Source organism: Arvicanthis niloticus, chromosome 1, assembly GCF_011762505.2.
Source record: "Arvicanthis niloticus isolate mArvNil1 chromosome 1, mArvNil1.pat.X, whole genome shotgun sequence".
Taxonomy (NCBI): Eukaryota; Metazoa; Chordata; class Mammalia; order Rodentia; family Muridae; genus Arvicanthis; species Arvicanthis niloticus.
In genome coordinates this window covers 114093982-114229562 of record NC_047658.1, presented here as the reverse complement: position 1 = coordinate 114229562, position 135581 = coordinate 114093982, and the positions used below count along the sequence as shown (strand labels likewise).

Here is a 135581-nt window from a genome sequence, read left to right as displayed (position 1 = left end):
GGCAAGAGTCAAGAGAGCAGTATTGAGACCAAATTGGTATCATGGTCGGTTTTGATTAGCAATGAGGATTACCCTACCTTGTTGGAGTTGAAACATCCAAATACTTGAGAGGCCCTGGGCTTGTTTTAACATGAAAAAAGCTGTTTTTACAGCAGCAGTTACCAGCCCAAACCTCAAGTTGTGCTTGCAGGGGAGGGAAAAGGGGGAAAGCGGGCAACCAGTTTTCCCTAGCTTTTCCAGAGTCCTGTTAGAAGGTCTCCCCACACGTGATCTCTGCCACATCGCCACCCCGTGCCTTTGGCCTAAGCACAGACCCTTCACCCCTCACCTTGATGCAGCAGTAGCTGGATCCTTGAGGTCATGATGCATAATCGGTTTCAAGGTAACCATGGTGCCAAGGTCCTGTGGGTTGCACCAGAAAAGGCCATTTTTCCCTTGCCTGTAATTTAACATTAAAACTGCAGCTAAGTAGCTAAGACATTTTATATATTATGTACCAGGTACTCCGACTAAACAAACCAGTCAAGGGTATAGTACTGTTTGACATGAATGCTGGGTGGGAATGTAGGAAGTTGACAGAAAGGCAATCGAGGTAGGGAGCTGTTGGGGTGGGATTGCAAAATTCTCTGCTAAGACTTTTTCAGGTGGACATAACAGACTTGGCCAAGCTAGCATCTTAGCGGAAGCAGATTCTTCAGTAGGGTTGTAAAGGTTTTTCTTTTCCTGAGAAAACAAGCTTTGTTTTCTCAGGTTTTGCTTTTTGGCCTTTCCCTAGCTTAAAAAAAAAAAAAAAAGCAAAAGATGCTGGTGGTTGGCACTCCTGGTTTCCAGGACGGGGTTCAAGTCCCTGCGGTGTCTTTGCTTGATTCTTAATATCATGAGGCCTTGACATTTTTCTTGGAGGGCTCTGGATATGGGAGTTGACTTCACTGGAACACTGCCCAGCCTCCTCTGTGTTGAACTCAGTAACTATTGATAGTAACTGCATTGTCTTTTTCAGGTTATGTCTAATTTGTCTATTGAGTTGACACACTTACTATTGAATACTTTGATTTTATGAAATAAAAACTAAACATCTCACATTGTGTGGTTCTTTGTGTATGAAAGAAAACACAGGCTCACTCTAAGCCTTACTAGACTGAATTTCTGATCTGCCTTAGCTTCCCCAAATAGTGATGCTTTCCCTGTTTCCTTGGTTGGGTTGCATGGTTCTTTCATGCAGAAGGCTGCTCTAAAGGTTGGGTGTGGGTCCTAGGTGGACACTCTTGTACCTCAGGGATGCAAGGTCTTTTCCTGCTGTTCAGGCTCTACTCCCTGAGTGAAAACATCTGGATTGTCTTGTCAATGGGTAAATTGGGAAAAGATCGGTGTCAAAGGTGTGCTTTGCTCCTGTGTACCTTACATTGGTGGAATGTAGTTTAGGGAAATAGGACGTTGAACATGGTTTAAAGGCCCAAATACATTACCCAGGAGAAGGGCAACTTTTGTGCGTGCAATACTGTTTGTGTGGGGTGTGTGTGTGTGTGTGTGTGTAGGTGTAGGTCTGAGCTTCCAGAGATTAAGCTAGTCCTCAGCCATGGCCCAAGAAAGGGAAAATGGCTCTCTTTTACCACTTAAGACTAAGGAAAAGACTTCCCATTCCTTCAGAATCAACAGTTTGGCTGGGTGTGGTGCTGTACACCTTTGAATCAGGCAGACATCTCTGGGTTCAAGCCTGGTCTACACAAACACTGAAAAAAACAAAAGACCCATTTAGGTTTCTCAGGCTTAAAGAGCTGCTGTTAAGGACAGGCCCCTAGGTCCCAGGTGGTCCATCCTAGGTGTGCCCTTCCTGCTGCTCTCATACTCTGGGCAGAGACATCCTAGGTTGATGAAGGTCTGGCTCCCAGGGCAAGGCACCTGTACTGACATCTGCCCCAGTTCAAAAAGCATCAGCATAATGAGAACAAAAACCAAGTTGAAGCCAAGGCAGCCCTCTCCAGTGTCTCAGAGCTCCACCACTTAACAGCTGAAGTGCCCCTGACAGGTCTGCAGAGCAGTCCAACTTGTGCTACAGTCTGGTACCAGCTGAACTAGACCCTGCCACACACCTCAGCAAGGGCCCGTTCTGAATTAGCCCATGTGAGAAACTTGTTTCCAGAGCTGAGGCTTTGCTGATGTGAGGCACAAAGACTTCATTGGAGATCAAGAGATAAGTGAGCAGAAGTTAGGGCTCACACTCCCTGAAGTTAGGACTCAGACTTTGGGGCCAGGATTGGGAGCAAAATGAAGGAACACAAAGCAGGCTTGTAAATTTCCCAAAGGGTTAGATAAGATCTGGAGGCTTCATCTTAGCTTTCATTGTGTAGGACAGGGTGACTCTGGATTTGGGTCCTTGGGTCTCCACTTTGGAAGTTCGAGCATGAGTCACTGGATTCTATATGTGTGCTGTCCACATACTCTGGCTGTACACAGGATACCCTCTCCAACAATAGCTTTCCCCAGACAAGCCTTTGATATCTAGCCACAGGCCCCAAAAGCTGATTGGCACAGGGCCAACAGCATAGCATTCTTCTCTAAGACATGAAATTAGGAGAGAAGGGGGGAGGGGATCTTGAAAGATGTGATTTTTATTTTTTTAGGTAGAGCCATGATATCACCAGACACCAGACACAGGATGGTCAACTTAAAGTTGTGCCTCAGCCTCCTGAGTGGGGTTGCACAGGTGCTCCAGTATGCCTGGCCACCTGGATTGTTGACTCTGAAGATCAGGAAGATCAGGTGGTGGCTTCTGCCTCTGATCACTTGTCAAACATGAAAACTGCCCGGCTCACAATGCAACTACCTTTTACATGGATAGTGTACTTAGCTGGCCATGACAAGGGTGGCTAGGCAACTGAGTAGGAAGTGACTGGATTTTGCTGCCATCTAGTGTACAAATGTAGTGGACACAATTCCTTGAACTGTTTTCACTGTCACGCCTGGTTTTTTTGTTGTTGGGTTTGTGGTTTGTTTGTTTTTATTTTTTTTTTTATTTTTTTTTAAAAAAGGATCTCTGTATGTAATTCCAGCTACCCTGGAATTTGCTATGTAGGCTGGGCTGGCCTTGAACTCACTCCTGCTTTTATCTCTTCAGCAAATCCTGCCAGCCTATACCTCCATGACCAGCTAAATTTTTTGTTTTGTTTTGTTCTGTTTTGTTTTTTGTTTTTCGAGACAGGGTTTCTCTGTTTAGCCCTGGCTGTCCTGGAACTCACTCTGTAGACCAGGCTGGCCTCGAACTCAGAAATCCGCCTGCCTCTGCCTCCCAAGTGCTAGGATTAAAGGCATGCGCCACCACCGCCCAGCCAGCTAAATATTTTTTAAAATTTATTTCTAGCTGGGTGTGGTGACATGTACCTTTAGTCCCAGAACTTAGGACCCCCTAGGACTGAAATTACAGTTGTGAGCTGCTATGTGAGAGCTAGGAACCAAACTTCTGGCAGTGCTCTTAACATCTGAGTCATCTTTCCAGCCCCAGCTCCTGCTTTTTAAACACAGGATCTCACTATGTAGACCAGGCCGGCCTTGAACTCACAGAGATCACTTTTCTTCTGCCTTCTGAGTACTGGGATTAAAGGTGTGTACCATGACCAGCTACAGCATGCATTTTAAATTCTGAGTAATAATGTCTCCCATAGGCTAGTTGAATGTTTGGCTCTAAGATTGAAAGGCATAGCCTTGTTGGAGGAGGTATGTCATTGGAGGTGAGCTTGGAATTTTCAAAAGTTCATGACAGGCATTCTTGCTCTCTCTTTGCCTCCAACTTATAAGATGTAAGCACTCAGCTACCACTGCAGCACTATGCCGGCCTGCCTGCCTCTACACTTCTCTGAGGATGATGGACTAACCCTCTGAAACTGTAAGCAAATGCCCAATTAAATTATATATATATATATTTGTTGCGGTAAATCTCTTGCCCATAGGGAGTCCATAGAATAACGACACAAGTCAATAAGTATCAAATGAATGCTGCATGCCTAGATTGGGCAGATTTACCATTAAACTACACTATTCCCCGGCTATGAGAGCTCTTAACAACTTGCAGTTTCCTAGGTCAAGGTCTTCTTCGTCTTCTCTCTCTCCACCAACTGCCCTCTAGCTTCGACCAACTGCCAACTCCGCGCCGCCCTCCTTCTTCTCCCCCTCGGCTCCCTCGTCTTCCTCTTTTCCTCTCTCTGGCTCCTCCCACTCCTCTTCTACTGCCCAATCACTGGCTGTAGCCTTTATTTAACAAATTTGATTGGACAGAAGGTTTACAAGATTCACTCCTCCTTCGCAGCCCCTCCCAGGAGTGGAGTTACCATGACAACAAGAGGCTAGGGCTATCCACCACATTTCCCCCTTTTTGTCCAATAATAAAAAAATTTTTTTTCTTTTCACATATTAATTGAACACTAGCTATTTTACCATGTTGTGTTTGTTAAAGTACAAGATAAACCTAACACCCAGTCCATCATTTTTGTTAACTAAATAGAACCTTTGCCATCTCTCTCAATTAAAAAACTTAGTTCTGAACCTGGCTTATGTCCTGTCTTCAAAATGAATAGCATCTGAAAATCATCTTCTCAAAGTAAATAGCCTGGGTTGGCTGTGAGATTATAAATCTTCAACCCCATCAGAAATCCAGAATGACTCAGTTAAATAAAGATATGGGAAGCACAAAGCGTGGCTTCTAAAACTCAACCAATTTAAATAAACCACTGAACATCTAGACAGTTCCTTATTTCAAAATGTTGGAGCATCTGGTCTTCAGCCTTCTGGCCCAGGATCATCTGACAGACCTAGTAATGCAGAATTACTAAGGGCTGATTACTCTGTCTTGGCAGATATAATCAGTCGACTATTCTGCAAGTGTGTTTCTTTTTTGCACACTATTTTGTCTGTAGATTAAAAGAGGCAATTCTTGCCTAGTGGCTGTCATACCACAACTGGTGTAACTCCAAAGATGCTCAATTTCTTCTTAGAATCCAAGACTGGGAAGCTGTCAGGATCAGATAGGTCTCCAATAAAATAAATGTTTATATCAGAATGTTTGTAATGTCAATTCTATGGATTTCTGACGTTTTTGAAAATCAACTATGTAAGGCAATCTGAACAGTTGTCTGTTAATTCCTTTCCACTATTTTTTTTTTTTTTTTAAAAAGGACTGGGTCTAAGCCTTGTATTTCTAAATAAGATATATAGGTACAATTTTTCGGGTGGAAGAGCGTAAGAAGTGGCCAGAGCGGCTTTCAGCGCTGGATAATCTCCTCAACCACTCCAGCATTTTCCTCAAGGGTGCCCGGCTCATCCCAGAGATGGACCAGATCTTCACTGAGGTAGAGATGACAACGTTAGAGAAAGTCATCAATGACACCTGGGCCTGGAAGAATGCAACTCTGGCCGAGCAGGCCAAGCTTCCTGCCACAGAGAAGCCTGTGCTGCTTTCAAAAGACATTGAGGCCAAAATGATGGCCCTGGACCGTGAGGTACAGTATCTACTCAATAAGGCCAAGTTTACCAAACCCCGGCCACGGCCCAAGGACAAGAATGGCACCCGGACAGAACCTCCCCTCAATGCCAGTGCTGGTGACCAAGAGGAAAAGGTCATTCCACCTGCAGGCCAGACTGAAGAAGCGAAGCCCATTTTAGAACCTGACAAAGAAGAGACTGGTACGGAAGCAGCAGACTCTGAGCCTCTGGAATTGGGAGGTCCTGGAGCTGAATCTGAGCAGGAAGAGCAGGCGGCAGGACAGAAGCGGCCTTTGAAGAACGATGAACTATAACCCCAGCTCCTGCTTCCCCCTTGCCTCCAGCCCCTTCTCCTACCACCTCTATTTATTATACATCAGGGTTGGAGTGGGGGTTGGTGCTGTCACGGGCTCAAGTTCCTTCTCAGCTGGGACAGGAGGTGGCTGTTGAACATCCTGGAGTAACTCCAATGCCGGCTCTGGTCCTGTGCCCAGCCCCACCCTCGGGTCTCCTACTCTCTGGCCCTGTGTTTGGGGAAAATCACTATTATGTCTTAATTCTTTGCCTGTGGGTAAGTGAGAGAATGGCTGCCAGTGGTTGTTGGAGACCTGGTAATGGGAAGGATGTCATGGGTCACTGGAGAGTGGCCAGTCTTCTCAGCATCCTTTCTTTCATCTTTTCCTCTTCCACAAAATCAGTGTCCTGTTTGGGCCAGTGTCTGCAGAGCCTCAGCCCCACGTTGGGCGCCAATTTGTTGCGGTAAATCTCTTGCCCATAGGGAGTCCATAGAATAACGACACAAGTCAATAAGTATCAAATGAATGCTACATGCCTAGATTGGGCAGATTTACCATTAAACTACACTATTCCCCGGCTATGAGAGCTACATACATACATACACATAAATAAAAGCTGTCTTGGTCATGGTGTTTCTTCACAGCAATAGAACAGTAACAAAGACAAATAGTGTTCTAGTGTATAGATATTCAATGTTTTAAGAATTACCTTTGCCAGGCAGTGGTGGCGCACGCCTTTAATCCCAGCACTTGGGAGGCAGAGGCAGGCGGATTTCTGAGTTTGAGGCCAGCCTGGTCTACAGAGTGAGTTCCAGGACAGCCAGGGCTACACAGAGAAACCCTGTCTCAAAAAACAAAACAAACAAACAAACAAAAAAGTTACCTTATGTGTGTAAGTATTTTGTCTGAGTACACGTATGTGTGTGTCACATTCATGTCTGGTTCCAAAGGAGGCTGGAAGAGAGTGATGCATTCCCTGGAACTAGAGTCATAGATGGTTGTAACCTGTCATGTGGACGCTGGAAATCAGTTACGTCCTCTGGAAAAGCTCTTAACTGCGGAGCCATTCCTCCAGCCCCCATTTCATAAATATATTTTAAATCAATTCACCTATTACTGTCAGTTTTCCACAATTAAAAACTTTTGCTGCCAGGCAGTGGTGGTACACGCCTTTAATCCCAGCACTTGGGAGGCAGAGGCAGGCGGATTTCTGAGTTCGAGGCTGGCCTGGTCTACAGAGTGAGTTCCAGGACAGCCAGGGTTACACAGAGAAACCCTGTTGCGGGGGTGGGGGGGTGGGGGGGAATAAGAGCACTTGTTCTTTCAGAGAACCTGGTTTGGGTTCCTAGCACACATGGAGGCTCACAACTGTCTGTGACTGCAGTTCCAGGGACTCTGAAATCCTCTTCTTATCTTCCTATGCCCTAAGCATGCACGTGCATGCACATGCATACATGGAAGCAAAACACTCAAACTCCCAAAAAATGGGAGGAAGGACAAAAGAGAGTCTGAGGACAGCCTGACAGGAAAGGCCTGGAGGACCTGGATCTATAACTTGTATGGCTGGACCTGAACTTAGGTCCTCTGCATTATCAGTCTATACACTTAACTATTGAATGAGGCATCTGTGCTGGTTAGTCTTATGTAAACTTGACACAAACTAGAGTTATCTGAAAAGAGGGAACCTCAATTGGGAAAATGCCTCCATGAGATCCAGCTGTGAGGGCTGGAAAGATGGCTCAGGGTTGAGAGCACTGACTGCGCTTCCAGAGGTCCTGGGTTCAATCTCCAGTAACCACATGGTAGCTCACAACCATCTGTAATGGGATCTGATGCCCTCTTCTGGTATGCAGTTAGAGCACTCACATAAATTAAAACACCCGGCTGTAAGGTATTTCCTTCCTTTCTGTTTTTTTGTTTTGTTTTGTTTTGTTTTTTTAATATGAGTGCTCTGTCTGCTTCTTCTGGATGAGAATCTGCTTCTTCTGGATCCTCACCGAGAAAGACCAGCAGCACTCTAGGATTTTCTAGGGGTCTGGCATCAGGCTGAGATCACTGAGATACCCTGTGTCAGGAACTGAACAACTACCAGATTCTTGGTTTTTCCATGGGGAGTCAGCCATTGCTGGTTACTATAACATAGCCTGTAAGCCACCTAATAAATCCCCTTTTAATAGATGCAGTCATTCTATATGTTGTTCTCCTTTAGAGAACCCTGACTAACACACCATCCTTTATGTGGGAAACCAAACTCTAGTCTTCACACACGCCTGACCACTTTACTTGGGATTATAGGCCTGCCTGTGCCACCATGCTTTGTTTGTGCACTGTTTGAGGATAACTTTGCACATTAGTCTAACACTACCAACTGAGCTACATCCCAGGCCTCAGTGTGTGTGTGTGTGTGTGTGTGTGTGTGTGTGTGTGTGTGTGTGTGTGTGTGACACTACACATGTTGATCTAACACTACTAACTGAGCTATGTCCCAGACCACAGTGTGCATGTGCATGTGTGGCCAGAGAATAACTTTGTTGTACTCCAGGAACACCTGCTCGCTCACTTTCTGAGATAGGCCTGGACTGGGCTGTCTGGAAGGGAGCGCCGAGGATCTGCCTGCCTCTGCCCCCCAGCACTGAGACTGCCTGAACATGGGATCTGGGTATGTACCTCAGGTCCTTGAGCTTATAAGGCAAGCCTTTTATCAATGGCTTCCCTCACCATCCCCCAAGCCCTTTCCTATTTATTTTTCGAGATTTGGTATCAATATGTTGCTCAGACTGGTCTGCAGTTCTTGGGCTCAAGGGAACCTTGAACCTCAGCTTCCTGAGCAGCTGGGATTGCAGCAGGTGTCACCATGCCAGGCTTAGAAGGAATTCCTTTGTTTGTTTGTTTGGGGGTGGGGAGGCTGTAGAGCTGAGTGTACTGGTTAGGTTTTTGTTTTTGCCAATTTGACATATGCTAGGGTCATCTGGTCATCTGGGAGGGGGGAACTTCAGCTGAGAAGATGTCCCCATCAGATTGGCTTCTAGGCTATTCTGTGAGAGCAACTGATTGATGTAGCAGATTGTCTGCACTGTATAAAAAAATAAACAAGCTGAGCAAGCCATCAAGAGCAAGCCAGTAAGCACCCTCCATCTTCTCTGCTTCAGCTCCTACCTCCAGTCCTGCCTGGACTTCCATCCATGACAGACTGACATGGAAATCCAAGTAACTCTTTCCTCCCCAGTCTGCTTTTGGTCCCAGTATTTATCACAATCCTAGGAACTGGAGCATCAAGGCTAACAAGCCCTGGTCCTGCTGCTTTGAGCTCTCCGATTATAAACATGCCCTGTCAGGCTTCATTTGGCAGGGGGTGGGTGTCAATTGCAGAAATAGCTCAGTGGTTAACAGCACTTCTGCTTTCAGAGAGGACCTAGGTTCAGACCCCAGCACCCAAGAGCCAGCTCACATGAATCTGTAACCAGGGATTTAACAGCCTTTTTTGGCCTTCTCAGGCACTGCTTGTGTGTGGCGCACAGACACATAAGTGGGCAACATACCCATACATGTAAAATAAACATGAATAAATCAACCACGACAGTGGTAGTAGCTGACAAAAAAAAAATAAAAATAAAAATAAAAATAAAAATAATGCCTGCATCTTCTTGGGATCCTTTCAGGAGCCAAGGTTGACAAAGTTTCCCAGAATAGGACCAGAGCACAGAAGAGTCATAGATCACCCGAACAGAAGCAGAAGCCTGAGCCCTTCTCTCCCTGAGCTGGAATACACTCTTAGAAAGAGTGCCAAGAACCCCACAGAGCTGTGGGATTGACTTGGGCTATCAGCTTCCCATGTGGTATCTTTCTTCATCCTTACCAAGCAGGGAATAGACAAGGACTGTTTGAGTCAGATGAAGGAAGGCTCAGCAGAATACGGGGGTGTCCAAAACCAGTGAGTAGGAGGGTTCAGAGCCTTCCCCAACAAGCTCAGTTCCCTGAAGTTGGGTCTGGAGTACAGACCTGAGGAGGGCTTCAGCCTTGGGGAGGCTAAAAGTCCTGTGTGGCCAACTGTGGTCATTGCCACTGATGTCCACGAGAGGGCGCATGATGTCTGAGGAGTTGTCACTACCAGCCTTCTACACAGAGGAACAAGCCAAAGGCAAATAAGTTATTAAGTGATAGTGGTGTGTGTGTGTGTGTGAATCAAGCATAAATATAATTTTTTAAATATTTATTTAATGTATATGAGTACACTGTAACTGTCTTCAGACACATCAGAAGAGGGCAGCAGATCCCATTACAAATGGTTGTGAGCCACCATGTGGTTGCTGGGAATTGAACTCAGGACCTCTAGAAGAGCAGTCAGTGCTCTTAACCACTGAGCCATCTCTCCAACCCAATTTTCTTATTTTTTTTTTTTTTTGTTTTTGAGACAAGGTCTCACTGTATAGCCCAGGCTGACCTCAGACTCAAGGCATCCACTTATCTTTGCCTCTGGAATGCTGAGATTAAAGGTCCACACCACACTACCAGGACTGCCACCCCCCTTTTAAAAAAATATTTATTTATGTATTTTATGTATATGAGTCAGATCCCATGATGAATGTTTGTGAGCTACATGTGGTTGCTGGGAATTAACTCAGGACTCTGGAAGAGCAGCTAGTTCTTTTATCCACTGGCCTGTCTCTTCAGCCCTCCCTCCCCAAAAAATGAATCCTTAAGAAAGATTTTAAAAAAAAAAAAAGAAGAAAAGATGGTTTTGGACTTAGGAAACAGGTTGCAAAAATACTTCGGCACATTATGTGGCTTTTAAAACCAAGAAACACACAGGATGAGTTTGCTGCCGCATACGATGTTTTGACATTGTTTTCAAGCAAGAACACATTGCTTATTAAACACAACACAATCTGGAACAAATGGAATTGTGGGGCACACTGGGCTGAGCCAGAGCTCAGCTGTGCAGGCCAGTCCTGCCAGGAGGGAGATGAGGAGAAGAGTAGGAGGCGTTACTATGCATGAAATGGAGGTTGTTGGGGGGCTGCTTTAGGAATAGGAAGTGTCTCTGATTGGCTGTGGTTCATTTGCTGAGGGTAAAGATGAGGCTATCATTGGAGATGTTCAGGTGAGATCAGAGGCTTGGAGGGTAGGGTGGGGCTGGTGACTGGTCTCAGAACACATACTGATGCTCCTGCTCGGAGCATGGGAGGAAGTGTTGGTGAGCAACAGATGGGCAAAGCTATGTAGTTTGGGAGAGTTCTAGATACTTGCAGTGGGGAGAGCTGGGTTGGGGGTTGGATGGGGAAGAGAATAGGGTCTGAGATGGCCTGGAGGTGTCCTGCCTTGGCCAGAAGCTGGCTCAAAAGCCTTCTGCTGACAGCCTTTCACTTCCCACAGCCCACTGCGAGTGCCCATGGGCAGTGTGTCCAGCCAGCCCCCTGACACCCCTCTCCCCACACTGAGCATACTCCAGCCCCCCACTACCCACCTTTGTTCTTTACACCACCTTTTTGCTCTTCAAAGCCTTCAATTTTCTCACCAAGAAAGCGAGCCCACTAGCAGCTGACACATCCTCAGAAAAGGGGTTGGAAAGGAGAGGAAGTGCACACTGGCTCCCACTCAATCTCCTGAGCTGCCAGGGCAGTGGGTTCGGGTAAGCCTGGTGTCCATGACTTTTCCTGGGGATTCTACCCACAGACAACCTCTGAAGGAATGATTCCATCAAGCTGGAGGGGTTTGTTGTTTTTTGTCTTTTGGGTTTTTATTTTGTTTTTGCTTTTTTTTTTCCTGAGAGAAATAACTAGTAGTTGGATGAGTAGGGAGATGGGGGGGGGGATCTATGAGGACTTGGGGAGAGAGAATATGATTAAAATACAGTGTATGAAAAAGTGAGCCAGGCAGTGGTGGTGCATACCTTTAATCCTAGCACTCAAGGCAGAGGCAGGAGGATCTCTTTGAGTTCAAGGACAGCCTGGTCTAGACAACAGCCTGAAAAAACAAAAAACCAGACCAACACAAACAAAATTAAACACATTTAAATATCATTACATAATTTTTCTGTTTCGTTTCCTCCTTCAAACATCCCTCCTCATACACCCCTCTCATTCAAATTCATGGCCGCTATTTCTGCAACTGTGGTGACATATATGTGTATATGTACACACACACACACACACACACACACACACACACACACACAAACCTAAGTACAAGTGAGGAATTGAATTGGAGTTACCTATAGGAGTATCTTATCTTATGGGCAGCTCTGCCGCCTCCCTGAGCAATTGTTAACTTCATCCCTGGCGAAGGTGGCACCACATGCTTACAGCCTTGTGGTCCACTCTGCTGTCGGCCTTCTGCGAGGGACTGTTAGCGACCTAACCTTGTGAGGGTCTTTTTCAGATCAGCACAAGTTAGTCACTTATCTTATCAGGTATAGGGAACGTGTAGCAATGTTGAGGGACTTGGCTTTTTCCCTCCTCTGTGGAGAGCTTTGGGGGCCGCTTCTAGAAACTTGGTAGGAGTTTGACATTGGGTGAGGACAGGGAAGCAGGCTCAGAGAAGAAATTTACATTTGGCCTAATGCGGCTGAGGAATATGGATTTTTTTTTTTTAATCTTAGACATCCTGATAAGCTCCTAGAATCAGTGATCGAGGGACTTTGTTTATTGACTTGTTTGTTCCTTAACCTAGAACTGACATTATTTGTATGTACTTAAAATGGTATAAAGCAGACTGGGAAAAATAAACCGGCTTCAGCTTCAGAACTGGCTGGGGTCTTATTATAGTGTTGTTTAATTGTCTTTTTCTTTTCAATCCTTGCTCTCTCCCTGGAGAACCCACTGACTGACTGAGCTGGCTTGAGTCTAAGGGATTAAACTCAAGCTTGAGTTTAAACAAGTGTGTTTACTGAGCCATCTCACCAGCCTAACTAATCACAGTTTGTTGATTTACTTTTTAAAAAAATATTATTTACTTAATGTATGTGAGTACACTGTAGTTGTCTTCAGACACACCAGAAGAGGGCATCGGATCCCATTACAGATGGTTGTGAGCCACCATGTGGTTGCTGGGAATTGAACTCAGGACCTCTGGAAGAGCAGTCAGTGCTCTTAACCGCTGAGCGGTCTCTCCAGTCCAGTTTGTTGATTTCAAGATGGTAATAGCCATGTTATGCTCAGAGGATAAGAATTTTAGATATCTGAAAAGAATGATGTGAAAGGCCAGCAAGGCGGCTCAGTGGATGAAAGGCACGTGCTGCTAATCCTGACGACCAGAGTTCAATCCCTGGGCCCCTGATGAGAGAAAGGAGAGAACAACTCTTGAAGGTTTTTTTTTTTTTTTTGACCCATAAATACAGTGGCACATGTGTCTACACACATACAAACACACATGCAAATTAATGTGTATATATAAAAATATTTAATATATATAGATTAAGGGCTGGAGGGATGGCTCAGTGGTTGAGAGCACCGACTGCTCTTCCAGAAGTCCTGAGTTCAATTCCCAACAACCACATGGTGTCTTACAACCATCTGTAATGGGATCTGATGCCCTCTTCTGGTGTGTCTGAAGACAGTGACAGTGTACTCTCATATATAAAAAATAAATAAATGATACTTAAAAAATACATATATATATTAAGATATTTAATAAATACTAAAGAGTAAATAAAGGCTGTGGAAACAGAGCAAAGGACAAGGGTGCCTCCTATCCCCAGCCCAGAAAAGGTGCTGGGAAGTTTTGGAGTCATCAGGTTCCCAGGCTAGCCTTGAAGCTAAGATGGACCACCCAAATCCCAGGTGTCCCTGGGCCAGGGCAAACGAGAGACAAACACATAGTGCTGGGCCTGTTTCTGCCCATCTGGATCCAAGCCAGATAGAGATCACAGTGGCCTTTATCTACATGAAGGCCAGGTCCCAAGCTGCACACAGTGAGTCTACTTCTTCTCTGCTAAGGACACGACAGATATCACCAGCTCTCCCGGAGGTAAGATAAGCCCAGATGCTCTGAGCACATCAACATGGTGATGGCTCATGGCAGTTGGTACAGATGTCAGTTTAGGACCCTAAGTGGGCTCATGAGACTTCCTGGAGAAGAAGGTGTAGGGGACCTTGGACACCTCAAGACCAAGTTGTCAGCACAAAGGAGATTTATCTGTCCCAGGCAGACAAAGACAGGGAGGACAAGGAAGAAGGGAACAAGGGGGAGGGCAGGAAGTGGCTAAGGGAGATAGGAAAGGGTTATTTGTCCTGGGGTTTGGGGAGGAAGGCCTCTGGATAGAGTGGAGACAGATGTGGCCCACAGGCAACTGGTGGTTTATAAAGGTAAAATGGAAAATCCTGAGTTAGAATGAAGTTTAATTTTGACTGGGCATGTTAATAGGTGAGCCAAAGGAGGCTTTTTTTGTTTGTTTGTTTTTTGTTTTTGTTTTGTTTTTCGAGACAGGGTTTCTCTGTGTAGCCCTGGCTGTCCTGGAACTCACTCTATAGACCAGGCTGGCCTCAAACTCAGAAATCCACCTGCCTCTGCCTCCCAAGTGCTGGAATTAAAGGCATGCGCCACCACCGCCCAGCCAAAGGAGGCTTTTGATTATTGGACTTGAATACTCTGATGGCTGACCTTGGTTGTCAGCCTTGGGAGGAGGAAGTAGCCAAATAGGGGAATAGACCTTGGTGGCTATCTGAAGAACGTAATCTAAGGTTTTTTAGCAAGAAAGAGGGCTGTGGAGAAGGGTAAGGGCTGCCAGAGCCATGTCTGTGAGCCAGCCGGAGTCTCTTCAGAAGGCACCTCTGAAGTGAAACTGGAGGGTTCTTTGGAAAGTCAGTTCTGTTGGATGGTGTTTTGCTGGGGCCAACACGTGAAGGAACGTTTCGTTGAAGCAGACGCAGGTGAAAGGCTAAGGCAGACTCGTGAAGGAATGTTTTGCTTTAGCAGAATATTCTTTCACCTGTGTCTACTTCAGCAAAACATTCCTTCCCATGTTTGCTCCAGAAAAACACCATCTAACACAACTGACTTTCCGAAAGAGCCTCCAGTTTCCACTTCATACCTCAGAGAGACTCACATGAGAAGACTGGCAAAGTCATCACAGTGGGGAACAAGAGGTGGGCGCTCACAAAAGCACTGGAGTGCATGTCCTTAGGGCCAGGTCCCAATCTCTTCATGGTACCAGCTATCCACCCGGCCTTACTTCCCAAGTCTCCTGCCCAACCCGCTTTTTGGAACAGAATAGGGTTTATTCAGGGCATGAGGAGGGGACTTGAGAGAGTAGATGTAGAGAAAGGCAGAGAGAGAGAGAGATGAGAGAGAGAGAGAGAGAGAGAGAGAGAGAGAGAGAGAGAGAGAGAGAGAGACGGAGTAGGCTGGCCATGAGCACGTGGAGAGGAGTAGGAGGGGGATCTGGGGAGAAAAGGGAAGAAGGGAGAGCAAGAGCACCCCTTTTATTTTTTAATTTTTGAGAAGTTGGTATGTAGACTAGGCTAGCCTTGAATTCACAGATCTGCCTACCACTAAATCCCGAGTGCTAGGCTTGCACCAAGGCTGGCTTGGTTCGTATTTATCCACACCTGCTCACTCTCTGGCTTGATTTCGTTTACTTGATGTTTAATTGCACATTTTTATGTGGTGCAGTGTTCTAGTTGATATAGGGCTATATTATTCAGCAATGATTAAATTAAGGTAATTAACAGGCTCAGCACTTCCGTCATTTCTTGGTTGTGACACCATTCAGATAGCCCCTTTGTAATTCGCTTTGTTTTCTTCCTTTTTACTTAAAAAGTTTAAAATGTATTTGTTTTGCAACATGGCCTGACTATGTAGACTAGCCTGGCTTGGAAGTTCTATGTAGATTAGGCTAACCTCAAACTCATGGAGATCCTCCTGCCTTTGCCTCTTGATTAAAGGAGGGATTAAAGATGCATACTACCACATCTGAGTCTTTCCTTCTTTTCTTTATTTTTTTTTAAAAAGATTTATTTATTTTCTGTATATGAGTACACCATTGCTCTCTTCAGACACACCAGAAAAGGTCATTGGACCCCATTTCAGATGGTTGTGAGCCACCATATGGTTGCTGGGAATTGAACTCAGGGCCTCTGGAAGAGCAGTTAGTGCTCTAAACACTGAGCCACCTCTCTACCTCCTTTTATTTTTTTAAAGGCAAGGAAATGCTTGCTATCTTTCCAGCCCTGGCTCTTTCTTTTTTTTAAATTGAAGATTTGGGGCTGGTGAGATGGCTCAGCAACCACATGGTGGCCCACAACCATCTGTAATGGAATCAGATGTCCTCTTTTGGTGTGTCTGAAGACAGCTGTAGTGTACTCATATACATAAAATACATACATACATACATACATACATACTTTTAAAAAAGAATTCTTAGCTGTTAGAGCTTCTTGATCCAATGACTTTTGGTGTTGATTGATGCTTGGATTTATTGAGATATAAAAAAGCCGGCTGAGGGGCGGAACACGGCTAGCAGAGTGAGGGGAGAAGACAGTTGGTGACAGTTGAGCAAGGAGAAGCTTAGCTGAGCAATCATTATAGTTTGGAGCTGCTGGTACTGGGAAAACTGGGAAAAGAGACTGTTCAAGCAGACTGTTGGGAACTGAGGAAGGAATGGTTGGGAGAAATGTTTGAAGGAGCTGGGCTGGGAACTGGAAGGGGACTGGCAGAGAGTTAAGAGAACTGGTTACTGTTCTGAAATAGCTAGCTGTTTTACAGGAGTGTATTATTGTGTTTCGGTTTGAGAAGTCCTGGCTGCCTTGAATGGTCTGTAAGGGTAGGTGCATGTGAGTCCAGAGGCCCACAGAGGACTGAGGTGGTCAGGCCCTTGGCATGGGGAGTGGATGAAATCCTGAGTGTGTATAGAATGGCATTGACATGAGCAAGGCCATGTAGAGGACTCCAATGCCCCAGACCCATGGAAATGCAAGGCCTTTCCTGGGTCAGGCTCAGAGGAATGGCAAAGCCTCCCCTGGGCTGAATGTGTATATTGGTGAGTGGTCCACCTTTGGCTAATCCAAGTGCATGCAGAGAGTGTCATCTACTGCTTCCTTGATCCAGATGTTGACACTGTATGCAGAATTGTCCACTATGGTTTTCTCCTGTGTGGGAAAACTCTGATAATTAAAGTTAAAGTCCACCAGGACTAGATGGCCTCTGAGCACAGCACAAAATGGGAGATTCCCTTGTTAGTAGGTTTTCTCCTTCTCTGACCATGTCTGGGGAATTCTAAGCACCCCCTCGCTTCTACCTGTGAAAAGTCACAGTAGCATAAAAACCTAGAGTTCTCCATGCTAATAATGATAGGCCAATGAGCTTCCCTTCCTGGGCATTCCTTCCTGGTGCACCCTAGTAAGGTGCATGCAATTACATTAGCCATCAGATAAAGCATTTTGAATGAACAGGGACCATCGTTTTTCTTTTCATCAAGGATCAACAACTAGGGGGCAGGGGAGGGTTGGGAGGGGAAGGTCTTCGTTGTAAAGAGCCCCCTAGCCTAAACCTCCCAGAAAGCCATCTGTCTTTCAGCCAGCCACTCTATTCTCCACACTCATTCAGAACCAAACTGGGTTGCGTTCCTTCAGGGGCTCTGGTTTTCCCTTCCTGACTGGCACATGGACATCCAGAGGGGAAGCTTGGACCTGGGACCCCTATGCCCAACTCCCAGTAGTATCCTGGCATCTGGGTACAAGGAGCTTGGGAACCACAGCAATCCCCACTTCGGACTCCACTGTTTCCCGTCTGGAAAGACACTGCTGAGCACCCCCGTTATGGACTGAGTAGTGTGCCCAGGCCACTCCAGCCACCCCGGCAGAGAGGCAGACATGCACCCCAGCACTTCTCCTAGATGACCCCTACAGAGACTTCCTGGGGTCAGGAAGGTTAGACCTGTCTCCCTCTCATTTGGTGCATAGTTTGGGTGTGTTGTTAGGGTGTCTCCATCAGAGAGTTTGGGCTTGGCTACATCCGGGCTCTGAGTAACAGTGGTAGAAAGAGTGCCAGAAGTTTGCCTCTAATAGTAAGAGGAAGAAAACCCAATTTCTTTCCATTGTGGATTTGTGTTGATGGGTATGCGCACGTGTACACGTGCTTGTGAAGGCCAGAGGGCAGCATCGTCTGGGGTACCTCATCAAGCCTGGAGTGCTCCAATTTGGCTAGAACAGGATTGCCACTAAGCTCCAGGGATTGGGTTTACATGTGAGTTTCTAGCCCCCTATTATGCTTCTAGTTCAACTCTACCGCCTTAGACAGCACACCTAACATTGGGTCTACAACGATTGCTGTATGTTCTTTCTTTTTTATCTTTTTTTTTTTTTTGGTTTTTCGAGACAAGGTTTCTCTGTGTAGTCCTGGCTGTCCTGGAACTCACTCTGTAGACCAGGCTGGCCTCGAACTCAGAAATCTGCCTGCCTCTGCCTCCCAAGTGCTGGGATTAAAGGCGTGCACCACTACTGCCCGGCTGCTTTTTTTCTTTACGCATTTATTTGGTGTTTTGAGACAAGGTCTCCCATAGCACAGTTTAAGTGAACTCACTATGTGGCTGCGGAACTCACTATGTGGTTGCGGATAGATGACCTAGAATTCCTAATCCTTGTCTCCACTACTACACCCATCTCCTTACTACCTAGGCTTATTTCTGTGCATAGATAACAGACTATTCTCAGGACTGTCCCATATGCATTTGAAAAGAATATTTTCCTATGTTGATTATTTTGTTTGTTTTAAATGTATGTGAGCACACTGTAGCTGTCTTCAGACACACCAGAAAAGGGATTCTTATCCCATTGCAGATGGTTGTGAGCCACCATGTGGATATTGAACTCAGGACCTTTGGAAGAATAGTCAGTGCTTTTAACCGCTGAGCCATCTCTCCAACCCTTTTTGTTTTGTTTTTCAAGATAGAAATTTTCTGTATAGCCCTGGCTGTCCTGGAATTGGCCTTGAACTCAGAGATTTGCCTGCCTCTGCCTCCCAAGTGCTGGCACTAAAGGTTTGCCCCACCATTGTCTGGCATTTCTATCTTTTATTTTTAAAGAGCTCCATGGTCTAGGGGTGCAGGTAGAGGATTTATGGAAGACCTGCATTTAATCCCCAGCATCAAGTAAACCAGGCTTGTTGGTACACGCCTGTAACCCCAGCAGGTAATTATTCAGGTAATAGGATCAGAAGACTGGCTAAGCAAGATGGCTCCATGGGGGGTTGAGATGGAGGGGGGAGAGGTATTTGCTGCCAACTCTGATCACTTTAGTTTGGTCCTTAGAACTCGTGTATGGAACAAGAGAGTCTTGCAAGTTGTCTTCTGATCTCTACAGACATGGTGTGAGACACACGAACCCACACATGTACACAAAATGCACATGTGCACATGCTCAGGATAAATACAAGAATGTAATAGCAATGTTAAGTTCAGCGTCATCCTCAGGTGTATGCTGTGCTTGAGGTCAGCCTAAGGTTCTTGAGACTGTCTCAAAAAACACGCTTTTCTTTCATCACATAATAGAACGTTAAGTTTGGCTATCAGAGGGCCATGAGAAACATTTCTGGAAAAAGTGGCTTAGTTCCTGGCTTTGCTATTTTCTTCCTGCTAGCTCAGTTCAGTGACCAGGGCATCTTCCAGCTCCAAGGTCCTGCAGGACACTGTGGCCAGTACCCATGCTCATCTTGGAGATACGGAGGGCTTCTAGACATACATTCCAGCTTAGGGTTATGTTGCTATGATGGAACATCATGATCAAAAGCAACCTGAAGAGCAGTGTTTATCTGGCTTACACATCCCAAGTCATAGTCCATTGAGGAAAGCCAAGGCAGGACTCAAACCAGGTAGGAACCTGGAGGCAGGAGCTGACACAGAGGCCATGGAGGGGTGCTGCTTACTGGCTTGCTCCTCATGCCTTGTTCAGCTTGTTTTCTTATAGAACCAATACCACCACCTAGGGGTACCCACCATGGGCTGGGCTGGCCCTTTTCCATCAAACACTGATTAAGAAAATGAACTATATCTCCTTCTTCAGTTGCTAATTAAGATGCTTTATAGGCCTATGTACAGCCTTTTCTTTTTTAAAGGATTTATTTATTTATTTATTTATTTTTGGTTTTTCGAGACAGGGTTTCTCTGTATACCACTGGCTGTCCTGGAACTCACTCTGTAGACCAGGCTGGCCTCAAACTCAGGAATTCTGCCTCTGCCTCCCAAGTGCTGGGATTAAAGGCGTGTGTGGCATCTTACAGCCTTTACTCTTATTGACATTAGAACCACATTCATAGGTTCCCTGCAGGTATTTGGATGGCAACATCTTGAGTAGAGTTTTTTAGCCTACTAACCTTATGGGATAGGTACTATTATTCTATCCATTTTACAGCTGAGAAAACACACATAACAACATACAGTTCATACTTAGTAAACCTGGAAATCAAATCCAGTCATTTTGGCTTCAAGTTTTAACAATGAAATAACCTGGTAATAACCCTCCACCCCAGGCTGGGGAGACGGCTCAGCAGGTAAGAGCAAGAGCACCGACTGCTCTTCCAGAGGTCCTGAGTTCAATTCTCAGCAACCACATGGTGACTCACAACCATCTGTAATGGGATCTGATGCCCTCTTCTGGTGTGTGTCTGAAGACAGCTACAGTGTATTCATATAAATAAAAATAAATAATATTTAAAAAATAACCCTCTACCCCATGTTGTATTTTATTTGCAGAGAATATTTGACTAACTGCAGATATTTGGCTGTGTGAAAGAAGAGCTAAGGCTTCCTGCCAGAAGGGGGTGTCTTAGTACTGCTGTGAACAGACACCATGACCAATGCAAGTCTTATAAAGGACAATATTAAATTGTAGCTGGTTTATAGGTTAAGAGGTTCAGCCCATTATCATCAAGGCAGGAACAGGGCAGCATCCAGGCAGGCATGGTGCAGGCGGAGCTGAGAGTTCTACATCCTAATCTGAAGGCTGCTAGTAGAAGACTGACTTCCAGGCAGCAAGGATGAGGGTTTTAAGCCTATGCCCACAGTGACACACCTACTCCAACAAGGTCACACCTCTTAATAGTGCTACTCCCTGGGCCAAGCATATGCAAACTATCACAGCGGGTGTTGAAGCTCCTAAAACTAGACTTACAGGAAGTTGTGGGCCAGCAAAGGGTGAGGAGAGACATGTCTGGAAGAAAAAGTTTATCCCTGGCTTTGCCATGTTCCTCCTGCCAACTCAGTTCAGTGCCCAGGACATCATTCCAGCTCTAAGCTCCTGCAGGACTCTGGCCAGCACCCATGTCCACTTTGGAGATATGGAGTGTTTCTGGACATACTTTTTTTTTTTTTTTTTTTTTTTTTTTTGGTTTTTCGAGACAGGGTTTCTCTGTGTAGTCCTGGCTGTCCTGGAACTCACTCTGTAGACCAGGCTGGCCTGGAACTCAGAAATCCACCTGCCTCTGCCTCCCAAGTGCTGGGATTAAAGGCGTGTGCCACCACTGCCCGGCTGACATACTTCTTTAATAACAATTTCCCAGACCTCTCAGGATATTTGCATCACCCTTGTCCCCCTCAACCCCGCTCTCAAGGTCTCAAGTACCTTTACTGTAGTAACTAATTGCTCATGTCACAATTTCCTCGCTGAGCCCCGAATCTTTCCACTTCCTGGCGAAGGAGCTTCTGGCTTACATGTAACCGTTCTCCTCACTACACTTACTTTCCCATCTACTGCCAGTAGTAGCCTTTCTTTTCTATCTCCTCATCTCTCTCCACCCCTGACCCCACAACCAGGTTTAGATAGGCTCTATTGTCACGCTCACTTTGTGATCCCGCCCCCTCCTCATCCTACAACTGCTGCATTCACTAGTCTACATCACACTCAATTTCTCTACCTATACAAAGCTACAAGTTTGGAGCATTTAGATGACCATCTAGGCTCACCCCTCCCTCCAAACTCAGCCCCGCCAGGGGAGGCCTGCCTTCAGCTCCGCCTCCGTCCGGCAAGGCCCCACCCAAAGACCCGCCCAACGCACAGCCCCACCCACAGAACAGATTGGCTCCGCCCTCGCCCCGCCCCGCCCCGGCTCGGGCAGCCGGAGGACCCGGAGTGGAGGCTCCCGAGCCCGTGGCGGCGGCGACGATGTGGTTCTTTGCCCGGGACCCGGTCCGGGACTTCCCGTTCGAGCTGAGCCCTGAGCCCCCCGAAGACGGGCCACCCGGGCCCTGGATCCTGCACCGAGGCCGCAAAAAGGTGAGGTACTACGCTGCTCCGCAGGCCGCAGCCGTCCTCGGCCTTTCCTAGTCTGTATGCCGGCTTCGCTGTGTCGCGCCGGGCCTGACGTGGCGGTGACCAAGGATCCCGGCAACGGGCTGGGGAGTGGGGCGAGCAGTGACGACGTGGCGGGCGGAAGGACCGAGGGACCGTCAAGCAAACCGGACGGGGGTCACGTGGGCCTGGCTAGATCCTTAAGGGCTGTCCTGGGGCGAGACTGGCTAGAGTCCCTTCCCTTCTATTCTGGAGGCGGACTCGGAGCTGCTGTAGTCCAGGCAGGTTGGAGTGATCACCTGGCCCGCACCTCTCAGGTTGCTGTGTCCTCCACCAGGCCACAGGCAGCGCGGTGTCCATCTTCGTGTATGATGTGAAACCCGGAGCCGAAGAGCAGACCCAGGTGGCCAAAGCTGCCTTCAAACGCCTCAAAACTCTCCGACACCCCAACATCCTGGCCTATATCGATGGGTTGGAGGTACCTGTCGCCCGATCTGCCCATCTTACTCTCCTCAGGCCCTCAGTTTGTACCCAAGTGCTTCAGCACCTTCAGATTTGGTATCTTCTCCACTACCTCTTTCCCTGTCACGTCCCTCATCTTCCCTTCCTCTTCTGGAACCATGTCCTGATAGCCTTTTTCTTACTCAGACAGAAAAGTGCCTCCACATCGTGACAGAGGCTGTGACCCCACTGGGAACATACCTCAAGGCACGAGCAGAAGCAGGTGGCCTGAAGGAGCAGGAGCTGTCGTGGGGGTTACACCAGATCGTGAAAGCCCTCAGCTTCCTGGTCAACGACTGCAACCTCATCCACAATAATGTCTGCATGGCTGCTGTGTTTGTGGACAGGGCTGGCGAATGGAAACTTGGGGGTCTGGACTACATGTACTCAGCTCAGGGCAACGGCGGGGGACCACCCAGCAAGGGAATCCCTGAGCTTGAGCAGTATGACCCCCCGGAGTTGGCTGATAACAGTAGCAGAGCAGTCAAAGAGAAGTGGTGGGTGCCTGAGGTCACAGTACCTTGATCTGCCTGCGCTGGAGGCCCCTGCAGCCTCGGAACCCCTAGACTACCCAGAAAACCCCTGGCCCTTGCTGCCTGTCTGGGAAGGGAAGCAGGGTCTCAGGAGGAGGGTGGTTGGTTAGAAGGGACATAGTTTAGGTGTTCAGTGCTTCTGAATTTGAAAGCTATGTGTTGGAGGCATGTGTCTGTGCTTCTCTGTGTTTTGGTGTCTTTGTTAAGTGGGGCTAGTGAAACAAACTACTTGGGGCCGAGGGGGTCAGTGCAGCCAAGGCCTGTGGTGCAGCAGGTACTTGGGACCTAAAGCGGGTTGGAGGCAGCACTAGTGTATGCTGGGGAGCCCTGAACAGCTCTGGGTTACTGCCGCAGGTCAGCAGACATGTGGCGCTTGGGCTGCCTCATCTGGGAAGTTTTCAATGGGTCTCTACCTCGGGCAGCTGCCCTGCGCAACCCTGGGAAGGTAAGTGTCCAGCCGCTACCTGCCTCATCTGTCCCAGGCCCTTCTTTCTTACCACCCACCCATTACTCCTTCGTTAACACTGAACATTCTCTTACAGATCCCCAAATCCCTGGTGACCCATTACTGTGAGCTGGTGGGAGCTAACCCCAAAGTACGGCCCAACCCGGCCCGCTTCCTGCAGAACTGCCGGGCACCTGGTGGCTTCATGAGCAACCGTTTTGTTGAGACCAACCTCTTCCTGGAGGAGATTCAGGTGAGCCCCCAGTCCATGCTGGGGTTCCTTGCCAGGACCTCTCCCCTATGTTTTGGCATCTCATATTTGGATTGTGTGGTGGAGACAAGCATGCTGCTCACTGGTTTTCTCTCCTTTTTTTTTTTTTTTTTTTTTGGTTTTTTGAGACAGGGTTTCTCTGTGTAGCCTGGCTGTCCTGGAACTCTCACTCTGTAGACCAGGCTGGCCTCAAACTCAGAAATCCACCTGCCTCTGCCTCCCAAGTGCTGGAATTAAAGGCGTGCGCCACCACCGCCCAGCTCACTGGTTTTCTCCAGTTTGCTTTTTTATAAAACCTAGAACCACCTGCCTAAGAACGGTACTGCCCACAGTGGGCTGGACCCTCCCACCTCCATCATGAAAATGGCCCCAACAGATTTGGCTATAGGCAGTCTGGCGGAGGCACTTTCTCAGTTGAGATTCCCTCTTCCCAGATGTCAGAACTAACAGCAGTGGGGAGCTGGCTCCAGGACTCCTGAGAGTTAGCAGGTGTTCTGATCCTCAATGTAAAATGGCATAGTAGTTGCATATAATTTATATCCTTCCATAATCTCGTGTGTGTGTGTGTGTGTGTGTGTGTGTGTGTGTGTGTGTGAATGACTTGCCTATGTGCACATGTGCAGAGGCCAGAGGTGGGTATCAGGTGTCCCGCTCTATCCCTTGCTGCCTGATCCACATTACTTAGCGTCTCATGCAGGCTGGAGCCAGTAATTTCCAGTAAGCCTTCTGTCTCCATCTCCATAGCCCTGGGGTTATAGGTGTGTTGGGCTATGCTCAGCTTTTTACATGGGTCTTGGGGATTTGAACTCAGTTCCTCATGTTTGTACAGCAAGTACTTTAACCCACTGAGCCATTACCCCACCCCCTCCTGCATTCTTTAAGTTATCTGTAACTATTAATCCCAGCACTTGGGAGGCAGAGGCAGGCGGATTTCTGAATTCGAGGCCAGCCTGGTCTACAGAGTGAGTTCCAGGATAGCCAGGACTACACAGAGAAACCCTGTCTCAAAAAAAAAAAAAAAAAAAAAAAAACCAAAACAAAACAAAAAAGTTATCTGTAACTAACTTACTAGCTCCTTAGATAATATACATCCTGTGTAAATAGTTACTATATTGTGATATTTGGGTAAACTATGGCAAGAAAAAGTAGGCTGTACCTACCTGGTGCAGGTAGTGCTTTCTTTCCTGATACTCTTGTTCTCTGGTGGAGGCAGATAGTGGGGCTGCCGTGTACAGTTGAGCACACAGCAGGTGCTTGATGACTTTCCTGTCACTCAGCAGCTACCAGTCACTTCATACTTTCGTTGCTGCCCTGTTCCTCTTGGGTCCCACACAAAGTGCTGGGGAGGAAGGAGAGTCAGACCTGCCCTCGAGGACCCAGCAAGGAGCAAACAAACAGCTCCTCACCTTTGGGAGCTCTCATTACAGGAGAGACAGGAAATGTACTGAGAAAGCTGTGCTCCCCGAGTAAGTGCTGGAAGGAAAATGACCAAGTGTCTGAGACTCAAAGGTGGGAGCCATCTGGAAGGTGACTCGGGGAAAAATGGTACTGGGAGACAGAAGAGCACAGGGAAGGGGTCACCCTCTACTTTACCTCTGAATCTCAGCATCCATGGCAGTGCAAGGGAGAGAGAGAGTCAACAGCATCCAGCTGCTCTGAGCAGCATAGTGACAAAGGACTGAGGCTCTGCTCTGACCCAGCTAGATGTAGGGAACACAGAATCAGGAGCTAGGCAGGAGGGTGGCAGACCTCAGAGGAACAGAGTACAATGTTGGGGTAAAGCAGGAGGGCTAGTGTGTTTTGTTTTTGAGGCAGGGTATCACTATGTATCCCTGACTGTCCTGAGACTCACTGTGTAGACCAGGCTGCCCTCAAACTTGCAGAGATTCTCCTGCCTCTGTCTCCCTGAGTATTGGGATTAAAGACATGATTCACCATGCCTGGTACCACAGTTTTATATCTTTTGTTTTTTGTTTTTTTTTGTTTTGTTTTTGTTTTTTTTGTTTTTCGAGACAGGGTTTCTCTGTGTAGTCCTGGCTGTCCTGGAACTCACTGTGTAGACCAGGCTGGCCTCGAACTCAGAAATCTGCCTGTCTCTGCCTCCCAAGTGCTGGGATTAAAGGCGTGCGCCACCACCGCCCGGCCACAGTTTTATATCTTGAAGAAGCAGCTGAGATTGCTGAGCCCTGATGTCTCCTGGCCAGTGTGGGGCATTGAGGTTGTTGTTACTTGGAGTTTTCCTCACATGGCTGACTCTGCCAGGCTGCCTGTCCCCTGAAAATGTGCCCCTCAGAAAATGGGCAGTTTCTGGCTAACCCCCAGGAGAACGTTGGGAGTAAAGAGAGCCCTCCGTGACTTTCTGGAAGGACAGCCTTGGCTGTGATTCACTTTTTGAACCTTACTTGTCACCTCCTGACTATGGGGTCAGCTTGCTTCCCACACTGGACTACACAGCTCCATGCCACCTTGGCATTTGGTACCTCAGCCAGGGTTACTGCTTCTGGACCAGGCTGCTCCTGAGGGTGGTGGTAAAATGGGACATGGGCTTTGGGGAATGACCACCCAGATACTTGATTTTTCTTTTCCCCAAGGCAAGGCCTCACTATGCATCCCAGGATGGCCTTGAACCCTCCATCCTGCCTTGGTCTCCCCAGTGCTTGGAAGGCATGTGCCCCCATGACCAGCTTCCAGCCACGGGACCCTTAATCCTCGTTGTCTTCTTTTGTAAATGGCCCAGTGGCAGCATCTTTCTGCAATGTGCAAAGTCACAGATGTGGCTGGTTGTTTGTTAGCTGTATGTCTTTAAACAAGCTTCCTTTCTGCCTGTGCTTCAGCTTGGCTGGCGGTTCTTTCCTACACCGTGAAGAGGGTTATCTGAGATACTGTGTGTGGATGTTTTAGTTTTCAGACTGTGCTCACCAAATTTGTGTTGTAGGTGTTATAGCCTCAGGGTGGGGGTATTAGAAAGACTATGACTGTCGTCAAGCCTGGTTTGGCCCAGGTCTGGTGGAAGACTGTGTGCCTATTTCCTGACTTTTTCTATGGCTCTCCAGAAACCCCACCCCGTGTGTACAACCAGGCCAGGGCAAGGAGCCAAGAAAGATCCTTCCTGCTTTGAGCTTCAGTTTCCTTGTTTGGGTTTTTGTGAATAGTAAAGGACATGCAGATGAAGGGGTTTGATCTCCTAGTGATTGGTTACCTTATAGGTTAAGTGACAGGGATATAGTAAGGATGGTCACTAGAAGACTAACTCTACAGTCCAGGCTGGCTTCGATCTCACTATGTTGCCTAGGCTGGCCTCCAACCTTCATCTCCTTAGTGCTGGCCACGGTGTGGGTGGTCAGACCTGGCTCACTGGCAGCTTTTATGAGCATTTTCTGGTTGAACCCTCAGAGTGGCAGCAGAGCTAATATGCCATTTTCCAGGGAAGAGTCTGCCTGTACTCACCCTGAGGTGGGGAGGGCTCCATAGAATTGCTCCTCTTCCTTCAGTTGGGGTGGCCCCTGCCCTCATCCGTGTACGTGATGTGGCTGGTTTCCCCCCGAACCCTGTCTATGCTACCCCCAGATCAAAGAGCCAGCTGAGAAGCAGAAGTTCTTCCAAGAGCTGAGCAAGAGTCTAGACTCGTTTCCCGAAGATTTTTGTCGACACAAGGTGCTGCCCCAGCTACTGACTGCCTTTGAGTTTGGCAATGCCGGGGCCGTGGTCCTCACACCTCTCTTCAAGGTAAATGGGGCCAGGAGCTGTGGGATCCAGAGACCTGAGTGGATACAGACTTGGGTGAGAAGCATACTCTGGGTAGACTCAAACCCAGTGTCCTCATGACTTAGCAGGCAGGGTCTACCCGCTGGGGGACCTCTTAGCCTAAGGAAGGGCAGTCTCTGTGCCTCCAAATTCTTTTGCTTACAGTCCCTTCCTTCAGACCCTTTCTTCCATTTCCTCAAGCCCCACTGGTCTGACCTATGCACCCTGGTTTCTAGGGCCCAGGCATCTGTTCACACGCCAACCCATTCCTCTCCACACTCAGCTCTCTGACTTCCAGCGGCTTGATCTTGCCCTCTGCCTCCAGCTCTAGCCAGCCAGTGCTTACATAGGCTCCTTCCCATCCCAGGGGACTCTTTATCCCTGAAGGGATTTTCTGGAAGAGTTTAAAAGGCAGCTATCAAATTCTATTTAATTGGAACCCTCAGAAATTGTAGGCAGAATGCTCTGTGCATGTGTCGTACAGGCGCCACTTTATGGGGGGTGGGGCACTGAGTTCTCCACTGCCTCCTAAAACACAGAGGAAGGTTAGGAGAGTTTCCTGGGCAGAGTGTGGGCTAAGGTCCTACTGAGGAAATGCTTTCACCACCTTCAGCTCATTCCTTCGCTGGGGAGCCAGCAGTGAGCCCAAAGCAAGTTGAGGGGACCCCTGTAAGGTTGCCCTAGCTCTGTGGGTGTGGCCACAGGAAGCTCTCTTTCTTTCCTCAGGTGGGAAAATTCCTCAGTGCTGAAGAGTACCAGCAGAAGATCATCCCTGTGGTGGTGAAGATGTTCTCATCCACTGACCGTGCCATGCGTATCCGCCTCCTCCAGCAGGTAGACAGCTCACCCAGTCTCTGCCAGGTCCTCCTCCCAGGCCTCATCCTGACTCTGATCACCCCCAGCCTTAGGCAGGTGGCCAGAGCCTGTGCTTTGCTACCCAGGGTCCCTAGACACCTCTACCATGGCCACCACACAGGTGAAGGACCAGGAAAGCTCTCAGGAGGTGAAGGTGGTCCCAGGGCTCCTTGCAGCCTTGGGATTCTCCAGATTTCATCACTTAGGTTCTTTAGAGTAGGACACAACGTCTCCTGTCAGTCCTAAGACAGCTGGAGCTACAGATTGTTGGCTTCTAGGTTAGAGGGTCCTTATGAGCCAGAAAGAACTAGTGATTCCCAGGTACCAGGAGCCAATTCCTGTCCAACTGTCAAATGCACTTCGCTTCTGAGGACACACACACACACAAGCTGGGCTTCCTCAGGAGGGTACCTAGTGGCCAGTGTCTGTACTGGAATAGCCAAAGCCAGAGTGGCCCCATGACTTTGATGGGGTGATGGGGGTGCAGCTAACTTCTCATGCCCTACCCTGAGCCACAGATGGAGCAGTTCATCCAATACCTTGATGAGCCGACAGTCAATACCCAGATCTTCCCCCATGTCACACATGGCTTCCTAGACACCAACCCTGCCATCCGGGAGCAGACAGTCAAGGTGAGTGTCATCAGGTCTGGAATGGCTACCCCTTGTCTCCCAAGACAGGGAAGTGGTTCTCTCTGGAACACAGACTTTGGTTTAAGGCTAAAGGTGTGGTGGAGGGTCCATATGTATGCATGCTGCCAATCCAGTACCTGGGTGCAGCCCTAAAAATGGGAGGGATTTAGGGGATTCAGCCTGCAGTATTTTCTGCTGACACACTAAGCAGCTCCCAGTGCCTGCCTGGCCCCATATTGGGACACAGCACACACTGGCAATTAGTTCCTCTGTCTGTGGATGGGATAGACAATGGGCCTAGCAGACAATAAACCGATGTGTAATCAGAAAGTGAAAGGGGAGTATAGAAAGGAGAGTTTGGATTTTTTTTTTTTTAAGTTTTTTTTGAGATAGGGTTTCTCTGTGTAGCCCTGGCTATCCTGGACTCACTCTGTAGACCAGGCTGGCCTCGAACTCAGAAATCCGCCTGCCTCTGCCTCCCAAGTGCTGGGATTAAAGGCGTGTGCCACCACTGCCCTGCCTGGATTTGTTTGTTTGTTTGTTTGTTTTTTCGAGATAGGGTTTCTCTGTGTAGTCCTGGCTGTCCTGGACTCACTGTGTAGACCAGGCTGGCCTCGAACTCAGAAATCCGCCTGCCTCGGCCTCCCAAGTGCTGGGATTAAAGGCGTGCACCACCACCGCCCGGCTAGTTTGGAATTTTCAATACAGGACTACCTATTTGCCTAGCATGGAGGCACATACCTGTAATACTCTGGAGGCACAGACAGGAGAATGGCTGTGAGTTCTAGGCCAGCCTGGTCTACATAGGGTGTTTCAGAAATGTTTCAAAAAGACTACTTTAGCCAGATGTTGAAGCTCTTGTAATCCCAGTATAAGGGAGGCAGAGTCACGAGGATCATAAATTCAAGGCCAGCCCCGGCTACATGAAGAGCCTCAAAAAAAGGGAAGGGGCATGTACACAGGAGGAACTGCCTTCATCTAGTCTGCTAGAGGTCCTGGAAGAAACATGCTCCTTTTAGAAGGACCAGCACCTGTAAAGGCTCTGGGGCTGGGGGGGGGTGGTCTCTAGTAATGTAGCAAGGAGGGGCTTAGCATGCTGAAGGGGTGTGGTTATGTAAGGTGCAGCCAGACTGGTGACAGTCCTTGGAGCACCTGGCACACTCACTGAAGTGAGGCTGGAGCTGCACTGGGGTTGGGCAGTGGCAGGGTCCGACTTGCTTTAAAGGTCACTTGTTACATCACTGGGCGAGGCAGTGCACTGCACACCTCTAATTCCAGCACTCAGGAGGCAAGGCAAGTAGATCTCTGTGAGTTCAAGGCCAGCCTTGTCTACAAAGCGAGTTCTAGGACAGCCAGGGGTACACAGATTGTAATCTTTGTGGAGCCTCACCGTCAGGCAGGGTAGAAGCTGTTAGGGGTTGTCCCGTGCTTGGGTAATGACAACCACTCGGAGAATGGGACATTCTGAAATGGGGGCTGACAGTCTTTTCTAGTGTTAAGGATGATTGATCCTGCGCCCTCCAGTCTAAGGTACAGGAAGGGTCTGAAAGTGAAGTGTGCTGAGGGGTCTAAGAAGCAGACTGGGAACAGCTGGACTGCCATTGGGCAGCTGTTGACCGTCAGGTACAGGTGTTGAGCTGGCACTGCCCATGCACATGTAAAATACAGGGAAGAAGTCTTGGTTAGGGATGGCACCAGGGGACTGTGCTCTCAGCGTACTGCACTGTGACAAAATACCTGAAATGGCCTAAAGGGGAAAGATCTATCACTTCTGGGGTCAGGGCTGACAGCTCTGTTGCATCTGGGCCCCTGATGAACTAGGACATGCTGGTGGGGGCCATGGAGTGAAAGCAGAAGTACTTTTCTCCTCATAGATAGATGGACAGAAAGACAGAGGGGAGGAGTTAGCAAGTGGTAACTCCCAAGGGCACACCCCCAGGGATCCACTGCTTTGAACGAGGTTCACTTCCATACCTTCCATCATCTCCCAACAAGCAGCAAATTCTGAACCCAACAGTGGATTACCACTGGTGAGGCTGGAGCACTCAGTCATTGCTCTGAAGCCCCACTCCCGAGCCCTCATGTGAGCACTGAGAATCCAAACATCAGGACGAGCAAGCACACAGGGAGAGAGCTGGGGGGCCAGAGTCTCAGATACTAAAGAGGGGGAAGAGTGTGCACTTGGAGGTTTCTAACCACCCAGATCTAGTAAGACAAGCAGTCACCCCAGTTGGGGTAGAACTGAACAGAAGCTTAAAAGTGTAGGAAGAACTTGGGGGTGTCAAAACTCCTTAGGGTCAGGGGTAGTGGTAAGAGGTAACAGGCCCTTGTTCTGGTTCATTTTATTGTCAGCCTGGAGTCATCTCGAAAGAGGAAAGGTCAAAATGTGGAATTGCCTAGGTCAGACTGGCTTTTGGGCATGTCTGTGCGGAGTTAGTTATTTCTCATTTATGCAAAATGGCCCTGCCATCCCTGAATGAGCTGGAAGCATGAGCTGGTGAAAAAAAACAGGTTTCTTCTGCTTCCTGCATCTGAACTCTTCCCCTCTCCCCACTCTGCTTTCTAAGATGGGATCTTTTTATACAGTGCTGGCTGTCCTAGGACTCATTTATAGACCAGGTTGGACTTGAACTCACTGGCCAACATAAACCTACCTCTGCCTCCTGAGTGCTGAGATTAAAAGCTTGATTTCCATGCCTGGCCTCTGCCCTCAGGTTCTTGTCTTGTATTTTTGTCGTGACTTCTGTCAGTGCTGGGTTATGACCTGGCAGCTGTAAGAGGAGTCAAACCCTTTCCTTCCCATGTTGCTTTTGGTTAAAGTGTTCATCACAGCAACAGAAGGAACTTATCTAGAACAGCCATTAAATTTAGCAATTTGGAAAATAAGTAAATCAATTTAATGACTGCGTCTAGGCATGGTGGTGCATGCCTCTAATCCTAGCATTGAGGAGGTTGAAGCAGGAGGATTTCAAGTTCAAGGATAGCCTGGGCAAAGCAAAGTTAAATTGAAAACCAAATTTAATAAATTGGAGGTCATCAGTGACCTCAACCTGAATGAACCAGTTTGGTAGAGTGCGTGTCAGAGTGCGTTGGTATGTAAGTTTGAACGGGGCAGAATGGAGGCAAGCTTCTGAAGTCTAGCCATAAAAGGGAGCTGGAAATACGGGACTCCCTGTTTTAATATACTCACTGGGATGGGACTGGGCTAGACAGCTCTGACAGCCCACTAGTGGCATTCTCTCAGTGTCCATCCTTGCACTGGCTCACAGTCCCTCTATCCCCTCTACTCTACAGTCCATGCTGCTCTTGGCCCCAAAGCTGAATGAAGCCAACCTCAACGTGGAACTGATGAAGCACTTCGCCAGGCTACAAGCCAAGGACGACCAGGGTCCCATCCGCTGCAACACCACGGTCTGCTTGGGCAAAATCGGCTCCTACCTCAGTGCTAGCGTGAGTGTCCTGTAGAGCTGCGGAAGGTCGGCAGCCTCCTCTTGGGCTGCAGAGCCTGTGGGCTTGGGTCCTCATTGTCTCAGAGCGTCATCTTCAGTCCGAGCAGCACTAGCTAGGCCTAATGCTTGGGCTTCTTGAGGTGGAGTTAGCTGTAGGTCAGATCACAGCCATCAAGGGGATGGATCTGGGTTTGGAGCCCAGGTCTGCTTGACTCCATGTCTTTACCCAACTCTTGAACTTCTGCCAGGTCTGGGCAGTTAATAACACTGAATGAAAGTTGGGCATGGTGGCACATGCCTCTAGTCCCAGCACTTGGGAGGCAGAGACAAGTGGATCTCTGAGTTTGAGGCCAGCCTGGTCTCCCGAGTCAGTTTAAGGACAGCCAGAACTACATAGGGAGACTGTCTCAAAAACAAACACAAATCTAAATGGCTGAATAGGACCAGCAGTGGAGAAGAAGGGAGGAGCACTCAGCCTTGGGGTGACTGCGCTGCACACCGTGAGGCAGTGTGGAACCCAGTGGTTCAGGAGGAGCCTGGGTCCACATTATAGCTAAGTTTTCTTCCTTTTTTGTTTTAGGGTTTTGGTTTTTTGAGATAGGTTTTTCTGTGTAGCAGCCCTCACTGTCCTAGGACCAGCTCTGTAGACCAGGCTGGCCTCAAACTCACATAGATCCACCTTTCTCTTTCTCTCATGAATTGCTGGGATTAAAGGCATGCACCACCTCTGCCCAACATAAATCCTTTTTTTTTTTTTTTTTTTTTTTTTTTTGGTTTTTCGAGACAGGGTTTCTCTGTATAGCCCTGGCTGTCCTGGAACTCACTCTGTAGACCAGGCTGGCCTCGAACTCAGAAATCCGCCTGCCTCTGCCTCCCAAGTGCTGGGATTAAAGGCATGTGCTACCACCGCCCGGCATAAATTCTTTAAGTTGAGAATGCTAGGCTCACATTTTTAGACCTTGGGTCCAGTGGATGCCCCTGCCCTGGGAAGTGAGGTCTGGTAGCTTGCGGCTGCTTGTTGCTTCTGTATATTCAAGCATCCTTTTCCTATCCATCTGGGCTTTCAGACTAGACACAGGGTTCTCACCTCCGCCTTCAGCCGGGCCACCAAGGACCCATTTGCACCATCCCGGGTTGCGGGTGTCCTAGGCTTTGCTGCTACACACAATCTCTACTCGATGGATGACTGTGCCCATAAGATCCTGCCTGTGCTCTGCGGCCTTACTGTGGACCCTGAGAAATCTGTGCGGGACCAGGTAAGGCAGCCAGGGCAGACCTGGGGGCTGGGCTTGGGGATATCCACTCTCCCAGAGGCCTGGCCACACCTTGGGAATGCTGGAGCACTCAGCGTGGCCTCCGGTTCCTCCACAGGCCTTTAAGACCATTCGAAGCTTCCTGTCCAAGTTAGAGTCTGTGTCAGAGGACCCCACCCAGCTGGCAGAAGTAGGTGAGTGACCCACACTCCTATTCTCTTTCACTTTGCCATGTCTTTTACTATCCCCTAGTATGTCCTACCCCGTGGGAGCATCTGAAAGCTGGAAACCCCCAGCCGGTCGCCATAGATGTTCCATAGATCAGAGGACTGGGCCTAGGGAAGGGGGGTTTGCCGCGCATTGCTGTGTTACAGAGCTGGCCTGTCAGTCATCTCAACTGAAGCCTATATATACCTGCCAATCTCTTTGTCCAGAGAAGGATGTCCATGCAGCATCCAGTCCTGGAACAGGAGGAGCTGCAGCTAGCTGGGCTGGCTGGGCTGTGACTGGGGTATCCTCACTCACCTCCAAGCTGATCCGAGCACACCCCACACCTGTGCCATCTGAGACCACTGTGCCCCAGAGACCAGTGCCAGAGGGTGAGTCCCAGGATCACCGCATCAGTGCCTGAAGGCTGAGAGCTATTGTCAGGCTCCCCTGCTGCAGTGACAGGGACATAAGGCACGGGGCATTGTCTAGTCACTCTTTGGGCCTCCGAGATACCCCTTCTTCTTTTGCCCCTTTCCTCTTAGCCACTTTACCCTGAGAACTTCTTGTTTCCTAGGAAACCCTGCTCCAGCCCCTGCCCTTGCCCCTGCCACCCCTGCGACCTCAGGCCACTGGGAGACACAGGAAGAAGACAAGGACACTGCAGAAGACAGTGCCACTGCTGACAGATGGGACGATGAGGACTGGGGAAGCTTGGAGGTGAGCAGGGCTGAAGAGGCCTCACCAGTGACCCCAGCTCAAGGCACAGGCTATCCTTCAGAGGAGTGTGCAGATCAGATTGGTTCTGCCCCTCATCTCCAGGTGATCCTGGTAGGGGAGCTTTATGGATTGGTCGTGATAGGCCAGCAACAGCCACTGAGCCCCTATTCAACTTAAGGGTCAGAGCTGGGTCAGAGAAGAGAGGGCTGCTAGGCCTCAAAACCAATAAAAACCCCAACGGGCAGAGCCATGGCCAGGAGGTTCACTGCACTTGCCCTCTTGAGGGTTGAGAATAGTGCTGGTCACGCATTTCTCCTTACCCTGCAGCAGGAAGCTGATTCTGTGTTGGCACAGCAGGATGCCAAGGACCAAGGGAGCAGAGCTGGACAGGTGGGCTGGGTCAGGCAGGGATCTATATGGAGCACTGTTTGGTCATTTTCCCTACCTGGCTTACCTGTCTTTCCCATTGTTCACTCACAGGGCAGCCACCCAGATAACAAATCTCTGGAATCACACTGGAGCAGCTGGGAAGTTGAGGGCTCCTGGGACCAGGGCTGGCAAGAACCCAGCTCTGTGGAGCCACCCCCAGAAGGCACCCGGCTAGCTAGCGAGTATAACTGGGGTGGTGCAGAGCCCAGTGACAAGGGTGACCCCTTTGCTGCCCTGTCTGTTCGTCCCAGCACTCAGGTACTGGCTCACTGGAGCACGGCTTGGGGTGGACTGTGCTAGGTGTTGACCCCTACTGCAGCCTGTTTTCTTTTTCAGCCCAAGCCGGACCCAGACTCCTGGGGTGAAGACAACTGGGAAGGCTTGGAGGCTGAGAGCAGTGAGTGTTCCCACAAGGAGCTGACAGGCCTGGGTAGGGCAGGCATGGGACCAGAGGGCTAAGACTGCTCACCCACTTCTTTTCATCCTGATCCCAGGACAGGTGAAGGCAGAGCTGGCCCGGAAAAAGCGAGAGGAAAGGAAAAGAGAAATGGAAGCCAAGCGGGCAGAGAAAAAGGCCACCAAGGGGCCCATGAAGCTGGGAGCCCGGAAGCTGGACTGACAACCCCACCCCCAACCCCCTGGGCTTTTCCAACCATTGGAGAGCAGTCCCGGTGGATGTATTTATTGTACAAACCATGTAAGCCTGGTCAGAAGATCAGGCACATCTAGTGTACATAATCAGAGCCACAATAAATTCTATTTCACATCCTGGGTTCCAGCTCAGCCTAACCTGCCCAAGCAGTAAGTCTTGGTGCTGCTGTCCCAACCAGCTTTGGATGTGAGTATCAGTTTGCCTTGAAAGCCAAGAGTAAATTAAAGGGGCAGATCTGATTTCGAAGTTTCTAGGAATCATCCTCAGGGAGGAAAGCAGACAGGAGCACCCTTGGGTGTTGGGGTGTAAGGAGGTCTGTGGGCCCCGGAGGATCCTTGGGTCCATGTGCTGTTTGGTCAGGAGCAAAGGATGTACTTGTCTCCACTTTGAGCGGAAAATACCCTCAATGATCACCAAGGTGTGGGCTAGGACTGCGTCAGCGTCGACGCTGAGGCACACAGGCCCCATGAGGGCGGCTGCGCGTGAAGCCAGCCTTGCAGACGCAGCGGAATGAACCACTGGTGTTCACACACCGCTCACTCTTGCACAGCAGTCCGCGCTGGTTCAGCTCCCGGCACTCATCAATGTCTGCAAGGTGGCATAACAGACGCAGACTTGGGTTAAGTCCCACTGTGGTGCAATCTGACCCCCGCTGAAGCTGCCCTTCTGTCCCTAACATCTTGCTCACCCACACAGCGGGCACGGGAGGCGTCCAGCTGAAAGCCACCAGGACACTCGCATACCGCCCCGCCTGGCCGTGGCACACAGCGGCCACTCACACAGCGGCACTCATCTGAATCTTCCTCCGAGCTGTCCTCATCTATATGGGCCAGAGGAATACAGACATCAACATGGGCTCCCACCGATGGCCTCTAATCCACACCTCTGCTCCCTTGGCCTCACCTCGCGGAGACTTCCCTAGTAGCAGGGGGCTTGTGTCCCAGAAAGAGTTGCTCTCACTCTGTGAAGTCGGGCACTGGGACCCTGGAAGTGGGTACAGAGTCAGCAACACTGCTGTACTCCTGTCCCTACCTCTAGCCCCTCAGGGGTAGCTCACCAGTGCCACGTGGTGGGCACGGTCTGCACTGGGTACCCCAGCCACGGCCCTGGCGGCAGCAACAGTCATCGAAAGTGAGGGCAGGTCCCGCCAGGGGCCCCATACACATGCCGTCCTCTCCTCGTTGGCCCCAGCACACTTCACGTCGCTCCGGGACATGTTCTGTGGAACATGACCCACATCAACAGGAGGGAGGCAGGGACTACCCACTGCTGTCCCATCCCAGCTGTGGGCTGTGGCCCGGGGGCTCCACCCTGACAGGACTCAAAATTGGCCCAGGACGAATGTCGCCCTCACCCGCCTGGCTCTCGGGGAGCTGGCAGTCGCGGCCGGAGGGCCCGGGCACCCAGGGCGGGTGACACTCGCAGCGGTAGGAGCCCGGGAGGTTGACGCAGCGGCCAGGGCGGCAAGCAGCCGGATCCTGGCACTCATCCACGTCTATGGGACATCGAGGGGGTTGGTGGAGGTGGTAATCACAATTCAGCCCGGGCTCTGGTCCCTTCTGCTCCCCGCACTGATTCCCCGGGCCTCACCCATCTCCTCCGGGCTCAGACACTGGCGCTGTGCGGGGCTGTACTCTGCGGGCGGCGTGCAGGCGCAGCGGTAGCCGCCACGTGTGTTCTCACACACCCCGTTCCTGCAGTTAGACTCATCCAAGCACTCATCCACGTCTGCGGAAAGAAGGAAGGGTGTGACGGGAGCAGGCCTGGATTAGGCTGCTGCCCCAGGAACACCACCTGCAGCTGTGCTCACCCACGCACTCCAGCAGGTTGCCATCGTAGTAGAAGCCCTGCTTGCAGTAGCACTCGTAGCCGGGCTGTGTGTTCACGCACTTGCCCTCCTTGCAGATCTCTGCCCCAAACAATATGCATTCGTCGATGTCTGTGTGACCAAGAGGAACGTGAATGAGCAATGGCCTCTCCTTTACCTAGAGGTTTGGGCCCCTTGGCTGAGACTCATGGGCGGGGTTTATTGGGAGACTTGAACCCAAGGCATAGTTTTTGGTTGGGATTATTGGGGCCAAACTGGTGTAAGGGGTGGAGCTTACCCAGCGAGTGGCCGACCCAACCAGCACCTTTAAACCAAACCAGACTGTAATGGGAAGAAGGAAGGAGGTGCCAGGTCGGAGCTTACCACGGTGGGCTGGAATGCCATAGTTCACAATGTTGTTGTCCTGAGTGTAGCCCTTCCCATCAGGACAGAGGCTGTGAAATTCAGCTGCAGGATGAGAGAGGGCAGGAAAAGCAGGGCTGAGCAGGCACTTGCCACACATCTGCTTTCTCCTACTTTCCTTCCCATCCACTCAGAGGGAAAGCCCTTTGGTTCCCCGATGAACAAAAGGGAGCTCTTGGGGGGGGGTCCCTCTTACCTGAGCTGTAGACTGGACAGGGATAGATCTCGCAGTGGTCTCCCCAGCCAGCCCCCAGGGAGCAACAGCACTCCTGCTGGGTGACATTGGTAGCCAATACACTGTCACAGAACACTGTGTCATCAAAGTTAAGGTAGCACTCCTTTTTGTGGTGGGGCTGCTCCACCTCTGGAGAGAGAGTGACAGTTAAGTTCATGGAGATAGTAGCTTTGGTCCTGTCTACTGAACCCCAAAACTGCACCCACGCTGACCTTCAACTGCTCTGGCCCTCCTTGTTACCTAGTGAGAGGTCTAGCTCCACCCACTTCTCCCAGGCAAAGAGGATCTCTTCCTGTTCCAGGAATTCAAAAAGGTGAAACTGGGACACATCTCTAAGCCAGTTGTAGCTCCAAAGGTTACCAGTCTGAGAGAAGGGAGGGTACTCACCCTCACAGCCATGCTGGTCCTGGGTGAGTGTGAATCCCTCATCGCAGACACAGACATAGGAGCCCTGGAGGTTCTCGCAGGCCCCATGGGGCAGGCACAGGCCTGGGTCCTGACTGCACTCATCTATGTCTAGGAGGGGCAAGAAGACCAGGAAGCAAGGGCAAGCTTAGCTGTGGAGAGACCCAGCCCCTCTTTCCCTGGGGTGTGCCCACAGGCTCAGAACCTGAGTTTCTGCTTTGGTTTCAAAGTACATACAACAGAAGTCTCCTTGGGCCTGTCTGTCTATCTGTCTGCACGGGTAGGTTCGTGCTGCTGTCAGCCTTTGTAAACCCTTAGGTCCTGGCACTGGAATGAGCTCCTGACCCTCAGCTGACATTCGGAGACATTCCTGTTCATCTCCCACTACCTTTCAGTTTTGCTATTCCTTGAAGGAATGTCTGCTGCTTGATATCCTCCTGCCTCAGCCTCCTGTATATCTGGGATGGCAGATACATGTCATCAAACTTGGCTCCGCGTTCCTTCATTCCTCCCAAATTTTGTTCAAGGTAGTTATCTCTACCCCTCTAAAAAGCACAGAGTACTTTATAACTGCTGTTCATGGGGTAGAACCCCACCCAGAGGGACCCTTCCCATCCAGAGCCCCTGCTGAGAGACCCTTCTCACCCAGAGAGACCCTTCCCACCCAGAGCCTCCTACTTAGAGATCCCCTCCCACCCAGAGTTCCTTACTGAGACCCCTTCCCTCCCAGAGCCCCTGCTGAAAGGCCCCTTATGCTTCAAATCTCAACTCTACAGTCACCTCCCTTTATTTAACTTCTGGGTACCCTCACCCTGAACCTGAGGCCCATTTTCATGCCCCCTTCCAATCTAGGAGCCCCAGTTCATTGCTGAAATACCTAGTACACCTCTTGGCAAACAGGGGTGTGCAGGTATCACGTGATGGCGAATGACATAGAGGTCAGTCAGTTGATGGGTCAGACTATCAGATCTGTAAGGGGCTGAGCAGAGGGGCTAGAGAGATGCCTCTGCCATTATGAACACTGGCTGCTCTTCCAGATGACCCAGCACCCACATGTCCACTCACAACCATCTGTAGCTCCAATGCCCTCTTCTGGCCTCCACAGGGACATATGCATGTGGCTCACAGACATGATTCAGGCAAACGCACATGCACAAAAAGTAAAAATAAGCAACACAGAAACACTGAGGCCAGCAGACTGACCCTTGTTGGAGAACAAATGCACTGGTTAGATGAGTTAGATGGATTGAAGGAGAACGGATGGATACAAAGACTACAGAAGAGCTACAGTGTGTCAAATAGATACAAAAAGGCTACAGTGTGTCAAATAGATACAGAAAGGCTACAGTGTGTCAAATAGATACAGAAGAGCTACAGTGTGTCAAATAGATCACACTGCCCTGCCTCACCTTTCAGGAGCCCTCCACCAACTCCTCATACCTTGGCACTTCCTGCCGCCCACCAGCCGATGGCCCTGGGGACAAAGACATCTGTAGGAACCATTGGTGTTGATGCAATCACCCCCGATGCAGGCCGCAGGGAAGTCACATTCATCAATGTCTGTAGGAGATTAGGATTTGGCAAATTTCATGGGTTGACTCCATACACACAGCCTTGAGTTATCTGAATTCCCTATTCTGAGAGTCCAGGGTCACTCCTATACCCTCAAATCACAACTGAGATCTGGATGGGGACTGGACCTGGGCAGTAGAGATCCTGGGGTAGGTAGGGACAGGCCAGCGCCCAGGCTCTAGAACCCCTCACCCTCACAGTGGCTCCGGTCCCTTGACAGATGATAGCCAGAGAGGCACTGACACTGGAAGGAGCCTGGTGTGTTCGTGCAGATGCCATCTTGGCACATGTTCCCAGCCTCGCACTCATCCATATCTGCAGGGCACAGAGGAGTGTCAGGAGCTGGACTTGGTTCCAGGCTTCTGTTACTATTTTCCCACTGCTGCCCATTTGTCTGGAGCAAAAAGCTGAGGCCTAGGGGGCCTCTACTCTGCTCCCACATAAAAACCATGCATGGGTATCCAAGCAGGATTCCATGGTTTTACTTGATGCTAAAGAGTTCATGTTTTCCCACCCTTCATCCACACTCATCAAACAAGAGGCACCTCTCTTCCTAACTACTTAGGGTTCTTTAGCTTCTCAGGCGGTGCTCTGAAAGCCCAACCACCTTCCATTAGCCTTGCCACGCCTTTACTCCCATCTCCTGAAGCCCTTTCATCTACCCCCCCTTCCCTAGTGTTGGTACCAAGAGGCTCTGCAGGATGTTCTTCTGTCCAACTCTATCTCCTTGCATAAGCAGGCTCATCTCAACTTCCATAGCCCCCATGGTCCACAAACCATGGTTCCATAGAGACATATCTGGTTCAAGATTCCTAACCTGCATTCCTCAGCTTCTGGAATTTCTGTCTGAGAGACCCAAATGGACCTCCCTACTGAGCTTATCCAACATGGATAGGCTCCCCAACTTCCATTTTAAAGGGCCCCAATTCCAGGGATCCTATCCCAATGAACAGCAACACACGGAGTCACCAAATCAGACTCCCCTGGTTCCCTGACCTTGACACCCGGCCAATTTGTTCTAATATTAGAGCATCTCATGGCCATCCCAGGCCATGGCCCTCAACCCATCCATCCATAAAGCAAGCTGCTCTTGTTCCGTGCTTAGCTAACTCCTACAGTCCTTTAGAGAAACGGCAAGCCTCCTTCCTTCAGGCTTCTGTCTCTGCTAGTCCACAAATTTGTCAAGTTTCCCAGTTTGTCTGAAATCTAGTCTCTGGTCTACTTTTTGGAACTTAAACACTACCACAAGGAAGAGGATGAAATGATTCCCCCAGTCTGACATCTTCTTTCCCTTCAAATTGTCAAGCTTCCAAAACCAAAGTTTCAAGTCTCATCCCTTAAGAGACAAGAGCTGGTTCAATAGTTAAGAGTTCTTACACAGGACACACCCACTTGGGAGTTCACTGAGGTCAGTAACCCCAGTTCCAGAAGATCTGGTCCTCTTTTTTGGTTTCTGAAGACACTAGGTATGTTCATGGTACATATGCATGCATTCAGGCAAAACATCCATACACTTAAAAAAAAAAATTCACCCTCCAAGGTCCAGCTGCTTCGCTGAAAACATAAGTCTCAGTAAAACAAAGAATTAGTCCCCACCCCCAACCACCGGTTTTACAGAGTGACCCACTCTCTAACTTCCGTGAATGAGAGTATTTGGCCTGCCCAGCATTCTGGAGCTCACCTATGCAACTGAGGCCGTCCGGTGCGGGCTCGTATCCCTGGGCACACGTACAACGATAAGATCCCGGAAGATTCTCACACCATCCAGGAGAGCAGGGGCTACCCTCGGAGCATTCGTTGACATCTGCAGGGAAGAAGCTGGTATCACACTGTGCCCTACTTACAAACTGCTGGGGTGAGACACCTCTCCCCAGGGCTAGGGGCGGAACTCTACTCTCAGGAGGCCCGCCCCCCACGTGGAGCCAGATCCGCCCTCACCACGGCAGGCCCCGCCCCCCTGGCTGCGATAGCCAGGCTGGCAGGCGATGCACTTGAAGCTGCCAGGTTTGTTTTCACATTTGCCATCAGGGCAGGTGCTAGGGTCGCGACACTCGTCGATGTCTGCATGGAAGGGAAAAGGAAGAGAACAAGTCTGGGAAAAAACATAGCTGGTCAGGTACCCATAGTCCTCGACCGTCTCCCTCCGTTACAAATCAAGGCAAAATGGACCAGTTTTAGCTTCCCTGACCCCAGCCTGAGAGGATCAGAGATGGGTACAGGCCTCTTGCTCCCATCCTAAGTCGAGGAACGGTTGTGATGCCCGCTTTGGTCTCGAGGGTAACTCACCTTCGCAAACGGGTGGTCGGGAGGTCTTGAGCCGGTAGCCAGGATAGCAGTTGCATTTGTAGTGACCAGGGAAGTTGGTGCAGAAGCCACCGTCACCACACAGGTGAGGCTTGGCGCACTCGTTCAGGTCTGAACAAAGACAGGGTGCGATGGGGCGTGGGGCGGGCAGTAGGAGCTGGTCCCACCCAGTATACCCGGGTTAGCCAGGGGCTGGTGGCACTCACCCACGCATGAGCGGCCCCCTGCACCCACTTGGAGGCGGTAGCCTCGATTGCAGTGACAGTTGTAGGAGCCACCAGTGTTCATGCAGATGCCTTTCCCGGGGCCGCAAGGCTCTGCCTCGCACTCATTCACATCTGGAAGCATCAGCAGGCAGGCGAGGAGACATCAAAGGCAAATTGTGAGCCACGGAGGCTCTCGGGCTCCTCCCCAGCCAATCCTTGTCCACCTCCCACCTCACCAACACAGTAGCGGTGCTGTGGATGTGACCGGTAGCCTGGATTGCAGTGGCAGGAGTAATCCGAGGGCCCAGGCACACACTGTCCATGGCCACAGATGTTCTGGTTTAATCCGCACTCATCGGTCTCTGTGGCATGGGGGGATCGGGTCAAGGGGCTGATCAGGGAATACGTGTTTTCTACCTCACCCTAGAGACAGATACTGACACGCCAGCCCTACTGACTAGGAGAGCTTAGTCACACAGTGTCCTCTGGCTTCTGCACATGGGTATTTAAATCCTAGGAGTTCCTAAACATTATTGCAAGTAGTACTCATGCTATTGTTACAGAAAGTCTCCAAATAGGACTCCTGTGTCCTTGTCATCCCTGCCACTTTCCTTACTTCCATGCCTACCTAGCATCCTAGGAGCCTGACCCCTGTCACCTCAAATCAAACCACAATGGCTAAGTGCCTTATGTTCTTAATACTCTTTTGCAAGAGTCTTTGAGACAACGTTCTTCCCAGTCCCCTCAGTAGTTTAAACCCTGTGATTTCAAGTTTGTTACTATCTTCTAGCCAGTGACTTCAACACCCCTTGCTCCAAGGACCCAGGTCCTCCATTTTCCAATGGTCAATTGTCTCCCCTCCCAAGATAGATAACAGTCAGTTCCTAGGAACCCAACTTGGGCCAGAGCTGTGTTCAGATGGTCAGATTGAGGGCTCCGCTTGTCCTCCTGTTCATAAGCTCCATTTCCTCCTCTCCTCACTTGGTCCCCACCTTTTCCATGAAGCCCAGAGTGATGCTAAACTCGCCTTTGCTAAAATACACTGGCTAGTGGGCCTCTGCATGCTGCTTTCTGCCTGGTGTACCTGTGTGTAGGCTTCCTTGCTCCCCTCCCGGGCACCTTGTCCTCCACATTCCCACAATCCCCAGGGGTAGTCACCTTCCACCTGAGCCTCTCATCTAGGCTCAGAGTTTCAGTCAGGGTCAATGACTGTGGCCTTGGAGTCTCTATGACATAGGCTCTATCTGGCTTCTCTGTGACCTGGGACAAATTGCTAAACCTCTCTGAACCTGGGCCTTTTTCATCTGGAAAAGAGGCAAGCATTTCCCCCTTCAGAGTTAGAGAGAGCAAACTCATGATTATTCTGTGAAGCTCTTCACACGGAGCCTGACAGAGGGACTGCTCAGTCTGTGTTGGCAAACACTCCTATGCTCAAATCCTTGCAGACGCTTCCCACAGCCTTTGGCATCAACCCTGAGCCTATTATGGTGGCTCCATGAACTGGCTTCCCCCTGCTTCCCTGTGGTTTTTCCCTCCACCAATGATTCATACTTCTTACACCTTTGCCCAGACTTACCCTCCCTGGAATGTTCTTTTTCTGAATCTGCATGTCCCTCCCCTCCCCACTTCTCTTGAATGTCTGGCAATCTTTTAAACACTACACACACACACACACACACACACACACACACCACACACCACAACCTCTAGTTGCTACCTACTATTACAATCTTTAGACTTCCTGCCTTTCTGACTTACCTTTTTGTAGCATTTATGAGACATGCTAGACTTTAATCATTGCTGTTTTGCGGGTCTCACACTATAGCCCAGGCTGACCTTAAACCCTAGGCAATTCTTCTGCCTTTACTTCCTGTGTATTGTGATTACAGGTACAAGCCTGTGGTTTGCTTTGGCTGGGGTTTATTTGGGGGGTACATAGTAGGTGCTCAATAAATGTAAGTTGCATGATGAAGACTCTCAGATTGAACTGGCCATCATACTAACAGGCCCACTGGAAAGCAAAGCAACACCTCTCCTGCTCACTGGATCTTCCCTAGCTCCGAGTTCTGGGCAAGTGCTAGCCTGTTAGCCTACAGAGTGTTGGAAGGAGGAAAACTAAGCTGGCTGTGTAGCCTATTCACGATGTGGCCCTGCTGGCAGGCCTTACCTGTGACCTGAGTAGGGGCAATCTCCACTGCACTTCTCGACGGGGGCAAGTCTGGCGGGAACCGGTGGAAGGTGGGTGGGGAGGGGCGAGAGATCAGCTCTGCGGGCAGAAGCAGGGGCTTTTCAGAAAGTGAGGCTCCTACCTCCTGCAGGCTACACCCGAGCTTTGCCACTCTGTCCTCACTGTAGCACCCACCACAAGTGCACACCTCCCAGTGGTTGAGCCCCACTTGCAGTGCCTTGCTCACCTGGGTAAGGCCGGGCGGGTGACGTGGTGGTAGTGGGGTGGCTCTGCTGCACCGATCGCTCCTCGCTCACTGGCTGTGGTTATAGTAACATAAGCCCTCCTTGGCTCCTCTGTCTCCCCACCCCTCCACCTGGGCTCCCATACTCACTGGGTCCATGGTCACTCCTAGAAGAGAAGGTGGAATATTATTTATGTCAGAACGGGAGGTCAAGGATCAAGGTGTATAGCTAGGCTAGATCTCAAGAGTCCCAAAGCCATGCCTTTGGGTCAAGGGTCAAAGCTTAGATCCTGGGATTAGGGTACATTTTCTTAGTAGCCATTGCCTAGAGCACAGTGGGTAAGCTTGATCTGTACAGTGCCAGCCTAGGAGGCAATAGCTCAAGTCAGATAGGGGGTGAGGGTAAGTGAGTAATGCCTGGGGGACGAGGGTTTCAGTGGTTCGGGCCAGGGATTTAAATGTTAGAGCAGTGGTTCTCAACCTTCCCAATGCTGTAGGAAGCTGCTGTTATCTGCGCAGTTGCTAGGCAGATAGGCTTCCTTAGTCACTGCCAATCCCGAGGCATATTGGGTGGTGAGCGAACAGCCAATCAAAAGTGAATACGTCACTCTAGACTGTACTTAAGCGGGACCCCTTCCTCAGCCCTCCCTTCCGCGTCTCTCCACGTTTCTCCACGTGGGTGATAAAGATTAAAAAGCCTCGTTTACAGTAACTACCTGATCTCTTCGTCTCGTGATTGCTCCGCGGATGCAAAGCTCAAAATGGGGCGCGTTAGACAATGCTGCCACCCTTTATTACAATTCCTCATGTGGTGACCCCCAGCCATAAAATTACCTAATTGCTACTTCATAACTGTAATTTTGCTACTGTTATGAGTCCTGATGTAAATATCTGATAGGCAGGATATCTGATATGTGAGCCCCAGAGGGGTCCAGACCCACAGGTTGAGAACCACTGCCTTAGAAGGTTAACCCACGAGTCTATCTGGATATGGAATCATTGGATCAGGCCAGACCTCTCTCTTCCTCTGTGTCCTCGAGTGGTGGTGCTCGGCTGGGGCTTCCAGGAAGCTGCTGGGGTTTGGGTGGCCCATCAGGGTGCAGGAAAAGGGAGAAGTCACTTTCACCCTGGATGGTGAGCGTCTGGTGGGAGGTGAGGATATGGTACCCCTTCCCAGCCGGGCAGATCTCCTTGAAGGCTGCTGTGGTCAAGATGTAGACACCACAGCAAGTGAACTCTTGAACAGGTATGCAGCTCGTCTTCCCATCCCCCACCATCCACTCCGTGCCTCTGCCTCACCTGTACCATCTGCCGGGCAGCGCTGGCACCGGGCACCCCAGGCTTTACCCACACTGCAGCAGCAGAGCTGGCGGGTGAGGCGTGTGGTCAGAGGGTGCTGGCACTGGTGTTCAGTGCTCACAAGGCGGAAACACAGGCTCTTCTCCTCTGGTTTATCCGCTGCAGGGGTGGTAGTGGAGGGCAGGACTTGAGCATTGCCAGGGTCCTCTGCTCAGTTGCCTCAGACGCTGCTTCTCTGTTCTGTCAGCTTTTGATCCATATGTGGCCCTGACCTCATGGAACTCCCTGAAACCTCGGTGACCACTGACTCCTGATTAGAGTTTGTTCTTCTCACCAAACCAGTGATGTACAGGCCCCTGACTTCCTCTGACCTCCAAGATCTCTGACCCCATGTCATGTGACTCATCACTGAATCTATCTGCTCAGAGTCTTGTCCTTTCTGCTATCAACCCTTAACTCACCCTGACCTCTAGCGACCTCTTGACTCTGCTTGAAGCTCTGCCCCTCCCATCCGGCCTTGTGAATTCACAGGACCAGGAGTCCCCAAGTCTCACCAATGCACTGTGTACGTGAGGGACCCAAGCTATGACCAGGCGGACAGACACAGCGATAAGAGCCAGGGTTGTTGAGACAGTCACCATGGCGACACATGCCGGGCATTGCACATTCGTTGATGTCTGTGATAAGCAGTTTGATTCTTGTAGCTCGGACCGTAAGGTGACAGCAAGCTGCTCCACACACTTGAGGGTTCTGCCTTCCTCAGACACTTTCTCTCCCACCTTGGGACACACCCATGACCACTGGCCCACCCTACAGTCCACAGACTCTCCAGCTGACCATACCCTGGCAGTGGGTGCTGTTGAGCCTCTTGTAGCCCTGGGGGCAGTCAGCACCCACCTCCCCACGTACAGGTCCTGGCTTCTGTACCCCTGTATCTGCAGAGAAAGGACAGACACAATAGCAACAAGATGGGAGAAACACTGGGGTTCTTCAGGAGAGAAATGAGGGTTCTGGGGAGGAGAGAGAGGATTTGGTGGGTTCCCCACCAAATTTGGGGGTGGAGCCTGCAGGGGGGTGGGAGATTCCCATAGCAGGGATGGGGAAAAGTTAGCTGGATCACCCTGTGGGGGATACCACACTGAGCCAGGCACTCACACTGAAGCTGTGGGCACTTGTGACACTTGCTCTGTCCCCAGGCAGTACCGATGCTACCGCAGCAATCTTCCTGCTTGGTGAGGCCAGGCAAAGGGTTGCTGCCACACTAGAGGAAGGGATGGTGAGAGGAATCACTGAGTGCCCTGCCCCCACTTGCCTCCCTCCTGAGGCCCCTTTCCTTTTTCCAGCCCCAACCTGTGACACTCAGTTGTATGCGGTCATGATGTGACTCAGGTGACCCTGAAATAGAATGACTATTCTTTTGGAATTGTGGTTTCACTCACAGGCTGCTTGGGCAGTGTGTCCTGGAAGCAGCGGCCCAGTGGCTTCTGGGTGGGTGGCCTCGGGTGCGGGGGCTTAGGATGCGGCAGCAGGTGCTGAGAAGAGGCTGGGCCTTCAGCATTCGGCCCCTCGATGCGGTGCACCTGAACGGAAGCTTCAGGAGGGTGATGGACACGCACGTTCACCACGGGGGGCGGAGCCTGCACTGGGGGGCGGGGCGCGGTGGCCTCAGGGCTGTCCCGCTCCTGGAGGGTCGCGACGCTGAGCTCCTCCAGGGCCTGGCCCACGCCCTGATCCGACTACCCTTATTGCCCGCCCATTTAAGCATCCCGGGGTTGCCCGTCTCCCAGTACCTTCTGCGGAGATTTGTCCTGGCCCCAGGGGCACCAAGAAGGCTGCATGTTGTGCAGGAGGACCCTCCCCCGGCCCGGGAGGATCTGCGATCACCTGCACCGCGTAAATGGCGTGTTTGCTAGCCACAGACTCTCCTTCTGGGGCAAGGGGTGGCAGCGGGCCTGTGGACATGGCTCCGGTCCGGGCCAGTCCGGGGCCTGAGCTGCCGGTGCCGGCTCCAGTTCCTGCGGCAGGCACCTGGCAGAAACGCCCCGTGAAATCCGGGGGACACAGGCACTGGTTTCGGGAGGAGCACTGGCCACCGTTCATGCAGGGTAGAGGGCACACCACTGGGGAGGAAAGAGGGGTCAGGGCCTGGTTTCTCTTCAGGCCACCGTCACCCAGGTCCTGGCTTACTGTTCGGACTTCCTTGGCACCCATTAGCTCTGCCCTAATTGGGAACCTGACTTTGACAACAAGTCACACACATGAGAATGGGCTTCTATAGGTCCCCCAAACCTTCCTCTCCATGGCGGATTGTGGAATCGTAAATTCTAGGCTTAACTCCTGGCCACATGCCCTAGTGTCTCTGAGAACTTACTTCCCCTGCCCGTGCATCTACGGGCCTCATCTACGGTGGTAATGATCCCTTGAGTGAGCAGTGTCTATACAGATGCTTGCCCCAGTGTACAGAAGTGACAACCAAAGCTCTCCCCTTAGTTCAGGTCTCAAGTTTCTCTCCTAGCTCATCCTCATCTCCTCCCTCCATCTCGATACCTACCCCAGCTCACACAGCTGCCAGTGGCACGCCATGTCTAACCTCACCAGGATCTCACCCAGGATACCAACAGAACTCAGGACCTCTGTCTATGTGGGCTTACCCCTGAGGATTCTTGACTGTTCATCCACATGTAACAGACTCTAGCATCCCAATTGCAGTTGCTACAGTGTCCCCTAAACCCGTCTCTGGTTTTCTTCAGGGCCTTTGCCCACCTGTCCACAGTCCCAGCGTGACTAGAGAAACCTGCCTCAGGCAAAGGTCTAGCTGGAAAGAACCCCACCCCTCCTCTCATCTTACTGTTCTACTCACTGTCTGAACATCTGAGGCCATGCTCCAGAACCTTCTGTGATTTCAACTCCCTCTGTTCATCTCCTGCATACCCCTGGCCCAGGACTTACCTACCTACTTATTCCTAGTGTGCCAGTGTTCTCATGGCTGCATCTCTACCCATTCCTATATTCCAGAGTTCTTGCCAGTTGCTTCATGTCCAGATCTGACCATTCTGGGCCCAGTGTCTCTCCCAGAAAGGAGGTTTTCCCGTTCTCCACCCTCTGCCCAGCTTGGCTGGCGCTTTCCTGAGTTGTAGTCATATTTGCCTCTCCCACTATAAAAGGCATTTTGGAGGGCAGAGCCTGGTGGTCCTCAGCTCTGTGTCCCAAAGGAGGTCCCTGAGGTCCAACTACAGCTCCCCTCCTGCCTGTTCTAAGGCCACTCAACTTTCTGGGGAGGAAAGGTGGCTGTGCTGTTTTCCTGGACACTCACAGGGGCCTAACTCATTCCTGATCATTGGGGTGAGCTAAGAGCATCCCAGGCTAGCCTATTTCATCTCGTCTAGTCTCTGGAGATCAGACCTCATCGGCAACAGAGGTGTGTCCTGGGCCAGAGGAGGCGGGATTCTCTTCTTCCTGCTTTCCAGTGAGTCACCCATCGTGGTGAGAGTGTGACCTCTCAGTGACATCCTCCCACTGTGGCCCGGGCACTGAGCCTGGGGGATGTGGGCAGCATGGACAGAGACAGCAGCCTGCACAGGATGGCCCGGCATGCATACACTCACATGCACAGTCATCCTGTCAGACACACAGACTCATTCCGACACAAATACTAAGGGCTCACTGTGTAAACACTCCCAGACAGTGACTGTAGACACACACCCGAGACATGCAGAACTCACATTGTGCCATGTGTAATCACATTGTGCCATGCCAAAGTCTGTGCATGTACACACACACACACACACACACACACACACACACACACACACACACGCACACACACACACACAGCCCTCATGAGAACTGGGAAGCATACGAGTAGGACTGTAGGACTCCTTGGGTCTGGAACTGTGACTGAACCTAAGAATGTGTGAGAGGGGCTGTTTTCCTGGTACCATCCTGGGCACGGCCTAATTACCCAGTCCAGGAGGGTAATTACCACTGGGACACCTCCCCCTGCCTAGCCCACAGGGCCCCAGGGGAGGAGTTTTGAGCACCAGGCCTTCTCTTTTAGAGAGATGCTAAGGAAGGGGTGGGTTCTAGGTTGACCAGGAGGCCCTCAGGCTTAGGGTGGAGGCAGCTCTGAGGGCCTTTCTGATGTTTGGAATTTATGAGTGATATAGGAAACAGACTAGCTGATTGAGGACCCAAAATGACCCCACCACCACCATCAGGCCCGTACCACTATTTATTACCCTACTTATTAGGCCTCAAAGCCTTTCCCCCTCAGATCTTGCCAATAGCTAACTCCCTCATTCCAGTCCTGACCCTAGCTCCGCCTTCCTGAGAACACAGGTGTCTCCTTCCACAAGGCCTAACTTGAGACAGTTTAAAAAGATTTCTGTCTGGGGGGAGGATATTTACCCCCTTCTGCGCGACTTCCTACCCTCGCTCTCATCTCTCCAACCCCTTTTATACTCCCCCTTATAACTGAGCATCTCCTGTGTCATCTGGGACCTCAGCTTAAGCCCCAATCCGTATCCAACCCTTATCCAGTACTTAAAAGTCTAGGCTTCCATACAGCCCCTCACTCTGTCTTTCAAGGGCTGCAGCCTCTCAAGACCCCTGGCCCCCAGATCTGTGATCGCTGTACCCCAGCTCCCCATCTCTTAAACCCAATGCTCCACTCTGTTTCCTGTCTGGTGCTGTTGCCTGCCCTTCCCTATGTCCCCAGCCAGAGACCCCTGGCCCTCACCCACACGGAAGCCAGAACCGGTGAGTGTGTCGGTGCTGTGGCCGTTCTCTCCGATGAGCGTCATGTTGGAGCCCTGCTGACAGCTGTCCCGACACTGGCCCTTCAGACAGGTCCGCTTGCAGATCACCGGCGCAAAGACCACCTTGAAGCGTTCGCGGGCTAGCGCCCCGCCCCCGCCTGTGCCCCGCTCGCCGGCCGGGCCCCCCTCGGCCCCGCCGCCAGGGCCCAGCAGCGCCAGCAGCAGTAGCGCCAGCAGCCCCGATGCCCCGGCCTGGCGCATCTCAGGGGCCAGGCCGCGGGCAGCCCCTCGGGGCCCGGGCATCCGGGGCCGCACGACCCTCGGAGATCAGAGGTCGAGCCCGAGCAGAGGATCGAGTGTTGGGAGCCCGGGAGAGGGCTGCAGAGGGCAGAGCGGGGTGAGAAGCCAAGGGCAGGGAGGGGACAGCAGGAGCGGCCCGGATCCCCGTTGCGAGGGAGAGCGATGGAAGCTGTACTGGGGGTAGAGCGAAGAAACTTCCCTGGCCGGGAGAAACCCAGCCAGGCCCCGAACTGAGGCCGGAGCGAGGAGGCCGGAGCAAGTGGAGGCGGAGAGGAGGAGCGAGGGGAGAGGAAGGCCGGGCGGCCAGCCCGCTCCGCGCCTCCCCCTGGCCGGGCTCCTCTCCCGCGGCCGCCGGGAAGCAGGGAGCGCGCGGGGAGGACGCAGGGAGAAGTGAGCAGTTGTTTTCCCTGGCTGGAGCGCGCCGGCGGCGAGGGGGGCTGGGACGCTGGCCCCGGGCCAGGGAGACAATTTTTTTTTCCCTCCCTCTCTCTCTTTTTCCTTCTGGTTCAAGCGTCTTTCGCTGCTGCCCGGAGAAGCGGCGATGTGCGTCAGGGAGGGCGCCGGTTGGAATGGGGGTAGTCCCCCAGGTGCCCGCCCCGTGCAGGAACCGGGCTGGGTCCTTTCCAGAAAAATCCTCACCTGGGGACTCGCGGGCCTGCCCCGCCAGATTCCTCAGGGCGGGGTGCAGAGGCCTGTGCACACCTTCCTGCTATCTACTTTCCCACCGGTTAAAATGGGGAAACCGAGGCAGATGGGCCTTACTTGGAGGACCAGAGATCTGTTAACTTTTGTCTATTGGCCTTTGTACATGAAGGGGTCCTCGAAGCCCTAAAGTCATGGGTCCTTATTCCTGGTCCTGTCTTTTCTCGAAGGAAAGGGTTTAAGCAGAGGAGAGCACCTTCTGGCCAGGGTTCACTGAGGTCCTGGAAAGAAGCCTGTAGGGTCCAGAAGAAGAGCAGAAAGAACAAAGCTAGAAACGTCGCTTTCCTGCCAATGCCGCCCACCCCGCCCCTTTAGAGGGCTTCCTGGTGCCCACCCTGCCACCTCCCCCCTTCCCCTCGTCTGGCCTGGCTGGCGGCGCTGGCTCTGGGCCTCAGACACTCTGGAATCGCCAAGGTCTGAGCTCAGGGCCTGGCCCCCTTCCCAGGCTAACAGCCGGAGAAAGGGGGTGCTGCTTGAGTGCTCAGGGGGCTGGGGAGAAGCCCAGCAAGGGCCCTGGGGTAAGGGTTGACAGGGGCTGGGGAAGGGTCTTGAGTTTTCTTAAGGCTGGAGAAGAGCTAGGCTTACTTACTGGTCTGAAAGGGGAGGCTGTGGGGCCCCGATCTGAACCATACTGTGAGAACATGCCAGGAAGCCCCAGGATCCAGTGTCTGACCCAAAGAACTTAGTAAGGCTAGGGGTGACCATGGTCAGGACCATGCCAAGTCTGGTTCATGGCAGACTCTTCCCCCTGGGAAACAGGGGGTGGTCATCTGATGGGGGTTGGACTTGGCTTTGGGCACACCTTTCCGAAGAGCTAATGGTTTTTACTTTAAGGCTGAGTTTATTTGGGTAGATTCGGAGGGACTGAGGGAGGCCATTTGACGATTTCTGTTTGAATTGTTCAGTAGCTCAGGCGCTGTTCAGTACAGCCTATGGCTGCAGAGCTGAGAGGGGGTGACCTCTGTGTCCCTAGAGGATTCCTTGCTGCTAGAATCTAAAGGGCTTGTGAGGGGAGACCCTCTTCCCCCTGCTTTAGTAACACTCTGCTGCAACAGTAACACTGAATACTTACCACCTGGCAGGAGTGGTGCTAAACGGTTTTACATTCATATTTTTCCTTTGAACTCGTGTAAACCGGACCCTCCCCTGCCCATAGTAGGCGGTGGCTCACCTTGGAACACAGCACAGTCAAGCAGTCCAGGCTTGCAATCTTGAGCTCTCCAAACCTTGGATTTCTTGCCCATGAAATGAGATTTAGTCACTCAACTGTGAAACAAAGCAAAAAGCAGTGGTGCGCTGTGGGGGTCCGGGACAGCTTCTTTCAAACAGGTTTTTCCATACTGAAGGGAAATAATGAGGGGAGTCTGGGGGAAATGCTGAAAAGCTGAGAGAAAGGTGAAAAAGGCTGCGAAGAGTCATGCAGAGGAAAGAATGGGGAAAAAAAACCCAAAACCAAAAATTCTGTCCTTTCCAAGTCAGAGGAAAAGCCAGGTGAGCCATGGGGTGGGAAGGGGAGAGGGCAGTGGGGCTGGGGGGTCTAAGAGTGGGTATGTAAGTCACCATCAGGAATTTTGGATCAGTGGGCATCTCTCAGGGTCGATGAGGAGCTGCCGCTTTCACCCCTGGGAGGGATGCAGCTGCTTGATTTAGGGCTGTGGAATGTAGCTCCCTTGTGAAGTAGAAGGTACGGAGAAGCAGGTACTATGAATGGGTCCCAGGGTTTGGCCTCATGCCCTGGCAGGGTGAAAAAAAAAAAAAAAAAAAACAGGAGAGGGAACCACTGTGGAAGTCCCCTTCAAGTCTTCTGAGCAGAGACACTAGAATCTACGACAGACTGGGGACATAGGCTTATTTTTCGGCACGCAGGGAACAGCTACACTGTGGGAAAGGTGATCCAGTTGGTTCAAGAAAAGGGCCCACAGAAACAGGTAAGTAGCATTACCCCAGAGACCCAGAGAGGGCATCAGAGTAACGTGAAAAGAACTTGGTGTGGAAAAGCCAAAGGGAATGTTCTAGAAGGAGTACGTAGCCAGTAGTGTTGGGGGCCGACTTTTAGCAGAAAGCGGCTATTATCCTTGCAGCCATCTTGAGCCATATACCCTGACATGAGACTTGTATTACAATAGCCTACAACAGCTGAGCACACTCTGATAACATCTTGCTTTAGATACCCAGGACTTTCCTTGTGTGAGATTAAAAGTGTGTGAGATTAAAGGTATGTGAGATTAAAGGTGTGTAATTTAAGAGTGTGACTTAGAGATCAGATTTAGAGACAAGACCTAAGGGCATGATTAAAGGTGTGACTTAGAGGCGTGGCTTAGAAGTGAGACATATAAAGGCGAGAGACAGACAGAAGAGAGAACAGATTACTTGACATTAGGTAGAAGACACTTGGCTCTAGAGAGAATCAGACACTTTAGGGAGAATAATTTGGAGTAACAGAGATTCAGACACTAGGAGTAGGAATAGACATTAGACACTCGGAAGAGAACAACAAGGAGAGCAACTAGGAATTAGGAACTCAAGACTTGGGACTTTGACTAGGAAGAGAGACTGAAGAATAAACGGGATTGAATCACACTCTGTCTGGTCTCCATTCTTCGAGTCCGTCCTCACTCTCTCTCTTGCTGAACCCTGACCTGCAGACCGGAGCGGCAGCTTGGGCTGAGGAAACAATGGCCGCCAATTGTGGAGTGGAGAGGGCCGCAACATTTTTGGCGCCCAAACAGGGACTAGTGCGGTTCCCAACATTTTTGGCGCCCAAAAGTGGGACTAGTGCGGGTGTCAACACAGTAGCACATGTTGCTGTGAGTGGGAATGGAGACAACCCTTATCCTGGCCTGCTGCAGGGACTCAGGGACAGGAAGGGGCAATAAGACCAGCTTAGACAGTCTGGCAGTGACAGTCCACAGATGTGATTTCTGGTAGACTCCTTAGGCTCTCAGGGCCTCAGCAAGGAGCAGCTGGTACCCTCAGGCCGGTGGTGGGACTGCCTAGGAAAGACACCCCCTCCCACTGCACTCACAGACTACTATCAGAGGGAAGATGTTATCACCACTGAGGAGACTATGAGATGAGCCTTACATCCCAGGCTAACTGAAGAGAGCCCTGGAGCTGAAGCTGCCGGCCCTCAATAGATGGACACCATCTCTGATCTCTGTTTCCAGTTTTGCTGATCCTGGTGGTGCAATAGTGTGATCACCTGATGTGCTGCAGGGAGGTGGAGTGGATCTGCAGGGTAAACTGAGTCAGCTGAGCACACCCAGCCACGATGCTCCACTGCCTTTTCTAGCCTCCTCACCATCCATAGCCACCATCTTCCTAGAAGGCAGATTCTCCTATAAGGCCAAGGAGAACATGGCCATCCCAGACCATTAAGGCAGGTCTTCCCCAACGCCTGTCCTTCCCCTGGTGTGTCCTCTCCACTTGCTGTCAGAGCCATCTTTTATTTATTTTGTGTGTATATGTCTGTGTACTTCTGTATATGGGAGGGGGACTTGTCGGGGGCGTGGGTATGTGTGTATTCACTTGCCAGTGGAGACCAGAGATCAACTTCAGGTTTTTGTTTAGAAATACTTCTTTCAGGCACCGGAGACACGGCTCAGAAGTTAAGAGCCCTTGGCTCAATTCCCAGCAACCACATTGCAGTTCATAACTGTCTTTAACTTCAGTCCCAAGTGATCAGATGTTCATTTCTGGCCTCTGTAGGCACTGCATGCATGGAGTGCACAGACATACTTGCAAATTAAACACTAATACACATAAAATATTTTTAATTAAATTATTTAAAAATTATTTTTAAAAATTGAGAGCTGGGCATGGTGGTATATGCCTTTAATCCCAGCACTCAGGAGGCAGAGGCAGGAGGATCTCCATGAGTTTGAGGCCAGCCTGGTTTACAGAACCAGTTCCAGGAAAGCTGAGGCTATTACATCAGAAACCATGTCTCAAAACAAACAAACAATTTATTTTGATACAGAGTCTCATTATGTAGTCCTGGCTGGTCTTGAACTCACAGAGATCCACCTGCCTCTGCCTTCCAAGTGCTCCGATTAAAGGCACAGACTTTCATGCTTTGGCATATTTGCTTATTTTATGAGTGCATGTTGTGCATACCTGGTACTTTCAGAGTCCAGAAGCGGTCATTGGCTCTCCTGAACCACTGGTACTTCAGAAGGATGTGAGTTGCTGGGTGGGTGCTGGGAATTAACCTAGGTCATCTGCAAGAGAAGCAAGTGCTGTTTTCCCCCTCATTTTTTTTTAAGATGGGCTTTTTTTTGTGTAGTTTTGGCTTCCTTGAACTCCGAGATCTGTGTGTCTCTGCTTCCTGAGTGCTGGGGCTAAAGGTGTGTACCACCACTGCCCAACTACCTCCTGTTTTTAGACAGAGTCTCTGGCCTCAAACTCCAGGTGTAGCTGAGGATGGTGTCTCTCCTATCTGTACCTCCACGGGGCTGGGCTTGCACGCCAGGCATGTGCACCACTGCTTGGCGAGTTCTATCCCAGCCAGGAAACCGTCTCCTGTTCTGTTCACGTGTTTATTGTCTGTCTCACTACCCTCTCAGGAAGGCACTGTTTTATCTCCAGATCCCAGAGCAGTGGCAGATAATCAGGAGTGCAGCTATTTGTTATTGATTCCATGAAGAGTAATAAGAATATCTGTCATTTACCATGTTTACAAGGTTATGTCATTTCATCCATTCAGGAGTCCAAAGCTCTGAGAAGGGAAACAACTCGACTCTGGTTCTCTAGTGAGGTAGCTGCAAAGACCAAACCGGACCAATCCACAGCCTGTCTGATGTTGAGGCTATGGATGCTCCTAGAATGAGGAGTGAGGTTGGAGACCCCACAAATGTCCTGAAGGTAGGTGAATGGGTCAACAAGACAGAAAAGAACAGAGTCCAGGTTCGGAGAATGTGGGGATTGCTCAACTCCTCGAGGCTCAGAGAAGCCACTTGTCTAAGGTCACACACCCTGCCAATGGTGGAGACATGACTAGAACTCTTGGCTTCTGATGCCATGAAAGGAACTAGCTAGAGAGAGGTCATGGCAGGTGAGTCCAAGGAGAAAGTACAGCACGGAGGTTCAGCACTGATTATCCTGGCTGCACTATGGGCCAGGTTCTAGTTTTTTTGAGACTGGATTTCTCTGTGTAGCCCTGGCTGTCCTGGAACTCACTCTGTAGACCAGGCTGGCCTCAAACTCAGAAATCCGCCTGCCTCTGCCTCCCAAGTGCTGGGATTAAAGGTGTGCGCCACCACTGGTTCTAGTTTTTCGAGACTGGATTTCTCTGTGTATCCCTGGCGGTCCTGAAACTCACTCTGTAGACCAGGCTGACCTCAAACTCAAAGATTTGCCTGCCTCTGCATCCTGAGTGCTGGGACTAAAGGTGTGCACCACCAAGCCCAGCACTTCCTTGGTTTTCAACAGGGATCAACACATTTATATTTACAAAACACCCTCTGTTAGTCAGAGCTGGGTCCATGTTAGCTCTTTACATTTTTATCTGGGTCTAGGAGCTACAATGAACTGGGTGGTACTTGGACCATTCAATAGGACTGACTCTGTCTCTGCCAAGCTTCTAGACTCTCAGGAAAGACTTGGTTCTGGGATAGTATGTGGGTGACAGAGAACGGGGTTGCTCATCAAGTCATTTTTTTTTTTTTTGAGAGAGAGAGGGTCTCACCATGTAGTCCTGGCTGTCCTGGAACACAGAATATAGACCAGGCTAGTTCCCTTGCCTCTGCTTTCTGCATGCTGGATTAAAGGCATGTGCCATCACTCCTGGCTGCTCATCAAGTCTAAAGAAAAGGATGATGTCACAGGACAACTATGCCCTGAAGGTCTCTCTCCAAAGACAGTGCACTGAATGTCTTTGGCACTTTCTGTTGGTGATGGGCTTTGGTAATGCCTAGGTCTAACCCAGGCTCTGGAACACAATAGGAAGCAGACTACCACTGAGTCACATTCCCAGCCCATTTTTATATTCTGAGCTAGAGTTTCACAATGTATCTGCCTGGCGTTGAACTGAAAGTGGTCCTCCTGCCTTGGCCTCCTGAATGCTGAGACTACAGATGCATGCTACCATCGCTAGCTCAGCTGTGACACTTACTGTGGCGCCTACAATGATGAGCGCTGACAGGATTAGGTGAACTTAAATGAACTTCACTTTGCACTCCTATCCTTCCTGTGGATTGGACCCAGAGCCTCAGCATCCTGTGCAAGTGCTCTGCAGCTGAGCTACATCCCCAGCCCTGTCCACACTGGATGCACCAGAGACTCTGCACTCTTCTCTCTCCTCACAGGCAGGAAAAATCTCCTGCTGAGAACTCAGACCCAGAGCAGCATCCCTTCCCTGGACAGTGACCTGGAGCTAACCTGATGACTCTTCTGTGGGAAACTGCTGCTTCTCACCTCCCTGGAAGGTTTCTGAGAATAGCAGCCAATCAAGTATCTAGTGATGAACAACAGACCCAGAAATTGGTTAAATCTATTGAATTTCTGATAATTTTAGGAGCAGTTGGTAAGGAAGGATCCAGGGGAAGGGGTTAGGGAGAAGAGCTCATAGATGTTTTTCCTTACATACCACTCGAGGTCTGAGGCATCCCTTTCTTGGTGACAAAGTTGTTGCTTTCCTTGATCGCCTCACAAAACCCATGAGTTACTTTCTTTTTTTCCCTTGAAACGGTATCTTACTATGTAGCTCAAGCTAGCCTGGATCTCACTAGCTTTAAACTTGTAGCCATCCAACTTCCTCTGGCTCATATATTCCACCTTTAACCCAAGCACCCCCACCCTACACATTTCAACTGGAAGAGTCAGGTAGGAGAGTGATACGGGCATTTTTATTAGACTCCCCACGGTTGAGGGACTCAAAGAGAGAAGAGTACAAAGCTCAGCACAGCCGTTATACTCGTAGTCCAGAGCCCATGTTGGTTCAATAGGGAGTCCTAACAATCAGGATCAGCACCAAGCTCAGATCTCCTAGGCACTCACTTGTTAATCAAACTCCTGAGACTGGCCAGCGACCACACTGAGTGTGACATGTCATGTCCTGGAATGGTGAGTGTGAAGCCTGGAATTTTCCAAATTGCTCCAGGTCAATCTACACATTTATCAGTAAGATCATTACAAAGGATGTGGCTGAGAGGAATCCTTTCCTTGGCACAGTTAGACGCAGCGGTGAGACTACTTCACTGTTTATGTATGAGTGTTTTGTGTGTATATTCAGTGCATGTCAGAAGAGGGCATCAGATCCCATTCAAAATGGTTATGAGCAGCCATGTGGTCGCTGGGACCAAGGACGACCAGAGGTCCTTGAACTCAGGACCTTTGGAAGAGCAGCCAGTACTCTCAACTACTGAGCCATCTCTCCAGCCCCTAGACATCTCTTTGAGTTGATTTGAGGAAGTCATTTCAGCACTCAGCAATACAGTGCCACAGAGCAATGACAGACTGAACACCCAGGCTATCAGCTACTGTTGAGTTGATTTTAGGGTAAAAGACCTGCCACTGTGAGTTGTGAAGGGCATGTTCAGTGACACAGATTCATCTTGAGAACTACAGTGGTATTGTTAGAGTTGGCAAACTGTGCCGAAATAAAACCACTCCACCACAGTACTGTGAGTTAGCACCATAGCCTGTCAATGGGACCTGAAGTACTGTGTCTTTAAATATCTCTGTAGTGAGCCGGGGCAATGCAAGGTATACTGTGGCTCCCTCATCACAACATCAACTTCTGGGAAATGTCACAAGCTGGACTTATGGTAGCCTGGGCACCAGAGGCTTAGTATATTTTATGTTCACACAGTATATTAATTGATAATGTTTTCTGTTTGCTACAGTGACAGATCAGGCAGAAATGGAGACAATCCCAGAAGAGCCAACAACAGTGAATTAAGATCAGAAGCCCGGTGCAGCCTCCTCAGAGAATGAGTATCTGCTTAAGTGATATGCAACTCCTGGGTAGCATAAAACACTGTTGGAAGGGCTCTGCTATTGAGTTCTCTATGTCACACTGCGAAACTGCATGGCTCAGATAGGACCCTGCGCCATTTTTCTTTGTTCTCATAGAAACTCACCTGCCTCTGGCTCCTGAGCAATGGGATTAAAGACATGTGCCACCATGCCTAGCTATACTTATTTTTATGTTTGTGTATGTTTTGCTGCATACAAGCCTGTACAGTATGTGCATGTCTGATGTCCTTAGAGGTCAGAAGACAGAGTGTAAGCCCTTGGAACTGCAGTTCTACTTGGATGTGCGATATCATGTGGAATCTGGGCACTGAAATCATGTCCTTTGCAAGAACCATTAGTGCTCTTAGGAGCTGAGACATCTTCCTGTCCCCTTTCTTCCTCCTCCTCCTATTTATTTTATGCATATGAGCATGCTGTAGCTGTCTTCAGACACACCAGAAGAGAATAGCAGATCCCATTACAGATGGTTGTGAGCCACCATGTGGTTACTGGGAATTGAACCTCTGGAAGAGCAGTCAGTGCTCTTAACTACTGAGCCATCTCTCCAGCCCTTGTTCTTTTAATTACTTGTTGCTCTTGCAAAGAACCTTAAAGGATTCTGAGGAGCACTGGTAATTTATTTGTAACCCACTCAAAACACGAGTATAGGCCATTTTCTTTTTCCTTTTTTTTTCTTTTTTTCTTTTTCTTTTTGATTTTTCGAGACAGGGTTTCTCTGTGTAGCCCTGGCTGTCCTGGAACTCGCTCTGTAGACCAGGCTGGCCTCGAACTCAGAAATCTGCCTGCCTCTGCCTCCCAAGGGCTGGGATTAAAGGCGTGGACCACCACTGCCCGGCAAGTATAGGCCATTTTCACCAGCAGGCCCTATAGTCATCTGAGAAAAGGAAATCTCGATTGAGAAAATGCATCCTTAAGATCTGGTGGCCTCCTGTAGAGCATTTTCTAACCAGTGATCAATGGGGGAGGGTCAGGTCCATTTTAGTTGGGGTCATCCTTGGGCTTGTGCTCTTGGGTTCTGTAACAAAGCAGGCTGAGCAAGCCACGAAGAACAAGCCACTAAGCAGCACTCCTCCATGGCCTCTGCATCAGCTCCTGCCTCCAGGTTCCTGCCCTGCTTGAGTTGCTGGCCTCGCTGCTTTAGATAAACATGTTATATGGAACTGTGAGGGAAATAAACCTTTTCCTCCCCAAGTTATTTCTGGTCATGGTGTTAATCCCAGCAATAGTAGCCCTAACTAAGACAGCAGGCTTTACATCAGTTGTAGTTATTGGTAGAAGGTGGACAGGTGACAACTAACATGCAGACAGATAGAGGTGTTCAAATAGGAAACGATCACAGTCCTCTGTGTAGCCAGCCTAATCCAAAAGACTTAAAAAGTCTGCGCTCTCGCAGAGAACTTTTTATTGCAGTGACTGTTGGGCAGATGTCATGATCCTGCCTGCTCCACCTCTGTGGAAAGACAACCCCAAGGGAATCGGGTATTTCACAGACCAAAGGGCCACTCTATCTGCGGCAAGTAGAAATGGAGACTCTGAAAAGCCACACCCGAGTACTAAAGTGTTCCCAGGGAGACAGCGGTACCCATCGCTAGTTCTGGCTAACATCCGAGCCTGTAAGTCAGGGTCAAATGTGCAGCAGACACGCCCCCCTTTGAGCAAAGCGCCAGGAAGACCATGTAAACGTCACTTCCGCCTTCAGCCTATCACATGTGGGAGGCGGAGCCGTAGTGGGGGGCGCGTCTTATTTGCATCACTTCCGGTGAGCCCAGCAGTGACCACGGCAACATGGCCTTGAACGGTGCAGGTGAGTACTTGGGCTGTTTGAGCAGTGGCCGTGGGGTGCAGGAAGCAGTTCTCTCCATCTCCTTGTGCCTGTGTCCCCTAGATGTCGACGATTTCACCTGGGAGCCTCCGACTGAAGCTGAGACGAAGGTGCTGCAGGCGCGACGGGAGCGGCAGGATCGCATCTCTCGTCTCATGGGCGACTACCTGCTCCGTGGTTACCGCATGCTGGGCGACACGTGCGCGGACTGCGGGGTGAGGCCAGTGATGACGCTGAGGCCGCGGACTAAGCCGCACGACCTTTCCTCACCTCTCTTCTGTGGACCCTGTCTCTCAGGCTCACCTATGTCCATGTACTTTCTGGTTTCCAGACGATCCTCCTGCAAGATAAACAGCGGAAAATCTACTGCGTGGCTTGTCAGGAGCTCGACTCAGACGTGGATAAAGATAATCCGGGTGAGGGTTCGAGTGTGCCCTATGGGGAGAAGAACGTGGTGATAGCTACCCAGGAACTGTGAGCCTGGGAGATGACAGTGGAAATTCCTGCGTGCTGTGGCATTAAGGTGTTTTATTCAAGAAAAACAATCAGCCATTTGTTTCTGACACTGTGGGAAGAGTCCGAGCTAAATAGTCATCCCCACGAGTAGAGTGGATATGCAGCCCGGGTCCTTGTGCATGTCGGACAAGCACTTTACCGCTGAAGTCCAGGTCCCAGTTTACAGGCACAGGCTTGATGCATAAATGAGACTAGGGCAAGTGTTGAGCAGCTGGTGCTCAAATGTAAACCGTGGGGGCAGTGTTTGGTAAGCATGTGTAAGGAGAAGAGAAGAGATGAGAGACAGATTGTCTTAGACAGAAAACCCCAGAAGCACAGGGGTATCAGTAAAGAGCAAATGGCTCAGGGGAGAGTTGGACCTGGCATCCTGACTATTCCACCTCTTTTCTTGTTTTAGCTCTGAATGCACAAGCAGCCCTCTCTCAAGTTCGGGAACACCAGCTGGCCTCTACGACAGAGCCTGCCTCGAGCTCTCGGCCCCCATCCCAGCCACCTGTACCCCGTCCAGAGCACTGTGAGGGAGCTGCAGCAGGGCTCAAGGCAGCCCAGGGGCCTCCACTTCCAGCTGCACCTCCAAATGCAGACGTAGTGGCTTCCACACAGACAGCCCTCCTGCAGAAGCTAACCTGGGCGTCAGTTGAGCTGGGCTCTAGCGCTTCCTTGGAGACTAGTATCCAGCTCTGTGGGCTTATTCGGGCTTGTGCTGAGGCCCTGGGCAGCCTGAAGCAGCTGGAGCACTGAGGCCTCTACCCTGATCCCTGTTCCCCTGAGAAAAACCCTCGAGAAAAAGTTTTTCCTCCGTGTGATTTGTTTTTTCTTGGTTCTGAGTGTGCATGCAGGCCCCAGCCCTACTCGGTGTTATTCTTTCTTTTGGCATCTCACCTTTCCATGGCCTTTTCTACCTGAATGATGAGGTTTTGCGTTCAGGACAAGGAGTAATTGGCAGAGGGATTAAGTGACACCTTATTCCAAGGAGTGACCTCAGTCTCCTCAAAGGCTGGGCCACTATCATTGTCTCTGATCCAATACCCTCCTCCTCCACCTTCTGGACCTGAGTGCCATTTAAAGTTTCAGTCCCCTTGGTGGCTTCCTTGGCTTCCTTTGACTGTCCTGACTCTATCATCTTACCTCATCTTAAGGCCACTGGTATATTGACAAATATACCAGTGGGGTGGGCGGTGGTGCACTTTAAGAGCCGGGCACAGCCTTACCCCAGACTCCGGCCTCCTGCATCCCTGTGCTTTTAGAATCGGTCGCTTGGGAGAGGAATTGTGTTGAACATACTGGGTAGGAATGAGGCAGCAAAGAGTAGCCAAAGAACCATTTCTGACCCTTTCGGCCTCACCCCTCCCATTCAGTTCTTTGATGGTTTTTTTTTCCTTCGGCTCGGGGTTGTCGCTGGGTTAAGAGAGGCCCCGCCCATGCAGGGGGGTGGAGCATAGGCGGAGTCAGAAGAGTCTGGGACGGAACAAAGCACGGCCTGCGGGCGGCGGCTGGGCTCTCTGGAGGCCGGGCGACGGAGAGCTGGTCCTCTGGGCAGCAGCCCGCGGAAAACGTGAGAGGATTGCAGGCGGCATCGCGGTCCGCGCTGGCCTGGCTATGAACGGGCTGCCCTCAACTGAGGCCCCGGGTGGCGCGGGCTGCGCTCTGGCCGGGCTCCCGCCGCTACCGCGCGGCCTCAGCGGCCTTCTTAACGCTAGTGGGGGCTCGTGGAGGGAGCTGGAACGTGTCTACAGCCAACGGAGCCGCATCCACGACGAACTGAGTCGTGCCGCCCGCGCCCCGGATGGTCCTCGCCACGCCGCGGGATCTGCCAACTCAGGCTCTGCAGCGGGCCCGCGCCGCCCGGTTAACCTCGACTCTGCACTAGCCGCGCTGCGCAAGGAGATGGTGAGTAGGTGGGCGCCCCGCCAGGGTAGTGGCTCTGAAGAGAGGGCAGAGATAAGTCTGGGATCCGTTTCCTCATCTCAGGTACAGCAGGAAGCATCTGGTCACGGGGCTTTAGGAAAGCTCTGATAGTAATGTGTAGCAATTGTTGCATTTTTAAAAACTTGCCTGATTTCATCCTGCTGGACAATGTTACCCCATTGTATGAATGAGGGCCAAGGACTGGCTGAAAGGTTTCACAGTTGGCAGATACCATCTGTTCTCGGAACTTTCACTTAAAGTGCAGGAAGATTGGGTAGGGTTGTCGCTCACGGTGGGGATTCTGGGGGTGGCCTGGACCCCCAACTCCAGCCCACTGTCAGTTGTCTGCAGGTGGGGCTACGACAGCTGGATATGTCTCTGCTGTGCCAGCTGTGGGGCCTGTATGAGTCGATCCAGGACTACAAGCATCTGTGCCAAGACCTGAGCTTGTGCCAGGACCTGTCATCCTCTCTGCACTCGGACAGCTCCTACCCACCTGATGCCGGCCTGTCTGATGATGAGCCTCCTGATGCCAGCCTGCCCCCAGACCCTCCACCCCTCACCGTGCCCCAGACGCACAATGCCCGTGACCAGTGGTTGCAGGATGCCTTCCAAATCAGCCTTTGAAAAGCTGAGGTGAATAGGAAAGCGTCCATACAATACAAAAGGCTCAAAACTTGCGGTTCAGCAAGTCCTTAGTCGACAGTGCCTGCTCTTTTACCAGTACCACCTCACCTCAGGAGGGCAAGGCATTATACCCACCAGGCAAAGCAGTCAAAATTGCAGCCTCTGCCCAGTGTACTGGGCGTCCACTTCTCCCACACGTGTGCACCCTAGCTTGGCCAGCCCATAGTCTGACCGTTGGGCCCAAAGCGTCTTGCACACCCGTTCGCATCTCTGGGACTGGGATGAGTGCCTAGCTTCCATCTCTTTTTCGTCTTTTGTTGCCTCTTGGAGCTGCTGGCTCAGGGGCATCCCTACCAATGGCCCCAAGGTTTCACTGCTTGGGACAAAGGGCTCCAGAGCCCACCTCTGTAGCCATCCACGACCAGAAAGGTTAAGGTCTTTATGCTGGATATTTAAGTTTAGCGGCCAGTTCCTGGGCGGGGAAATAAATAAATAAATAAATAAATAAATAAATAATTTCAGCATTGTATTCTGATTGCCTGGTTAATTGGTACTGACTGGGTTGGAGTAGTTTTCTGGCAAGTGTAGTCTGCGTTCCGCCGGCAGGTGGCGCCCAAGACCCCCTAGCGAAAGGCTTAGCGGGCACGGGATGAGAATCTTCCCTCTTGGGGGCAAGATTGGAAGCATTCCAGTCCGCGGGAGCCTGGCCCTGCAGCAATATGAAGGGGGTCAAATCTCTTCCCCTTGGGCTCTAAGTTTTGGAAACCAGCTTGCCCTTCCGCCTTGCTTTGAGCCTTCTGGGAAGGAAGGAGCCACCCATCTTGAGGAGAGAAACTTTCCACCTCCAGTGCTGGGCGGAGTTGGCACAGGAAATGGGTGGGCCGGAGCTGGCTGACCCAGGGGCCTATCCCCATGAATAGGGAAAGGGCCAAGAAGAGTCTTGGAGTGCGTGCCCCATGAGTTGTAGGGGCTGGTGGGAAGGAGAGGTGTGGAGGCCAAAAGGGAAAGGAGTAAAGTTTCAGTTTGTAGACAAGCCTTGGAAGGAAGGGAAATGGCAGCCGGGCTCAGAGCATCGTTTCTAAAGACTCAGGGGCTCAGACACTTGTGTTGCGGTCTCAGACCACCCAGTCCCCCCGCCCTCAGACTTCAGCACGAAGGACTTGTAGCTTGTACATAAAGTGCTTCCTTACAGAGGAAGCAGAGGACCACACCGATAGGATAGACAAAACCTGGTGTCCAGCCCACAGGAAGAAGCCTGCTCATTCTCAAAGTTGCTCCTGAGCATCCTCATCCCCACCCCTACCATAGTCACTTGCCTGTTGAAGATGCTGACAGGCTAGCACTACTGATGACCAGACATCCTAACCAAACCAGGCACTGGGCAGGGAGAGAACACATTGATGTGTTGCTCCAGGCCATCTCTCTAACTGCATAGAAAACACCTTCCTAGGTTCATTACAGTGCGAATTGGATGGGGGAGTGATAAGGAGTCTAATCTAGGCGTTCACACAACAGCTAACGCCCCAGGGACTTCCCAGGGGAGGAGGGAAAACACCCTTGTACATATTTTCTCTAATTCTGATAACGGACTGCATTTAATGAGACATGGCAAAATCAGCCCAGCCCTAAGTTAACCACTTTCTCAGGCTTAAAACTTCAATGACCATAAAAGATAGAACTGTAATTGTCCCCATTTAACAGACTTCAAAACTGAGGCTCAGAGTGTTAGTGCTTTGTTCACTGTGGCACTCTTTATTAAAAACTAGTATTTGAACCTTTCACCGCTTTTGAGAAGTGAGGATTGTTTTCCCTTGAGCTATATGAGAAGTCAGGTTTGGAGACACCAAGGCTGTTTCCGGGACTCTGCATTTTTCTTCTCCGGTTAAGACATGGGTGTTAACAAGAATCTCCCATCCCAGAGCTACGGACCGTTAACTCTGGCTCATTGGATGGTTCTTTTCCTTTCTAGGTCTCTACAAGTTTGGGAAATGGGGTACCAACCAGTACCACAAGCTTGCAGGCAGGAAGGGAGACGGCCAAGGCTGCTCTTTTGGAGGGCGGCACCAAGTTGAGGGCTATCACCTCTTGGAGCTCACACGTCCCCCCAACCCCATCCGGCTCGCGGGCGCCCACCAAACCGGCTTTGCTATCGGAACTCATTCCCTCCACCACCCCCAAACCCGGTACCCGGGTGTCCCAGTCCGGACGCTAGGTCCCGGAAGCAGGGTCGCTCCGCCCCGCGCTGCAGCCCCGCCCGCGTTCGGACGCGGGGGGGGGGGGGGGGGGTGGGGGGGTGAGGGTGGGGGTGCGGCTCCAGGAAACGGCGCGCTCACAACTCGGAGCTCCGACCAGCTCGACGCGCCGCGACGGCCCCGCAGACTCAGCCAGCCCACCAGGCGGACCCCGGCGGCCACCCCAGCAAGCCAGCCTAGGTCTGAACCTCAGACGTATCTACACGGACGGGCCGGACAGATCGGGCAACAAAGAACTCCAGAGACCATGGGGACCCTGACTGAGCCAGCAGTGGTGGGCAAGCTGGAGTCCCGAGCCTGAGAAGAGGTCGGGGAGAGCTGCTCGGGCCATGACTTCAGTGTGGAAGCGTCTGCAGCGGGTGGGCAAGCGGGCCGCCAAGTTCCAATTTGTGGCGTGTTACCATGAACTGGTGTTGGAGTGCACCAAGAAATGGTGAGTAGAAGCGGGGCCTGAGGGAGTCCCCTAAGACTGATGTGGGACTCAACTTAGCTTGACCCATGTGAACCTGAAAAAAAAAATCTCCTCAAGCCTAACGGCTAAAGGGGTATCCATCCTAGGTTGTCCAGGCACTGAAGCGCCTTGCAGGTTGGGGGACTTGTGGGGGGCAAGACTCAGAGGCTGCAGGAGAATCTATGCCTGTGCCTGAATTTAAATCAGCTGTGGTCGGGACTGAGGGAGAAACTCAAGCCAAGAACAGTGGTCCAGGGTGGCAGTGGGAAATGGAGCAAGTTTTTAGGTTTCCAGGTGGCTTTGGCTGGAAAACACTTGATGGTTCTTAGTCCAGTTCAGGGTGAAGATGTGGCCTTCTCTTTTTCTGCCCCTCCTCCTTCAGCCAGAGTGGGCCCCAGAGGCTGGTGATGTCTCCACAATGTCCTTAAAAGGGGAAACTGAGCTTGGAGGGATGAAGAGGGAGGCGGAGAGAGACTTAAAGGGGCCTGAGGTCCTAGGAGATGGTGGGTTCAGGAGAGGGTCTGTGGAGGGAAAGAGAATTGGGTGAGGGGACAGCGTGCAAGAGAGTTCAGGTCTTGTCTTGGACTGTCAAAGGGCCCTGGGGGCATCTGGCTCACATGCCCCCACTGGGCAGCTGCCCAGGCCCCTGCGTCACACCCTAAATATATGTGCTCACTGGTGTCAGCTTCCCTTGGCTGGATTAGGGCACAGCTGTGGGGGCCTCACAGGCCAGGCGGGGCTAAATATAGACTCCCAAGGGGGAAGAGCTGGGGTAGACCGGAACCATGGGGTCTAAAGGGAGGCAGAGGAGCAAAGGCTGGGGTCTTTGGGGTAGGCACCATTAATCTCTGGCCTTGAACATGCCGAGCATACTGGGAGGCCCTTTATACAGTAAGGGATGAGGGAGAATAAGAACTATTGGGGTAACACAGCAGAGCTGGCACTTGAACTCTGGCCTCTGGCTCCTGCCCCAGCATTCTGGGTGAGGCCAGAGGGACTCTGGGCATGGTTCTCGTGAGCAGACAGACTGTACAGACAGTGTCAGTGGGCTGAGTCACAAGCAACATGGGTAAGGCCTGCTGGGTTTCTTAGCCAGGAGCCCAGGACAGGAAGCTGGCCCCTGCCTAGGTCATGGCTTCCCAAGAAGGCGTGCCTGCCTGAGTCAGGCTGCCCAACCAGGCCACACCCTCCCTAGGCACCCTTGCTGTTTCCCTTTTCTGGGAAGGCTCTGCTGGACCATTGCCTGTGGTTTGGGAGCCTGGGGTTGCTTACTTCTAGGTCAGAGGAGTCTAGACTCAGCTGTGTGACCTTATCTGCCTACTTCTCTGTGTCTCGGAAACCTCAAGGGTTAACAGCAGTAAGCCACTTGTCCTGCCTCAGCCTCTAGCGTGGTAGTGAGTTGGGTAGACCTAGCATCCAGCTGTGGGGCTGGGAACAGGCAGGGACTCTCACATGCTGCTTTTGTCCTCCGTCAGGGCCCAGCCCTGTGCAGCTCTCTCCTTGTACATCTGTGCCACATGTCTGCCTGCCCCACGTCTCTGCAGCACATCCTGGATGCCCAGCTGTCACTGCCTAGCAGTCTCTTCAGACTCTCCTGGGGCCCCACTGCCAGCATCCCTTTAGAGTGCTCAGTGGCCCCAGATGTGAGGACGTAGGACCCTACTGGACCCTGCTCAGGGCCACTGAGTGCAGTGAAGGGCTGGCCACAGGATACCCTCTGTGGATGAGGAGTGTCTAATGGCAAGCTGACCCTTCACTTCTCTGGCCTCACTCCTCCCTTTTATTGTCAGTCTGTCTCTGCCACTCCCCTACCCTCAGATCCTTGCACTGGAACAGTTCCTCCATCTGGAGCCTACACACAAAGCCACCTCCTCCACTCCTGCCTCTGCTCAGAAACCCAGCCTCAAAGAGATCCCAGGCAGGCTCTTTTACAGCCCCCGAAACACACACACACACACACACACACACACACATTTTAAAAAAACATTTATACATTTTATATATGTGAGTACACTGTCGCTATCCTCAGACACACCAGAAGAGGGCATTGGATCCCATTACAGATGGTTGTGAGCCACCATGTGGTTGCTGGGAATTGAACTCAGGACCTCTGGAAGAGCAGCCAGTGCTCTTAACCAGTGACCTGTCTCTCCAGCATGTTTGTTCATTTTTGTTTTGTTTTGTGACAGGGTTTTACCATATAGCCCTGGCAGTCCTGGAATCTGCTATATAGACCAGGCTGCCCTTGAACTCAAAGACCTGCCTTCATCTGCCTCCCAAGTGCTAGAATTAAAGATCCGCACCAACCAGCGGACTTACTTCCCTCCTGCCAATACTTTTCTTCTTCCTTCCTTGCCCTCAAGCACTGAGTCATTCTTCTTTGCTTTACCCCACAACAGGGCTGAGCTTCTAGAAGCTTACCACAAGTATTTCTGAACAAATGGACTTCTTTACCACTGAAACTTTGTCTACTCGTGTTTCTGTGTGTGCACATGTGTGCATGTAGCTGTCCCTTTCTGTCACTGTCTTTTTCATAGGCCCCGCTGGGCCATGCTGTTCCAATCTCCACTGTCCAGGCCTTTGCCCTTTAGTCCCTGCCCCACCCTACGTGAGCAGCTCCACCTACACCCTGTGGCCCTAGATAAGAAGCTGCCCATGTCCTCTCCATGGGAAGAGGACTAGGAGAGACCTCCTACCCCCAGGGAGCTAGAGAAAAGAGGAAGGGAAGATGGGGAAGCTGGATTGCGCCTGACTAAGCGGTGCTTCCCTAATCCTGCAGGCAGCCCGACAAGCTGGTGGTGGTATGGACGCGGCGGAACCGACGTATCTGCTCCAAGGTGAGAAAGATTGGCGACTGGGCATTCAGGTTGGGATGGAGTCAAAGATGGGCCAAGGAGAAGGTAGATGGGAGGTGATGGGGGAGTGTAATCAGGTTCAAGCCATATTGGTGTCTACAGGGAGAAAGGAAGATGAGGATGTGGCGGTGCTAGGGAAGAGTTAGACTCAGGGGAGGGCTCTACTGCCTCTTGCAGGCCCACAGCTGGCAGCCTGGCATCCAGAACCCATACCGTGGCACCGTGGTGTGGATGGTTCCTGAGAACGTGGACATCTTGGTGACCTTGTACAGGGTGAGTTCCTGGAGCGCAGACATGGACAGGCATAGGCAGAGTGTGATGATGCTGGGTAGCCATGGGGTGCCCTGGAGGGAGAGTGCTGATGCTGGGTAGCCCTGGGGCACCCTGGAGGGTTGTTCACCCACAAGAGAGAACCAAATGATTTTGTGAGGTTATTGCAAGTGGCTGAAGTGCCTTGAGGGGGCATTATTTACCCAATCTGTAGTAAGAAAGTCACCTGGGATCAGAAGCCAGAGTACGAGGATTAGAGAGATGGCTTAGCAGTTAAGAGTCCAGGTTGCTCTTCCAAAGAATCTGGGTTCCATTCCTAGCACCCACATGACAGCTAATAACCATCTGTGACTCCATTTCCAGGGGGGGAATCCAGCACCCTCTGTCCTTTAGGGGCAATTCTGTCCTTTAGGGGCAATGCACAAATGTGGTTCACAGTCACACATGCAGGCAAAATACCCATACACATAAAAGAAAAATAAATACATATGTTAGAAAGAAGACAGAGTACAGGGCTGGCTGGAGATGTGGCTCAGAGGTAGAGAATATGTGAGGTTTTGGGTTCAATCTAGTACCACATACACACACACACACACACACACACAGAGAGAGAGAGAGAGAGAGAGAGAGAGAGAGAGAGAGAGAGAGAGAGAGACTGAGACTCCAGAGTGTATCTGGGAGGAAACAGTAGGTCTGATGCCCCAGCCCCAGCCAGTGCAGTGTGTTCTTCTGGTGCTGCTCTCCTTGAAACCCTATGCTCACGGGTACTCCCCTCTCCAGGACCCTCATGTGGACCAGTTTGAAACCAAAGAATGGACTTTTATTATTGAAAATGTAAGTATCTGGGTAGGTTGGACCTGTGATCTCAGGGGTCTCAGAACAGCAACTGATGATTCTTCCTCTGTCTTCCCACCCCGGCCCACAGGAGTCCAAAGGACAGCGGAAGGTACTGGCCACAGTTGATGTGAACCTGGCCCACCATGCAGGGCCCATGCCCGCTCAGGTTCCGCTTCGATTGCGGCTGAAGCCCAAATCTGTGAAGGTGGTGCATGCTGAACTAAGCCTCACCCTTTCTGGGGTGCTGCTGCGTGAGGGCCGTGCCACGTGAGTGTCCACCTGTCCTCCCTGGCCCTCCCTGGCTTGTGATCTCTGAGCCCAGCCTTCACTCCTGATCTCAACCTCACAGGGACGATGACATGCAGAGTCTGGCCAGTCTCATGAGTGTGAAGCCTAGTGATGTGGGAAACTTGGATGACTTCGCTGAGAGCGATGAGGAGGAAGCTAACGGCCCTGGGGCTCATCAAGTCCAGGCTCGAGGCCCCCAGTCAGGTGGGCTCACAGTCACCTATGGGCTGAGACTGCCAGGGCCCAAGATGGATGTAGCATTCCTGGGTCCCAAGTGCTGGTTGCTCTGGGGCAGGGTTCCTGGGTCCCAAGTGCTGGTTGCTCTGGGGCAGGGCTAGCTTGCACATGCCTAGCGACAGGTGCTCTGTACTGCCCGGCAGCTCTGATGGTCCTAGTTTGGTCCTGGTCCTGTGGGTACACCAGTCTTAAACAGAATCCTGCAGTATGGGTCCACAATGTCACCCCATGTTCCTGGCCATCTCATCTCTAGGTGGATGCTCTTTTGGTCTCTACCAGGCCTGAGAAGCTGGGTCACATGACGTGGGCTCTGTCTGGTCTCCTACCCTGCCCAGTCTGCCTTCCTCCCCTCTGCTGTCCCTCCCCTCTCCTCCTTAAAGCCTTTTGTCCTTCATTTTTGTGGTTCTTTCTCACTCTTTCTCTTTCTGCATCTGTGGGCCTGCCTCTTCTTCAAGGCCGGGGCTGTGCCCTGAGACTGGGGCGTTTCCCAGGTAGGCCCTGAACTCTAGTTGGGGTCAGGGTGGGGCCAAACTGTAGAGTCCTGCCTTGGCCTGATTATACCCCTCCAATGGATCCCTCCTTCAGATCTGTCTAGAGAGCTGAAGACACTTTGTGAAGAAGATAATGAAGGCCACATACAGCCCCAGCAGGCAGGTGAGATTTGGCCTGGGACTGGGGTTGGGGACTGGACCTATGTCACAATGCAGTCCTCAGTGTCCTCTCCCTTTTCCCCTAGCTGCCAGACCCTCTAGTGCTGAAGACACCAGCCCTGCCCCTGTGAGTGCCCCTGAGCCCCCGGCCAGGGCCTTCCGGGGCCAGGGATCAGAACCAGCTGCTATAGCCGGGGGCCAGGTGGGGCCTGACGCCCCAAGGCCCCCACCATCCCCACCAGAGACAAGGTAAGGAATCAGTTTCATTGCTGTTAGAAGCAGATACACACCCCAGTCTCCACCCTTCTCTCTACTGCTATAACATTCTAAAAGGTGGTGCAGGGCTGAGCGTGGGTCCTAAAAGGAAAGCCTGCAACATTTGTTTCCGCTCTTTCCTCAGGTCCACTGGGCAGCCAGGCCAGAACATGGTCCCCACCCCAGCCCCTCGGCTCCGGAAAGGCTCTGATGCACCCTTGTCCCCAGTTCCCTGTGGCGGGGATGAGGTCCCCAGTACCTCAGAGGATTCTCTAACAGGAATGGGTTCTTCTGGGGAGATCCAGGCTCAGATAAGCTCTCAGGAAGGGACAGGGGCCCATGGAGCCAGGCCAGAACCAGACATTGAAGTCACAGGCTCCAAAGATGCTCCGGGAGGAGAAAGATCCAAAGTTGAAGAGGGAGACACTGAGGACAGGCCAGGGGCTAGTGGGGCAGGAAATAGAGAGAAGAACACTAAGAGGTTATACACCACAGCTGGCAAGGCTGAAGAGAGCTCAAAACTTCATCAAGTAGATGCTGAGCAGAAGTCAAAGGTACAACATAGAGCCACAGAGGGAACAGAGGCTGCAGGGCTGATGCCCAAGGGAAGACTCGGGGAAACTCCTGAGGCCCCTCCTAGGAGTGCTCAGAGGAGGATGGGGGTTAGGACCCAAGAAGAGGCTCCCAGTGACCTGAACCCACCTCCAGCTGAGCCTGAAGAGCATCTAGGGGACCTCAGGGATGCCAGGCCTGCAGGCCAGGAGAAAGGAAATGCAGAGGTGAGGGGTAAAGTCCCTGCTACTGGGAGGACAGGCCTGGAGCAGGGCCCCTCTGCTGGAGCAGCAAGTGCTGGGCCCCAGGTGAGCTGCTTTCAGGGAGTCCCAGCAGTTGGCCAAGGGGTGGTATCTAGAGGTCAGAGGGCCCAGGAAGCAGAAGTTGGGGAACCAAGGGTTCTAGAAACAGAGGCTGAGTGGGTGCCTTGGGAGGTCATGGGGATACCAAAGACAGACACTGGGATGCCAGAGTCCCCAGATATGGAGATGGGCACAGCAGAACCTGAATTATTGGTGGCCCAAGAGTCAGAAGCAGCAAGATCAGAGGTCCTGGATTCAGAGGCTACTGGAACAGCAGAGTCTGAGGTGTTGAGGACCCAGGATAAAGGGATTGTTGTTCTGGAGATGCTGAGGACAGGGGCTGAGATAAGGGAGCCTAGGGAATTTGCAATCCAGAACACAGAAGTTGGGGGTTCTACAGTTCCAGATACAAAAACAGTGACAGCAGAAACTAAAGTATTAGAATCCCAGGGGGTAGCAGATGGTGGGGCTAGTGTGCTGAAAATCCAGGCTGAGACATTGGGAGCCCAGAAGACAGAGGCTGGGGAGGCAGAGGCTGGAATACTGGAGTCCCAGAAGGTAGCAGCTGAAGGTTTGGAGGCCCCAGCAGTGGAGGAGGAGGTGGCAGAGTCTGATAAATTGGGGGTGCAGGAGACAGAGGTGGGGAATTGGAGGATTCCAAGAACAGAGACTGACACAACAGGAACTGAAACATTGGGGATCCACAAAATAGCATTTGAGGGCTCAAGACCCCCACAGATGCAATCTAGAATAGTAGGGGACCAGGAGACAGATGTTTCAGTGATGGAGACAGCAGAAGATGCTATACTGGGGACCCAGGAGATATCAGCAAGTCGTGGAGTATTTTTGATAGAAGCTGAGATACCAGAATCCAAGATTGACAGGTCCCTGGAGACAGAGGAGGAACATTTAGGGGTTCTAGAGGTAGATACTGGGACAGCAGAAGCCAAGATCGTAGGGACACCAGAGAGTGCACCAGGGATTTGGAAGGTGCTGGGAATAGGAACTGAGGTAGCTAGGGTCTTGGAAGACGAGTCTGGCTCTTCAGAAGTTCCAGAGATAGAAGCTGAGACACTAGAGGCCAAGGAGCTATCTGGGAGTTCTGTGGCACTGAGAGTAGTGTCCGAGATACCAGAATCTAAGATTGTAGAGGCCCAGAAGACAGAGGTGGGAGGCACTGGGAAATCACAGACAGAGGTTAGATGGGCAGAGGCTGAAATACTGAAAACCCAGGAAATCTCATCTGAGGCTTCAGGAGTTCCAAAGTTGGAAGCTAAGATGGAAGAGTCTGAGATACTGGGAACCCAGGAGAGAAAAATGGAGATTTGGGAGATCCCAGAGGTAGAGACAGTGAATTCTGAGTTATTTGGGACCCAGAAGGGCTCAGACATCCCAGAACTAGAAGCTAAAACAGTAAAGTCTAAGATTCTGGACACCCAGGAGACAGAAGTAAGGGACTTGGGGCTTCTTCAAGGAGAGGCTGAGAAAACAGGAACTGAACTGTTAGAATCCCAGAAGACAGAAGCAAAGACAGCTAGGGCCCAAGAACTAGGGGATTCTGGGATCTCCAGTCCAGAGACTGAGGCACTGAGGGCCAAGCAGACAGAAATTATAGTTTTGGAGTCTGGGGAGGTAAAGACTGACGGTTTGGGGGTCCAGAAGCCTATATCTTGGGAAGCTCTTAAATGTGAGGCCTTCGACATTCCCATGACTAAGCAAGGGCTTTCTGGGGCCAAGGAAGGTGTGCCAGATGTATCCAGGGTACAAGAGCCAGAAACTGAAGTTTTGGGGATAGTAGAGGCCAAATCTTGGATTTTGGGACAACACGAAACAGAGATGGAGGGGTTTAAGTCTCCAGAGAATAAATCTGATATTTTTGAGGCCCAGGAAGCAGAATCTGGGGCCTTGGGAACCATGAAGGGGAAAGAAGCTGATGAAAGTCTCAAGGAGGCCAGCCTGAATAAGGCACAAGTGGCCAGCGAGGCAGGGGCTGGGGTACCCAGGCCCTCAGGGGCCTCTTCCCCAGAGGAGCCTGAAGAGGACAGGAGGCTGCCGGGCAGCCAGGTAGGGTTGGGGGCCACTGGGTGCCAGTCTGCTTCTCCCACTAACCTGGGGCTGATTGAACAGTGGCTCTGCATGGACCCACCTGGTGGACTGAGATGAGGGATTTTTGGGGGAGCAGGGAGGGTTCAGCTTCAAGATGGTCTATCATCCCTCCTCCCACAGGATGGCCTGGCCCTCCCACCCCACTGGGCTGCATGGAACTGCATACCCCTAAGCTGATTTTTTGAGCTGATTTTGAGGTGTGGCTGCTGGTGACCTCTGACCTTGCCTGGGTGCCAATGACCTTTTAGGTCACCTTGGCAAATAACTCCACTACCCTAAGCTGGAAACCCCTTTGCCTGGCTCCTATGCTCTGGCCAGTAGTCTCTGGTGACCCTTGTAAGCTCAGAGCTGGGGTGGTATTATGCCAGGCCTGAGCTTCCCCCAAAGGACAGAGGACATAAGTCATCAGAATAAGTCTTCTAAGCCAACCTTGTGTCCCTAGGCACCACCTGCCCTGGTCAGCTCCAGCCAGTCCCTATTGGAGTGGTGCCAAGAGGTCACCAATGGTTACCGTGGTGTCTGCATCACCAATTTCACCACATCCTGGCGCAATGGCCTGGCCTTCTGTGCTATTTTACATCGATTCTACCCAGACAAGATGTGAGCTGCCAGGGTGTGGGGATGGATGGGGAGTGAGCCCGCTGGGACATCAGTGCCATCCATTTCTGACCAGCACTCTCTCTCTGCAGCGACTACTTCTCACTAGACCCACTCAACATCAAACAGAACAACAAGCAGGTGAGATGAGGGGGGAGCCATGGCCGGAGACAAGACCTAGCTAGAGATATTCAAGCTGCCAGCCTGAGAATTGGAGTCTGAGGTCCAGGGCCCTGGCTTGGCTTTTAGAAATTTAAAAATCTTTTTGGTTATTGTTTTGTTTGCCCTAGTTTAGTTTGGTGTTTTAAATTTTAAAAGCACGTTTTCCCTAGAATTTTTTCTTTTATCTTTCTTTCTTTTTTTCCTTTTTTTTTGGAAATTGGGTGGGCAATGTATAGTTGCTAGGTAACAGCGAGGGCGGGCCTTGATGTCAGATTTCCCTCTACTGGAAGGCGAAGGCGTTGCTAAGCAAATTCTGGCTAGAGAGTCTCTGGGACCCCCTGGGCTGGCTTGGGTCTAGAAGGTTGTTGTTCTGACCAGAGTGCACCCTTTCTAGGCTTTTGATGGCTTCGCTGCCCTGGGTGTGTCTCGGCTGCTCGAGCCAGCGGACATGGTGCTTCTGTCCGTACCTGACAAGCTCATCGTCATGACGTACCTGTGCCAGATCCGTGCCTTCTGCACTGGGCAGGAGCTGCAACTGGTGCAACTGGAGGGCGGCGGTGGCTCTGGCACATATCGTGTGGGTAACGCCCAGCCGAGCCTGCCAGACTGCCTGGACGCAGGAGACCTGGCGCAGCGGCTACGGGAGCATGGGGCTGAAGTGCCCACGGAGCCCAAGGAGGCTGTGAACCACGGGACTGGGGCAATACCCAAGGTGGCCTCCAGGGACACGGACCTGGGCTGCTCCTCTAAAGATGGGGAGACCGAGGTTGCCCAGGAAGCCATACCCCAAGAGACACCCTCTGTCGGCCCTAGAGCCAGGTCGTCCACATCCCCCGTGGTCCCCGCAGAGGGACTGGTGAACGGAATGGGAGTCCCGGGTGGTGTGAGTGGTGTGAGACTGAGACGGTCCTCTGTCAATGGGGAGGCTGGACCAGTACCTCCACCCCGAGCACATGGCTCTTTCTCCCACGTACGTGATGCGGATTTGCTAAAGAAGAGGCGATCCAGGCTGAGGAATAGCAACTCCTTCTCTGTGGATGACCAGGACTCTGGAGCTGCAGTTGGAGCAGGGCCTGCAGGACCTGGGGCTGTGGTGAGTATCCCTACCCTGCTGCAGCATAGGATAGCGGGGAGCTTTCAGAAACCGGTCCTGACCAGCCTCAGTGTCAAAGCAGGTCCTGGAGTGGCAGCTCTAGAGAAACCGCTTTGCTGGATGCTGGGATGTACTTCCATCAGGTGGACCCTGGTGCTGTGGAAGAGTCCCCTGGGATGGTACTGAGCTTCCTATCAGGAGACAAAGCCCACAGGCCCAGAATGCCTAGACTGTGTTGCCAGTTTTGTATATGTGAGTGGTTTCTAACATTTGGTACCCAGTTTGTAGAAACATGGCGGAAGTTCACAGAAAGCTCCAAGTTTAATACTGGCCTTTTGAGCCTTTTCTTTCTCTGTGTGTGGCCTTGGGCGTCACCTAGCAACTATGGCCCCCCATAGCTAGGGGCAGGGATACTGTCCTCTAGTGGCCTCTGGAGCTCCTTCCAGCCTCTGGATTCTCTGAGTAGAATATTTAACTCCTGAGGCTTAATGAGAGTTAGGAGGTGGGTCTTCTTGTCTGGGAGTGTTCAGGTCATCTCTCTCTGTCTCTATCTGTCTGTCTGTCTATCTGTCTGTTTCTCTCTCTCTCTCTCTCTCTCTCTCTCTCTCTTTCTCTCTCTCACACACACACACACACGCACACACACACACACACTGCAGTGTGCTAAAGGAGAGAAGATACTGCAGGAAGCTCAGGGACTCAAGATGAACTCTGGCTACAGGCTTTTAATCTGAGGGTGACAGTAGAAGGGGCCACTGCACACTGAAAAACAGAGGACCAAGGAAACAGCCCAGGGGTAGAGCAACTACCAAGAGGTCCTGGTTTCAAACGCCAGTGTCACTGTATAACAACAAAATGCTGGGCTTGGTGAGGATGCCTGCAGTCCCAGTACTTGAGAGGTAGAAGCAGAAAGATCAGGAGTTAAGCCGTTTCTAAGCAAAACAAACCATGCCAGGCCAGGTGTTGGTGTCAGCAGGTAAAGTGTTTGCAGCACAAGTGCCAGGGCCTCGGTTTGGATCCCCAGCACCATGAAAAACCTGTATCAGTCCAGGCTCCAGGTTCAGTGAGAGATGCTGTCTCAAAAAATAAGGTGGCGGGCTGATGGCTTATCAGGTGAAGGTTCTTGTCACCTAGGATGATGATGTGACCTCTATCCCTGGTGTCCACACGGTGGAAGGAAAGAATCAACACGAACAAGTTGTCCTCTGACTGTCACCCATGTCTTGTGGCATACCACCTAGTCCACCAGCACAAATAAACCTAATAAGGAAGGAAAGAAGGAAGGAAGGGAGGGAGGAAGGGAGGGAGGAAGGGAGGGAGGAAGGGAGGGAGGAAGGAAGGGAGGGAGGAAGGGAGGGAGGAAGGAAGGGAGGAATGAAGGAAGGGAGGGAGGAAGGAAGGGAGGAAGGAAGGGAGGGAGGAAGGAAGGGAGGGAGGGAGGAAGGAAGGGAGGAAGGAAGGAAGGGAGGAAAGAAGGAAGGGAGGAAGGAAGGGAGGGAGGAAGGAAGGGAGGGAGGGAGGAAGGAAGGGAGGAAGGAAGGAAGGGAGGAAAGAAGGAAGGGAGGAAGGAAGGGAGGGAGGAAGGGAGGGAGGAAGGAAGGGAGGAAGGAAGGGAGGGAGGAAGGAAGGGAGGAAGGAAGGGAGGGAGGAAGGAAGGGAGGAAGGAAGGGAGGGAGGGAGGAAGGAAGGGAGGAATGAAGGAAGGGAGGGAGGAAGGAAGGGAGGAAGGAAGGGAGGGAGGAAGGAAGGGAGGGAGGGAGGAAGGGAGGGAGGAAGGAAGGGAGGAAAGAAGGAAGGGAGGAAGGAAGGGAGGGAGGAAGGGAGGGAGGGAGGGAGGAAGGAAGGGAGGAAGGAAGGAAGGGAGGAAAGAAGGAAGGGAGGAAGGAAGGGAGGGAGGAAGGAAGGGAGGGAGGGAGGAAGGAAGGGAGGAAGGAAGGAAGGGAGGAAGGAAGGGAGGGAGGAAGGGAGGGAGGAAGGAAGGGAGGAAGGAAGGGAGGGAGGAAGGAAGGGAGGGAGGGAGGAAGGAAGGGAGGAAGGAAGGAAGGGAGGAAAGAAGGAAGGGAGGGAGGAAGGAAGGGAGGGAGGAAGGAAGGAAGGGAGGAAAGAAGGGAGGGAGGAAGGAAGGGAGGGAGGAAGGAAGGGAGGGAGGAAGGAAGGAAGGGAGGAAGGAAGGAAGGGAGGAAAGAAGGGAGGGAGGAAAGAAGGAAGGGAGGAAAGAAGGAAGGGAGGAAAGAAGGAAGGGAGGAAAGAAGGAAGGGAGGAAAGAAGGAAGGGAGGAAAGAAGGAAGGGAGGAAGGAGGGAAGGGAGGAAAGAAGGGAGGGAGGAAAGAAGGAAGGGAGGAAAGAAGGAAGGGAGGAAAAAAGGAAGGGAGGAAGGAAGGGAGGGAGGAAAAAAGGAAGGGAGGAAAGAAGGAAGGGAGGAAGGAAGGGAGGGAGGAAGGAAGGGAGGGAGGAAGGGAGGAAGGAAGGAAGGGAGGAAGGAAGGAAGGGAGGAAAGAAGGAAGGGAGGAAGGGAGGGAGGAAGGGAGGGAGGAAAGAAGGAAGGGAGGAAGGAAGGAAGGGAGGAAGGAAGGAAGGGAGGAAGGAAGGAAGGGAGGAAGGAAGGAAGGGAGGAAGGAAGGAAGGGAGGGAGGGAGGGAGGAAGGAAGGGAGGAAGGAAGGAAGGGAGGAAAGAAGGAAGGGAGGAAGGAAGGGAGGGAGGAAGGAAGGGAGGGAGGAAGGAAGGGAGGGAGGGAGGAAGGAAGGGAGGAAGGAAGGAAGGGAGGAAAGAAGGAAGGGAGGAAGGAAGGGAGGGAGGAAGGGAGGGAGGAAGGAAGGGAGGAAGGAAGGGAGGGAGGAAGGAAGGGAGGGAGGGAGGAAGGAAGGGAGGAAGGAAGGAAGGGAGGAAAGAAGGAAGGGAGGAAAGAAGGAAGGGAGGAAGGAAGGGAGGGAGGAAGGAAGGAAGGGAGGGAGGAAGGAAGGGAGGGAGGGAGGAAGGGAGGGAGGAAGGAAGGGAGGGAGGAAGGGAGGGAGGGAGGAAGGAAAAAACAGTGGAGTGTGATTGGGAAGGCAACTGATCTACACACACACGCACTCATACATGCATACACACACACGCACAAATGCACACACATGCATACACACACACATAATATACACAGTAATAGAGAGAGAGGAAAGAAAACTGGAAGGCAAGGTTCTCAAATGAGGAGACCCACACATGCAAAAGGGTGACCTCAGGACATTCAGGGACCTGACAGTCATGTTCATGAAGTCCCCAGATGGCAGTGAGGTAGTTAGAGAAGAGGAGCCTTGAGGTTCCAGAGAGGTGGGAACCTGGGAAAGATAAGTAGAAAGGCATTTCCTGCAGGAGGAGGTGGAGGTGGGACTTCTAGTCCACTTGGCTAATGTAGGCAGTGGCTCTTTAAATCACAAAGGGGCGAGGTCACCCTTCTGGGGCTGAGTCCCACAGCCGGCCTTTCTAAGCCAGGCCCTCCTTCTGCCTTTGCTTCACTAGAGATGTTTGATCAGTGGGACAGAGGAACCGCTCTCATCAGCCAACTTTGCCCCTACAGTTTTAGGAGTTTGTTCAGCCTGACCCCACCCTTGGAAGCTTCCCAAGGCCTGGAGGAGGATGAGACCAGGCACCTTGAGGCTGAGGTGGGGTAGAAGCAGCTGCATGAGAAACGGGTGCTTTTAGAGCAGCCCAGCAAGGAAAGTGTAGAAAGAGGAATTTGGGTCAGACATGAGGAAGAAGCTTTGGGATTCCCACCAGGGCTGTGTGAGTGAACACAAATGTGGCTGACCTTTGTGTCCTCAACCTCCTGTTCAGCCTACTCTGCCAGGTGGGCCATCTGCAGGGTTGCCTGGCTTCCCACAGAGTTCCTTACAGGAAGCTATGACTCCTGCTCCAGCTCTGGATCTCACAGTTTCTGGCTTCCAAGAACACCTAGACACGTGATTTTAAAAAATAAAAATAAGCCAGGACTTGAGGGATGGCCTAGTGGTTAGAGTGAGTGTTGGCCTCCAGAGGACCCAAGTTCAATTGCCAGCCTACAAGATGGAGTGAGTTCACAACAGCCTGTGACTCTAGTTTCAGGTTACCTAATGCCTCTGGTCTCTAAGGGCATTCATATACGTGTGACACACCACACACACACACACGATTAAAAATAAATATTTAAAAGTGTTTTAATATACTAGGTGGAGGTTGATGGCGCCCACCTTTAATCTCAGCGCTTGGGAGGCAGAGGCAGATGCCTCTCTGAGTTGTAGGCCAGCCTGGTCTACAGAGTGAGTTCCAGGACAGCCAGAGCTACACAGAGAAACCCTGTCTTGAAAAAGCAAACCAAAAAAAACTTTAATGGGGCTGGAGAAATGTCTCAGTGGTTAAGAATACATATTGCTTATCCATAGGGCCCAAAGTCAGTTCCAGCATCCACATTAGGGGGTCCACGACTGCCTATTCCTGCTCTAGAGGGATCATACCTCTGGCCTCTGTAGTCTCTGCACTCACTCATGTACATACAATCACGCATGCATATGCACTTGCGCGCGCACACACACACACAAAGGTGTATTATATATATAGATATATAATAGTAAAAAAATTAAAAATTTTTAAACCTTTAAAAATAGTCATGTGGTGCAGGCCTTTAATCCCAGCATTCGGGAAGCAGAGGCAGGTGGATCTCTGTGAGTTTGAGGCCAGCCTAGTTTATATAGCAAGTTTCAGGCCAGTCAAAGCTACATAGTAAGATCCTGTCCCAAATAAATAGGCCACCTGTAGTTAAAGAGGATGCAGTGACCAATAGCACGAGGAGGTGTGTGGGGTCTGAGCCACCATGAGTAAACTCTGGGGTGATCTTGGCTTCAGTGTGGAGCCAGAACCTAGAAGGCTAGGAAGAGAGGCAGAGCTGTGGAGGGACATGTGAGGGCCCTGTTGCAGGAGGGGTCCAAACTGGGCCAGGAAGGTCTAGTTGGTTTGGAACAACTCAAGCTGGAGAGTGGTTTCAGATCCAGGAAGCTTTTTAGGGAACTGAAAGTCTATTGCTGTGGCCAGAGGGTGTTGACTTGGTGGTAAGGGAACTGAGGCTGTGGCTCCCCAGGCCTGAGCACTGAGACTGGGGGCTGACATGACTCACTCATGGAGAGAGCTACATCATGAGTGGATGTGAATGACAGTGGCGGGTGGTACCACCACATCACAGTCCAGACAGGATAGCACATGAGCCAGCAAGACTTGTCTGATGGCTCACATTGGGGTGAACCATTAGGCCAACTCCACACCCCTGAGCCAGAAGAGTGGCTAACAGTATTGTCCAAGGAGCCAGACTGTTAGTTAAAAGTTAGGCCCCAGTAGGCTTAGGGGTTAAGAGCACTGGCTGCTCTTGCAGAGGACCTGAGTTTAGTTCCCAGCACCCACATGGTGGTTCATAACTCCAGTTTCCAAGAGATCTTCAGGCCATCTGACAGCCCCTCCTGACCTCTGCAAATACTGGGCACCAGTACACCACACATACATACATGCAGGAACACTCATACCATAAAATAAATAAATGTAGGCTATTTTTAAAAATAATTGGGCCCTAGTAACAGAGAATGGGGTACAAGGGGGGCCAGATTTAGCCTTTCCAGGATAAAATTATTTAGTTCCTGCAAAGAGCGGTGCGGCTCTAGGTATGGGATCCTAGCAGGTAGGAGGGCGCCCCCTTCTGGCCAGAAGGTAGATGCTGAGTCAGGGTAGCCTAGCTCCTGATGCGGCAATTGTATCGCTGCAGCGGCACTAGCAGTGATGGAGGCCCCCACTAAACGGCAAGAGCCAGATCTGGGCGTGCTCTTTGAAGGAATGGGAAGGAGTGGAAAGAAAGGGTCCCTGCTGTGTCTTTCGCAATCTTTGCTACTGACTTACCCTAAAAGATTTATCAACTCAGTGCCCCCAAAGGAGCATTTGGAGGCAGAGAGGTGGGTGGCCCAAGGCCCAGGCCCTCGGATGGGAGTGAAGGCATGGCCTTTCCTTGGGGAAGCCTTTTATTCTGGAGGAGGTGCTTGTGGGACTGGAGAAGCAGCTGGACCAAAGATCCTCCCTGTGCTGTGTATGAGTCTTTGGTTATCTGCAGTGACCGGGCTGATGGGAACTAAGAGTCCCAGCTCTCATTAGACTCTTTCCACAGGAAGGCCCAAACCCTGACTCCAGCCTCGACTCTGGCCCACTTACAGCCACAGCGCCACAGCCGCCACCCAGTAAGTAGTTTGGAAGGTGGGGGTGGTGACCGAGCTCAGTTCACGATGCTCACAGATTCTTCTGAGGGCTTCCTGGGGGCTTCTGCTAGCTGGAGGGACCTATCTTGGTTTTTGTCTACAGGTGGGAGCCCCCCTACTGAGGAGTCATCCCCTAGCCCGGCGGAAGAGGCTGGCCTGGTAAGGGGAGCTACGTGGTGGGCACAACTGGTGTGGTACTTTCTGAGCAGGGCTGTGATGAGCTCACCTGCCGTCTGCCTTCCTCCTTCCCCTTCAGCAACGGTTCCAGGACACAAGTCAGTACGTGTGCGCAGAGCTGCAAGCCCTGGAACGGGAGCAGGGACAGATAGACGGGAGGGCCGCTGAGGTGGAGAAGCAGCTGAGGAGCCTCATGGAATCAGGTGGGATAGGCATTTTGGGGCTCGCTCCTCAACAGCCTCCCTAGATCTGCCCAGCTCTGCAGCAGTTCCTGACCTTGGGAGGAGCTGGGAGGAGGCACGGCTAGGGTCCCTTTGGTGGCCCGAAGAAGTTTGTTGGTGGGATGTACCTCAGACTATTGAGATACCACAGGAAAACAAGCCCCCTTCCCCGATCCCCAGCTGCTCTGCCCTGCCAGGAGGCATCTCTGGTGACTGTCCTGGCCTGATTCAGGTGCCAACAGGCTGCAGGAGGAGGTGCTGATTCAGGAATGGTTCACCCTGGTCAACAAGAAGAATGCGCTCATCCGGAGGCAGGACCAGCTGCAGCTTCTGTGAGTCTGCACTTTAAGCACCCTGCTTCCAGGCCTTTGCTGGCTCGCCCACCCGGCTGGCTCAGGACTGCCTAGAAGGCAGTGAAGCTTAGCTTACTTGAGTAGAGTTACCTAGTCGCTTCTTTCTTTCTTTCTTTTTTTTTCAAAAATCTTTTTGGAAAAATTTTTGCTCAGTCACTTTATTAGTATTTATGTTGTCTAACTTACTATATAAAAGTATACAGGTCTTTTTTTAAAAGATGTATTTATTTATTTGAGTATACTGTAGCTGTTTGCTTTTTCTTTCTTTCTTTTTTTTTTTTTTAGCCCAGAATCTGTTTATTAATTAACATATCTCTGTTGGTGTGTTTGATGTTATAATGTGTGTAGGCCAGAACAGCAGGGTCTTTTTTTAAAAAATATATTATTTATACAAGTACACTGTCGCTGTCTTTAGACACACCAGAAAAGGGCATCAGATCCCATTACAAATGGTTGTGAGCCACCATGTGGTTGCTGGGAATTGAACTCAGGACCTCTGGAAGAGCAGTCAGTGCTCTTAACTGTTGAGCCGTTTCTCCAGCCCACACCTCTTTTTTTTTTTTTTAAATCATTTATTTCAATTTTATTTTATGTATGTAGTGTGAGGGTGTCAGATCCTCTAGAACTGGAGTTACAGACAATTGTGAGCTGCCATGTGGGTGTTAGGAATTGAACTCAGGTCCTCTGGAATAGCAGCCAGTTCTCTTAACCACTGAGCCATTACTCCAGCACCAAAGAGAGTTTGTTTGTTTGTTTGTTTGAGACAGGGTTTCTCTATGTATGTTGTCCTGGCTGTCCTGAAATTCTCTGTGTAGACCAGGCTGACCTTGAACTCACAAAGATCTGTCTGCCTCTGCCTTCTGAGTGCTGGGATTGAAATCATGCACCATCACTGCCTGGCTAAGCATATATCTCTTATGTTGGTACTTTTTAGTGAGAAATTCAGACCCTCCACTTTGACTCTAGCTTTACAGTAAGGAAAATGAGCTAAGAGAAAGCCAAGCAGGTTCAGAAGTGGGGTGGCAAGCCACTCTCCTTGTTTTACTACCCTGCATGCCAGAGGCAGCTTCACTTCCTGTTTGCAGTTTGAATCATTTTCCCAGAACAATGTTAGCATACTTTTTTCTTCTAAATAAATTTTTTTTTAATACAAGAGGGATGTGGGTGGGGAGAAACATACATATCCAAACCGTAGCTGAAGGGTACCTGGAACAACAGGGAACTCTGAATGGGCATTGGCACAGAACACTGAGGGTCTCTTGGCCCTCTGTGGAAATGGATAGAGATGAAGTGATCATAGTCCTGGGTGCTCGGATCTCACTTCTAACTTGGCTAACTTCTCTGACAGCATCGAGGAGCAGGACTTGGAGCGGAGGTTCGAACTGCTGAGCCGTGAGTTGCGGGCCATGCTGGCCATTGAAGGTAAGAAGTGGGACAGCAAAGGCTGGAGGTAGAACAGGGGCAGGGTAGGCAACCCCCTGACTTAGGCTCCTGGTTTCTTAGAATGGCAGAAAACAGTTGCGCAGCAGCACCGGGAGCAACTCCTGTTGGAGGAGCTGGTGTCGCTGGTGAACCAGAGGGATGAACTGGTCAGGGACCTGGACCAGAAGGAGCGGATGTGAGTGGGGGACCTGGGTGGTTCTGGGTTTTGGAGAGGCCCCTGGGCGCACTCCAGGAGTGCTGTGCCTGGAATCTCAGAGCTTGCAAGTAGGGCCAACTTTGAAACCAACTTGAACCCCTTATCCTCAGTGCTCTGGAGGAAGATGAGCGCCTAGAACGAGGCCTGGAGCAGCGACGTCGCAAGGTGAGCCGGCAGCTGAGCAGGCGGGAACGCTGCACCCTGAGCTGAGCCTCCTCTCTGCTGCGTCCCTTTCTCTGGTCGTGGATCCTCCTTGCCACTCCCCCAGCCTGCACAGCAGAGGACAGGCCCCCATGCTCCTTCAGCTGGCAGAAGCAAGACTGACCAGACTCTCGGACTGGAGCAGTGAGGCTGCCAGGCAGTATTTATTTATCCGAGCGTATGTGAATGTTTTGGCGGTGGCCAGGATCTCAGGCAAGGGATGGTGTGGGGACTGACACCCATGTCCTCCTTCCCTTCTGGAGGGAGCAATAAAGTTGGACTAGAACAAACCAGCGCCTGCCCTTTCTCAGTAGGGCCTCAGTGTTAGGAAGAGGGTGGGACGTAGGCTAGCTAATGAGGCAGACGCTGTATACAGGATTCTAACCAGAGCCAGCGGACCTTGGCAGTTCACAGATGCGGCCTTCCAAGGATGAGGCCTGGAGGGAAAACCCATTTAGAACGAAAATCTGAAAACACAGTGTGGTGGTGCACACCTCTAAAACCTATAAATCCAGTATTTGGGGCGATGGTGGAGGTAGAAGGATCAAGAGTTCAAGCCCAGGGGCTGGAGAGATGGCTCAGTGGTTAAGAACACTGACTGCTCTTCCAAAGGTCATGAGTTCAATTCCCAGCAACCACATGGCGGCTCACAACCATCTGTAATGGGATCTGATGCCCTCTTCTGGTGTGTGTGAAGACAGCAACAGTGTATTCACATACATGAAATAAATAAATAAATCTTTTAAAAAAAGTTAAAGGCAGTCTCAACTATGCTGGTGGTGGCACATATTTTTAATTCTAGTACAAGGGAGGCATATCTCTGTGTGAGTTCAAGGCCAGTCTGGTTTACATTGTTTTTATGTTTTATGTTTTTTTTTGGGGGGTGGGGGGAGAAGGACAGGGTTTCTCTGGTCTTGGCTTTCCTGGAACTCACTCTGTAGACTGGGCTGGCCTCAAACTCAGTGATGTTGTTCTAAAGAAAAAAAAAAATATTGAAATGGGTCATTAAGATAGCTTAGTGGGGGTGGAGAGATGGCTCAGCAGTTAAGAGCACTGACTGCTCTTCCAGAGGTCCTAAGTTCAATTCCCAGCAACCACATGGTGGCTCACAACCATCTGTAATGGGGTCTGATGCCGTCTTCTGGTGTGTCTGAAGGCAGCTACAGTGTGCTCATATGCATAAAATAAATATATTTTTTTTTTTTTTAAAAAAAAAAGATAGCTCAGTGGATAAAAAACATTTGTTGAGCAAGCTTGAGGATCTGTGTTCAATCCCAGGGACTGAAGATGTAAGGAACGAACCAACTCCAGGAAGCTGTCCTTTGGCTTCCACACATGCTCCTCCCTCCATGCCTGAGTAACCACCCCACTAGATTTTTTGTTGTTGTTGTTGTTAACGTACTCACACAGTTGACTTTTTCCCCCTGGTGCTAGAAGATTTAGCCCAAAGCCTCCTGGCGTGCTAAGCAGCCCATTTAATGTTTAAAATTAACATTATCCCATGACATCTTCATTCCCATAACCCCATCTTGCTATGTTCTTCAAGCACTCCTTGGGGCCTCTTCCTCCAGGTCCCCCGACATGACTGAGCTGGAGTCCTGTTGCCTGACTTGCTTCAGCAAGCTGGGGTTTGTTCCAAGGTTGGGCTCTCAGATGGCATGGTGCTCAGAGCCAGCTCATCTTGGTCTAGGATGCCATCTTGGTCTTCATTGGTTCTAGAGCCACTGGGTCCAAAGTATTTCACCATGGCACGGACCTGTGGCAGCTCTGAGAAGGTCTCTACTGCTAACAACATGGCCAGGAGCCCCAGGAGCAAGTAACCTGGGGAGAAGGAGCGGTAGGGGCAGCTCTTAGGGCGCTCAGAATGCTCCCCACCCGCTTCCCAGTGCTCTTTGGGCTACAACACCCATTTTGTGCCCTAGGGTAGGATTTCTTTGTGAATTGTAGTCCCTAGTGGTCTATGGGAGTTGTAGTCCAGGCCCCTTAACCTCCTCTTTTCTAGACTCACCAAGAAGTGCAAACTGCCCAAGGTGATAAATGGCGGGATGCAGGCCACGTCCGTGGGCAGGCAGCAAGTCTCCTAGGCCGATAGTGCTGAGTGAGCCGAAGCAGAAGTAGATGGCTTCTAACAGGCTGCAGTCACTCTGTATACCCCACAGCACAAGTGCTGGCAGCAGCACGAAGACCCCGGCCACCAGGAGGCCCAGTCCTGATGCCTGCAACAGAGCAGCCTGGGCTGGTGCCAGCTGCCATCGAACAGCTACCCAGGCACCTGGGCAACTGAATGCAGGCAGCAGGCAGTGGCGCAGGGCAGCCACAAGTGCTAGAGAGGCTGGCAGCCCAAGGGCCGCATAGGCCACACAAAAGGCCTTTCCACCTGAGGACAGTGGGGCCATATGGCCATAACCTGGAAAAGAGAGAGAAGAGGGCAGCAAGCTTTTGAGTGGGCTGCCCATGGAAGTCACTTTTTCTCCATCACCTCCCACAGAAGTCTGCTCTTTTGGTGATGAATGCTTCAGGCTGGGGTCCTCATTCACTAGATGGTTTCTTAACCCCACTGGGTTACTGTTGTCTTTTCTGGAAAATTAATCCTGGACACATATTCCCTAGGCCTTCTGTAGCTGGAACAATTTAAAGCTGACATTCTGGCTTTGAGAGATCCTTCCTCTTTCTCTGTACTTCAGATGGAGCCTAGGAAGCCTTGTTTGTTCTAGGCAACTGCTCTACAACCGATGTATTCCCAGCCTGACACTGGCTTCCTGCGGTTTATCAGTTCTCATCTTAACCATGATTTCCAAATCTTCAACCTGTGGCATGCCATCTGCTGTCTTTCTCCAATTATGTATCTGCCCGGGCCCTGGGTTATGTGGTGAGGGAAGCAGGCAAGGGAACAAGACATTCTGAGAAGAGGCAGCATGCACTAGAGACAGCATTTAGAGCCAGGGAAGCAGGAGCAAGAAAGGAAGAGGAGGCAGGAGAGTGGAGCATGCTGGGAGAACAACAAACACCAAAGCTTATAGGAATCAGCTGTGAGGTGAGAGAGTAGTGAGGACGGGGTGGGCCAACAGCCATGTGTTCTAGAGACAGGCGCCATCCTGCTTCAGCCAATTGGAAAACAGGTTAGAAATACATATTTCACTTTGAAAAGTATTTAGAGTACTTGCAGAACAATGAAACAAAACCAACCCCCCTAGGATTCTTTCTGTGCTAAGCACATCTGTTCTAGTCAGGATTTTCACTAACACTACCTGTTTCTGCACCCTGTTGACAGGGCTCTGAGCACATCACCACTTCCTCTCTTCTTTTGAGAGGGTGGCTCTAAGCTGTGCTTCCTACAGCATCTCTCTAGCCAAGAGTCTATCTATCCCACCCTGATGTATTCTCTGCCTGACTTCAGGCCTATGTGACCTGGGCTTCGCTATTGGATTCAGAGTGCTGAGGGGTGGGGCCCAGGAGGTCACACCCCTCCTGGCAGCTTAAGTGGAGGCACCAGTTGGGGTGTGTTGTGTGGGGAGCCCCAATTGTGATGTCAGGCCAGATAGGGCCATGTCTTTGTCTGGAGCTTCGGGTGGGAAAAGGGCTTGCACCCTATAGCTTTTGGGTCCTCCTCCTGGTTCGCCTGGTGGTGGTGGTGGCCTACCGGTGGTGGTGAGGACGCTGGCAGTGAACAGCAGAGCTGAGGGCAGATCCCAGTTGCTTGTCTCTGAACCGTTGCCCAAGCTGGAAGAAACTCCGTGGGCCTGTGCTCTCAGGACCGCACCTAGCAGCTCCTCCAGTGCCTCAGGTGGCAAGCAGGCCCTGTGCTCTGCCTGGAAGGCAGCCAGTTCAGCCCGGAGCTGGGCCTGGAGGTGGAGAGCTGGAGGGCCCTCCAGGGCCTGAAGCACCACAGCCCCAAGGCCCATGACCAGCAGGTGGGCCATAACCAGGAGCAGGTATCGGGCCCATGGTTTCAGACTCCCCATAGCATGGCACTCTGAGTCTGGGAAGGTGAGGGAGTAGGCTAAGCCACCAGTGGCACCAGGGAGGGGCTGCAAAGGGCGTGGCTGGGAGGGGTGCGTGGGTAGGTGGCTGGGATGACTAGGGTGAATGTGAATGGAGGAAGGTGAGCTGGGGCACGCCCAGTTTCTGGGGCAAGACATGACAGCCATGAACTGGGGGTGGGCGGAGGAAGACACTGTGGTGAGAAAAGCTGAGCCCGGAATGGGCCTCACACTAGTACACATAAAGTCACATCTCCTCAGTCACGCATATGTCACTTAGTCAGACACCAGGGAAAGTGACAGACACAGGTTTGTTCCCTCCTGGTGCTTCCACAAGAAATCTGCTGACAATCCACCAGGGAGCAGTCTGTGGGCAGGGCAAGCTTCCCAGGAAAACTCTTTGAAGGAAGTAATATTTCAACCAGAGAATAAGCTAGTTATGGCGCTGGAAAGATGGTCTGCTGTGAGGAACACTTGTTGCTCTTCCAGAGGATCTGGGTTTGATTATTGGCACCTACATGGTGGCTCACAACTGCCTGTGACTCCAGTTCCAGGGCATCTGACACTCTTCCTCTGGCACAAGTGTACCAGGCATACTTGTGGTAAAGACATACATGCAGGCAAAACAACCATCTATATAAAAAATATAGGGCCAAGTGTGATGCAGTGTGCCTTCATTCCCTGCACTCAGGACGCAGAAGGGCAAAATTCCTGTGAGTTCAAGGATAACCTGGTCTACAAAGTGAGTTCCAAGTCAGTTAGGGCGACTGAGGAAGACTGTCTAAAATAAAATTAAATAAAAATTTAAAGATAATATCAGGGAAAAAAGTCTGTCATAGGAGTCAGACTATGAAGAAGGGCATGAGGAGACACACCTTCAAGCAAATGTAGACCAAAAAGATCTCTAGAGGATGCTGTAGCATTCTGGGTAGGACAGTCGTCTAAGCAGAGGGTGGGAGAGGCACCGTGGGACTCAGATGGACACAGCTGGGGAGAGCATGAGGGGAGGGCACTTGGCCAGGTGATGCTCCAAACTTCCTGTTCTGCTCTTGCTGCAGATCTCCGCCTCTGCCTTGCTAGACTGCAGACCCGGAGTGGCTACCGTGTGTAAATTGGGGGCTTCACTCATACACCATGAAGGATGCTACCCTAAGGCATGGTGGGAACCTCAAGGCCAGGTTGAGAACACCAGGGTGGGTCACTGTGCTGCCAGATAGGTGGGTTCATTTATATTCAGGGTATGAACTAGAGACAAACCCAAGGCAAACCCTTGAGATGGTCTTAGAGGGCTACAGGTGACCAATCTCCCTGGGGTGGAGACAACGTGTCCTGGGAAAGATTCCTTGAGATGTTATTACAACTGGGCCCAGAAGGCAGGCAGGGACCACATGGCAACAGGGAACATCTGGGCAAGGCATCACTTGAATGGTAGAAACAGCTCAAGTGAAAATGCGGAGTGGACAAAGCCTGGCACTGGTGAGAAGCTGGCTGAGATGGGCCCTTAATGACTATCCAGTTGGCGGGCTTGGTTCTAGGAGAGGAGTCTGCTACAAGGCTTCCTAGCTTTGCCTTGGGCTATTTATCTGCCCATTGTTTTAGGAGCATGAAGACAAGGACACCAGATTACCTCCAAGAAAGGTGACTGATTACATTTGGGGAGACAGCTTACAAGTTTATTTGGCTTCATTGGCTCCCCAGGCCAAGGCTACAACCTTGGCTGGGGCAGTAGAAAGGCACCCAGAGAGCCCCGGAGAGCCCCGGCTCCAATAGCCTCCAGGGTAGGGGTCCAGGAACTAGGCCTTGGAGACAGACGGGGGCCACAGTAACAGGACTTGGTCAAAAGTGCTGGTGACACCTGAGGTCAGCCCCTTTCCCTGGACCTCCTCCCTCCCTGTACCACTCCTGGGGGGCAATTCCCTGAGACAGGCTCTGGTCCTCCTAACCAGCTAGGTACAGTGTCAGGCCCCAGTGGGGCAGGTAAGTCAGGGGGACCTACAGTTTGTAGGCACGTGGGGTGTAGCCCCCATCCAGTGTGAAGGCTTTCTGTGCAGTGTAGTGTTCCTGACCCCCAAAGGGTCAGGGTCCCTGGGGGAAACCAAGGCAGCCACAGAGGCCTTCCTGGCTCCTCTTCCAGTGTATGCTATGCCTCCTCTAAGGCAGCTGGAGCGTGGGGGTGTGGTCTGGCCCACTCAGGGCCCTGCTTCTGGTGCCCATGGAGCCTGAGCACCCATGTCTTTGGTCTGCGTCCTGCAGTCCTGGGAGCCTCCCCGGAAGGGGTTGCCAGGTGGGGAGTCCCAGAAGGGATCTGAGTCTGGGAATAAAGTCCACGGTGCCCGTCGGGGTACAGGCTGTGGAGAGGGCAGGGGTGAAGGCCGTGGCCCAGCTGACACAAAGCTCCATGGGTCAATACGGCTACGGAGTGGTGAGGGCCGAGGTCGGCTGATGAGGCCCAAAGGTGGTGAGCGAGGGGTTCCAGGGGTGCCAGGAGCAGAGCGTGATATTCCTGGTGGCGGTGAAACAGTCCTTCCTATGGGGGTATAAAAGGGGTACATGATTAGGCACCCACTAATTCTTAGACATCTCTTGGAGGAACTGCCCTGCTTTTTCCTGAGCGTCTAACATTTCAGTGAGTTATGCAATTGCCTCACGGATTCTAAGGCTCTTATGTCCATGATGTGTCTGTTACAGTTTCGGGGTCAGGCTGTCTTAGACCTATCTAAGCTGGTAAGACAGCTTAGCAGTTACAGGGGCTTGCTGCCAAGACTAACAACCCAAGTTCAAACCCTGGAACCCAGGTGGTGGGAGGAGGACCGACTCCTGAGAGCTATCCACATTTGCACTGTGGCATGTGTGCCCTCCACAATAAACAAATAAATATAACAGTAAATCAATTTCCTCATCTAGCCTGGCATGGTGGAACATGCCTTTTATATTGGAACAGGAGATGCTAAGACAGGAAAACTGAGATTTGAGCCCAGCCTGGGCTACATAGGGAGACCTTACTTCAAACAATCAATCATACAAACAAAATATTTCATCTAAGAACTGGGCATAAGAATGCTTCATATACAGATTATAATTTAGTGTAATAACTTCTATACAGAATGGTTACAGCACTTGGCGCAACCAATTAATAGGAGTCTGTCACCATTCAGGAGATTTCTGTGTTTCATAGCTGAACCTAGAGAGCTCTACCAACAGCCATAGAGCCTAAGAATCTGGTTTGGGTACCCAGCAGCTGTCTGTGGTCCTCTGAGCTCCTAGCCATTCTTCCCTTCTCCAATGACTCTGTCTCCCCATTAGTCTTAGGGTCACTTACCACGTGTCTCTTCTCGCCGAGGGCTCTTGGCTGATGGCTGGCCAGAGGGAACACCTAGGTCCAGCAATAAGGGTCCAGGGGTTGGTAGGCCACGGGCATCAGGTGTTGTTTGTGAGAGGCGAATGAGTGGGGTGGAGGGCAGCTCAGGTGGGCAGGGTGAGGGCATCTGTGCAGGGGGTGATACTGTAGGAGACTCCCCGCGTTCACGGCTCAGGCCTCCTGGAGGCTGCAGGTCTCGGCCAAGGCCTAGGGAAGCCAGCAGAGCAGTTCCCCGTAGCAATGCACGTTGGATCAGTTTAGGTGTCCCAGAGCTACTGCCCCGTTCTGTGGGCCCAGACCGCCGTGGCTCCTCTGGGTCGGGGCTAGGCCTTGGAGGATTACCTGTGAGTATCAGTGACACTGGTTAGAGAGAAGCTAGTATGTATGCCAGGTGAGCATCCGGGTGGCTTTAGAACAAGAACTGAGTTTTCGGGGCTGGAGAGCTGGCTCAGCGGTTAAGAGCACTGACTGCTCTTCCAGAGGTCCTGAGTTCAATTCCCAGCAACCACATGGTGGCTCACAACCATCTGTAATGGGATCTTATGCCCTCTTCTGGTGTGTTTGAAGACAGGGACAGTATACTTCATTTATAAAATAAATAAATCTTAAAAAAAAAGAACCGAGTTTTCCTTCCCAAGGTCAGCTTCCTCAGCTCTATCTGTAAAGCAGCTCATCCTGGTCTGTTGAACCTTCCATCACATACACTCTGGCAAACAGAAGGGGTCTGAGGGCAGGGGCAGTGATCAGAAGCAAGGCCTGGAAGTAGCTGTTGCAGAAGACAATCAATCCTCCAAGCAGAGCAGCCCACTTCATCAGAGTAGCTGTGACTTCTTGCAAGAGCCCCTTCCCTCATCAGGCTGTGTGGTCCAATGTAGGAGAGGTCCGGGAGGGTCATGGGGCCTTCACCTGACACTCTGAGGTGCTCTCTTCTGTACCTCCCAGCCAGCTGTCCTGACAGTCCCTCACTGGACTTTCAAAGTCCTTCCTGCTCATCCCGTTTGCCTTTCCCTTCCGTGTGCCAGGCACCCAGCTGACCAGCCTGGAGTTCTGGGTTGGCTGGAGAAAGACACAGAAGGCTGGGGAATGTGAGCTTCTGCTGTGATCAGGATTTAGCTCAGAGTTCTGTTGGCTCAGGGAGCCCTCTTTTTAAAAAAGTAATTTATTTGTATGAATATTTTTGCCTACATGTACGTGTGTCTGCATACTACCACACATGCCTGGTACTTACAGAGGTCAGAAGAGGGCATGGATCCCCTGGAACAAAGTAATAATAAAAATGTAAAAAAAAAAAAAAAAAAAAAAAAAAAAACCTAAAAGTATTAAAATAAGCAAGAGAAAACTGACAGAAGAAGGTGAGAGTGGAGCCTGGGACCCCACAGGGTGGGTGGCAGCTCCTGAGGTCAGTTCTGAGTCCGTCCCTGAAGTGAAGTGACTTGTCCAAGGTAACCTGCTTAGAATTTAAAGTTGCCCCTAAGCTCCCTGAATGTCTGAGTTAGCGACCCTGCTACTGAGGAGATGATGACAGCATGAGAGGCTTGACCAGGAGATAAAGCCAACTTGCCTTCAAGGTGCTTTGGGTTGGTGAGTGGCTCCTGGCAATATCCTTTAGGCAAGTTTCTGTCAGTGCAGGCTGACTGCAGGCCGCCTAAGAGAAGCCATTATTTTCCCTATTTTAGGTATAGAAGGTGAAGCTAAAAGAAGAAAGTAAGCTACCTCAGACCCCCAGCTAGGGACTCTAACCAGAGACGATGTGGCTTCCACATTCTCAGCAGGCTTCCTGGGAAGCTTTCCTTCTATACAAACTACTTAGAAAGCTAAGTGGGGTTCAACACCAGAGGGTTGAGGGCTCGTCAGCTCAATGCTATCCAGTCTCCACAGAGTCAAAAAAGTTGTGGTTTGTCTAGGGGACCCTATACCAACCTAGGGACCATCCTCAGGGGTCCCAACCCTACCTGCTACACACAGGGCTCACCTCAGACCATCGGGAAACACAGATATTTACATTATGACTCATGACAGGAACAAAATCATAGTTATGAAGTAGCAATGAAAATAGTTTTAAGGTTGTGGGTCACCACAGCATGAGGGACTGTATTAAAGTGTTACAGCGATAGGAAGGTTGGAAACCAGTGCCCTAGACCCTAGTTTAATGGCTCTTAGGCTACAGCGCTGTTCACCAAACTGCAGCTATGCCGGTTCAGCAGCCACACACAAAGCCATCACCTCTGTCTACCTGTTTCTGTAAGAAATACAACTAATATTTATTGGCTTTCTCCTATCTGCCAAGTAGATGTCATCACTGGCTCCTTTTTACAGAGGAGAAAACTGAGGTACAGAGAAGTTAAGTGGTTCACCGTAGGGACTGGCAGAACAGGGATTTGAACCAGGGTTGATCTGATCCAGAGGCAGGCCCTTAGGCTTCCCTCTACTAAGGCATGTTGTCTCCCTTCTGGTGAGGCTATTATCATCACAGAGAACAGAACAGTCCTGAACATCCCCAGATGCAGATGAGGGTCCTGGGTCTCTTCCTGTCCCCTTCTCCTCTTTTCTACTCATAGGCTCCCCAGAAGGGACTGTGTAAAGCACCGTGGAAGCCACTAGCATGGCCCCACCTCTTCTGGGTACCAATGGATGAAACCATTCCCTGTTTCTTGTCCTTTCCAGAGCCTGCTGAGGGTACAGTGCTGCACAGGACCCTAAAAGTCCTCAATAGGAGGACTAGTTTCTAGAAGCCCGAGGCCTCAGGTAAGGCCACTTCTGTGGGCCTGGAGTCCAGACCTGGTGACCTGGGCTCTAGGTCTGGTTCTGTGCAGTGTCAGCTTTAGTTTCCTTTTCTTGAGTTCTTAAGGCATCTCTGCCCACTGGCTCAGTCTACTCTAGTACCCCCAGAAAGAATCCAGCAAGATCTGACAGGGGAGACAAAGGTCCTTACTCACCGTTGAGTGCTGGGGGAGTGGAAGGAGACCCTAATGGGGATGAGTCATCTGAATCTAGGTACCACGTGGCTTCATCCATGCGGGACCTTCTCCTGGAGAGGGAGCATGCTTGTGAGTCTTAGGGCTCTAAAGAGTAGAATGACAGGGGTGTGGGACACTGAAGAACTTACCTCCCATTCTGGGCCTCCCCAGGCTTGGGGGAACTGGGACCCCAGGCCCAGCAAGCACGCCTCTCTCCATTGCTTGAATCTTCAAGACGTCTAGGGGACTGGCGACCCCAAGTCTGGCCTGATTCTGCAGGTTCCACTGTAAGGGAACACCACAGGTCAGAGTCCATCCTTGTCCTCCTACATCCTAATAGCCAGGATAGTAGGGTGGGCTGGGCTCCTTATTCCAGCTGGTCAAGGCACCAAAAGCCTAAACCAGCACACAAGCACGATGGGCTTAGGTGGGACTAGGTCTGGGCTAGCAATGAAGAAGTTTGAATATGTACTCTGCCACTTACTGGTCATGTGGAAAATTAAATTACTCTTTTCGCATTTCTCACCGACACTTAGTAATCCACTAGAATTATTGAGTTAATATTTGCAAAGCATTCAGGAAAATAAAGAATATACGACCAAGTGCAGTGCACAGGCCTTTAATCCTGGCACTTAAGTAGCTCTGTGAGTTCCAAGCTGACCAAGGCTACAAAGTTGAGACCTTGTCTCAAAAACGAAACAAAAAACCCAAAAGCATGATATGATACAATTCCTTGAGGGGAGGGGTTGTTTTGGATCTTAAAGGTAAAAGTCTAGAGAAAGGGAAGGACAGCCTGAAAGCAGAGTCCAGTGAGGGACTAGTATATAGTAACAGGGTTTAGTGAGGGAAGGCAAGGCAGACCATGTCTCTTACACTGGATGGCTCGGAACCGAGGGAAGGTGGGCGAGTCCCCAGCCCCAACCTCGAACACGTTTCTCCTTCGGTCAAGGCCAGGAGAGGCCTGCACAGTGATGCGGTGTTTGAAATCTGGGATTTGGGAAAGGAAAGGTTCTAAGGACGCACTCAAAACCGCAAGGACCCTTAGGAGGCTCCCAAGCCTCTCCCACAGTGGCAACAGCAGCAGTGTGCTTGGGGGTGCTTCACTACATTCCTGTCTCGAGGCTTTCAGTAAAGAGAGCCAAGTGGCTGCCCCCCCTCCCCCCAAGCACAAATTGGTGGAGAAATAAGTTTACTGTGTGGGCAGGCCGGCCCCACCCTCTAGTCCTCAGAACTCTTCGGAGCACCACTGGCAGCCCGACATGCAAATATCTGTCAGGACCCGCCCAGACACAGAAAAGAAAATCTCAACCCCAAAATAAACCCCTCCTTATTCCAGCTGGTCAAGGCACCAAAAGCCTAAACCAGCACACAAGCAGGATCGCACGCCCTGCCGCCAAGAGCCAATGGCAGAGAGGCGTTCCGGAGCCCCGCCCCTTACCCAGGGGCATGCTGATGCGTTCTCCACCGTCCCTTGCTCGGAGCTTGCTCCGCTTGAAGGTGCCGCGGCGGCGGCGCACGTGTGGCCGTTCTCGGTCTACCTGCTGCAGCAGCAGTGTCAGCTCGCGCTCGAACACTTCCAGCTCCCACTGTGCCAGGAGGTGCTCACGCCGTCGCAGCTGCTCTGCCTGGGACCTCTGCTCGCGTGCTGCGCGAGTCAGCTCCTCCTCGCGGCTCAGTAGTTCCTAGGCTCCCAGTGAAGGAGGTGGAGTTAGCTAGGCATTGACCCAGACCACTCACATCATTCTCTACCCTATCTTGTGTCCCCCTTCTTCCCACCTTTTCCTTGGCCCGCAGCTCATCAAAGAGGCCCTGGATCTCACGTTTCCAGCCCTCCTGCATGGAATGGAAGGAGTCCCGTGGCATCTCCCGCAGCACCTGCGCCTCTAGAGCTTCCAACTGCTGCAGGATGGAGGCGAAGTCGGGCCTGCGGTGAGGGTCCTGTGCCCAGCAGTCTAATGGGGCAGGATAAGAGGTCTGTGAGTATTTGTGTCTGGGCCCAGGGAGTTCTGCCCCCACCTCCCCAGCCCCATCATCTTACCAGCCATGAGTTGTGCGAAGGGCTCAGGGCAGGTGGATGGGATGGGTAATGTTAACTTGTTTACAGCCACACCATAGGCTACTGCAAGACAGTCGATACCACGGTACGGCACCTCCCCAGTCAGCAGTTCCCACAGCAGCACCCCAAAGCTGTAGGGGACACAAGATATTTGTATGTTCACCTCAAAGCAAGGAGGAATGAAATGGTTTGGAGTCCTGGCTTCAGCCTGTCTGACCACCCCTGGTCTTAAGCAGTTCTCACCCTCTGCAGCCCCACACTGTCCAGTCCCAACTCAGGCTGTACCTCCAGACGTCGCTGCCCTTTGAGAAGGTGGAGGCCTTGATAACCTCAGGTGCCATCCAAGCGTAGGTTCCCGCAGCACTCATCTGGGTGGTTTTGTGCCACTCTCGGGCGAGGCCAAAGTCAGTAATCTTTAGGGTCTTATGCTCCATGTCGTCACCCTCAATGGGCTGCAGCAGCAGAACTGGGGAGGAAGTGGAGCAGGGTTGTAGGGGTGGAAAGGAGAGGTAAGGGCTAGGACAAGAGCAGGTGCATCTGACAGACATCCTGGCCAGGCCCTGAGTACACAGTTGGCTGGTGAGGAGCCTTCTTGAGGAGTTCACAGCTGGGGGTGGGGGTGGGAGAGACTTAATTACTCAAGAAACAACTAGCACACATTTCCTGGCAGGAGATTAAGTTGCTGCCTCTTAAGTACTAAAGGCCAAATTTTTACACTTAGTTCTAACTAAAACAGACAAACTAAACTAAACCAAATGAAACAAATAAAACCATAAATTATTATCATTTTACAGGTGAGGAAAGAGCAGGGAAATAATCAAGGTCACAGCAAATAGAGATCCTGCTCAGCCTACGGCTCCAAAGCTGACGCTCTAGCTTTTCCTAACACCAAATGGAATAAAAACTGCAACGTGGCAGGTTTTCAGTGCTGTGGCTCTGCTTTAAAGAGAAACCTGAGCCAGGCATGGTGGCACGTTTTTTTAATCCCAGCACTCAGGAGACAGAGGCAGGTGGATCTCTTGAGTTCAAGGTTCAAGGCCAGCCTGATCTACAAATGGAGTTCCAGGACAGCCAGGGCTATACAGAGAAACTAAACTATCTGTAAACACACACACCCACACACACACACACACACACACACACACACACACGGGGGTGGGTGCAGGGAGGGGAGAAGAAGAGGAGAGAGGAGAGAGAATCTTGTGTCTTGCCACTTTGCTGAGGCAGGAGTATGAATCAGAACTTAGGCTAGGGAACAGGAGGGAAGCCCTTAATGAGCAAAGAAGTTCTCCTGGAGGTCACTGCACTGTGACTGTTACAGCTCTCACAGCAGACTTTAGAAGATGTCTGTGGCTGGAGTTGGGTGTGGAGAGAGAGGGAGGGCGAAGGTTTTGGTCACACTTGGCAGGGGTGTTTAGCTTTGGTCCAAGTGTAGTTACCACTCTCAGAACAAGAGAGGCAACATCTTAGAAATCTCTTGCCAGGACAAAAACGGTTCAAGTGAGAAGCTTAGAACAACAGAGGACAAAGTCAGAATCAGCAAGGGTCCGTTTGTAGTGAGCAGTGCCTTCTGTTTTGAACATGTGGCAGGCACATTCTCCAGCTCTCTTACACAGGGTATCAGTCAGGGCTGCAGTGTGAGGAAGAGGGTGAGGGCACCCATGTGGCCAGGTGAGCCAGGGATGGCTTCTTGGAGGAGAAATCATACCAGGTTTTTTATTTTTGAAGTCCTGCTGCTAGCCAAGCCCTGCAGTTTCCCCGGGTGATTTGGCATTACTGCCCAACCCCTACCCGAGCCATCCATTCCCAGGGCCTCTTCTGCTTGACTCTGTTTCCTTGAGGGCCCCTCCCACTCTCGGTTGCTTCAATTCCAGTGCTCTTCAGAGCTCAGACTCTACCACCTCTGGGCTGCCTCTCTCTATTCCAGGCTCCAGCCTCCCTCTTACATGGCACATTTTACACTTGGAACTCTAGAGAAGAGAGCAGTGACATGCTCTACCTACGATCACCATGCCCTGCATGGCTTCTCTTATTCCCCCACTGCTGGCAGACTTCTTTCAGTCTCTCCTGGTGCTGACTCCACTTGCCCCTCTTCTGCACGGGAATTGAGTTTGGCTCAGATAAAGCAGAGGGTGACAACAAACACACATCACATGGTTGTCAAAGCGTCTTAGACCAGTTCAGACATCGAAAAGCCTTTAACTTGGGCCTGACATGTGGCAGAACTGTTGTCAATGTCTTTCCATGTAGAGATCCTGTGCTCACGTCTGTCAGAGCCCACTCTTGCCCTTAATCCTAACTTCTGCCCTCCAGCCCCAGGTCAGCCTGCCAAAGGCAGCAGGGACCCGTTGTTTAGGCCTGTGCAAGCTCATGTCAGGAGGAACCACAACAGGCTGGGGCAAGATGGGGAGAGAGCACAGGTTCTCTCTGGAGCCAGGACCCACCCTTGACTGCGGACTTGTTACTGTCTCTAGCACACATGGGTGCCCACAGACAGGCAGAGCACACTCTGCATCCTGTTCTTAGGCAGGGAGCCAACCTGCCTCTTTTTTGGTTGTGGAATCTTAATTCTAGTAAGAGGCAGCAATTCAGTGTCTCAGGCCTGTATAGCCAGCCATTCTGCTGCCTCCCCGGCTCCACTCTGGTTTTTGCCAAGCACCTCACCTCTGTATCCTCAGCTTTTCCTCCAGGTTGTTTTGCATCCTGCCTGGGTCCTGAATTCCTCAAAACCTAAGTTTTTGTTGAAATGCTTTATGGAGGCCTTGGGCATGGGAGCTCAGGGGCCACCCAGAGAGCCCAAAGGTTGGGGCAGCCTCATGGTCATCTCCTTACTGTCCCCCACCCCCTCCTGGCCTTTGTCAGGCTAGGGAGTAGCCTGGCCAGCTCACACCTCTTCCGCTTTCCTCTCATGGTCCCTACTTCTCCTTTCTAGGAGGCCTGGGCCAACTTGGTGGGGGGGTGTTCTTTGGGGGCAAATTGGGGGAGGTCAGGTCCAGGCCGGGCTGGCTGGTCAGTCCTGTGACTCGTGGGCCTAGAGAATTCCCCCTTCTCTTCCAGCCAGGCTTCCTCACAAGGCCCCCATTGTCCAGGAAAATCATGCCATTGTTTCCTGCCTGATTCCCCCCCCCCCCAGCTCAGGGACTCCCCCCACCCCAATCCCACAGACAGCAACTCGGGCCTAGGACTGGGTCTGTGAAGTTAGATGCCAGGCTCAGAAGCTGAGGGCACCTTGCCTGCCCTTCACCACCACCCAGACTCTGAGAGGGAAGCAGGGGAACTAGGGCTGGGGGGGGGCACGCACAATCCCTGGCTCCTTCCTCTCCCGAAACCCCTCCACCCCCAGCTCTTTCCTCCCTTGCAGGCAGCTGGGCCAGGGAGGGAGCAGGGGCTGGAGCTGGGGCAGGAAGCCAGCCCAGGGGCAGCAGGAAACACAGGAAGCGGTGTGGAGGGTGGGGAGCAGGGGCCTGGACTATTGTTCCATTTTTTTTCTGGAAAGAGAGCGGAGGAAAAACAGAAGACAGGAGCCCCCACCCCTGGGCCTTCGGGGAATCCCCCTTAGGCTAGTGGAGGGAGCATTGTGGGGGTCCCTATATGCCTTGGGCCCACCCATTCTGTACTGTAGATGGTAGGGGTGCTTAACTGGCAAAGAACCGGGTCTCCCTGGTTCTGCCGCTGTTTTCTTCTAGCCCCTGCTTTAGAGTAGCCAACGCCAAGAGCCTTAAAATGTCCGCGCTGATGCCCCTAAGAATCTCTGCACTCTTCTCCAGTCATCTCATGGAGCACCACTTCCTTTACATTCCCTGCTGTTTCCAGCCTGTGCCCTCTGCTCCAGCAGACCCAGGTCCTGGTGTCCCCATATTGCTGGACTCTGCCTCTGAGCCTGTACTGTGGTCAGGCCCTGCCCAGACACCCACCCAACCAAGTACTTCACTAAATGCTGCCTGTTCTGGACTGGCTTGAAGCCTGTCCCCTCAGGAAGCTGTCTGAACCTGTCACCAATTTTTCCTGGGCCTATGACAGGCAGCGAATGGGAGTCCGAGATAGTGAGAGATGGAGTCTCTCTTCATATTTGCATCCCTGACCCACTGCTTGCTGGGTATCCTGGGTCAGGGCTTCTGCAGGTCCTTAAGCTGCTCTGACCTCATTGTTCCCACACTAGGAAGGCTGAAACTGAGGTTCTGAGTTGAAGTAATCAGCTGGAGAACATGCAGTCAAGAAAGAATGGGATGGACCAGCCTTGGTCTCCAAGCAGGGAGGAGGGTCTTCCCTTCTGAGATCTCTGTCCTGAAGGAGCTGCCTAAGGGGAAGGGAGAGCAGCAACACCATGTTTATAAATTTCAGGGAAGGGCAAGACTGGAATAGCAGCTTCCAGGAGACTTCCCTGAGGTGGTGACCATGGTAAGGCAGGGTGCCGAAGGCTCACCTGAGAGAGCTCAGTTTTTAAAATTTGTCAAAACTTCAGCTAAAGGCTGGGACCAGGGACTTCTAGGGCAGAGGCAGAGCTCTGTCAGGTTCCTGGGATTCTTGTTTTGGGGTCACTGATAGGCCACGGGTATTCCCTGGATATCTAATACTCCACTCAGGAAGGAGCTCCTGACGCCAGCATCTCCCTAACTAGGCTTAGCTGAGATGAGATGTGTGTACCTGGGCCTAGGCTGGGCAGTGCTCCTGGCCTCCCCATTCCCCTACTTCATGCCCCTTGAAACTCACTGTTGTTGGACTTCAGGTCTCGGTGTATCACGGGCACAAGAGCCTCACAGTGCAGGTAGTGCATCCCTCGGGCAATTTGCACAGCCCAGTTGACCAGCACATGGGGGGGCACACGCCGACCAGCCAGGGCACGGCTAAGAGGCCCACCAGCTGCATACTCCATCACCAGGCATAGGTTTGGCTCCTCCAGGCACACAGCTTTGAGGGCAATGATGTTCGGATGTGCCAGCATGGCAAAAAGCCGGGCCTCCTGTCGAACACTCTCAGCTGTTACACTGATGTCCTCATCAGGGTCCTGTCGGGCTGCTTTCACAGCCACCAGCTCCCCTCGCCAGCTGCCACGGTAGACCTTGCCGAAGCCACCGATGCCGATCACCTCCTCCAGTCGCAGCTCCTGGAAGCTGGCCACCTCACAGGGGGGTGGACCTCCACCCCGAGATACATAGTTGGATGGAAAAATGCCCACCTGGCCACCCACCTGGCCCGCCCACCAGCCCTCATCTCCTGAGATGGCTGCATCCCTGGACAGCACCTCCACACGGTCACCCTTCCTCAGGGCTAGTTCGTCCTGCCCATTGGGCTCATAGTCGAACAGGGCTGTCCAGACAGGATTGGCATAAGCTGCTGTTGCCTTTGGGGACCCCTCCGGCCGGACTCCACCAGTACCCCCGCCGCCCCCACTGCCACTGCCGTTCCATGACCCCAGTGGGCTCTTGAGGAAGAGGTTCTTCAAGGGCTCCATGGCAGGGAGCCGGCGTTGGAATGTGTGGGGGACCTTCTTCGGGTGCCCGTGGTATCCACCCCCGCTGGCTTGTGAGGCCCTAGTGCCGGAACCTGGGCATCCGGGCCCTGGCCCTCAGCCCCAGACCCACGCCTCTCTGGGGAGCCAGGAGTGTCGCCTCCCGGCCCCCCGCATCTCGGGCTTCTGGAGGAGGGCACCAAGGGCAGTGTGGTCAGGCTGGAGGGGTGGGGCCCACTGGCCTCCGGCGCCTCACCATGGCTGAATTGGAGCGGCAGAGAGTCCCTTAGTCCCGAAGTAGTCCTGGGAACCTGGCTTCAGCGCCCGCCTACTATAAGGTGGGGCCTGCCAGGGTCAGCGCCTGGACTCTGGTTGTTGTTTTCAGGCACAAGAGGTAAGAGAAAGTCCCCAATTGAGCCGAAGCTACCTCTTCTTGGGCTAGTGCCTTTGGCCCCGACAGCTCCGACCGTTCCCTTCTTCCTCCTCCCTTTGTACTTTGGCCTCGGGGGCGGGAGGCAGAGGTGGAGGGTGGAGTTTCACTTTTTTCCGCTCTTCTCCCTCCTGCAGGAAACAGCATCAGATGACGCGGGCGGGTTGCACCGCTCCCCTCCCGGAGGCTCCCGGCAGCTGTGCTCGGGAGTTCCCGGGGAGGTTGGCCAAGAGATGTAGAAGGCGGGCAAGGTAGTTCTTCCCGCCTCCCCCGCCGCAAACACATCATCGCACCTCTAAGCCTTACGTTAGGTGCTCTACTGCTCAGGGTCGAAGTGGATCTCTGCAAAGACAGAAGAATCCTTGTGTCTGAATTCTCATCAGCAAAATCACCCTTGTGATTGCCCCAAAATCCAAATTTGGTCTTGACTACGAAGTTGCAGAACTCTTTTAAGTTTCGTCCTTTTCATATATGAAAGAACAAGATACCCTGCTTTTCAGTGCTAGAGAGGGAGGTGAGAAGTTTGGAACTTCAAAATTGGCTTACACTTGAAGTTCTTGGAACCATTTAAAATTATCTTCCTTTCACCTGAGAGGCAATCCAGTTTTTCGTGTCCTTTCCCCAAGAGGCAAAAACCTGAAAGTGTTGTTCAGAACTTTGCCCGAGATTAGATTCAGACAGCTGAAGAGCCTTCTACAACCTCTTCATCATTAGTTCACTTGTCTTCTGTCTGTCACTTTAAGAAAGCCTATGTCATCTTGTTCGACTACTCAGGCCTGATCAGGATCCTTCTCTGCATCGGCTAAACTCTGACCCGGAAGTAGAGGCGTAAGCCAAGCGACGACCATGACTTACGGTCTAGCACTAGGAGAGGCTGCCCAAGTCGGGGGTGTGACCCGGTAACGCAAACTGGAAGTAGCCGTGAGGAGTTCCAGCCTCCAGTTTTTCCCCGCCTCTTGTAACGCATTGGAAAAGCTTTGCGTCAATCATTAAATCGTTACCCAATGGCGACTCATCCGGGCGTGCGCATGGGCCAAATCACTTCCCATTTTTTTGGTCTCTCAAGATTTTGACTGCGCGCGCGCCTAAGACATCTCCCCGTCCTGTCACTTCGCTACTCCTCTGCGCTTGCGCACTTTTGCCGCCAGGTTTTCCTTTTCCGGGTCCTAGCAGGTTCTAACGGGCGCATGCGCCAGTGCAGGCTGGCAGCTCGCGGCTCCTTCTTCCGGCCTCCCCTTTGCGCCGGCACCGGTAGAAGCGGGGCGAAGGCAGAGCCCTAAGCGAGTGACCTGCGACCCCGGAAGTGGACTTCAGGGTCCCAAGGATTTCTCCGGTCTGGAGCCAGGGGACCTATCACTGGCACTCCAATAGCACCTATTCCACGCCCACCTCTGGATGCCGCCGACGGGTGCCCAGCCCGTGCCCTGCGCCTGCCTTCAGGCTCGGCCCCTTACAACAGTTCTGGGCCACCGGAGGGGGCCCAGGCTCCGCCTCTGATGCAGTCCCACCCGAGTATCCCGGCCTGATCCGCTGACTGCCTGGGCCGGCCCCGCCCCCTGCCTGTGCCCTCGCCCTACCAATCCCCTCCCCCATTGGGGGAGGCCATGGCGTGAAATCTAAGTCGGACCCCGGGACCCTCGGGCACCAGCGGGGCATGGGCCGGGGGCCGCCCCCATGAGGGTCCCGGGAGGAGGGCGTGCGCAGCAGCGGCTGGGCCATGGGGTCTCAGGTGTTGCAGATCCTGCGCCAGGGGGTGTGGGCCTCGCTCACTGGCGGTTGGTTCTTCGATCCGCATCAGAGCACCTTCTCCAACTGCTTCCATCTCTATGTCTGGATCTTCTTGCTCATCTTTCCCTTCTTGCTGTACATGGTGAGAGGCTGCCACAACCTGTAACTACTGGGAGAGGGAGGGCAGTCTGGAGGGATGGCCATCTTGAGTCCTGGGGTGTGGAGTGAGACGAGTCACTGTAGAGTTTGGTTTTATATAGAGGGAAGACCAAGTCTTTTCTACATGGAGTGACCTTGAGCCTCTCATTTAATCTATTTGGTTAAACAGAGGGCTTCTCTTTGTACTGTTGCACGAAGGGGTGATGAAGTTTTGTAAACTGATGAATCTTAGTTCTTTACAGTGGTGGCAGGTACACCCTCAAGGGAGCAAGGTTTTTGTGAGAAAGGATCCAACTTAACTGTCATCTTCAGGTCCTGCCCCCCAGCCTGATGGTGGCTGGAGTGTACTGCCTGGTGGTAGCTGTCATCTTTGCTACCATCAAGACTGTGAACTATCGCCTGCATGCCATGTTCGACCAGGGCGAGATTGTGGAGAAACGCAACTCTACCATGGGGGAGCAGGAAGAAGAAGCTGCCCAGGGGGAGAGCAGCCTTCCCAGGTGAGTGGGGCATTGGCTATTTCAGGGATCGTTGTTTCTCTGTGCTTGTGGTTGTGTCTGTGTCTTGGAAGATAGAGAAGGCTGAGGAAACATTGGCTCTAAGTATTTCCTGTAGTCAACATTAGAGCGGTAGCAGGGAGCCTTGAGGAGGAAGGCGTGTTGGGGAAGGTGAGAAGAAACAGTAAAGAGAGATTGACTGGGAGCCTCTGCTCAGCTGTTCTTTCTGTTTGCAGGGACCCTGGTGTGGAGATGACAGTGTTCCGGAAAGTGAGTTCCACACCTCCTGTACGCTGCAGTTCCCAGCATTCCGTGTTTGGCTTCAACCAGGTGTCGGTGAGTAGGCCCAACCTTAGGCTTCCCTCACTGCTGTCCCGGGAGTCAGTCCATGTTGTGGACCTGTTCCAAGCCTGCTTCTTGTTCTACTTGTTCATTTGTACTCTCTCCTCTGTCTTATCAGGAATTGCTGCCCCGGATGGAGGATTCTGGGCCCCTCAGAGGTAGGTGGCTGCTATTCTGGCCTGGATCGTGGTGGTGTGGAACAGGATGACTTAAGAGGACCCCAGCCCCAGGGTCCTTGTGACAACTCTGGTGATATGGTTATAGACATCAAGGAGCTGGTACGGGAGCAGGGCAGCAACAACGTGATTGTGACCTCTGCCGATCGAGAGATGCTGAAGATGAGCTCGCAAGAGAAACTGAGTGAGTGGGCAGGGGTCTGGCAGGAAGAGCAGATGTCTTGTGAATGCATCAGCCCAAATCTGGCTCCATTGTTGTGCCCCTGGATGGGATCACCTTGGTGTTTCTCTTGTGCCCATACCCTCGGTGGGAAATGGAGGTTGTGAGATCACCTTACATCGGTTTGCGGTGCCACATGCCCTTCTCTCATCTCGTCTTTCTTTCTTCTGACAGTTGGAGACCTTCCCCAGACACCTCCAGGGGTTATCCCAGACCCCTCTCTTCCCAGTACAGATTCCTCCGAGCGTTCTCCCATGGCTGGAGATGGTGTTCCCTGGGGTGGGGGCGGTGTGGCTGACACTCCCATGAGCCCTTTACTGAAAGGGAGCCTCAGCCAGGAGCTAAGCAAGAGCTTTCTGACTCTGACCCGGCCTGACCAGGCCCTAGTGAGGACCAGTAGTCGGCGGGAACAATGTCGGGGAACTGGAGGCTACCAGCCCCTGGACCGGAGGGGCTCAGGTGACCCCATGCCCCAGAAAGCTGGCTCTTCAGATTCCTGCTTCAGTGGTACTGACAGGGAGACTCTGAGCAGCTTCAAGAGCGAGAAGACTAATTCTACGCACCTGGACAGTCCCCCTGGAGGACATGCCCCTGAGGGCAGTGACACAGACCCTCCTTCTGAGGCTGAGTTGCCTGCCTCCCCAGATGCTGGGGTCCCCTCAGATGATACACTTCGTTCCTTTGACACAGTCATTGGAGCAGGGACACCACCGGGCCAAACTGAGCCACTCCTGGTTGTGCGACCCAAGGACTTGGCCCTGCTTCGGCCTAACAAACGGCGGCCACCCATGCGAGGACACTCTCCACCTGGTCATACCCCAAGACGGCCCTTGCTTGAGGGCTCAGGCTTCTTTGAAGATGAAGATACCAGTGAAGGTAGTGAGCTGAGCCCAGCATCCAGTCTCCGGTCTCAGCGCCGCTATAGCACTGATAGCTCCTCATCTACTTCTTGCTACTCCCCCGAGAGCTCCCAAGGTGCAGCTGGGGGTCCTCGGAAGCGGCGGGCCCCCCATGAGGCTGAAGAAGGAGCTGCTGTGCCCCCTAAGCGACCCTATGGAACCCAGCGGACACCCAGTACTGCTAGTGCCAAAACCCATGCACGTGTGTTGAGCATGGATGGGGCAGGGGGTGATGTCTTAAGGGCTCCCCTGGCTGGCTCCAAGGCTGAGCTGGAGGCGCAGCCAGGAGTGGAGCTGGCTGCTGGTGAGCCTGCTGTGATACCTCCTGAAGCCCGCAGGGGACCCGCTGCCAACCAGCCTGGCTGGCGAGGGGAACTGCAGGAGGAAGGTGCTGTGGGGGGAGGTGAGTGTTGGCCCCAGGGGTGAGGGTGAGGAAGGAGACCTGGGAGGATTGAGTTGGGGTAAAGGGCAGACTGCAGCAGACCCAGTCAACATCAGTTTCTCCTCCATCTCAGGTGGACATGGAAGACCTGTGAGCCACACCTCTTGGCTCCAGGCCCCATGATTAGCACTGAGCCTCTGTTCCCTGCGGACATTATCTGCCCAGCAGTGGGGCAGGGCAGATGGTGAGGAAACTGAGGCACAAGTGGCTGGAGATGCACTGGCAGGGCTCCTGAGACCAAGTGTTGCTGTACTAAGTCTGACCTTTAGCTCTATTCTAGAGCACCTGTCCCAGGCCTGTCCCATCCCAGCCTGTCACTTATGCTTGGGGCTTCTTTCCCGACAGCACCTGAGGAAACAGGTCAGCGGGAATGCACAAGCAATGTGAGGAGGGCTCAAGCTATCCGGAGACGACACAATGCAGGCAGCAACCCTACGCCTCCAGCCTCTGTCATGGGCTCGCCACCTAGGTGAGTATCTGCCCCCTGGCTGCAGGGCAGAAGGGCTGACTGGCTCTACCTGGTGCTAACTTAGGGCTTACCCTGTCCAGCAGCCTACAGGAGGCTCAGCGGGGCCGGGCTGCTTCTCACTCCCGGGCACTGACTCTGCCCTCTGCTCTGCACTTTGCCTCTTCCCTGTTGCTCACCCGAGCTGGCCCCAACGTACATGAAGCCAGCAATTTTGATGACACCTCTGAGGGTGCTGTGCACTATTTCTACGATGAGAGCGGTGAGCCCTTCCCCAGCTAGCCTAGCCTCTTCAGTGCTTCCCACAGGCATCTGTGGCTGCCCACCCACCCCACAGCACTGTTGGTCGATAACTTCTCCCTTGGCTCTGTGGCAAGTGTTTTACTTGTGCTGCCTGATGTCATCCGTACAGCATCCCTGAGGTGTGGGTGTCATCCTTACTCTGCTGCTGAGGAAACCGAGGCACACTTGAAGCCACAGGCTGAGCTAGTGGTAGAACAGAGCCCTGCCCAAGGCAGGCTGACCACAGGGCGTAGGCTTTTGATCTGCAGGCCCTTTCCTACCTAATACTTGGTCCCCAGGGGCTGGGCTGTCACAACAGGGGACATACCACAGAGCTCCTCCTTGTTTGTTGGGCTTGATGCCCTTGAAGTCTCGGGCCTTGACAGTGCTGCTGTACCTCTGTCCCAGGTGTACGGCGGTCGTATACCTTTGGCTTAGCTGGAGGTGGCTACGAGAATCCTGTGAGTCAGCCAGGGGAGCAGGCAGCCAATGGAGCCTGGTGAGTCTCCAGAGTGAACTTCTTATGGGCCTGGCAGGCTGCATTTTTGAGAGCATTTGAACCTAGTGTTCTTTGCTCTGGTGGGGCAACAAAAGGCCAGGAGGGGAAGACAGTAAGGAGACTGGGCATGTGGTCGTGCAAGCCTTCCAAGTCTTCTAGGAAGCACAGTAATGGCTTCTGGGGGAGGGCAGCTTTCGAGTAGGCCAAGGCCTGCAAAAGAGATACTTCTGCAACCTACCTTCTGATTCCAGTGCTCCTGGTCCTTGGGAACCCCAGCCCTGGGGCAGGCATCCCCACCTATCTGGCCTTGACTCCCGTCTCACCAAGGTCCAGAGTTTGCCCATGCCCTTTTACCCTCATCACTGCTCTCTCCACAGGGACCGTCACTCACATTCCTCCAGCTTCCACTCAGCTGATGTGCCTGAAGCCACAGGAGGCCTGAACCTCTTGCAACCGAGGCCAGTGGTTCTTCAGGGTATGCAGGTGCGCAGGGTGCCCCTGGAAATCCCAGAGGTGAGGAGCAGCTTTGAAAGGGCTGTGTGGGACAAGGTGCATATACACAGATGCCGTAGGCTGGTCTAGGTAGATAGCCTGCCTGGGCATCTCAAGAGGGTAGATCACTTGGAGGAGCCTGGGGATGCCACCGTGTCCCCATCTTTAATGGCTTGGTAGAGATTCCACAGGCTTGGAGCTGAATGGCTCCTCAAGTCATATGTTTATTTACTTTGTAAATATGTCTGGTGTGTACCTCTCTGATCCCAGAGCAGGAGCAGCTAGCAGGATAATGGGTGTTTCACAGTGATCCCTGCAGAAGGGACAGTTCAGTTTGTCCTGGGCCTGACAGTTACAGATGTGATTGCCTGAGGTGTTATCTCCTTACAGCAGCATGGCTACTACTGGTGTCCTTTTTTTAACTTCTAATCGATTATCACTAATACAGTCATTCCAGTAGTTAACAGAAGTAATAAGAGTGCATAAAACATGACCTCAACTATCATCCCAGCTTCTCCAGGGGCTGAGACATGAGCCCAGGAATTGAAGGCCAGCCTTGCACGATAGAGGGATCCCTCTGCTATTAAAGTACTTATACATCCAGACCTCAAAACAAAATCTTCATTCTAAACATGTTCTCAGAGTTCAGAGAACAGTCCTGAAATAGGATTAGCCCAGAATAAGCTAACACCTTAGATCACAGATGGACCGTGAACACTCATAGACTCCACCATGGGCTGGTTTGTGTGTGTGTCTATGTGAGATAATGGGGACTGAATCCTGGGCAAGCACTCTATTACCAGGCTACTTTCTCAACCCCGTCTTGTTATCTGTTTTAACCTGAGACAGAGTCTCACTAAGTTGACTGGGCTAGCATTAACTTCACTCTGTAACACAGGTAGGCCTTGCATTTGGAATCCTTCTGACTCAGCCTCCCAATTACCTAATATTACAGGTCATTGCTGCCAGGCCTGGCCATTCTTTCTTTATCTTTTATTTTATGTAGCCATTATGTGGGATTGATGGCATCATCCTTGCAATCTAGTAGTAACATAAGGGTCAGAGCTGGGCATCTCTGGGCTCTTCACTGTATCCTGCAGATGTTAGTGTGCGTGTGTGCATGCGCACGTGTGCGTGTGCGTGCACATATTCATGCCTGTGTGTAGAGGCATATCACGGTATACATGTGGAGGAGACAGTTTTCTCTTCCCACTGTGGAGTCCAGAGATAGAGCTCAGGCTGTCGGTGTCGTGTGACAAGTGCTTTTCCCCATTGACCCATCTCTACAACTTAGAAACACTTGTTGAATGACGGGTACATCAAGCCTAAAGAAGCTAAGTGCTTTTCTCAAGGACACAGCTCTAGCCTGTCCTCTGAACCAGGTGTTCTGTGTTCCTGAATGAGGTTGTCTCAGTGACAGTGGTAGCTCCATCTTGGAGGAGATATCATTTGTGCTAGGTCCTGAAGGACAAAGTAGACTTCACTGAATAGTCTGCCTGAGTTGAGAAGACAGACATATGATTTGATGACTCTGGTACCTGGCAGCCTATAACAACAATCCAGCTGTGTCCAGGAGCCCAGAGCTAGGAGCAAGCCCTTGTGATGGAGAGTCAAGGCAGGCCACAAGGTCACTAGGCAGTGGTGCCTTGATGTGCTGAATTAAATGCCCAGTATCAGATCAGTGTTGGGGGAAGGGTGATGTTAGATCAATGGGGTGGTGGGGCTGATGGACGCGGCTGTGGGGACTGCAGTTTGACCTGCTGGACCAGGACTCCCTGCACGAATCCCAGGAGCAGACATTGATGGAGGAGGCACCACCCCGGGCCCAGCACAGCTACAAGTACTGGTTTCTTCCTGGCCGTTGGACTTCTGTTCGTTATGAGCGGCTGGCCCTGCTGGCTCTCTTGGACCGGTGAGTACTTACAAGTATTGGTTCTTGATCCCCAGAAAGTGTTGGGACTCTGGTCTTCCAAACTCTAAACTCGTAGAGATGGTCATGCCATCAGAGACCTTGAATGTCTCAGTGGTTGGAGACTGTAGTGGATTTCTTTGTTGTTGATTTTGGCTTTTAAAAAAGGGTAACATCGACCAGGTTGGGTTCAGATTTGCTATGTAGCTGAGGCTAACCCTGAACTTCTGGTTATGTTGTTTCCACCTACTGTGTACTGAGGTTACAGGTGTACACTACTGCACCTGGCTGGGTTTCTGTTGGTTGTTTTGGACAAGGTCTGATTTGTATCCTAGACTGGCTGTAACTCCAGACTTCCAGTGATCCTCCTTTTCTTAGCCTAGTTCTAGTAGAGGTGTGAACCACCACTCTGCTGCATTGGATTTCTTTAGGCTGCAGAGAGTTGTAAAAGGGTGGGGTACCATGGTTACCCTTCCCTCTAAGCCTTTCTCAAAGCAGAATGAGTCCTCACTGTTCCCCAAGTCCAGGGTCAGTGTCTTTCTTTCTCTTTCATTTGCCTGAGTGCTGTAACCTAAGTACATTCATAAACCTGGTTGTCTCAAAACCTTTCCCATTTTCCAGAAGGGAAACAGGCCAGAAAGTCAGATAAAGACGCCATCAAGGTGTTGGGCCTAGATTCCACATCCTGGCATCCTGTCCATCAGCCTTGTCTCACTCGTGTGGCTGGGGACTGCCCATGTACACATCATGGCTTCCTGCAGTGTGGACACCATAACTCATGTCAGCATGAGCAGGAAATGGACGTGGCCAGGAATAACAGTGTTGAACTTTCGGTGTCTAGATGGCCAAAGATTGTGGCTCAGGGCAGCAACAAGATGGTTTTTCAGAGCAAGTACAACCTGCTCTCTTCCCTCTGAGGTCAGAGGTTTGCCTTTGCAAGGCCCAGAGGTGTATCTTTAGGGCAGAGAGTTCTGTCTCCCCAACTCCCCTTAGAAACTGGGGCAGGCAACCATGCCCTGACTTACATGTCTTTGTAGGACGCGCGGGATAATGGAGAACATTTTTGGTGTTGGATTGAGCAGCCTGGTTGCCTTCCTGGGATACCTGTTGCTGCTCAAGGGCTTCTTCACTGACATCTGGGTCTTTCAGTTCTGTCTGGTCATCGCCTCCTGTCAGTACTCCCTACTCAAGGTCAGGCCTGGCTCCCCAAATCCACAACTTTTCTGGGCCATCTGCTTTCCCTTGTTTCGAGTCTGAGGGGAAGTATGGGTAATTTGGTTAAGGCCCCCTGTAGCCAGCTACCCATCTGTGCTGTACTGAGGCTCAGGACAGTACAGGGTTCTGCCTTGGTCAGTTACTATTGCCCAGTGGTGGAGCTGGTCTGTAGACACCAGTTCTTGTTGCCAACATAGCCCTGTCTCTTCCAGAGCGTGCAGCCTGATGCAGCATCTCCCATGCATGTGAGTACCTGTGGGGCAATGCTCTGGCTAGAAGGCCCTGAGACCAAATTCAAGGCCATGGTGGGAGAGGGGCAGAGTTTCCTCACCACCCGCTTTGCTCCCATCTTCCCCAGTTTTCCAGCTTGGATGTGGTCAAGTCTGGGGCATGTTGAATGTGTGTACATGCCCCAGGGAGGTCAATGGGGAAGACTCAATTCCTCACTGGCCCACTCCCTAGGGCCACAACTGGGTGATTGCGTACAGCCGTCCTGTTTACTTCTGCATCTGCTGTCTACTCATCTGGCTGTTGGACGCCCTGGGGACCGCTCAGCCCTTCCCACCTGTCTCTCTGTACGGCCTCACGCTCTTCTCTGCCTCTTTCTTCTTCTGCGCCCGAGATGTGGCCACTGGTGAGGCAGGGCGAGATTGATCCAAGGGAGTGAGTCTGGAGGGTGGGCCAAGGAAAGGCTGGCAGGCTAATTAGTTCTTCACTCCCTACTTTTGCACAGTGTTCACCTTATGCTTCCCGTTCGTCTTCCTCCTGGGCCTTCTGCCCCAGGTCAACACCTGCCTCATGTACCTCCTGGAGCAGATAGATATGCACGGCTTTGGGGGCACAGGTATGGTGCCCACAGGTGGCTTATGTGGAAGGGACATTGCTAGGCCAGGAGGGCCCACCCACAGGTTGGGTTTGCAGCTCCAGTTCTTACAGAGCCTTTTCCTGCATCTGTAGTCTGGCTGCCAGGCCCCATCCTGCCTGACCTCTTTTATCCGCTCTCTTTCTTTCCCTGCCCTTCCCCAGGCAAGTGCTTTCAGCCCAGAACACTAAATGCTCTAACGGTTGAGTGGAGGAGGATGGTGTCATGGGAAGTCTTGTGGGAATTGAGGAGCAGTAGGACAGGGTGAGAGGGTGATGCCCGTAGGGCAGAGCTGGGCTTTACCCACTTCTCCCTGCTTACAGCTGCCACCAGCCCGCTCACTGCAGTCTTCAGCCTCACCCGAAGCCTGCTGGCTGCTGCCCTGCTTTATGGCTTCTGCCTTGGTGCCATCAAGGTATGGGTAGTCTACAGGAGCTGGGCATGCTGACCCCCATGGGGTTGTTGGGACAGGGCTGAGGATCGGGTTCAGCAGTGGCTTCTCCTATAGGACATCCCTTATCTTCCCCAACACTTCTCTTCACTATCCCTGACCAGCATGGGTTTTCTCTTTTAGACGCCTTGGCCAGAGCAGCACGTCCCTGTCCTCTTCTCAGTCTTCTGTGGCCTCCTGGTGGCACTGTCCTATCATCTGAGCCGGCAGAGCAGTGACCCAACTGTTCTCTGGTGAGTGCTATCTGTGCATACAGAGTACTCTCTGAGTGTGTGATTATCCACACATTATACTCTCTGAGTGTGTGTGCTTATCCACACATGATACTCTCTGAGTGTGTGATTATCCACACATGATACTCTGAGTGTGTGTGCTTATCCACACATGATACTTTCTGAGTATGTGTGATTATCTACACATGATACTCTCTGAGTGTGTGCTTATCCACACATGATACTCTCTGAGTGTGTGCTTATCCACACATGATACTCTCTGAGTGTGTGCTTATCCACACGTGATACTCTCTGAGTGTGTGATTATCCACACATGATACTCTCTGAGTGTGTGTGCTTATCCACACATGATACTCTCTGAGTGTGTGATTATCCACACGTGATACTCTCTGAGTGTGTGATTATCCACACATGATACTCTCTGAGTGTGTGTGATTATCCACACATGATACTCTCTGAGTATGTGTGATTATCCACACATGATACTCTCTGAGTATGTGTGATTATCCACACATGATACTCTCTGAGTGTGTGTGATTATCCACACATGATACTCTCTGAGTGTGTGTGATTATCCACACATGATACTCTCTGAGTGTGTGTGATTATCCACACATGATACTCTCTGAGTGTGTGTGCTTATCCACACCTGATACTCTCTGAGTGTGTGCTTATCCACACATGATACTCTCTGAGTGTGTGTGATTATCCACACATGATACTCTCTGAGTGTGTGTGATTATCCACACATGATACTCTCTGAGTGTGTGCTTATCCACACATGATACTCTCTGAGTGTGTGTGATTATCCACACATGATACTCTCTGAGTGTGTGTGATTATCCACACATGATACTCTCTGAGTGTGTGTGATTATCTACACGTGATACTCTCTGAGTGTGTGCTTATCCACACCTGATACTCTCTGAGTGTGTGCTTATCCACACCTGATACTCTCTGAGTGTGTGCTTATCCACACCTGATACTCTCTGAGTATGTGCTTATCCACACATGATACTCTCTGAGTGTGTGCTTATCCACACCTGATACTCTCTGAGTATGTGCTTATCCACACATGATACTCTCTGAGTGTGTGCTTATCCACACCTGATACTCTCTGAGTGTGTGCTTATCCACACCTGATACTCTCTGAGTATGTGCTTATCCACACATGATACTCTCTGATGTGTGTGCTTATCCATACCCGATACTCTCTGATGTGTGTGCTTATCCACACATGATACTCTCTGAGTATGTGCTTATCCACACATGATAGAGTACTTCTCTTGAGTGTCTGTGAATGTGCACACCTGGAACTTGGGCAGTCAGTGCATGTACCTGGGACTGACATTATCTGTGCGCGGAAGGGACATTAGTGCCTGCCTTGGCCTCTGATTCTTCTCCCTTTCAGGTCTCTAATCCGGAGTAAGCTCTTCCCTGAGCTAGAGGAGCGGAGCCTAGAGACGGCCCGGGCCGAACCCCCAGACCCACTGCCAGAGAAGATGCGTCAGTCAGTGGTAAGGGATGGGAGCTGATGAGGGTGTAGGAGTATGGGATTCTGGCATGACTGGCTCTGGGAAGGGCATGTGGAGCCATGCAGTAGGCAGTCAAGCTGTTTCTCCTGGCTCTGCAGCGGGAAGTCTTGCACTCCGACTTGGTGATGTGTGTGGTGATTGCTGTGCTCACCTTTGCCATCAGTGCCAGCACCGTCTTCATTGCCCTGAAGGTTTGTGTGGTATAGCTCATCCCCTCTTGGATGATAAGGATGGATAAGTGCCCGCTGCACTTGAGAGCCCCTCTTTAGGCCACACCTACCCTGGTGGGCTGAGCCCTAGGCTAAATTGAGCCTCTGGCCTCTCCCTCCTGCAGTCAGTTCTGGGCTTCGTGTTGTATGCGCTGGCAGGAGCTGTGGGCTTCTTCACACATTACCTGCTGCCGCAGCTCCGCAAACAGCTCCCCTGGTTCTGCCTCTCACAGCCTGTGCTGAAGCCCCTGGAATACAGTCAGTATGAAGTGCGAGGTGAGTACCATTGGTCCCCTCCTCCTCATTGCCTGGACTGGGCAGAGTCAGGTTGGAGGGCATCCTGATGAGAAGTGTGCTCCTCTGGGCTGAGGATGTCAGTGGGTACCTGCTGCCCATCCATCTCTCAGCCCTTCTGGGCTCATTCCTCTCACTCTCCTGGTACAGTCTCTGCTGTACTCTAATCCTGGGCACTGCCCTTGTCTTGCTTCCTGGTGTCTCTAATGGAAGAGGAATCCAGTGCTCTTAAAAGGAGTTTTATGTCCGGAACTGCCATCTGTGGGTCAGAGCCATCTAGTTCTTGTTGCTGGCAATATTTACAAATTAAAAAAAAAAAGACATAGACTGTATTCAAAAGTATTTTCTGGGCTGGAGAGATGGCTTAGCAGTTAAGAGCACTGGCTGCTCTTCTAGAGGTTCTGAGTTCAATTCCCAGCGACCACATGGTGGCTCACAGCCATCTGTAGTGGGATCTGATGCCCTCTTCTGGTGTGTCTGAAAACAACTACAGTGTACTAAATAAATCTAAGAAATAAAATAATAATAAAATAAATCTTCAAACCAATTTTTTTACACTAAACACATCTTTAATCTCAACACTTGGGAAGGAGATGCAGATGGATCTCTGAGTTTGAGGCCAGTCTGGTCTACGTAATGAGATCCTATCTCAGAACAAAGAGAAGGTTGGTGTGGCTGGAGAGATGGCTTAGCAGTTAGAACACTGGTTGTTCTTTCAGAGGACCTGGGTTTGGTCCCCAGCACCCAGGTGTTGGCTCACAGTCTGCTGTTAACTCCCAGTTTGAGGGGATCTGATGCCCTTTTCTGGCCTCTGCAAGGCACTGCATGCACATGGTGCAGACCTTCATGCAGGCAAAATACCCATACACGTAGAATTTTTTAAAAAGACCTTTGATTGGTGATACAGAGATCACAGTATTTGATGTTTTAGTAACAATTTTGGAATTTTGGGTGTGTGTATGCACACCACTACACACGTGTGGAGGTCAGAGAACTTGCAGGTGTCCTCTCTTTCCACTGTGTGCTCCTGGGAGTCAAACTCATCAGTCTCTGTGTCTGATGAACCCTTGTGTTCCTTTCTAAATGAGATGCTACCGTTTTCCTTCTTCCATTCTCTCCTTCCAGCCTCTCCTATGAGCCCGTCTGTTTGCTCTCACTCTCTCAGATTCGTGGCCCCCTTTTCTTTAATTGTTGTTACATGTACAGGCTTCTCGGTCCATATAATACTATTTGTTATTGTCTATAATGTTAATGTCATTTGTTTGTAGCCCTTGTGTTTCTCAAACAATTGGTGAATTTTCCTCCTTGGTCTGCTTGTCGTTGCCTTAAACCAAGAGAGCTCCCCCTCAGAAGGGCCTGCAGCTTGCAGCCATTCCAACCCCTTGGCCTATTCAGTATGCCCTTTGCCTATCACTGCTAGGTGTCTAGGAGGTTTTTTGGTCAGCTTTGTTTCTACAGACAGCAAAAACAGCAAAGCCCCCCTTCCCCAAGCTTGTGACGTGCTAAGTGTTGTGTGGAGCCCCTGCCCTACTGGGTTCTTCATCCTCATTGGGAGCTGTTAGCAGTTTTCCAAAGACACTAGCCAAAGTCTCCAGGAACCCAGGACAGTAGCTGGTTTGCTCACCTTCCTGGGTGCTTTCTGACCCTGTGGTGCCTAGTCCTCTGGACTCCAGAGAGGCACCGAGTTGAGGGCCACGCGCTAGCTGACACCCCACCTTCCTGTTACAGGTGCTGCCCAGGTGATGTGGTTTGAGAAGCTCTATGCTGGTCTGCAGTGTGTTGAGAAGTACCTCATCTACCCTGCTGTGGTTCTCAATGCTCTCACAGTGGATGCCCACACAGTCGTCAGCCACCCAGACAAATTCTGCCTCTAGTGAGGATACCCCCGTCTCCCCTCCAAGCCCCGCCCCCGCCATCTCTGTGTACATCCTCATGTGATTCCCACTGAGGAATGGGTAGGACCTAAGATTGGCAACAAGCCAAAGCTGGATCCTAACTCTTAATGAGCTGTCGGTTGGCGCAAATGTGTGCTTCTTCACCTCGGTCAGAGGTGCTGCACCCCCCCCCCCGCCAAAAAAAAACAAGGGCTGTTCTTCTAGACAGCAGGTGCCTAGGGTTACATTTAAACCATTGGTGAGAGATGTGTGTCTGTGCCCACTCCTCCCTAAGGCCCTGCCATGTCTGAATGCCCGTCCTACCCACAGCTGCCGGGCCTTGCTGATGACTGTGGCGGGACTGAAGCTGCTACGCTCGGCCTTCTGTTGCCCACCCCAGCAGTACCTGACCTTGGCCTTCACCGTCCTGCTCTTCCACTTCGACTACCCGAGGCTCTCGCAGGGCTTCCTGCTTGACTACTTCCTCATGTCCCTGCTCTGCAGCAAGGTGAGCTGGTGGCTTTGACTCAGACCCCAGCTGATGAGCAGACAGCAGAACTGTTCTATCAGAGGGGGAAAATGTGTCCTGAACCTGCAGACCTGCAGATCTGTAGACCTGTATTGCATTAACTGTGGACCTTTGCTGTGGCCTGAGGAAGGGAGTCCTCCACGTCCCCTGCAGAGAGCAGGTTGAGACTTCAAAGGGGAACTTGCTCAGGCCCTCCTGGGAGCTGGTGGCCAGTCTGCCCTCACAACCACTTTCCTCAGGACCAGCCAGATAAAGGCCTAACCTTATCCCCGGATGCTGTAAAGCCTCTGAGCTCTGCTCCTCTACTAGCCAGTGTCTTGAAGCTGGGTTCAGAGCTGGGAGTATATACCCTAGAACCTGGGTGTATTGCTCTTCTCTTGGACTGTGGGATTCTCCACTCAGGAATTACCACATCCTGAAGGCCACCGTCTGCCATGGTGCTGGGACCCACATTGCCCTCTGAGTGGTTTTCTCAGATTTGGCTTTTGTTTCACACTAGGTGCCCTTCTGATGTATTCACTTATTTACTAGGATTGGAATCCAGGGCTTTGGGTGTACTGCGCAACTGTTCTACCGTTGAGCTCTTACTCCCATCAGCCCTTTCTTGACTTGTTGTTTTGAGATAGTCTGACTGTTACATAGGCTCCCCTGAACTCACTGTGCAGCCAAGGGTGCCTTGAAATTTGTGATCCTCTGAAATACCTGGAATTATTAGAGACCTGACCCACCAGGCTTGCCTTAGACCCTTCTGAGGGCAGGGCCTAGGGTCATCTCTTGAAGTCCTCACTAGATAGAGAGAGACAGGGAGAGCAGCAGGAAGCTCCCACTGTCGTCGTGGGAATTAACTGGCTAGTGTTCTTTGGAGCCAGTCAGAAGTTACCATGGTGTCAGGTGTTACAAGCCAAGTCTAGAAAGAAAAGGCTGGGAGTGGTCTCAGAGTTGACCCTCTGGGACTGTTTTCTGGAGGCTTGGTAGAGCTCACTACCGTGTGTGACTGTGTGTTTTATCACCTTGACCTTGATGACCCTGCAGCTTTGGGACCTGCTGTACAAGCTGCGTTTTGTCCTGACCTACATTGCACCGTGGCAGATCACCTGGGGCTCAGCCTTCCATGCCTTTGCCCAGCCCTTCGCTGTACCACGTATCCAGCTTCTGGCTAGCCCTTTGTGGGCGGGATGTGTGTGGGTTGCAGAGAGAGGAGAGGGAGGCAGAAGGTCCCGTGTGCCTGTCACCTCCTTGACTTGTGCCCAGACTCAGCTATGCTGTTCCTCCAGGCCCTGCTCTCAGGGCTCTTCTCCACACCACTCAACCCCCTGCTGGGCAGCGCAGTCTTCATCATGTCCTACGCAAGGCCTCTCAAGTTCTGGGAGAGGGACTACAAGTAAGTCTCATGAGAGGTAGGAGCTGGTCACTAGCAGGGAAGTGAGGCCTTGGAGTTCTAGCCAGAAAGCACCCAGAAAGGGGCTCCGGATACCCACAACAAGGATATGAGTGCGTGGCTTTGGTGGGGACACTTGAGGTAGTGAGTCTGGTAAAGGCCAAACATGCAGCAGCCCAAAGCCTCATGGCATCGTCTGGCCTCTGTGAGACCCCACTCTCCTCCAGGTTTCTCCCTGTGGTCCTGTGTGAGTCCCCTCGTATCCATAAGCTTTAGCTTCCTTATCTGTCAGCTACAGTGGGCTGTCACAGGTGGCATCTACATAGCTCAGGGATGTGAGTTCAGAGAGGACCAGGGTGGAGCTTGGCCAGAGGATGTGCTGATGGGCAGCCTGACCCTGGCCCATATTTTGTTGCTCTCTCTGAATAGCACTAAACGTGTGGATCATTCCAACACTCGCCTAGTGACACAGCTGGACCGGAACCCAGGTGGGTAGCTTCTTATCCAGGCAGGTGCTTACAGGCAGGCTGTCTCCTGGAGGATGCCCCCTTTACTTGACACCTTACCTGTTTATGTTGTTTTGGATCCCAGGCGCTGACGACAACAACCTCAACTCCATCTTCTACGAGCACTTAACCCGCTCGCTGCAGCACACACTGTGTGGGGATCTGGTGCTGGGCCGCTGGGGCAATTACGGCCCTGGAGACTGCTTTGTTCTGGCTTCTGACTACCTCAATGCGCTGGTTCACCTCATTGAGGTTGGCAATGGCCTCGTCACCTTCCAGCTTCGTGGCCTTGAGTTCCGAGGTGAGCCACAGGACTGAGCTGGGACAGAGAGAGGAGGCCCGGGCTGGGACACAACATTTAGTATTGTGTTGAGACTGGATTCTAGTTCAGCTCTCAGGCTACTAGGTAATCTCAGGCAAGGTTCTTTTAACCTCCTGAGCCTAGGTGTCCTAGACTGGCTACCCACTCTCTAGTGACACCCCACACATGCACACACCACGTTTGACCTCATAGGGAGTCCAAGGATTACTGCTGAAAGCTGAGGCTTGAGCTCTGTTGTCAGCTTCTGGCCTGCAGACTAGCAGCGTGCCAGCACCATAGGTAGCTGGTTCCATGCTCTCAGGAACTCCTCTGTGTTATGTGCCATAAATACAGCACACAAGCACATGACCTTGAGGACGTCACTTTTTAAGTAAGTTTTGGTCTTTGCCTCAATAATGGGGGAACTGAACCCATTTTTCTCTGACCCTCCCTCCCCCTCTGGCAATTGGAATTATGAGGAGAAAGGGCCTTACTTGGTCAGTCCATTCATTTAGTAACCTTTAGTTAGCGTCTAGGGTAGGAGCTGAGAGGTAGCGGGTCTAGTGCCATTTTGGGCACTTGCTAGTCTAAGTAGGGATTATCCTAGTAGCTCTGACTGGGCAGCTCTGTCCCACAGGCACATACTGCCAGCAGCGTGAGGTGGAGGCCATCACAGAAGGTGTGGAGGAAGATGAGGGCTGCTGTTGCTGTGAGCCTGGTCACCTGCCCCGGGTCCTGTCCTTCAATGCTGCCTTTGGGCAGCGCTGGCTGGCCTGGGAGGTGACAGCCAGCAAGTATGTGCTGGAAGGCTACAGCATCAGTGACAACAACGCAGCCTCCATGCTGCAGGTGTTTGACCTCCGCAAGATCCTTGTCACCTACTATGTCAAGGTATGGGCTCTGGGGCTGGGTGGTAGCTCCTGGGGAATTGTCACTACGCAAGCGTGCCAATGCTGTCTGTTGGCTGGAGTGTAGGAAGGCTGCTTTGGTCAAGGGAAGCATAGGACTCACTTTAAGCATTCTTCACAGAGGCCTCGGTGAGCAGGTGCCTGGGGTAGGAGCTTCCTGCTATGCCTTCCAGAAGGCCTGTTTCAGGCCCTAAGTGTGGAGGGTGGGTGGACAGCACATTCATGGATCCCCTCCCAGGATGCTGGGTCCATCTGGGGCAGTTGGCTAAGGTATGTCTTCAGGACCACTAGTCCAGAGCTAGGAGTGCAGTAGCATGTATATCTAGCATGTCTGAGACCCTAGATTCAACTCATAGTGCCAAAATAAAACCTACCAGTCTTTCCCAGCTTAACAATGCTGGTGCTTGCTAATAGTGGCCACGGGGAGTAGCCATGGGAGCCAAGCAGGGCTGTATACTGAAGGTGGTGGGGTCTGTGCTAGGCACCTCACCTGATCTGCATAGGCTGTCATACACCTGGAAAAGCCTAAGGTATCTCTGCACAGAAGCTGACTTCTGTAATTTAGGCATTTGTTAGGTGGAGGCAGGAGGAATTCAAGACCAGCTTGGATGATGGGAAAGAATCTCTCAAAAAAGGGATTAGGATGGGGAGCTGGTTAGATGCCATTGCAGACAGTCATGAGGACCTGAATTCAGATCCTGTGAAAGCTGGGCATCCTGCCATGACCTCTAATCCCAAAGCCAAGGGTGTGGGTATTGAGAGGTTTTGGGGGCTTACTGGCCAGTTAGTTTAACCAAATTGGTGAGCTCCAGATTCAGGGAGAATCCTTGACTCAAGAATAAGGCAGAGAGCAACTGAGGAAGACACTCGATGTCACCCTCTAGTCCCCACACTCGAACACAGACTTTGTAAGGTGAAGTGATTGGTTGGAGCTTTGGCATTAGAATGTGGCAGAGCCAGGCTCTAGACTCAGGCCTGGCATCTCAATCACTAGGTTTTCTGCCTTGTTCTGGGTGGGAGGGAGGGGGCTCAAGTCAGACCAGAGAGTCTTGAGACCTGTTGGAAGTGGTGAGACACAGAGAAGTTAGAAACTCTGGCCTGGAAATTGTAGGGTTTTCAGTCAACCTAGAATATTGCCTCATTTATGAGCTCCAGATTCAGAGAGAGTCCTTGACTCAAAAGTAAGATAGAGAGCTCAGTTTACATGTTGAGAAACAGAGGCTTTTAGGTTTGTGGGTTATTAGGAACAGTAAGGTTCTGTGACACGCAAAGGGGGGCACCATGGGAATGTCTTCATTACTGTTCTGTTTCTGTGAAGAGATGCGTGACCAGGCCACTTATAAAAGAAACCAGTTAAAGGGCCGGCTGAACAGTTTGAGTTAGCGTATAACATCATTACTGCAGGAACCATGCAGTAGCTGAGAGCTTATGTCTTATCCATATGGCTGGAACTCTTCAAGCCTCAAAGTCCATCTCCAGTGACACATCTCCTCCAACAAGGCTACTCTTAATCTTTCCTAAACAGTCCACCAAGGGAGAACCAAACATTCAGACGAGCTTATGCAGGCATTCTCATTTAAACCACCATAGAGTGTGATGATGGGTTTGTGGTCTCAGTCCAGGTCCCATGTGCTCTTAAGATCTGCCCTGAAACCCTGGTGACCTGCTGGGGCTGGGTGAGCCTGCTTCACCAAGGTTCCCTTTAAGGCAAACTCAGGCAACCCAAGTCTGTCCTTTTGTCCCAGGAGGTGTGGACATCTTTCAGAGTCATGTGCTGGAAAAACTGAGAAACCATAATTCCTGTTGTCCCTTTTGTCCTCCGAAGCACTCCTAGGGAAGATTTTGTAAGGCAGTGCCCACCTTCCCTTGCTAAGAAGCAGTCCAGAAGTGATCCAGAGGTGCACTCCCAACCCCAGATCCCTCAGTTGCCCGGGTCACCCTGCTTCTTTCTATAAGTCATATCAGAGCTACATGTCCCCCAGGCTGCTGTGCGCTGGGACTGGCTGCCGTAGGTTGGCAGACTGAAATGAGCTCCGCCTGGTCAGCTTTGCTATCCCTTGAAGTAGCCAGTGTGCCTCAGCCTGGATACCTGAGAAGCTGGGCAGAAGTGATCCCTGGAGATGTTGTGATAAAGGCAGGGAGGGGGGAAGTATGTGAGGACAGCGTAGGGCTGGGGAAGCAGCTAGGAGCCCGGGCCATGGCAGTGCTTGGGCCTTCTAGATGGTCCAGAGCAGACTGCCCTGCTATGCAGCTCTGGCCATACATGCTAAGGTACATACTGCCCTTCCCTTGGGCATCACTTAATAGTGGGTAACGTGAAATGCAGTCTCTGCTACAGAGCCACCAGCTCCTAGCCACTGGCAGCCAAGCCCCATCCTTGAGGTCTTCAGTTTTTACATGTTATCTTGCATCTTCTAGTGAGTCTTAGGAAAGGCGAGCCCATGTGATGATGACCCTACCACAGCTGAAGAGTCCATTTAGACCTCTTATAGGTAGTGAGCCTCACGCCGGGAATCACCATGGACCTGAGTCCCATTCCTGGCCAGTGACGTGTACCCAGGCAAAGAACTACAAAGAATGATCCAGACAGGAACTCTTCCTAGAAAGTCTTGAACTTCGGTGTCATCTTGAGAATCACACGGAGGGAATGTCATAGAATATAATACACACACCGCACCACATGCTGTGTAGGGAACTGAGGCACACACAACCCCATCACACACACACACACACACACTGCAGCACATGCTGTGTAGGGAACTGAGGCACACACAGTCCCACCGCACACACACAGTGTTAACAATTAACTGCATTGACACATTCCAGGTTAGCTCCTCCCTGACCCAGAAACAATGCTTTTTGGGTTTTCTCAGTGGCCATGGTGGTACTTGGATTTCAGAGAGGCTCTGTAGGCAGGATGGTCAACCTGGGGAGCAGAAGTCACTCATTCCTGTTCCTTTCTTTTAATAAGATCTAAGTCAGCAGCCAGCTCTCCCCAGACTTCCCACTGACTTCTGCCAAGGCCACATCTATGTAGGGAACTGAGGCACACACAGCCCCATCACACACACCGTACCACATGCTGTGTAGGGAACTGAGGCACACACAGCCCCACCACTCACACACACACACACACACACACACACACACACACACACACACACTGCACCACATGCTGTGTAGGGAACTGAGGCACACACAGCCCCACCGCACACACCGCACCACATGCTGCCATGAAGCCGTCCACTCCATACTGCACATGTGCACCTGAGGAGCGCATGTCTGTCTGAGCTTTACAGCTTCCTAGCTTGTGCCCTGGCCATTTTGCCCAGGCTCTTAACCACCAATGTCCCATCATAGTCACCCTGCTGTCCCTATTGCCTGGGCACTCTCTGTCCATAGACAGCTACACTACCCACCTCAGCCTGGGCTTCCCCACCGCTTAGCCAGGCAGAGGGCTAACCCCATCAGCTTCAGCTCAGGGTAGTATGTGGAATCCCCATAACCTTGCTGTCTGCCAGTTGCTGTCTCAACTTTGCCAGCTACCTCCCTCCCCAAAGCTGTTCTCCAGTTGCTCAGCCCCTGTTTAGACACTAACAAGGCCCTTTAAGAACAGTCAGACACTCTGAACTTTGATGTAGAGAGTATATATGCCTCTGGCTTTTTTCAGAGAAGGTCTTATGTCTGTCACAGTAATTTGCCTAAAGGGACTTGTGACTTAGGTCCTGTAGGCTTCATGGGCTGTAAGCAACATGCTGTCTCAGCCTGACCTTCCTGGCCCTGAGATGTAGATATTGCCCAGTGTCCTCTTATTCCAGCCCAGTTGCTCTGTTATGTGACACTGGGCAAGACTGTCATCTGTGTGAGCCTTCGTTCCCCTTACAAATGGGCTGGGTTCTAGGGATGGCAAGAAGAGGACAAGAATCAGATTCTGCTACCAAGCGCAGGATCACTCTGTAAGCGGGTTGGTTCTCTGTAATCCTGTTGGTTCTCACACTCTCTGTCCCTGGAGAGGAAGCACTTACTTACCCACTTAGCTTCCGAGAGCTGGGCTGAGCTGCAGAAGCCGCATCACAGAAAGCATTGTGGCTCAGGCCAGAGTGTGTTCTCCCCATTGCTGGGGTTTGAGGATGGAGTTGCCCCTGACACCTGCCCCTCCTCCAGAGCATCATCTACTATGTGAGCCGCTCTCCAAAGCTAGAGACCTGGCTGAACCATGAGGGCATCGCAGCTGCTCTACGGCCTGTGCGAGCCCTTGGTTACGCGGACTCAGACCCTACCTTCTCACTGAGTGTTGATGAGGACTATGACCTTCGACTGTCTGGCCTCTCGCTGCCATCCTTCTGTGCTGTTCACCTTGAGTGGATCCAGTACTGTGCCTCTCGGCGAAGCCAGGTCAGACTGCCTTTCCCTTAGGTCTGCCCCACCCCAGACTCTGGGGACCTGGGCTTCCTGGTCACTCCCTTCACACTTGGTGACTCTCAGTCTGGACTTCAGTCCCACACTGAGCTGTATTGACAATGGTCTTTGTGCCATAGCCCGTGGACCAGGACTGGAATTCACCATTGGTCACACTATGCTTTGGCCTATGTGTGCTGGGTCGCCGGGCCCTGGGAACAGCCTCACACAGTATGTCTGCCAGGTGAGTGCCCACCGCCAGCAGAGCCTGCTGCCCCTTCTGCCCGTCCCTGAAGAGCTCCACATCTTGTTGGCCAGCTCCTCTCACACGGATTAGACTCTTAGAGTCCCAGCCTTGCCTGCTCTTGCACAGCTCTGTGAGGAAGAGGTTGGCTTCCTTGGCAAGACAGGGAACAGCCCCTTGTAGCTCTGTTGCTGATGTCTTCTCCCCACCCAGCCTGGAGCCTTTCCTCTATGGCCTGCATGCCCTGTTCAAGGGGGACTTTCGCATCACCTCCCCTCGTGATGAGTGGGTCTTCGCTGACATGGACCTGCTTCACCGCGTGGTGGCACCTGGGGTTCGCATGGCTCTCAAGCTTCACCAGGTAGGAGGAATGTGCCCAGACAGAGTGAGAGGCCGGCGGGAGATGAGGCCTTTCCCAAGGCCAGCAGTTCCTGGCTTCTCCTCTCCTCCACCCAGGACCATTTCACGTCTCCTGATGAGTATGAGGAGCCAGCAGCCCTGTATGACGCCATTGCGGCCAATGAGGAGCGGCTGGTCATCTCCCACGAGGGGGACCCTGCCTGGCGCAGCGCCATCCTCAGCAACACGCCCTCCCTGCTGGCCCTGCGCCACGTCATGGACGACGCCTCCGATGAGTATAAGATCATCATGCTCAACCGACGCCACCTCAGCTTCCGGGTCATCAAGGTGGGGCAGGTGATCTTGCCCCGTCTTGCAGCCCATGCCCCTCCTCGGTGGCTCTGCCCTGACCTTTGGTGTGGCCTTCCACAGGTAAACCGAGAGTGTGTGCGTGGGCTGTGGGCTGGGCAGCAGCAAGAGCTGGTGTTCCTGCGCAACCGCAACCCTGAGCGTGGCAGCATCCAGAATGCCAAGCAGGCTCTCCGCAATATGATCAACTCGTCCTGCGACCAGCCACTGGGCTACCCCATCTACGTGTCACCTCTGACCACATCTCTGGCTGGTAGCCACCCCCAACTGCGGGCGCTGTGGGGTGGTCCTGTCAGCCTGGGTGCCATTGCCCGGTGGCTCTTGCACAGCTGGGAGAGGTGAGCCCTGGCTGCCACCCTAGCTTGGGACACTCTATGAGGGCCTGATGCTCTGGGATTCAGGGAGCAGGGACACAGAGATAAAGTCCTGGAGTCAGTGAGCTTGGACCTGAGACATGCCCCTCTACCCAGAGAGGCCCCCTTTCCTCTAGCGTGGGCTTTAGTGTTTAAAAGACTATAGACTAGGCAGCAAAATCTTTTGAAAGATGAGACTCCTGGGACTCAGATGTTAGCTGTTTCTGAAGGGCTCAGAATGCCTTTGCCTTGGACCCCTCATGTCTCCCACTTCTCCCCCCCAGACTTCATAAGGGCTGTGGCGCTGGCTGTAATAGTGGTGGGAATGTGGATGACTCGGACTGTGGCGGGGGTGGTGGCCTGGCCTCCCTCAGCAATAACCCCCCCTTGGCACACCCTACACCTGAGAATACAGCAGGTAAGTAGGCAAAGCTGGGCTGCACCTGTGGGTTAGACTGTAGCCCAGCTGAAGTCTTTGCTCTTATCTGTGTCCTACAGGCAGCAGTGAACAGCCACTCCCACCAGGTCCTAGCTGGGGGCCACGGCCTTCCCTCAGTGGCTCTGGTGATGGACGGCCCCCTCCTCTGCTGCAGTGGCCTCCCCCTCGGCTTCCTGGACCACCCCCTGCTTCACCTGCTCCCACTGAGGGTCCCCGGCCTTCAAGACCTTCTGGCCCTGGTCTCCTCAATTCTGAGGGGCCCAGTGGGAAGTGGATTCTGGGGGCTCGGAAGGGACTGGGAGGACCTGATGGAGAGCCAGTCTCAGGGAGCCCCAAAGGAGGCACTCCCAAATCTCAGGTAAGGGACCTGTGGAAGGAGATGACCCCAGGAGTTCTCAGGTCAGCTTGTCAGCTAATCCACCTGTCTTTTCTTCCATAGGCCCCTCTAGACCTCAGCCTCAGTCCTGATGTCAGCTCTGAGGCCTCACCTGCCAGAACAACGCAGGACATTCCTTGCTTGGACAGCAGTGTTCCTGAGAGTTGCACACCCTCCGGTGCCCCAGGTGACTGGCCTGCCCCTGTTGAGGAACGAGAGAGCCCAGCTGCCCAGCCCTTGCTGGAGCATCAGTACTGAGTAGCCTGTCCTCTGCTGGATCTCATCCCAGGACTCAGTAACTCAGACTCTGCTGGATCACAGAACTGATTGCCTTTGGCTCTGGTGTCTGCACCCTGATATCTGGCTACTTCAGACTGTCAGAACTGAGTGACCCAGACTTCTCTCCCTGATCCGTGGCCTGGAAACCCCAAATTGAGGCAGCAGCCTCCTAGCCAGGCCCCAAGAGCCAAACCCATGGGCTGGTCCCTCTTTGAGCCCATGGCCTGGACTGACTTTGCCCCTGGGCCTGCACTGCCCACAAGGCTGGCCTCTTTAGCCTGGACCTGGGGCCTGACACGTGGCAAGGGTGGGTTCATTCGTTCTTTTGTCATTTTTCTTTCCTTTTTTTTTTCTGTGCTTCAGAGACACCAAATTAATAACACTATTTTTGATTTTGGTTGGCAGTTTATTTTCTGTGGGACTAGGTGAGGTTGTTAGAGGTGCCTAAGGCAGGGAGGGTGAACACAAAAGAGGGTGAAGAATATGGGGTGAGACTCTGCTGGACCCCCCAAGTGGGGATCAGATGGAGTGGGCTGCCGTCCTCACCGGCTTCTCTGCTTTTCAGGAGTCCTCTATGTTTAGTGGTTCACACATTCATCAGCCGTGATCTTGATCAAAGACTACTCAACCTCGTTTGTTCCAAGCTTAAAGAAAATAACCCCTGGATAGAAAGGGTTCTATTTTGTCTTTGAGACAGGGTCTTACTGCATACTCCCTATGTATTTCCGGCTACCTCTGGACTCAGATCCACCTGCCTCTGCCTCCAGAATGCTGGATTTAATGGTGTTTACCACTACATAAATGATAGCCTGTGTAGATCGGTTATCTAGGCTCAGCCTTAAAGGGTAAAATAGTTTCTGGCCCTAGACCTGCTGTCTGCTGGGCCACTGCAGGACACTAGGTGGCCTCTAGCGCTCCAACTGGTATGGAAGGCAGGTACATTTGTTCCCGTTTCTTGGTGAGGTTACTGACTGGGCTAGGACCAGGAATTAAAAGAGCCGCTGAAGGCTGGGAGAACGTCAGATTGTCCAGGGCTGTCTAGGTTTCTGCCGGAGGTCCCCACCCACTGTGCTTCCCGCCTCAGACAGCTCCCGGGTAGTCCCGCCCCTCTACCATGTACCGCCTCCATCCTGGCCCCGCCCCCAGGCAGAGCGGAGGCGCCGGGAGCGGTGCGAGCAGGCAGCGGGACCTTGGTGCGGGAGGCAGCAGCGGCCAGCGAGAGCCTGAGAGGTACTGGCGGGATCAGGGATCGGGAGGCACCAGGTTCGGACTGGTTACCCAACAAAGTAGCCTGGACGTGAACCCTTGTTGTGTGGGGAGGAACGGGACTATTAGCTGGCTGCTTTCACTACCCGCACCCCACCCAACCTCCTGTCCCAGTCCAGCCCGGAGTCAGCTCATCCAGTGTTGTCTCCTGCTGGCAGCTCCCACTCCCGCCTCTGCATGAGCAGATTCATAGCTCCACTGAGTGGATTCATTGGTTCTGGACTTTTCTTAGCAGTGCTGGCAGCTGCTCCTGCTGTTGAGTGTGTGGGGTTCCCCCTATTATGGGGCTCCCCTTCTTCCAGTGTGACCTCTTTCCCAGCCTTTGCAATCCTGGGTCTGGCCTGGGAGGAAACATCTGTAGCACTCCCTGGCAACAGAAATAGGGTCATGACCTCCAGATGTGCTGGGAAGCATCCAGCGCCTCCTCCTGGGGCAGCCAGGCCTTCCGGATCTGTGGGGGCGGGGCACCCCCTTTTCCCCCCAGTGACACAGGCTGCAAGGAATGTCCTGGCCTCAATGGACCTTGTGTGAAGATGTGGAATGGGGGGCAGAGCCCAAGTACACCCCTTAAGGCAGGGCCGGAACAAGAGGCAGCTCCCGGGCTGGGCTGCACACATTCCCAGAGCTCAGCCCATGGCACAGGGCCCTCACAGACCCCTCTCGTGTTTCTCTCAGTTCTTCCCCACACTGTGGTCTGAATCCAAGCCTGCATGTGCCCACAGCTTGGTTCATGGCCCTGGGCCTGCACAGTTTCACACTGGACATAGTTGACCTCACCCTTTAAGTTTTCAAGCAGTCTTCAAAGAAAGCAAGAAGTCCGTCATCAGAGCTTATCCTTGAAGAAAGTAGGACAGGAAGACCCAGAGGAGGGCGTCTACTCATTTGGTTCTGAAGACCCCGCTGAGGGGTACTACTTCCTATCCCCTTCTGGCTTAGTCCCACTTGATGCCACTGGGTGATGTGTAAAACCATACCACTAGAGGCCTGCACTAGGACGGTTCCCACGGCCCTGCCCCAGCTCTTGACTCCATCCATTCACCCAAGGTGGGCTCGGCCTTCTCACACCTTCTGCACCTGCCTAGTCTAGCTTCACCACATTTCCGCACTTAGTAGGTCCCTGGGGCCTTGTGTGTTTCAGCCTTACATCCTGTGAGACCTTGAGCCTCTCCCCTCTCCCCTCACAGGGCTGCCTTACTCCTACGCACACAGGGACAGAGTAGACCAGTGCACCTCTGCCAAGCCCAGAAGCAGCAGTTCTCAGCCTGTGTGCTGAGACCCCTTTGAGGGTCGAACAGCCCTTTCACAGAGGTCACACTTCAGATATTTATGACTTCAGGGTAGCAAAATTACAGTTATAAAGTAGCAGTGAAAATAATTTTATGGCTGTGATGTCACCACACCATGAGGAACTGTATTAAAGAGTCATAGCCACAGGAAGGCTGAGAACCGCTGCCTTGGAAATTCAGAGACAAGGTTCAAATTCTAGTTTGAACATGGAACTAATTCAGGCAACCTCATCTTCTTAACTGGGTCTCATTTTGACCTTCTGTCTCACTGGGTTCAGACCTCCCTTGCCATGCATGTGAGGTCAGGTAGGCAGATATCCACAGGGGCCTGTTGGGATTAGCCTCTCTCAGCCCCAGGAGTGGACAGAGTAACCTGCAGAGGTTAGTATTAGTCCGGTCCTTTAGACTTAGGTGTCTTGGGTCCCATGACTGAGCTGTTGTGACCCTAGCACCTTCCTCAGGATATAGGAGCTAAGCAGGGGGCTGGGCTGAGTTGGGGCCACTTCCTGTGTTATAGGAAGCCTTCACCACTGCTTCCGTCCTGCAGCAGCTGCCCCAGGAGCCCCTGTGTCCTTGAGGTATTGAGGCTGCGGGAATAAGGGCATTGAGTCTAGGCCTTGGGTGCTCAGCTCCTTGGGGACCCTGGAGGAAGTGGGAGGTACTAGGGAGGAAAGTCTCTGGGGACAGGACGTCCTCCCTTTGTCAAGTGGGCAAAACCCAGACACTAGTGACTGCTTTGATTTCCGTCCCAGTGGAAACTGTCTGTCCAGAATTTGGTGGCAACCCTCACTTTGGGGCTAATGCCACAGCCAAGGTGTACTGGGAAGAACTGGGAGGTCCCGGTGGCCACTAGGCCCAGTCACTAGGACCACCAGAAACAAAGCATCACAGCTCAGCCCCCAGCCTTGACCAGTGCTAAGCCTGGGAGGGGGCTGAAAACTTCAGCTCCAGGCAGACAAGGAAGTGGCCAGGAAAGCGGAAGCAGCTTTGATGGTCCTGGAGGGGGCCGGAAGCCAAATGGGGTGGTGGAAGACTGGGCTGGGGGCCTGAGTTCCTGTTTTCTCTCCAGGCCCATCTGAGCAGCCCCTTCCTCCTGCAGTGCAGGAGCCACTGAAACCTCAGCCTTCTGGCTGGGCACCAAGGACCCGTGCCCACCAATGCGGCCCGGCCCCCAGAGAGTCAGGCCCACAGAGCACGCCCATGTGGGCCGGCGGTGTGGGGAGCCCTCGGCGGGGCATGGCCCCTGCACCTACCGATGACCTCTTTGCCCGTAAGCTGCGCCAACCTGCCCGGCCCCCACTGACACCACATACCTTTGAGCCAAGGCCAGCTCGGGGCCCACTTCTGCGCAGTGGCAGTGACGCTGGTGAAGTCCGGCCCCCAACACCAGCCAGCCCCCGTGCCCGTGCCCACAGCCACGAGGATGCCAGCCGCCCTGCTGCAACCGCTACTCGGCTCTTCACTGATCCACTGGCACTGCTGGGGTTGCCAGCTGAGGAGCCAGAGCCCACCTTCCCGCCAGTGTTGGAACCCCGGTGGTTTGCTCACTACGATGTGCAGAGCTTGCTCTTTGACTGGGCTCCACGACCTCGGGGGACAGGCAGCCATACAGAAGCTAACTCTGGGACTCTGGCCTTAGCCGAGGACCAGATTACCACCTCCGATCTATTGCTCGGGGCACCTGGCTTTGTGAGCGAGCTTGGTGGTGAGGGTGAGCTAGGGCTGGGTGGGCCAATATCCCCACCTGTGCCCCCTGCACTGCCTAATGCGGCTGTGTCAGTCCTGGAGGAGCCACAGACCCGGACCACAGCTTACAGCCTGGAGCACGCAGATCTGGGTGCAGGCTACTACCGCAAGTACTTCTATGGCAAAGGTAAGGGGCAGGCGAGCCTGGGAGAGGGAGGAGAGGGTCTGGGTCAGAGGCCCCTGTGGTCTACACTATATGCAGGAGGAGGCTCATGAGTTGTCCGCTCCCTGTAAAAGGGAGCAAGAGCTGAATTGGGCTCCGTTGAATCAACTCTGGCTCAACTCTACCTCTTTAAGGCCAAGCCCCGGTGTCTCACCTGAAGTTAGGGAGTGGCCTTCCATCTGGCTCTCTTCATAACCCTCTAGGAGGCTAGTGAGCGATTTCCTATTTCCATATCTGTGTGATGAAACCCTGTTCTCATCATTGAGCAGGAAAAGAAGCTTCCGTGTCTTGAACGGGAGAACAGAAGCTTTGGTGGAGCCAGGGCAGCATTTAACCTAAGCACTTGTTCCCAGGGCCTGGGACAAGGTTACTGTGGGTGGGACTACAAACGGGAGTGGGAGTGAACTCCCAGGTTCAGCGCTTGGTGAGAGAGAACCTAGGGCAGTACTAATGTGGTGGTCGAGAAGGGATAGGGTGGTCTGTGGGTTTGACCCAATAGGCCACCGACCACCCGCCCCCAACCCCTACCCCAGAACACCAGAACTTCTTTGGGCTGGATGAGGCGCTGGGTCCTGTGGCAGTGAGCCTGCGTCGGGAGGAGAAAGAGGGCAACGGAGGGGGCACCCTACACAGCTACCGGGTCATCGTGCGGACCACGCAGGTGGGCTGGGTTACAGGCTCAGGAGGTGGGTTCCCTCCACCACAGCCTATACAAAAACTGAATGTCCCTACGTCCCACTCTTAGCTCCGGACCCTCCGTGGCACCATCTCAGAGGACGCACTGCCTCCCGGCCCCCCGAGGGGCCTATCCCCAAGGAAGCTTCTGGAACACGTGGCTCCACGGCTGAGCCCAACCTGCCTGCGCCTGGGTTCAGCCTCTCCCAAGGTGCCCCGCACCCTGCTTACTCTAGATGAGCAAGTGGTGAGTGCCTGGGAGGAAGGAGGGCTCAGCTTCCGGGGGCATGGGTCTGAACTCCCAGCTCCCAATCCTGACCTGATCTG

At 52.0% G+C, this 135581-nt stretch overlaps 9 protein-coding genes across 35 annotated transcripts in view; 6 read left to right on the top strand and 3 right to left on the bottom strand.

Annotated features, from left to right (window-relative positions):
* The first annotated feature begins 21780 nt into the window (after positions 1-21780).
* Positions 21781-35790, top strand: Scyl1 (SCY1 like pseudokinase 1). Of its 3 annotated transcripts, none has more exons than XM_034513591.2 (17): positions 21781-21970; positions 22323-22463; positions 22634-22983; positions 23374-23464; positions 23562-23717; positions 27303-27461; positions 28206-28313; positions 28853-28966; positions 32261-32416; positions 33483-33671; positions 33787-33862; positions 34103-34267; positions 34453-34595; positions 34926-34985; positions 35076-35282; positions 35361-35421; positions 35519-35790. In XM_034513591.2, the coding sequence occupies exons 1-17, from the start codon at positions 21860-21862 to the stop codon at positions 35641-35643; spliced, it is 2412 nt and encodes an 803-aa protein (XP_034369482.1). In that variant the 5' UTR covers positions 21781-21859; the 3' UTR covers positions 35644-35790. The 3 variants fall into 3 exon arrangements, with proteins under 3 accessions (XP_034369482.1, XP_034369477.1, XP_034369497.1); XM_034513586.2 differs by having other exon boundaries at positions 34923-34985; XM_034513606.2 differs by lacking the exon at positions 34926-34985.
* On the bottom strand, positions 35691-51924 carry Ltbp3 (latent transforming growth factor beta binding protein 3). Of its 5 annotated transcripts, none has more exons than XM_076915837.1 (28): positions 51077-51922; positions 48129-48458; positions 47778-47980; positions 47494-47599; positions 47181-47273; positions 46893-47015; positions 46339-46497; positions 46055-46237; positions 45190-45206; positions 45043-45115; positions 44796-44894; positions 42865-42990; positions 42629-42760; positions 42405-42533; positions 42057-42179; positions 41800-41922; positions 40311-40433; positions 39987-40106; positions 38529-38657; positions 38103-38270; positions 37868-37951; positions 37487-37615; positions 37267-37404; positions 37031-37171; positions 36734-36895; positions 36580-36660; positions 36365-36496; positions 35691-36264 (listed from the first exon to the last, which is right to left on the bottom strand). In XM_076915837.1, exons 1-28 carry the CDS (start codon positions 51396-51398, stop codon positions 36113-36115), a joined length of 3900 nt encoding a protein of 1299 aa, XP_076771952.1. In that variant the 5' UTR covers positions 51399-51922; the 3' UTR covers positions 35691-36112. The 5 variants fall into 5 exon arrangements, with proteins under 5 accessions (XP_076771952.1, XP_076771958.1, XP_034369440.1 ...); XM_076915843.1 differs by having other exon boundaries at positions 46055-46240; positions 47778-47929; positions 51077-51920; XM_034513549.2 differs by having other exon boundaries at positions 46055-46240; positions 51077-51919.
* Positions 51925-61775: 9851 nt separating this feature from the next.
* Znrd2 (zinc ribbon domain containing 2) lies at positions 61776-63204 on the top strand. Its single transcript, XM_034520653.2, has 4 exons — positions 61776-61878; positions 61960-62111; positions 62228-62312; positions 62810-63204. The coding sequence occupies exons 1-4, from the start codon at positions 61860-61862 to the stop codon at positions 63151-63153; spliced, it is 600 nt and encodes a 199-aa protein (XP_034376544.1). The 5' UTR covers positions 61776-61859; the 3' UTR covers positions 63154-63204.
* Positions 63205-63317: 113 nt separating this feature from the next.
* On the top strand, positions 63318-65476 carry Fam89b (family with sequence similarity 89 member B). Its single transcript, XM_034520664.2, has 2 exons — positions 63318-64302; positions 64672-65476. Exons 1-2 carry the CDS (start codon positions 64012-64014, stop codon positions 64945-64947), a joined length of 567 nt encoding a protein of 188 aa, XP_034376555.1. The 5' UTR covers positions 63318-64011; the 3' UTR covers positions 64948-65476.
* A 1739-nt stretch (positions 65477-67215) lies between these two features.
* On the top strand, positions 67216-87442 carry Ehbp1l1 (EH domain binding protein 1 like 1). Of its 10 annotated transcripts, none has more exons than XM_076915793.1 (21): positions 67376-67632; positions 70430-70487; positions 70683-70778; positions 71556-71609; positions 71701-71879; positions 71962-72104; positions 72593-72628; positions 72723-72791; positions 72874-73036; positions 73188-73902; positions 75784-75960; positions 76445-76602; positions 76692-76740; positions 77156-77854; positions 84007-84076; positions 84198-84253; positions 84351-84474; positions 84725-84824; positions 86194-86267; positions 86349-86463; positions 86595-87442. In XM_076915793.1, the coding sequence occupies exons 1-21, from the start codon at positions 67529-67531 to the stop codon at positions 86692-86694; spliced, it is 3339 nt and encodes a 1112-aa protein (XP_076771908.1). In that variant the 5' UTR covers positions 67376-67528; the 3' UTR covers positions 86695-87442. The 10 variants fall into 10 exon arrangements, with proteins under 10 accessions (XP_034358760.1, XP_034358724.1, XP_076771908.1 ...); XM_076915790.1 differs by having other exon boundaries at positions 75778-75960; XM_076915802.1 differs by lacking the exon at positions 73188-73902 and having other exon boundaries at positions 72874-72914; positions 75778-75960.
* Positions 87443-88145: 703 nt separating this feature from the next.
* On the bottom strand, positions 88146-90679 carry Kcnk7 (potassium two pore domain channel subfamily K member 7). The gene is made up of 3 exons (XM_034517607.2): positions 90326-90679; positions 88694-89092; positions 88146-88506 (listed from the first exon to the last, which is right to left on the bottom strand). Exons 1-3 carry the CDS (start codon positions 90645-90647, stop codon positions 88301-88303), a joined length of 927 nt encoding a protein of 308 aa, XP_034373498.1. The 5' UTR covers positions 90648-90679; the 3' UTR covers positions 88146-88300.
* A 1632-nt stretch (positions 90680-92311) lies between these two features.
* Map3k11 (mitogen-activated protein kinase kinase kinase 11) lies at positions 92312-104978 on the bottom strand. Of its 2 annotated transcripts, XM_076915763.1 has the most exons (11): positions 103747-104968; positions 99322-99502; positions 99019-99167; positions 98757-98932; positions 98419-98662; positions 97854-97967; positions 97130-97265; positions 96960-97051; positions 95585-95668; positions 93985-94365; positions 92312-93192 (listed from the first exon to the last, which is right to left on the bottom strand). In XM_076915763.1, the coding sequence occupies exons 1-11, from the start codon at positions 104486-104488 to the stop codon at positions 92855-92857; spliced, it is 2637 nt and encodes an 878-aa protein (XP_076771878.1). In that variant the 5' UTR covers positions 104489-104968; the 3' UTR covers positions 92312-92854. The 2 variants fall into 2 exon arrangements, with proteins under 2 accessions (XP_076771878.1, XP_034371599.1); XM_034515708.2 differs by lacking the exon at positions 95585-95668 and having other exon boundaries at positions 103747-104978.
* A 1131-nt stretch (positions 104979-106109) lies between these two features.
* Positions 106110-130515, top strand: Pcnx3 (pecanex 3). 10 transcript variants are annotated; one of them, XM_076915748.1, is made up of 35 exons: positions 106110-106785; positions 107115-107302; positions 107536-107635; positions 107760-107799; positions 107906-108001; positions 108212-109339; positions 109724-109847; positions 109928-110106; positions 110535-110625; positions 111003-111138; positions 112869-113029; positions 114064-114217; positions 114454-114486; positions 114704-114875; positions 114975-115085; positions 115427-115518; positions 115678-115787; positions 117199-117304; positions 117421-117513; positions 117657-117807; positions 119554-119698; positions 120030-120207; positions 121261-121369; positions 121480-121609; positions 122036-122094; positions 122198-122413; positions 123051-123304; positions 127486-127716; positions 127860-127963; positions 128177-128324; positions 128420-128650; positions 128735-129009; positions 129309-129442; positions 129497-129821; positions 129903-130051. In XM_076915748.1, exons 1-35 carry the CDS (start codon positions 106633-106635, stop codon positions 129910-129912), a joined length of 5967 nt encoding a protein of 1988 aa, XP_076771863.1. In that variant the 5' UTR covers positions 106110-106632; the 3' UTR covers positions 129913-130051. The 10 variants fall into 10 exon arrangements, with proteins under 10 accessions (XP_076771863.1, XP_076771842.1, XP_034358927.1 ...); XM_076915727.1 differs by having other exon boundaries at positions 106112-106785; positions 109931-110106; positions 111003-111108; positions 129523-129821; positions 129903-130515; XM_034503036.2 differs by having other exon boundaries at positions 106112-106785; positions 109931-110106; positions 129523-129821; positions 129903-130515.
* Positions 130516-131234: 719 nt separating this feature from the next.
* Sipa1 (signal-induced proliferation-associated 1) overlaps positions 131235-135581 on the top strand; it is a 12090-nt gene continuing 7743 nt past the window's right edge. The window contains exons 1-5 of one of the 2 annotated variants that reach the window (XM_076915760.1): positions 131257-131348; positions 133188-133248; positions 133740-134543; positions 135113-135240; positions 135325-135501. In XM_076915760.1, the coding sequence (XP_076771875.1) occupies positions 133871-134543; positions 135113-135240; positions 135325-135501 (978 nt within the window). In that variant the 5' untranslated portion in view covers positions 131257-131348; positions 133188-133248; positions 133740-133870. Of the gene's footprint in view, positions 131349-133187; positions 133249-133739; positions 134544-135112; positions 135241-135324; positions 135502-135581 lie in introns of both variants that reach the window. The other variant, XM_034521925.2, reaches the window with a different exon arrangement.

Excerpts from the sequence above, each read along its gene's own strand:
- Ltbp3 (XM_034513549.2), bottom strand. The coding sequence starts at position 51,398 with ATGCCCGGGCCCCGAGGGGCTGCCCGCGGCCTGGCCCCTGAGATGCGC. Across the intron at positions 42,761-42,864 it reads ACAGCACCGCTACTGTGTTG|ATGTGAATGAGTGCGAGGCA; the intron begins GTGAGGTGGGAG and ends TGATGCTTCCAG. Across the intron at positions 42,180-42,404 it reads CCGACCACCCGTTTGCGAAG|ACATCGACGAGTGTCGCGAC; the intron begins GTGAGTTACCCT and ends CCTTCCATGCAG.
- Kcnk7 (XM_034517607.2), bottom strand. The coding sequence starts at position 90,647 with ATGGGGAGTCTGAAACCATGGGCCCGATACCTGCTCCTGGTTATGGCC. Across the intron at positions 89,093-90,325 it reads CAGCGTCCTCACCACCACCG|GTTATGGCCATATGGCCCCA; the intron begins GTAGGCCACCAC and ends TCTCTTTTCCAG. Across the intron at positions 88,507-88,693 it reads TGGGCAGTTTGCACTTCTTG|GTTACTTGCTCCTGGGGCTC; the intron begins GTGAGTCTAGAA and ends CCTTCTCCCCAG.
- Map3k11 (XM_076915763.1), bottom strand. The coding sequence starts at position 104,488 with ATGGAGCCCTTGAAGAACCTCTTCCTCAAGAGCCCACTGGGGTCATGG. Across the intron at positions 99,503-103,746 it reads AGACCTGAAGTCCAACAACA|TTCTGCTGCTGCAGCCCATT; the intron begins GTGAGTTTCAAG and ends CTTCCTCCCCAG. Across the intron at positions 98,933-99,018 it reads CTTCGCACAACTCATGGCTG|ACTGCTGGGCACAGGACCCT; the intron begins GTAAGATGATGG and ends CTGCCCCATTAG.
- Scyl1 (XM_034513586.2), top strand. The coding sequence starts at position 21,860 with ATGTGGTTCTTTGCCCGGGACCCGGTCCGGGACTTCCCGTTCGAGCTG. Across the intron at positions 22,984-23,373 it reads AGAGCAGTCAAAGAGAAGTG|GTCAGCAGACATGTGGCGCT; the intron begins GTGGGTGCCTGA and ends TTACTGCCGCAG. Across the intron at positions 32,417-33,482 it reads GCTCCTACCTCAGTGCTAGC|ACTAGACACAGGGTTCTCAC; the intron begins GTGAGTGTCCTG and ends CTGGGCTTTCAG.
- Ehbp1l1 (XM_076915772.1), top strand. The coding sequence starts at position 67,529 with ATGACTTCAGTGTGGAAGCGTCTGCAGCGGGTGGGCAAGCGGGCCGCC. Across the intron at positions 76,741-77,155 it reads TCAAACAGAACAACAAGCAG|GCTTTTGATGGCTTCGCTGC; the intron begins GTGAGATGAGGG and ends CACCCTTTCTAG. Across the intron at positions 84,254-84,350 it reads CGGCGGAAGAGGCTGGCCTG|CAACGGTTCCAGGACACAAG; the intron begins GTAAGGGGAGCT and ends CTTCCCCTTCAG.
- Pcnx3 (XM_034503028.2), top strand. The coding sequence starts at position 106,633 with ATGGGGTCTCAGGTGTTGCAGATCCTGCGCCAGGGGGTGTGGGCCTCG. Across the intron at positions 109,848-109,927 it reads GTCATGGGCTCGCCACCTAG|CAGCCTACAGGAGGCTCAGC; the intron begins GTGAGTATCTGC and ends TACCCTGTCCAG. Across the intron at positions 128,651-128,734 it reads TCAGCTTCCGGGTCATCAAG|GTAAACCGAGAGTGTGTGCG; the intron begins GTGGGGCAGGTG and ends GGCCTTCCACAG.
- Znrd2 (XM_034520653.2), top strand. Across the intron at positions 62,112-62,227 it reads ACACGTGCGCGGACTGCGGG|ACGATCCTCCTGCAAGATAA; the intron begins GTGAGGCCAGTG and ends TCTGGTTTCCAG. Across the intron at positions 62,313-62,809 it reads CGTGGATAAAGATAATCCGG|CTCTGAATGCACAAGCAGCC; the intron begins GTGAGGGTTCGA and ends TTCTTGTTTTAG.
- Fam89b (XM_034520664.2), top strand. The coding sequence starts at position 64,012 with ATGAACGGGCTGCCCTCAACTGAGGCCCCGGGTGGCGCGGGCTGCGCT. Across the intron at positions 64,303-64,671 it reads CCGCGCTGCGCAAGGAGATG|GTGGGGCTACGACAGCTGGA; the intron begins GTGAGTAGGTGG and ends AGTTGTCTGCAG.